Consider the following 141,780-nt stretch of genomic DNA (forward strand, 5'->3'; position numbering starts at 1 on the left):
TGACTCGAGCCAGGACAGTGTCAGCTGCCCCAGAGCACACAGCCCACGGCAGAAGAGACAGCATAGTCCCTTTGGAAGACACTGAACGGTGCTCCTGACAAGTGGCAAAATAACATCACACTCTGGTGATTGAGTCAACTCTGTTAGCAACCCTATACAGTCTGGGAAGAAAACAAAGGAAAACCAAAGAAGAAGAAAATGGGGAGCCTCACTGCACAGGGTGGAGGAGTAGAGACGGCACGGAGAGGAGGGCTGACGGCCTCATGTGTAGGGAGCCCCACAGGTAAATGGACAGACCCTAAATAAGAGACAGCCGCACGGCTCCATAAGCACGCAGCCTGAAGGATTAACAGAAGGGACAGGAATGGGTTCTACAACAGAACAACTTCTGGCTGTGGTCTCACACAACATGAAGAATTAGACATTATTTCAACAACAGGGAACAGGTTCAAAGTACACAATCAGGAAACAGAAGCACATTACTATCCTTCTGCAGAGGCTAAACACAGTTGACGCCTGCTTCCTGGGGCACAGTGCATGGCGGGAACAAATGTCTGGCTGATGTAGCTTAGTGAGATGACTTATGGCAGAGAGACACAGATGGTAGGTGTCCTATAGGGAATGGGACAGCCTTACAGAAAAGATGTGGCCCCAATCTTGTGTAACTTTCTAATGTCCTGGTCACAAATCTGCTTGTGATGATCTGAGCCTTGCCTGGGTGTCAGCCACAGGAAGATCACTTCTCACCAGCTCCATGAGGGCAGAGGTGCTGGCTTCTGCCAAGCTACGGGTGCAGCATCTGGTGCAGTGTTGGGTACACAACACAGTGATCGACAGGTAGCTGTTAAATGAAAGGTCTGGAGCAGCAGGAACTAAAAAAGGCAGGAAAAGGCCAGGAAGTAACCAGCCTTGTTAAGTCAAACCAAGGATGCTGAACTTATTCCCTGTACTAGCGTGGACCTGCTTGGGCAGCGAGGCACCGAGACTGATGGGTAATGCTAGCAAGACAAGCAGGGAACGATGAACAGACAGAGGTGGGGATATTATTTCTGTTCTGCGCCGCAGGACTCCAAGTGCCTTTTGCAGACCCCTTGTAGAGTAGTACAGCAAGAACCACACCCTGAGAGTCTTACAGGCAGGAAGATTTCGGAGGTCAGAGGGTTCAAGTTAAAACTCTAAATGACACAGAAGAGAGCAGAGAGAAGAATGGAATAAACACACAATGTTGGTGGCAGAGGCGGGAGCAGTAGTGGGTCTAGAAGAAGAAATGATGGGTGAGTTAAAGATAGAGTGGTGTGAACGCTAGAAACGGTTAAAGGTATGGTTTAGGGAGAGACGGTCATGCTGTAAGGGAAACAAGGAGTCTGGTGAAGCATGGAGTGGAAATACTAAGTTTGAAAATAGGCGAATGATCACTGATTTTGCTCACAACATGGGTAGTGGACACGGAGCGAGTTGACATTAGAGAAGCAAATGAAATAGCTTTACCATAGGATCTAAAATCAAACTGTGCCCTGTGATGCCTGTTTTAAAAGAGGAGCTGAGGGACTGGAGAGAGGGCTCAGTGGTAAGAGCACTGGCTGCTCTTCCAGAGGTCCTGAGTTCAATTCCCAGCAACCACATGGTGGCTCACAACCATGTCATGAGATCTGATGCCCTCTTCTGGTGTGTCTGAGGACAGCGATAGTGTACTCATATGAAATAAATAAATAAGTAAATCTTTAAAAAAAAAAAAAAAAGTAAAGCTGAATCACTCAGGAGGCAGAAGGAGAACTATCAGTGCCTGTCTCCACTTTACAGCAAAACACACACACACAAACACACACATACACGCATGCACGCACTCACTTTCCAAAAAAGGCACTACAGACACAAATAGCAACAGGGACCATTTGAGGCATGTGCAACCCATTTATTGCACGTTTTATCATTACCCGGTGGCAAATGATCTGAGGGCTGCCTACACCTCTGAGAATAGATTAGACATCTGTAACTACGGGGCCTTGCCAAGTTGTAAGTTGCGGGGGATCCACAGCAGCTGCTGGCAAAGGTGATTTTGCATCATCTGCTCATAGACTGTCTAAGAACACGTTTATAAATAAATGATGAAAAAACCATGGTAACATCCCACTTCCTACTACTCGGGTCTCTGTCGTACTGAAAATGCCTACAGGGATGCATACTTTCTGTTTATTTATTTATTCATTTGTTTACTTTTTCAAGACAGGGTTTCTCTGTGTAGCCCTGGCTGTCCTGGAACTCTCTATGCAGACCAGGCTGGCCCCCAACTCAGAAATCCACCTGCCTCTGCCTCCCAAGCACTGGGATTAAAGTCGTGCGCCACCACATCTGGCAATACTCTGTGTTTATTGAGGTTCACTTTGCTGGTATTGATCTGCTTCCCTTATTTTCCCTGACGCTGACTTTTTATATATTTCTGCTATTTCATCCGGATGTATACACTGCAAATCTATGAACACCCACTGCCAAAGGTGGGAAGCGAATCCCTCAGTGACTTACCTGGCTACCGTCCATTTTCGGGCGTTCTCAAGAAGGGGTTCAGGAACCTCGGGTGATCGAAGGGCTGGGTGAGGAATTACAGGGAATGTGCGGACTGGCTAGCAGCTCTGACAGTGACGCACAGACATGCCCTGGAAGGAAAGGACTCTTCGACCTGTGTCATACACAAAACAAGTAACTGCTGAGGGGAGGCCCATGGGCGGTTCTGAATGAACCAATCAGGGCTTTTCTTACTGTGTGAATGGAAACAAAGATGTGAACTCAATTCCCGGCTTACTTATGCCTCCTTAAAAAACAAACACTTCGGAGTTCGTATTAGATCATATCAATAGGCTTTGGTATATATAAAGCCTGAGCCAGCAGGCCAGCAAGATATTCTATCATCTATTTTTGTGTGTGTCAATTACCTATTTTCCTTCTAATGCATTCAGCAGATGAAATCAGAAAACCAGACAGAAGGAGTGAGGGTTTTAAGACGCTTATCACTCTGCTCCCCTCCCCCAACCTTAACTGCAGTTTCATGAGAGGGAGGCCTCTGCTTCAATGTAGCAGAGGACAAAGCCCCGGCCTTCGAATCAGCACACCGGAATTCAATTATTGGTTCTATCACTAGCAAACTACCTAAATGCTTAAATTATCTGCCTTCCTCACTTGAGAGGTTCAAATATCTCAAAAAACAAAAAAAACAAAAACAAAACCCTTCTCTGTAGGTAAGCTTGAGTCATTCTTCTATATAAAGGAAACCAGTAAACCCCAGGATGGTGATGGACGTGGTTTGAGCAACTCTTGCGAAATAGAATGGAGACTCTAAGGAACGACATGCATTTATTCGAAGTGATGCAGAGACCGTTTCCTCAGCCATAGCTGGCATCTCTTCCCTCTCAAACGAAAGACCCGCCAATGAAACGCCATCCTCCCCAGTCTGGACATGCTCATTCCCTCAACTGCAGCTCAACCCTTAAGCAGCCCTGAAGCTTTACCCGGCCAAGGGCATCCGCAGGACTGCTGGGATCCGAGTTTTGCACGCACACACCTCTCTCCTTCCCAGGCTGCCCGTCCGGAGGCCTGCAGCCCCGGGACGCCCGGTAGCCTCGCCCGGCCCCTGGACACGCGCGAGCCACCGCGGGGCCCCAGGAAGGCGCTGTTTCCTCTGATCCTGCCCCGGAGTCGCCACCCGGTATTCCTTGGGCTCGGGGGAAAAAAACCCGCTTCTTTTGTAGCTCGCAGAAGGCCCCAGGCAACCGTGGCGCACAGAGGCCCCTCGAACCTCGCCTGGAAGAGCGCGGCGAAACGGAAACCTATCCATAAGAGGCTAGGAGACGGCACATGCGCAGAACCTAGGAGCGGCCCATTCCCACGGTTCTCCAAAGGGTGCTGTAGTCTTTTCAGGACTACATTTCCCACAAGGAGTTGCTGCCCCAGCCCGGCCGTTATCCTCTGAGGTGCAAGGGCTTTTATCACAGTAACCATGAGTAAAAACCATGAGTACAAAAAGGAGTGTGAGAAATAAAAATATTAGAGCTCTGGAAAGAAATTCCAACAGTGTATTAAGAAAAAAAAATAACAACCAAGCAGTTCTCTCAGAATAAAAAAAGTAATAGTAAACTTCCTAAAATTACAGAAGAAACCTCTAACAAAGACAAATCAGACCATCTCTGAATATATTAAAAGAAAATAATCGCCATCCTGTTTATTCCCGGCTGTCTGAGTTTACCGACAGGTGCACATTCTGCTAATTTTACAAAAGGAGAAATCACAATAAGTAATGGCAAAAATATTTTAACAGTATATAATTTTCAATTTTTATTTTATTTTATATGTATTGATGTATTACCTGCCTGCATGTATGTCTGTTTACCACCGTGATTGGTGCCTAGTGCCTGAGAAGGCTAGAAGGTGGTATGTAGGTGCTGGGAATTGCCCTCTGCTTCTCTGTACGTGCAGCCAGTGCTCTAAATCACTGATTCACCTCTCCAGTCCCTTAACAATATTTTTAACATGACCAATTATGTATAATGCAAGTTATATAGAAACTGGCTCTTCATCCATGAGGACAAATTGTATACATGTATATATTTTAAAAGAGGAAAGCTATGTGATATTTCACTCACTGGAAAGTCAGGTTTCTGACACAGTTATCTGTTATCTTTAAACACCAAAAGAAACACTGAGATGCAAAGGCTGAGAGATGGCTCTCGGAGAGCCAGACGTCCAGGAATCCACTGCTTGTATTTTGTCTCCCATATCAAATGTGGCCAGTCGTGCTGTCATTTTAAATAAAGGGGGCATCAGAAGGGACACTGCAGGTTTCAGAAAACAAACCTGATATCTTGGCAGTCAGGTTTGTTGGTGGCGCTCCTAGAACTTGTGTATGACTTTAGTTAACTAGTTACCAGAGATCAAATGGAAATCAAAAGAAGCAGAGAGGCAATGTGAAGAAAAAGCCAAATCTTTCCCAGAAACCCAGCTATGCCTCACTTTCCAGGGATCCTTGTTAAGACTTCAGACTCAAGGAGTGAGTCATCTGAACATTGTGTGTAGTTAAGTTCTTGGGTGGCCTCCGTTGCTTACAGATTCACGTGAAGCAGGGCCAGAAAGTCAATACCAGTAAACACACAGCAGAGCCACAAAGTCCATACTGGAATAACTTTGGGGAAAGTTGGATTTTAAAAGCAAATGTAGGAAGGGAATACAGTTGCCTTCTGTATATAATAAGTGTAAGAGTGGGCTCAATTATTAATAGTGCTTTTAGAAATAATTTAAATGTAGTATGTTATTTGTTTTTTTAAAGTCAAGTAAGGAACAAAAAAATTAATATGAAGATGTGGAAATAATATATGGGATTGTTTGAGTAGGTATGACCCCCATAGACTCATGTGTTTCAATGCTTGGCCCATAGGGAAAGACACTATTGGGAGGTGTGGCCTTGCTGGAGTAGGTGTGGCCTTGTTGGAGGAAGAATGTCACTGTGGAGGCGGGTTTTGAGGTCTCCTATGCTCAAGCTACATTCAGTGTACTACAGTCTCCTTCTGCTGTCTTCAGATGAAGGTGTAGAACTCCCAGCTCCTTCTCCAGCACCATGTCTGCCTGGATGCTGCCATGCTTCCTGCCATGATGATAATGGACTAAACCCCCGAAACTGTAAGCCAGCTTCAATTAAATGTTTTTCTTTATAAGAGTTGCCTTAGTCATGGTGTCTCTTACCAGCAATGAAACCCTAACTAAGACACCATATATATATTATAAAAATGTCCAATCACACTAAAGATCAAAGAAAAGAAGTAAACAATACTTTAAAATCACATACACTCTTGGCAGACAAGCTTTGTCATAGAATTGGAAAAACATTCCTCATCTGGCTGAGTTGGCTGTCACTCATGCCAAGTTTCTAGAACACATTCTGTGTGTGAATTGGAGTTCATACAGATTTTATTCTAACAGTTCAGAAGACTCTTAAAGAAACAAATGAACTTGTATGTAAAGATAAGTATCAGCAACATTCTCAAATGTTTTGTTTGGGGGCTGGAGAGGCGGCTCAATGGTTAAGAGCACTGACTATTCTTCCAGAGGTCCTGAGTTCAAGTCCCAGCAACCACATGGTGGCTCACAACCATGTGCAATGGGATCTGATGCCCTCTTCTGGTGTGTCTCAAGGCAGCTATAGTGTACTCACATATATTAAATAAATAAATAAAATGTTTTGTTTTGATTTGGAGGCAGGGTTTCTCTATTTAGCCCAGGCCCACCTTGAACTTAGGATTGCCGGGTCTCTGCCTCCCAAGTGCTGGGAACTGATCTCAGTGATGGGCAGGTGCCACAGCTCCACCTCCAGGCCCCCAGGGAGTGATTCTGGGACACACCTCGCACTTCGAAGACTTCCTGGCAGACTCAAATCCCCCTTGTCCATGAGCGTTTTTCATAACACACTCATACCCCCCTTCTCTCCCTCTCTTTACTTCCCTATTTCTTTATCCTGGAATTATCTTTCCAGCTCCCTGTTCATTTTATTTCTGACATGACAGAGCATCAAGGACAGCATTCTGTCCTGCCAAGTCAGGATTGCTTAGAGGATCACAGGCTTCATGATTCCTACATTCCTTCTCTCTGAATGAAGACTGTAGAGTTGATATCAAGGTCCTGTCACTGCATGTGTATGACCACAACTCAACTCATTACCACAAAGGAGGCAGACAAGTCATGGATCCTGGTGAGTTTTTAATCTAGTGGAGGGGGGTGGTTCTCAAAAAAAAGCTTAGACTTGGGCCAGCAAGATGACTTGGAAAGCAAAAGTGTTTGCAGCTCAAGCCTGAGGACCTGGGTTCTATTCTCGGGACTCACAATGGAAGAACAGAATTGCTTCCGCAAAGGCATCCTCTGACCAACGTCGTCGGCGCACTTCACCTACACGTGTACATTGTATACACTCACAATGGGAAGAATAACAAAGTTAAATGTTTACACTGGTGAAATAAAAGAGGAAAGAGAAGAAGAGAAGAGAGGAAAAGGAGAGGAGTAGAATGTTGGGACAGGAAGAGGAGAAAAGTCAGAAAGCGGACAGATGCTGGGAGCTGCAGTTTCCATAGTGACCACTAGATGGCAGAAGACTCCCAGCCAACTTCCCTTGGAGGCTCCCCATCAACTTCATTAGCTAGGTTTCACAGTCAAGGCCTGAAGACAGAAAAGCGCCAAAGAAGGCTCCAGCTCTCTCTGATACTTCCGATAATGTATCCAGATGCCGTTAATGTGGGTCAAGTAATTTGAAGGGACTCTTGTTTTTTCGTAGCCTCATGAGACCGGCTCCTTTTTCTGCTAACACTTTTCCGCTGGGGGACGACCCGTACCCATATAATCTCTCACAAGCTGTGCACTGCACAGCACAAGAGGACCAGCCAATTTCCATAAGTCTGTCAAGGCCATCCGCAGGATGACGGCCCATCGTTATCACTCTAGACAAGGTTCAGGCCATGGCCCAAACCAAGCATGCCATGATCCTGAACTTGAACCCCAAGTAGAATGGCGTGGGTGCTGCAAAGTCTGCCGGTGATCCCAGCTACAGGGGGCTCCAGGGCTGTGCTGGCTCTAGGTCGTCCTGACTCCTACAGCTTTCCCTTCGAGTGACTCAGAGGTACTTTCTGATGCTGGCAGACAAAGAGCCCTGTGAGTCAGTGTAGGCTTCAGACTTGCTAAGACGGGAGCTAGCTGTCTGACAGAGGCTTTGCACTAGGATGAAGGCAAGTCTTCACTCATTGCACACTCACTTATTCATCTGACGAAAACTCGGGAGACCTGCTCTGTTCCATTTATTTACTTGTGTATTATAATATTTTGATTTATTCTTTGGGGATTTCATGGATATATACGAAGTATGTTGGCGCTGCCGGTTAAGTGCATGGTGTGGGGCAAGCTCTACTCGAGGATGGGCGACCCACCAGGAGTCTCTCCCCTGAAGAAAACTTACTGCCCCCACCCCAGTAGCCATTAACTGCCAATAGCGCCTCAGCTAGGAGTGAGGTCTCATGTGCCCCTCCCCAATCCATGCCAGCATGCTGATGGTTTCTTTTGTGTAGACAACCACAGCTGTTTGGATCTAGGAGTGCAATGCATTTATTCTCTCTCTCTCTCTCTCTCTCTCTCTCTCTCTCTCTCTCTCTCTCTCTCTGTGTGTGTGTGTGTGTGTGTGTGCATGTAAACATGTAGAGGTCAGAGGACAGCATCAGGGGAGTTGGTTCACTTTTTCCACTGTGTGGGAGTTGGGACTAGAGCTCAGGTTGCCCCTGTTTCCCACAGAGCTGCCTAGATTCCAAGGTCCCTGAGGTGCCTGGTCTGTTTGCCCTAATTCAGATGCTGACATCCTCACTCCTCACATAATGGTGTCATGAGGTGGGTCTTCGAGGGTTCTTGTGGTTAGGCCAACACGGATGGGTTAGTGGCCAGGTAACAGATAGCCTCTACTGCCCTCTTTCCCAGCCCAGTTGCCCTGTGGCACTCATAGACTGGCAACCATAGTCTGTTTGTCTAGTTTGAACTTATTCTCCTTTTTGTTTTCAATACTACTGGATATATTTAATTCTAAGAAATTACATCAAATATAATAATCTGATTCTATATCTGGAAGGAGGATATAGAAACCCTCCCCTCTTTTCTTCTTTTTCTCCCCCTGTGTGTGCACAGTTTGTGTATGCAGCCATATGATCCTGTGTGTGTCTCTAGAAATGTGTGGGGAATGGCATACACGTGGAGATCAGAAGACAGCCTCTGGTACTGGTCTTCCCCTTGATTGAGGCTGGCTCTCTCTTTTGTTGCTGTGCATCCAGAGCTAGCTGTATGTTTCTCTCCCTTTGCTGCTGTGCGTTTGGGATAGCCGTGTGGTTCTTCTGCTTTTCTGCTGGGCGTTCTGAGCTAGCTGTAATTCTAGCATTTGAGTGGTAGAGTCAGGAGAATCAAGAAGTTCAAGGTTATCCTTGCCTGCATGGTGAGTTTGAGGGTAGCCTGGGCTACATGAGACCCTGCTCCAAAGCAAATACTACAGGATAAAACAAGCAAAGAGAAAAGAAAGAAAAGATATTATCCTAGTTACTTTTTATTGCTGTGACAAAATGCCACGGCCAAGGCAATTTATAGAAGAAAGTCCATCTGGAACGTAAAGTCCCAAAGGGTTAGGGTCTGTGACCATCACGAGGAAGAGCATGGCAGCGGGCAGGCAAGGTGCTGGGATAGTAGCTGAGAGCTCATATCTGAAGACACAACCATAAGGCAGAAAGCTAACTGGAAATGCTGAGAGGCTTTGATACGCAAAGGCCACTCCCAGCAACACAGCTCCTCCGATAAGGCCACGCCCTCTAATCCTTCCCAAACAGTTCCACCAAGCGGGGACCAAGTATTCAAATATATGGGTGTAAGGGGGAGGGGGAGCATTCTTTACCACAGATGCCAAAGAATCCGTTGGAGCCACAGTCATAGTGACGTGGTTCATCACCTGTGTGTTTGCGGTACTGATGTTCTGAAAATAAGTGTGAGCCTTGTGTTTCACAAGAGTTATACAGGCTTTGGGGCTAATGCTTCTTACGCTTCCTGCTCTGCTTTCCTCAGCCCTTCCCCTCCACAAAGCCAACTCCTTCCTTCAGTCTTTAGAACACTTGAGTCTCTTTACCTAATGCGGTGTTGCCTGATGTACCGATCCCAAAGGTCAATCAAGAATTTGAAGTTTGTTATTTTTATCATCATCATTATTATTGTTTTTTTTTTTATGTTGCAGGATATTTGATCACACCGTGAACCTGGAGACTGTGAACTGTAAAAATGTTTCTAATAGTGGCTCAGTCTTTGGTCCTAGAGTTTTCTGTTTTCTGTAAACAAACAGTTGTGGTGTGGCTCAGCCTTGGCATACACCTTTTAATGCAAGAGCTACATAAAGTCAACTCTAGGTGAAGAGGGAGGGCAAGCAACCAGCTGACAGGATGGGAGCCCAAGTCTAAACTGAAGGGCATTTAGGACAGCATGGAGACAGAGAAAGAGCTCTTTCCTTCTGGGATCTCATGGAGTAGGAAGGTCAGCTGGGTGCTTTCTCTGTCTCTGAGCTAGCAGGCTTTCACCACACAACTGGGTCCTGAGTCTTCATTTGGTAAAACTGAACGGCTGGGATTTGTGTTTTTATTTTTTTTAAGTCATTAGTTTATTTACAATTTGTTTCTAGTATAAGAGTTCAAGGGTTTAATCCAAGTTTCAGATCACATTTCTTAAACTTCCTTCATTCTGTTAAAGGGATGAATTAAATGTCCCTTTTTTTTTTTTTTTTTTTTTTAAGTAGCTAGTGCCTTACTATGAAGAAAGGAGCGGCAAAGTACACAGTCATCATAACCAGTAACTGCCATTTGTTTTCCACCGAAACTGGCAAATTCTTCCCCAGCCCCTCCTTATAGCGGCTGTGAGGGACCACGGAGGTGGTGAACCTCTGGATTCTCTGGCCCAACATGCAGCTGTTGGAAGTTCTGCGAGGAATGCAGAAACGGAAGGTGGAAGAAATGGCCGTACCACCTCACTCTCCTTTCTTCACGACCTTGCTCGGGATTTGTGTTTTTAAACCAATGGTTTTACTATGGGGAACTCAAGGTCGCACATGGCTAACCAAGTGATAGCCAAGGATCACTAAGCAAATATGTCCCTTCTCCGAAACTCAAAATTGGGTAGGGCATCTTGTATTTTTATTTACTAAATGTGAGAAGTCTCGATGGAAAGGTCCCCAAAGGAGCAGGAAAGAGCAAACCCGTTTACTCTTCTATTTAATATGCTCATTTATAAGACCAAACTTTCAGATTAACGTAAATTCTCAAACGCTTGTAAGGCTAAGTTGGAGGAGTGCTGAGGTGAATCCACTTGCAGAATCCCCACGAAGATGTTACCAGGGCTATCTCCATCTAACGGGAAGGAACTGGGCTGTCTGGTCTTCCCAAACTTCCAGTCCTCTTTACTGCACGCGCGCCTTCCCGACTCTTCCCGGCCTTCCACTCGGCACGATTTCACGCACATCCCACGTGAAAAGCAGATCATTGTCGCCATGTACGATCATTATGTAGATACAGAAACTGAAGCTCCCAGACATTCAATGACCTACTCAAGGTCATACGGAGGACGAAAGGGAGTCATGTGACTGAGGTCCATGTGACTCCAGAGCCCTTGTCCCCTGTCCAGGCTTTCTGGGTCCCCGGGTGCCCATAATGCCCGCGTGTCTGTCCAGGTGGTCACTCCGGTCGAGTCTCCTCTGGAGCCGAGCCTGCAAGTGGCTAAGTCTCCTGGCCTCCTGGGCCGGGAAGAAGGAGGCTGCGATGGCGTGCCGCAGGCGCCAGGCGTAGGCCTGCAGCACCAAGGTGGCGCCCGCTAGCAGCTGCAGGGCGCCCGCAACTAGCGCAGCAGTGACACGCGGAGGTTGAGCCTGCGGCAGATGGCAGTCTTGGGACGTGAAGCGCAGCTCCCACTGGAAGGAGCGCTGCACCGAGGCAAACACGCTCTCCACCGGAGGCTGGTTGAGGACGAAGAGGATGAAGTCCAGGACCTTATATGAGGCCTTCAAAACAGAGAAAAGAATTAGGTCAGAGGAGCTCTCAGGCCATTCCTTATCCCTGTCACCTACAGAATGGGTCGAAGGAGGGGCAACTGAGACTCAGTAGCCATTAAAGCGGCACCACACAAACCTTAACTCCGTTACTCTTACTACCACTGAGCAAAGTATTTTTAGAGAAAACTAATTAAACTGGAGATGTATCAATGGCCCAGAGGGCGGAGTGACTGCCTAGCACCGGGAAAGCTCTGGCTTCTACCCAATAACGCGCACCAGGAGTGGTGCTCCACGCCTCTCATCTCAGCCTTCAGGAGGCAGAGGCAGAGGCAGATGGATCTCTGTGGATTTGGAGGGCAGCCTGTTGGGCATTATCAAATCCCAGGTTACTCAGAACTACATCGTGAAACCCTGTCCAAAAGAAGAAAAAAGCTCCACCTATCAGTGCTTATGGTATTGGTGGTCTTGTTAACGGGATTGAGAAATACCCAAGATATTAGCAATGTCCACCTCTGGGTGGGTCTCTGAGGGTGTTTTCAGGGAGAATTAGGGCATGGGGGCTCTGTACTAATCCGGGATCTATTGATGGGTCTACAACACAAAGGCCTTGTTGGAAGGAGGTACAAAGTTAGGAGATGAGGCCCAGCTGGAGGAAGCAATCACTGGGGGTGGTGGGCTGTACGTAGCCCTGGCCCCTTCCTGTAGTCCACTTCTCTGCTTTCTTGTACCTCATGTCTCCACATCTGTCTGCCAGACTCCTAGGCATACCCAGGGATGATGACTCTGAATCAAGCAAATATAGACAGAAATCCCAGGACCGACAGACCCCTCCCACCTGACTATTCCAAGAATATTCCCCCCTCCCCCGGTGCACTTACATCATATTTGACTGTGAGTGTGATTGGGACAGTGGGTAACTTCTGAGCCCAGGCTACAGCTGCTTGTGCCAAGAGGAAGGCCCCATAGTCTGAGGCCACTGTCACAGCTGTGGCTACTAGGAGCAGTGCCAGGAGCCCCAGCCTTAGGAGACAACTCAGCAGCTCTTCCTGTGACAGCTTAGGCTGGGCTGTTTGGAGCAGCCACGGAGGCGGAGAGGTCAGCAGACGTGTGGCACCAGCCTGGGCCAGCTGCCGAACCAGCTGCCGAGTCGCATAGATATTGTCGAAGCGCAGGTCAGTGAGGTAGCGGTGAAGGTACCAGGCCGATTCGCCCAGGAGGCCCAGCAGGAACAACCCGGCGACCACCCGCTGCGTGCCCAGTGCTGCCTGAGCCAGGAACTCCAGGCCAGAGAAGTCTTCCAGGATCTGCTGAGCGACCGTGCGCATGTGAAGGCGAAAGGCTGAGCCATTGCCCTCGGCCTCAAATGTCAGGCTCCGGCTGACTGCTTGGCCGGCTGGGCCCAGTTCCTTGGCTGCCTGGTGCAACTGGTAAGTGGTATTAAGCAGACTCTCCAAAGAGCCCTCAGTAACACAGCTCAGCACTCGCCCAGCTGCACGTACATTAGCTAAGACGTTTGGCACCACAGCGACAGCCAGGTTGGCTGCACTGTAGGACAGGAGCAAGCGGCGACCCTGCTCGGAGCCCAGGGTAGGCACACTGAGTGCAAACAGGCAGCGGATGGGGGGCACCAGGCCCAGGCTCAGGAAGACGAAGAGACCACAGAGAGCGGTCACCAAGGCAGGGGGTCCCAGAGGATAAAGCTGCAAAGAGACCAGCCAGTGATGAAGCAGGCCGGCGGTAAGACTGGCCAAGGAAACACATAGGAGAAGCTGGGTCAGTAGTTCCTTCCAGCTGGCTGGGACAGGCTGGGAGAAGGCGTTCCAGGCAGCCTGCAGTGGAACAGCTGCCTTGCAGATCCCCAAGCGCCAGAACTTCCACCTGTATACAACGAAATACGGGAGCCATCTGTCAAGAAGGTGTGTTCATCCTCTATCCCACCAACCAGGCTGCTACTAGACTCCTCGCATAGCCGCTGGAACCCGCACACTTTCCAGATGGACCAATCAGAGGTACTTCATCTATGGGGGGGAGGGGGGGAGGGGAGGATAACGCGAACCGAACCAATCACAGCCTTCCCCAGGAAGTCTTTACAGGGTTGTCAGTCAACAGCCCAAAGTCTGTGGAATACTTGAGCATGTGGGGCTAAGTATCTGGACGGATGCCATGATTGCAGGTTGGGGAGCAGCAGGTAAACTGTGGAGAGAGAGTGAACCTGGATGAAATAAAGAATGTAGCAAGAGCCAGGCGGTGGTGGCGCACGCCTTTACTCTCAGCACTTGGGAGGCAGAGGCAGATGGATTTCTGAGTTCGAGGCCAGCCTGGTCTACAGAGTGAGTTCCAGGACAGCCAGGGCTACACAGAGAAACCCTGTCAAGAAAGAAAGAAAGAAAGAAAAAAAGAAAGAAAGAAAGAAAGAAAGAAAGAAAGAAAGAAGAAAAGAAAGAGTGTAGCAAGAGAGTGAGGAGGCATAATTTCACACACACTCACACCCATACGCACAGTCTGTGTACCTCACTGTTAGGCCTGTTCACGTTCTTCCTTAGAGCCCAGTGTCCCCGCCCATCATTTACAGACAAGGAGACTGCCCAGTTGGCCTCTTGGGACCTTTGCTTGTCAACCGGCCTCAAATTAGTCATCAAACTAACGTTTGCTTGTTGATTGATTGATTGATTGATTGATGATTGATTGATTGATTGATTGTGTCTTACACATTTATGCCTACATGCTAACATCTTTCATTCTCCACCTCAATTTTTCTATTACATTTTCATTTTGTGGGTTCATGCTTGCATGCCCCTCTGTATATGTGTGTGTGTGTGTGTGTGTGTGTGTGTATGTATGTGTGTGTGTATTTGTCTGTGTGTGTGTGTGTGTGTGTGTGTGTGTGTGTGTAGAAGTCAGAGGACAACTCGCAAGAGTCACCGGATGAGCTACCTCTAGGATCTGCTTCTCTCCTTTCATCACGTGGGCCCTAAGGATTGAACTCGGGTTGCTGCCCTTGCTATCGGGTACTCTTATACTGACTGAGATGTCTCACGGGCCTTGTGTTCACCAATTTGACTAGACTGGCTGGCCAGGAAGCCCCAGGGGGCTGTCTCCACTTCTCCAACGCTGGAAGAGCCAGCACATTCTCTCACACCTTGCTTTCTTCACGTGAGTTCTGGGATCCAATCAGGTTCTTGTACAGAGTTCAGGGATCCAATCAGGTTCTTGTACAGTAGGCATTTTACCCTCTCTAGCCCTCAACCAAAATTCAGCAACTGCTGTGAGCTCAGCATTGGAGACACAGCAGAAGGGGATAGACTCTGGCTTCCTAGGTGCTCACACTAGTTACCCCACTTACAGCAGAGGGGAGACTACAAAGTGGCTGGCTTCAGAGGTCAGATATGAAACAAGGACGTTTTATCACTGCTGACGGCTGGATGGAGCCAGACATCCATTGCCTGCGGGTCAGCAGGACGAGTGCGCCCCCTACTGGTGCTTGTCACTACTGCACACTCACAAGTCTTCAGCACCTGTACCCCTTCCTGCCACCCCCTCCCGACTCCCAGAACATTTAGGGGTGGGACTACACACCGCTCTAACACACAGTATGATTAGTTTCAGGACATGGAACTGCTAAAGCAATAGCAAGTAGCATAAATGCTTTTAAGAACTGTAAGCCATGTCAGGTACTCAGTGAGCCGAGGCAGGGGGTGCTCCCACTCTGAACGGCACCCTCTGCACACGCCCTCTCATTCAGTTCCCACACAGCCTGCTAGCCATTGCTGTTATTTCTACCCTGCGAGGTCCCAGAAAGGTGAGGATTCACTGATCTCGCACCCCCTGTCAGTGGGCTGCTGACTTTTGCTGTGTAGCCTTTGTGTCCCAATCCCCAGACGTACCCCAAGCCGATGAGGTGTTCCGTGGCTCCCCTGCTGTTCCTCATGGTCTCTGAGGTGTTCAGGCAGCTGCTGCGGCAGCCACAGCAGGTGAAGAGGAAGTGTAGGGATAGGGAGAGTCCTGTCCCCTTCTCCTTTCTTCCGGTCAATCAGATCCTCCTGGCTGCCTCATCCTTCCCTGCCCGGGCCCCACCTCCTGGGGGCTGGAGTAGCCAGGGTGGGAGGAGAGAAACACACTTTCAAAGCAGTGCCTGTGACTCTGAGGACAGGAAAGTAAAACTAGCCCATTTCACAGAGGAAGAAATTGAGGCTCAGAGAAACCATATGGCTCACCAACAGTAACACTAGACTAAGAACTCCACTTTGCTTCCTCTGTCCCCCTTCCTAATCCCTGATTCTGGGGATGAGAACTCACAGGGGAATACAGGGACCCACATGGACTGACCCCTACTAAGGCCACACTGTGTTGTTCTTAGCCATGGTGCACAGCCATGGAAAGGGGATAATAAATGCAGCCTGCATGGAAAACAGTAGGTGCTCAATAACTGCACATGTCCCTGTAGTGATTGCCCTGAAGGTGTAATTCCAGGCCATTCTTGAAGCCCATTCCCACCTGGCATGTAGAGACTTCTCCCCAGCACCAGTCCCCATGACTGTCTACCCTAGGACTCTGTCTCCAAGAGGCCTCTTTCACTGTGGGTTGGGCTCCCTGCTAAGTAAGAAACACAGTTGACAAGATTCAAATTGCCAGCCATTCTTCCTTATAAGGATATCATGCTGGGCCATGGGGAAGTGGCCTCACATAGTACATAATTAAATGAGACACCTGCGACCAGACCCACAGAGGACTATGGGCCAGGAGCCTTCACAGGTGACAGCTTCCCACCCCCCACCCCAAGCAAAATCTTGGCGCACAGTAGAGCCCAGAAGCAGTCAGCTCTCACGCCTTACCGGGCACCCTTGTGAAACAGCTGCTCTCCTAGAGTTGGCAGCACACTGCCCGGGTAGCCCAATGGGACACTCACACTGTGGTGGGAAAATGAACAAAGTTTTAAAGACAGGAAAGAAGGAAACAAAACAGAGAAGGCAGAAAGGGAAAAGGGAGGGAGGGAGGGAGGACTCTCTCTCTCTCTCTCTCTCCCTCCATCTCACACACACACACATACACACACACACACACACACACTCTTACTCTCTCACACACACTCACACACACTCTCTCACACACACTCATACACACTCTCTGTCACACATACATTCTCTCTCTCTCTCTCTCTCTCTCTCTCTCTCTCTCTCTCTCTCTCACACACACACACACACACACACACACACACACACACACACACACACAGAGGCTTGGGTTCTCTGCTGTCTAGTGGGCTGCTAGGCTATTTAGCAGGCTTCTGTAGCAGCCCTGGCCTAGAGGTCACAGATCTAAATGCAAATGAGAGTTTTCAGTCTACTTCGCTGTATGACTTTGGCCAAGACACTGTCCCTCTCCATCTGTGTGCTCTGCTTCACAGGTGACAGCACCTTCTCCATGGGTATTCAGCAGGTGGTACATAAATGTTCATGTCATAAGCCCTCCCATCTGAGTTATAGCCTTGCCTATGTGGGCTCCAGGATGCTCAGACCTGACTGCTCAGACCAGATATCCTCCATACCATTCCCTGTCCCCCTTTTCCCCTCCCCATTCCCTCTCCAGCTTGAGACTGCAACCCATAAACCCTGGCCAGCCTTTGCCCAGCTCTGTAGCTGGTTGGTTAGGAAACAGAGGCCATTCGGGGAAGCCTCGGGTGGCTGACAGAGAGCTGGAACTCAGGGCCTGGCGAGGGAAAGGGCAGGAGATATTTTGGGGTTCTCTTAGCACATGTGGGAAGCCACCTCTACTCAGGCCAGGCTGATCTGACCTCAAGGCCCACAGCATTTGGAAGGATTTCTGAGTCACCAGAAGTCAACGGAGCTGGGCTGGGGGTGGGAATTTAATCTTGAGGGAATCAGAACCACGAGACAAAGAGGAAGTAGGGAGTCGTTAGCTGTTCCCAGGGCCACTTGGCTCACAGTCCCACAGTGTGCTAGTGTCTCTCCCTGTGCTCTTTAGCAAGGATGAGATGAGAAGGTGGCCGCAGTTCTCCTGGCTGACAATGCTGAGGTGGCTGAAACCTTACAGGCAGGCTGTGGAGATGCCTCATACTGTGAGGCATGAGCCCCTAAATCCACAGGGGAAAACTAACTGTGATGGCGGGCACTCACGGTCCCAGCCCTGGGGAGGTGGAAACAGGGCATGGGGGTGGAGTTTCCGGAGCTTGCTGGCAGGCTAGCCTGGCTGAAGGGCACCTCAGGGTTCAGTGAGCCTCTGAAGGCACTCAGATTAGTGCAACCATAAACAAACAAATGTGGACACACAAACACACATACACATCTTACCCGAGAACCTAACAGAAACAGAGTGGGAGCTGTCGGCAGGAGCCATAGAAGTTTCTAGCAATGACATTAAAACTGAAAAACATGTTGTTAATGTTTATTTGTGTGTGTGTGAGTGCATGTGTGTGTATGTATGCGTGTGTGTGTGCATGTGTGTGTATGTATGTGTATGTGTGTGTGTGCACATGTGTGTGTATGTGTGTGCATGTATGTGTATGTGTGTGTATGTGTGTGTATGTGTATGCATGTATGTGTATGTATGTGTGTGTGCATGTATGTGTATGTATGTGTGTGTATGTGTGTGTGTGTGTGTGTGTGTGTGTGTGTGTGTGTGTGTAAGCCAGAGGTCAATCTTAAGAGTTAGTTCTTTCTTTCCACAGGGGGTCCTAGAGATTGAACTCAGGGTCAGCAAGCTTGGCAGCAAGGACCTTTACCCACTTGCAGGGTAGGCCATCTTGCCTGCCCTGAAATCTATTTTTAATAAAATATTTGTCCCATTGAATATATCCCAGATATGATCTGTTTAATATGTAAGAAATACACAAAAGCATAATGGGATAATTTACATTGATTTTTATGTCATGGCAAGTGTCTGCGGGGAGTCGCTCATGCCATGCATGGCCCAAACGTTAGGTGGGAAAAATGGCGATCGCCTCTGCCACTTGAGGACGTGCTGTGGGCAGTGTTGCTCAGGGCAGCTAGAGCCCTGTGACCACTAGAGCGGAGACAGACCTTCCAGCTCAGGCTGTGTGGGGTGGGGGTGGAGCTCGAGGTCATATTCCTCCACAGGTCAGGAAGATGGCTCAGTGGAAAGCAGAGTCAGCATAGGACAGCCAGGACAGGTGGGGTGTGGGGTGAGAGTGTAGGACAGCCAGGACAGGTGGGGCCTGGGGTGACAGTGTAGGACAGCCAGGACAGATGGGGTCTGGAGTGAGAGTGTAGACAGCCAGGACAGGTGGGGCCTGGGGTGACAGTATAGGACAGCCAGGACAGGTGGGATCTGTGGTGACAGTGTAGGACAGCCAGGACAGGTGGGGTGTGGGGTGAGAGTGTAGGACAGCCAGGACAGGTGGGGCCTGGGGTGACAGTGTAGGACAGCCAGGACAGGTGGGGTGTGTGGTGACAGTGTAGGACAGCCAGGACAGATGAGGCCTGGGGTGACAGTGTAGGACAGCCAGGACAGGTGGGATCTGGGGTGACAGTGTAGGACAGCCAGGACAGGTGGGGTGTGGGGTGAGAGTGTAGGACAGCCAGGACAGGTGAGGCCTGGGGTGACAGTGTAGGACAGCCAGGACAGGTGGGGTCTGGGGTGACAGTGTAGGACAGCCAGGACAGATGAGGCCTGGGGTGACAGTTTAGGACAGCCAGGACAGGTGGGGCCTGGGGTAACAGTGTAGGACAGGCAGGACAGGTGGGTCTGTGGTGAGAGTGTAGACAGCCAGGACAGGTGGGGTCTGGGGTGAGAGTGTAGACAGTCAGGACAGGTGGGGCCTGTGGTGACAGTGTAGGACAGTCAGGACAGGTGGGGCCTGTGGTGACAGTGTAGACAGCCAGGACAGGTGGGGTCTGGGGTGACAGTTTAGGACAGCCAGGACAGGTGGGGTGTGGGGTGAGAGTGTAGGACAGCCAGGACAGGTGGGGTCTGGGGTGAGAGTGTAGGACAGTCAGAACAGGTGGGGCCTGTGGTGACAGTGTAGGACAGCCAGGACAGGTGGGGCCTGGGGTGACAGTGTAGGACAGCCAGGACAGGTGGGATCTGTGGTGACAGTGTAGGACAGCCAGGACAGGTGGGTCTGTGGGGTGAGAGTGTAGGACAGCCAGGACAGGTGGGGTCTGGGGTGACAGTGTAGGACAGCCAGGACAGGTGGGGCCTGTGGTGACAGTGTAGGACAGCCAGGACAGGTGGGGTCTGGGGTGACAGTGTAGGACAGCCAGGACAGGTGGGGCCTGTGGTGACAGTGTAGGACAGCCAGGACAGGTGGAGTCTGGAGTGAGAGTGCTGTTTACACTTTGACTCCTACATGAGCTACTCAGCTGCTAATTGTTGGTGCTATTTCATTTGCTTCTATCTGTAGCCCAGGCTACCCTGTCATGGGTAACTCCGATTGTCCTGCTTCAGTGTACTAAGCCATAAGACGACCAGTGTGCATCACCACACGCAGCTTGGTTTTTTGTGTCTCAAGAGATATAGAACCCCAGATTCTTAGATGGCACTCCTGATATTGCAGTTTAGTGACAATTGCCGGACTGGCAGCTAAGAGAAGGAAAAGGAAGCCTTGGCTGTGGGGCCGTGGGCCGCTCTGACAGGGAGAGCCATGCGCCATGACTACGAGGTCCCGTTCCTTCCAGATGCCCCACCCCTTCCCTCCCATCCCCGGGGCTGACCTGAAAAGACCGCATGGAAGGCTCTGTGTTTCTGTTGGTGGGACATGTGTGTGTGCCAACTTGGCCAAGCCATGGTGCCAGTGATGGGTCAACATTATGGATGTTTCTGTGAGGTAGTTTTTTATTAGATTAGCATTTAGGCCAATGGGTTTGAAGTAAAGGTGATGAGCCTCAGACTATGGGGTGGGCCTAGTCTAATCAGAGAAAAAGAGGCCTGGATAGAAGGGGTGGGCCTAGTCTAATCAGAGAAAAAGAGGCCTGGATAGAAGGGGTGGGCCTGATCTAATCAGAGAAAAAGAGGCCTGGATAGAAGGGGTGGGCCTGGTCTACAGCAGGTGGCATCTTCTGATCCCGTCTGCCCTAAGTACTGCACCCCAGCTTGCCAGTCCCCCACTCCCCATCCCATCAGGTGTGGGACTCACCAAGTCTCCACAGCTGTGAGCCCAGCCCAGAAACACCATCTTCCTTCCATTTTCCCATCAGTGAGATGCAGTAGCCACACCATCTGAGATTTTACCATCCACTGTTTCGCCACAGGCCAAAACCATTAACTAAACCAGAATGGACCATCTCACACAAGACCCCAATGGCTTACCAAGGTCCAGGCTGGGACCCGGGAAGCCACCTGAAGACAGACCCCAGAGAGTCAGTGAACACTGAGAACATTCCAGCCCCAGCCAAGTTCTACAACCCTGCTATCATGTTTAGCGAGCCCCAAGCAACACCAAGGGACCTTTGCTTGTGTTCTTGGAGGTATTGGGTTATTGGGACGCTGGGGCCTCCACAGAGCTCTGCCCAGACACAGTGATGTGAGCCAACAAATCTGTCCCAAGGCTGCAGTTTCAGTTGGTTATTGGGCATCTTCAGATTTGACAAATAAGACTGGGATTGGCTTGTTTGTCCTTTCTGACCTTTGGCACTCTTGGCAGGCTCCAGGGGAGCCTTAGTGTGTTCCCTGTGACTCAGTCTCTCCAGTTCCCACGCCATCATGGTGAGTGCCTCTTCTTGCCTCAGGTTTCTTTTGCTGAGGATAGACAGGCAGTTAGTAAAAGGACCAGTGATGGTCCTGAGAAAGGTGAAGATAGCTGCCACCAGCTAGACGGGACAGAAGCTGGCCATTCAAAAACCCCATTGACAGCCCAGAACCACTGTTCCACACTGTCACTCCTCCTCTGGACTCCGCACCACCCCCATTATTCTCATTTCCACAGAACCATGAGTGCCCAGCCATTGTGTTCAACGTCAACCCAATGCCACTTCCTCAGAGAAGCCCACCCAAAGCCCACAGTCTGAGTCACCGTGTCATGTGGCCATTTAAATGGTGACTGTCGTATATACGTCCCACCGCCTGTTCCCTCTGCTACATTTGAAACAGCGCATCACAGGCTAAGTGCCTGCTGAATAGACCAAGGGGAGGCATAAAGAAAGAACGGAGGTCACGTTCACACCGGCCATCAGTTCATGGGTCAAGTATTCGCTGAGCACTGGCAGTGTGCCGGAACCTGGTCCAGACTTCTGAGTTACGTCAGGGAGTCAGAGAATGGCTTTTGTTGTTTCTACTGTATAGGCTGAGGAGGGGAATAGACACCACAGCATCCCAGAGCTCAGGAAGTGTGCAGAGGGGAGACGGTGCAGGAAGGGAAGTTGGAGGTCAGATTTGCAGAAGTCGTGACCATGAATCTGGGGTTTCATTCTGAAAGGCCAAGAGTCATCATATCCAGTATTGACCAACATTCTTTATTTGAGTGCATTTTTGATCAGCAGTATCAGAAATCATGAATCCTGTGGTCCCAAGGCCGTGGTCTTCTCTGTACATGCCCTTCCTTGTTCCCTGAGGGCTACCACCATCCAGCCCCAGAGGATACTGAAGCTGATTCAGTTTTACTTTGTCACCTCCAGCTCAGGGCCCCCTCCACCACTGCTCTGGGAAAACACTGTAACTCACTTGTGCTGTATCATAAAGTGTCCATCCCTGGGATGTCCACCCTCTGGAGGAAGTGATGGCTCCACCCCCAGGTGTCAGCAGAGTCCCGAGCCACCCACTGTCCCCACATTGTGCTGTTCACAGAATGCTAGAGGCTTTTACTGGTAATAAGGACAGCAATTGTCTGCTTCCCAGCTTCAGCCTCTGGGGCAAGGCTTTCCTGGGAGGGGTGTGGGTGTGTGGGGGGGTGGTGTCTCCATCTGCACAATGTTACAGTGTCACACTGTTACAATGTTACAGCATAGTTCTGGCCTAAGACACTTTGTCCTGGTTTTCTCCGAGGACTCGAGTCCACTGACCTTCAGTTTTTTTCTCTCACCCCTGAAGACCGCGGCCTCTGCAAATAAGACTTACTGATCACGTTGGGTGGGAGTAGGGAGGACAGACCCAGTTGTCGGGATAAAAACAGCTCTGCAGCCACAGAGCCTCTCCCAAGGGCCCAGCAGAGCTGACCCAGAGCTAGGGCCTAAGAGAATCAAATGAAAGAAAAAGAACTGCAAGCATCTTGGGTGGATGTGTAAGCTGGGGTTTCTCAAACCCCCGTGGTGTGCCGCTTGGGAGGCTGGGGAGACAGCAGAGAGACTCCAGGAAGACCCGCGTCCTCCCTCCGCCTCAGGCAATGGGAGTCAACCTCTAGCTGCCTGGATCATCCACAAGGAAGGTGGTTAAACAGAGAGGGCAGAATCCAGCCTGCTGTGAACAGCTGTGACACCTGGCCTGGAGCTTTGCAGTCACAAAGCCACTCCAGTCTCTGGAGTGGTGATGTCGCCAGAGACCTAAAGCCAATGGTGGCCATGAGCATCAATACCCCCGACCCCAGGTGTGCAAAACAAATGCCATTTCAGCTTTGTTCCTGATGACTGAAGTGGACTTTCCTGCACCCTGGCCACAGACCAGCTCGGGGAGAAAAGCCTTTTCCGACAGACAGCGGGGCGCAGGAGATGGCTGGCTTTGAAACACATGAGAAAGGAAGAGAAGGTGCCGCAGACAGTGAGCCCGTGGCCCCCGTGAACCACTGGAGGTCACCCTTGCTTGCTGCCTCCTATCAGATCACAGGAAAGAATGGCTTGATCAGCTTGTAGGATCCTAGCAGCAAGTGACAGCAACAGTCCTCTGGGGGAGGCCCAGCTGGAAAAAGAAGTCCCTAGCAGGGCTCAGAGGGTTTGAACTGTGTTGTTGGTCAAGGCGGGTGGCAGTGCGGTGACATTGGCAGCGTGGGTGTTGGCCCAGTCTGGGAAGGTGCCCAGCTGGAAGATGGTCTGTGCCCAGGTGTTCATAGCCAGGCTGAGCAGCAGGACGCCCATCAGGTTCATCAGGAGGCCGGTCCGCACCTGCAGTGGAGACCGAGCGAGCTGAGCAGATGGAAGATGCTGGCCCAGCCAACAGCTGGCAGTGCATAGCTGGCCATACTAGAGCCAGCCACAAGTATAGGCCACAGATGCTTCCCAGGACCTGGGCTGGCCCCCAGGGCAGGTGACACTCCCTCCATTAAGGGTCACTAGGTGTCAGGCATCTGGCTACACGATGGCCATGGGTTATGCCAATTAACCACAAGGCCACTTCAACAAAGTTATCAATTTCCCCTCAAGACACAGAAAGGCAAGCCTTGTCCAATAGTCTTAGTTGATCACTAGACCCCTCCCAACACTCAGCACACACATGTAGACACAGGTACACATGCATGTTCACATGCGTACATAGGCACAAGTGTGTACAAGTACACACACACTGGAGGTACAGTTAAGGGAAGTGTTTTCTTTTTGAAACAGGGACTCGTAGCCTAGGCTGGCCTCAAGTTCACCATGTAGCTGAGGTTGGCCTCGAATTCCTGATCTTCTTGCCTCCAACTTCCAAGAGCTGGGATGACAGCTAACCTGCCTATCTGATGTCTCTACCAACATATTTTAAAAGTGCCTGGATTTATGACTTTCTCTCTTCTGTCACTATGAAACTGAGAAGTTGTTAGCACACTAAAACATGGTGGCATTTGTAGTCCCTGGAATCTGTGTTTCTGGGTCACGTTCACTTATATTTGACTCCAGAATAAACCATCTCTGCCTCATTGAGGTGACAGCTGTTTTTGCTTTTGAAAGCTTGCAAGTTCAAGGCCATCCAGGGTCACAAAAATGAAATATCTCGATTGCTTTGCACCTGCTTTCTGAAAGCCCAGACCCAGCCCTGCGTCTAATAACCCCATTCCTGTCTGAACCCACCCAGTCTCAGCAGCCCCTGATCCTGTGCATCTGGTGATATGGAGTGAAGCCATTTCCCTACTTCAGACATTTTCACGTGCTGTGCTGTCTGCCTGGAGAGCCTCACTCCACCCCCAACCCCACAGGGCCATGGCTCTTTGCAAGGCTGGTGAGTCATTTTCACGGAGCACGGTCCGGGCCACGTCATTGTTCTATTTAAATCTCTGGCATCTTGTATCATTTTTTTTTCACTTAGAAATTCTGAAATTCACACTATTTTTAATACTCTTCCAGTTTGACTCCAGCCACAGAAAGTACCTACCCTCCCAGGAAGGAGACGGCTGCGTCTCCTGCAGTGCTGCCCTCCAGTGGCCGGATCACATATTACACTAGGCAAACCCGACTAAGGAAAGAGGCCAGGAGGGAATGCTTTCCTCAGCTTCTCCCTGACTCTCTCCCTCTGTTTCCCTTTATGACTTTCTCTCTTCTGTTACTATGAAACTGAGAAGTTGTTAGCACACTAAAACATGGTGGCATTTGTAGTCCCAGGAATCTGTGTTTCTGGGTCACGTTGGGGGTCTTATGTCTGCTTTGGTAGACTTTCCTCAGCTGTGTGAGCCGAGGATGCATGGGGTAATGGTGGTTTTGGACAGAGGAAGAGGAGGAGGAGAAAAAGAAGGAGACAGAGAAGGAAGAGGCAGAGGAGGAGGAGGAAGAGGAGAAAGGAAAAGAAGGAAGAAATGACAGAAGAAAAAAAAAAAACCCTGGAGCATAAAGCAGTGATTCTCAACCTGTGGGTTGCGACCCCTTGGGGGGTTGAATGACCCTTTCACAGGAGTTGCCTAAGACCACCAGGAAATACAGATGTTTTACGTTATAATTCTTAACAGCTAACAAAACTACAGTTATGAAGTAGCAGTGAGAATAAGCTTATAAGAGCAGGGGGTCACCACAGTATGAGGAACTGTATTAAAAGGTTGAAACATTAGGGAGGCTGAGAACCACTGGTATAGAGGAAGAGAAAAATAGAGGAAGAGGGGGAGGGAGGAAGGGGGAGGAGGAGAGAAAGGAGAGGAGGATGAGGGGACGAGGAGGAGGACAGCTCTCAGTGGGGAGATTCATATGGGGCACGGAACAGACTGGCAATACTGGCTGTATCTGGCCGTCACCCACCCCTCCTCTTGCCTCCTCTTCCCACTGCTGGGAAGGCCCATACTTACCATGTCTTTGACCAGCAAGTGTCCAGTGGAGAAGGCAATGGAGTTGGGGGGTGTTGAGACCGGCAGCATGAAGGCATAGGAGCAGCCGACCGTGCCTGGGATCATCAGGTACAAGGGGTGCACATGCAGTCGGATGGCCTGGGCGGAAGGAGTCCCAGTGAGAAATCGAGACCATTGGAAAGAGAGTGTCATAGTGACAGAACTGTAGAGCCATGTGAGAAGAAGGACAGAGACAGAAATGTAGACGGATGCACAACACATGTGACATGCAGTTTTAGGGAAATGGAAGAATTTAAGGTCAATGATGATAGACCCACAATGCCTTTGACCAGGGAACAGGCAAAGGAACTTATTTAGAACCCTCCTTCCCATATGCCTGAGCCTGTGGTCCCAGCTCCTCCAGAGTAACAGATCCAGGGGTCTCAGTGGGACCCAAGACACTGTATCTCTCTTATGTTCCCAGGAGCCCAGGCTGGAGCTGGTCCAGGGCCATAAGCTGAGAACAATAGTTTCACATAACCAGGCTTGGCCCTTCTGTAATCTATGGCATCTTAGAAGCTGCCACGTGGCACCTTTGGTCAAGGCCTGGCTGGAGCTGAGGGAGCAAGCACTGTCCTAAGGTGGAGAGTTCAGTGAGACTTGGTCTCAGATGCTACCTACCCTCCAGGCTGACTGCGTCTCTGAACATCCCTTAGAGGGAATTTCTGCAAACCGGAAATGTGGACATTTTCTCGCTAGGCTCTGTCATCATCCTCAGTCTGTAGATATTTTGATTTTGATGAGAAGCCACATTGCAATGGCCTTTACTGGTATCTTTTCTAGGAACTGCCAGTTACAGACTCACAGGCTTTGAGCTCCTTCCCCTCCCTCACACCATCTCAGAGAATTCCCATCTCCAACTGTTACCAGGTGCCCTAGACTTCAGAACAGGGTCTGATTAATCCAATCGCACTCAGCAAGGGCTTGAGGACTCCAGGATGCCCATACTGAAGGCAATTTGCTTGCATCCAGCACAGTTTCCAGTGTTCATGTTCTTCCACCTAGGAACTCCAGGCTGAAGCTTGTCTTGATGTTAGCAGCATGTGCACACAAGGTGAGAATCAGCTGCTGGTGACAGCTTTATAGAAATGTCTGCCTGTCCATTAGGACAGACCTTACACACTCTAACCATGTAGGGCTTTCTGGAAATGTCTGCGGGACCATTAGGACAGTGCTTAAACACTATCCATTTACAGCGGAATCTGTTTCAGGGGTTGGAAAAAAAAAAAAAGAACACAGTCTGTGGCTGATACAGTGTCACCTCAATTAAAAATAGAAACATAACAAAGAGATAAGGAGGTAAAGCCAAGCCCCCTCCAAAGGTAGCAACACTGTTTCATTTTATCAGTTTTGGGTTCTGTGAGGTCCTATGGCTTGCTTTTCTCCAATCTGTTTAACTATAAAACAGAAATCCCTAGTTTCCTAATACCTACCCACCCTCCCTCCTTTTTCCCTCCTTTGAGGTAGCATTTCTCTATGTAGCCCTAGCTATCCTATCTACGCTTACTATATAGACCAGGCTGGCCTTGAACTCACAGAGATCTGCCTGCTTCTGCCACTCGAGTGCTGGGATCAAAGTTATGCACGGGGAGATCAAGTTGACTTTTTAGCCCCAGAATGAAATCTATCTGCTGGCAGTGTGCGCCCTTAGCTAGTGCCCTTAGCTCGTCCTGGCTGGATCTCTGCCAAGCGTTGGTCTCCTTGCATGCTGGCTCACTTCCTCTTGCTCTTTCTTCCTGCCTAGCTTCCTCGGGATTTTTTTTTTTTTTCCTTTCTGAGTCCATCATAGATTGCAGGGCTGTCCTGCATCTTTCTGTGCCCCAGGAATGGCTGGGGTGAGTAGGGACTTGCAGGTAGAAGATTTACTGGATCTTGCTTGCCTAGCAAAAGAGGGTTCTGCATAAATCACCCTGAACCACGCCCCCCCCAACCCCAGTCCATCTGAGACTAGCTAGCGCCTTTTATAGCAGAGGGTCTCAACAGGCTGAGACTTGTCCTCCCAGGAGACTCTTTGCAATGTCTGGTGACATCTTGGATTGCCACTGTTACAAGGTGCTGCTGGCTTTTAGTGGGTGGAAGGTGGAGAATGCTCTGACATCCCACAATTTGCAGGGGAACCCTTTCTTGCAGAAAAATTTTAGACTAAAACAGAAGGCAACAGGACTGTGGCTGGACCTTCTCCTGTGCTGGTCTGGTGACTCGAGGATTTCCATGGAACCCAAATCCTTTCTCTTCCTGAGAAACACAGGATGTCCTCTTGAGTTAACTCTCCTACAATGGAACTACCCCACTTCTTAGGTATTCCTTTAAGAAAGAAGCCCCTGTCCTTTGTGAACTGGCTCTGTGGTTCAAGCTCTCTTGTGCATTCTGGAAGCAAGCAGGACAGCTGGAGCCTCAGGGAACCTCGGTAGCAGGGGACTCGGAGTTGGGCCACAGGGATCCTCACCAGCTCTGCCAGGACCGGCAGGAAGATGATGATGGTGGCCGTGTTGCTGGCAAACTCCGTGAAGAAGGCGATGACCACGGTGATGAGCAGCACAGCCAGCAGGGGGGGGACATGCTCCAGGGGGTGCAGCTGCCCGCCGATCCATGCTGACAGCCCCGACTCCTGTGAGCAGACAGACATACCTTCGATCTCAGTCCACCCAGCACTGCCCTTCACAGGCAGCTTCTAGTGCATGCTCTGTCACCACATGTTCTACAGGCCATGGCCCAGGGGACTCCATGATCTATTTGGTTAGAAAGCAGAGTCTCTGTTTCCATTTGGGTCTAGCACCCAAAGTTCCAGCTTGAGTGAGAGAGGGAACCAGATGGGCCCTTATGGCTAAGTCACCACTCATATCTTCCATAAAAGAATGAAGTATTGTTACTACACGATGACACATTACTATGTATAGAATATATTATATCCCATATAAGATTTGTAATATAAGACATACATAATAGTTTAAATTATCAACTTGACACATTTTAGAACCACCTGGGAAGAGAGGGATGGTCTAGATCAGACTGGCCTGTGGGCAAGTGTGTCAGGTATTGATTTAATTGTGCCAACTGATGTGGGAAGGCACAGCCCATTATGGGCGGAGCCATTCCTTAGGCTTGGGTCCTGGACTATATAAGAGTAGAGAACCCATGCTGTGCACAAGTATGCACTCACTCATTGTTTCTTTCTGATTATGGGCAGAATGTGACCCACCCCCTTAGGCTCCTGGACTTTAACTTTTGTGAATAGAAGTAAATTCATTATCACTTAAGTTGCTTTTGGTTTTTTTTTTTTTTAAATCACATCAACAGAAAAGAAAACAGAGACAGCATATGTCTGATATAGCAAATGTGACACAATGTTATTTATGATAGAGTATGAGTAGCCCTAAAGACGTTTTTTTTTTTTTTTTTCACAATGATGATTAACCAACATTGTAGCCACAAGAAGCCAATCTGAACATGGTCTCATTAGTCACCATCCTAAGAATCACCATTATCAAGGCTGGACACCTGCTGGCATCTGCTGACTCCTCCCTGCCATTCTGTCCCTGTTTTACTGACGAGGAAAAATTCTTGTGACTTTCCCAAGGTCCCATAGCAGTGACTGAGATACCCACCTGAATCCATATGAACTTCTAGAAACTCCCCTATGATCTCCACCTTCCTCCAGAGAAGCTGGTCTGTCACATGACCCTTTAATGACCCTTTCATGAGTAATGCCCACCCATGGGAGGTGGAAGCTGGAGGATCCCATCCCACTTTAGGGCTCTTCCTGAGAAAGGTAGCAGATCTGTAGGTTTAGGGGCTCAACCAAGGCAGAGTTGGATGAGCCCAAACGCTGAGAATCAAATCATCATGTATGAGAGGTGCTTGAGGCCTGCTCATTCACGGTGTGTGCAACAGTCACTGCTCATTCTGAAGTTATAGTTCTTATTAATGTATTTATTTACCTTTGCAAGGCTGGATACTAAACCCAGAGCTTTATACATGTAAGGCAAGTACTCTACAACTGAGCTCTACCTGCAGGCCACACTTTCTTTGCTACTTTGGTTCTAAGTTGCCCAGGCTAGCCCTGAACTCACTCTGTAGCCCAGGCTAGCCTTCAACTTTTGACATTCCTATCTCACTCTCTTGAGTAGCTGGGATTGCATGCCTGAGTCACCATATCTGTCTTTAGAAGGTTCCTTGATAGATTTGGGGCACAGAAGTTATTGTCCAGACAGAACAACACATTTGCTTCTCTGATTTACCTTAGCGATTACTTCCAGGGCCAGAGAAATAATAGCGTAAGAAGCTGGATGTGTTGGCTCACACCTTTATTCTGGCATTTGGAAAGTAGAAAACAGAATGTTCAAGAGTTCAAAGTCAGCCTTGGCTACATAGCAAGTTCCAAGCCAGTCAGGGATATAAGAGTCTCTATCTTAACAAGCCAAAACCAAAGAACCAAAAACAAGTGACAGTTTAGACATATGTCACCCTAGGAGAGTCCTTGTAGTGTTAAGGCATTTTCTGCCACCTGTAGAGTTCTGTGAGAGGCTGGAGCAGCCTTCCTTGCTACAGGGAGCATAGGGTATCTGGTGCTCCCTCAAGCCATGGTCTGGCACATTGTGCACTGCTTAGAGAGCCTGTTAATGACCAGGCAAGTGTCCAGTCAAGAGCTTCCTGTGGCCTGGCCTCCGAGTGAGAGGACCCTTGCCAACCACTGCCTTGACTTGGGCTTCCAAATGGAAGGCATCTTCTTCTTCTCAGCTCCCTACGGTTCTGCTGGGGACACTAAAGAGATTTTTTTTCAGCCCTTTTCAATTCCCCCAGGAACCGTGGGCTTGGTTTCCTTAGAAACACAGCCCCCCAAATTCCTCGGGAGGCCAGAGACCAACAGCAGCCAGAACTAAGGGACTGTGCTTAGCTGGGTTAAGTGTGCTTCCCAGGTAACCCTTCACCATCCCTGTGACTCAGTTTCCTTAGCTTTAGACCAGAGTTTATAAGGGAGAAAAGCAGCTGATCTAAAAGACTTAGCACAGTGTCTGGGCATCATGAGTAATACATGGCCAGAGGTCACTCAAGGTCACCCGATGTCTGTGGGAAGAACTCAGAGCTGATTGACCCAGTGGCTGTCAGACTGTGTTCCCTAGAGACTCTAGAGGTGACCAGCAGACCCAATGGGGTCACTTTGCAGAAGGTGATGGAGGGACATTGAGATACCAGGGTGGTGTTTTTCTTCCCTCTCTTTTCTTCAGCCAGACCCTTATTATTATGCTCTCATCTCTGCATAGTGTGGTTCTCATAGTGAGCATAGTGTGGCCATATTTCTTAAGGATGGTTCAAATCCAGTGCTCAAAATCCCAAGTCTCTGAGGGATTAGGAGATGGGCAGGCAGACAGACAGGAAGAAGGGCTACAAGTGGATACCAAGGGTGACAAGCCTCCCATTTCTTCCTCACCCTCCTGACCTGAGACAAAAGCCCCACAGGTTAAAACAAAGCTCTGGTGGCTTTTCCTCTTGACAGTAGTCTCCCACCCCAACTCCCATGGCTGATGGACCAGGCCAACAAGTACCAGGCTAGACCAGGATGTACTTACCCCAAAGTGGTGCCAGTTAGCCTCTCTGTTTTTGTCCAAACTGACCAACCTTGAGTTGGGGGGAGGGGTGTGCCTTAAAGCCCCTTAAAACCCTAACCCTCATGGAGAGACTGCACTTTAGCTTCCCAAGTCCCTACTATGCTCTTGTTCTGTGAAGTCTCTCTCTCTCTCTCTCTCTCTCTCTCTCTCTCTCTCTCTCTCTCTCTCTCTCAGTCTCCCTCTGTCTTCGTCTCCTTCTCTGTCTCTGTTTCTCCTTCAGTCTCCTTCTGTCTCTCTCTCTGTCTCTCTCTCTTGGTGTTTGTGTGTGTGTATGTGTGTGTGTGTGTGTGTGTGTGTGTGTGTGTGTGTGTGTGTATACATGAGTGTTCCTCACCCCTAAAGAAAAAAAAAAAAACTTTTTTTCCCAGAAAACTCTGCTACCATCAGCTGTGTTTGAGATTTTCCCTGCTGCTACTTGTCCGGCTCAATTTCCCCCCTGCCTTTTAATTCTTTGAGTGGCAGAGAAAACGAACCTAATCAAGGCCACAAGAATGTAACACTGGGGGCCTGGGAAATCTCTCTAAAACACAGCAGACTCAGCTCAGCAAACTAATTCTTAGAAGAAACAAAGCAAGCTTGAGTAAAGAGAAGGCTGCTCTGTGTGTGTGTTGGGGGGGGGGGGGGAGGCGGAACATTTAACCATTGTAGCACATAAGAGCTCTGTGGCCTTAGATAAGTGACCTAACATCTCTGTTCCCCCACTTCTTTAAGGACTCTGAGCATTAATGGGTGTCTGTAAACATGGCTCAGGAAAGAATTTGTTTTTTTTTTAAGTAATCTGATAAGCAATAGAGTGTTTTCCTCCAAGCTGGGCGTTTCCCCAAGTACTTTGCTAATATTAATTTAATTTCTATGACCATACATGAAGTAGGTGGTGCGATCGTTCCCATAGTATGGTTGAAGAAACCGAGGCACAGGGAACTTGTGCTGGCTAGTTTTATGTCAACTTGACACAAGCTAGAATTATCTGAAAGGAGGGGACCTCAATTGAGAAAATGCTTCCAAGCTGTAAGGCTTTCTCTGTGTAGCCCTGGCTGTCCTGGAACTCACTCTGTAGACCAGGCTGGCCTCGAACTCAGAAATCCGCCTGCCTCTGCCTCCCAAGTGCTGGGATTAAAGGCATGCGCCACCACCGCCCGGCTGTAAGGCATTTGAGATGGCTGGGGGAGGACTTAGCCCATTGTGAGTGGGGCCACCCCTGGGCTGGTGATCCTGAATTCCTAAGAAAGCAGGCTGAGTAAGCCATGCGGAGCAAGCCAGTAAGCAGCATCCCTCCATGGCCTTTGGACCAGCTCCTGTCTCCCATCACCCTGTTTGAGTGATGAGCTATTTCCTGGAAGTATAAATTGAAATTGTCCCATTCCTCCCCACTTGCTTTGGTCATGGTATCTCATCATGGCAATAGTAACCCTGACTAGACTAGAGTCAACAGATACGCTCTGAGCTTGGGCTCTATCTTATCGTTCTGGGAGTCACACACCACCATTAACAGGTCACACAGAAAAGCCGATTGTGATTTCCAGCAGAAGTTAGAAAATACCTCTCTGTCTGCCTCCAGGACTCACTGCCTCTGACTTAACCTCCTGGAGCCTGGTGGATTTGTTCGTAAGATGTGATTTACACGCGTGAGGTACCAGTACAAGAGCAGACACTAGACAGTCACCTGCCAGCAGCTATGGCAGCTTCGAGGTTCTATGTGCTCATGGCAATAGCAGGGATCCACTCTCTTCCAGAAACTTCTCTGGGGGCATTAGCTTGTCACACTAGTCGCCCTGGCTCAACCCAGATCTTCTGAGCACTGGGGTGGCTAATCTTCATAGTCAACTCGATTGAACTTGAAATCGCCATGGAAACACACCTCCAGGTGTGTACATGAGGATGTTTCCAGAAAGATTTCACTGAGAAGACCTGCCCCATAGGCTGCGGTCCTGACTGCATAGGAGAGCAACCGAATACCTTCAGCCCTCTGCTTCCTGACTGTGGATACAATGTAACCAGCTGCCACATGCTCCTGCCCTCCTGCCTCCCTTGCTACCATGAACTGTGTCCTCAAACCACAAGGCAGAACAGAATAAATTCTTCCTTCCCTCCTTTCTTTCTTCCTTTCGGTTTCCTACATCAGGGAGTTTGTCCCAGTAAATATGACAATGGCTAAAGCAAGGGTCACTAAGTATCAGCTACTCCTGGGTGCCTGGAACAGTGGTGGAAAGGAGGGGTGGCTTCATACTTTCCTGATGGAGAGGGCCCCAAGCAGCAAGCAGAGTAATTTGGGAGTCACTGGGTACCAAGAGGGGGAGGGGCAGGGAGTTGGGCTTTAAGGGACATGGCTTCAATCTCTAAGGAATCAAGACCTGAAGATCAAGGACTCAGATCACAGTGAAAGGTCATTGAAGAAAGGTCATTTCTGGAGTGGAAATGAGGCTGCCTGGCTGATGAAGAGCAAGGGGCCATTGAGCTGCAGGGGGAAGGAAAGAGGAGCTGTGTACACTGGCAGGGAGGGAGGCAGGGGCCGGATGTGTCTGGCTCCCTGTAGAGGTTCAGGGAAACCTTCAGCCCAGCGCTGGAGTAGAGGGGTGTTTAGTGTGCTTTGCAGCAGGTGGCCTGAGGAAGCCACAGGTCCGGGCCCACCAGTCCTCCAGCTAGGAATCCACAAGCCTTGGGCAGCCTGATGCAGCCTGGTGAAGGCCCTGGACAGGGCCCAGAAGCCAGGAGGTGTCACAAGCTTCCTGGTGGCTCCTGGGCCAGATTATGCCGCCGAGGGAGGGATGGAGCTGGGGTGAGGGGCAGCTGGTGGACAAAGGTTTCTCTGAGTGCAAACCCTGGCTGGCTGCCCAGCACTGGCCTCCCAGCATGCACTATGGCCCTGCATCTCAGCCCCAGAGGCAGTGCCTCTCCACCAATCCCCCCGGAGGTACAGGGTCTCCAGCAGCTCCTGCTACAGGCCCAGGCTGTGCCAGTCACTAGCCACTGAATTGTGTAGGCCTGAGCTTCCCCACTCCCCTTCACTGGCCCTTTCTCTAATGTCTAATCCAAATAGCAAACCACATTAGGCTGTGTCCTAAGTACTCTCTCACTTTATAACATTATTGTGATGCATGCAGGAGGCTGCCTCATCATTCCCATTTTACGGATGGGGAAATTGAGACCCAGAAGATTTAATAACTTGACCAAGGTCACACATAAGAAAAATCTGTGATTCTAATGAAGACAGTCTGGTCCTACTGCATGGCCTGACCCTCCAAACCTGGACAACATACTACTTCCTCTAGTAAGCCTTCCCAGGTACACCATGTGAGAAGGTTCAGCCTTCCCTATTTCAGAGACCTCCTTAGCCGGAGGTGGAGCTGATTCTCAAGTGCTAGGCCTGGAGTCTCTTGGTGCTGCCCTTCCCTGGCTAAGCAAACAGTGTTAGCAATTGGTTCCTCTATCTTTAAAATAGGGATAGCCACTGAGGACATACCTCAGATGCATGATGTCCTGGGTTTGCTCCCTAGTACTGCATAAAACAGCCATGGTGACAGATGCCTGTAATCCCAGAATTCAGGAGGTGGGGGCTGGAGGATCAGGAGTTCAAGGTCATCCTTGGCTGTGTAGCAAGTTTGATGCCAGACTTGGCTACATGAGACTCTGTCTCAATGGACTGGAGTGGAATGGGATGGGAGGGCCTGGAGTAGACTGGGATAAAATGAGATGTGCTGGGCGGGGCTAGAACAGCAGCTGTGAGTCAGGGGTTTTCTGAAGACAATGAGTCACTGCTTGGAAAGCCCCTCAGCCTGGCATCTGAGCTCTGTAGAGCATGTGTGAGGCTTCTAGACCTCAGAACCAAGTCTAGCTTGGGTCACTGCTCCTATGCAGAGCTTCTGGAGACTTAATTTATCCACTGCCTCACTTTTCCTATCTGTAAAACGGGGATAGAAATATTCCTTCCATCCTAGGGCCAGGGGTCAGGATTAAATGAGATGGTCCCTCAGATGCATTGTTGGTATGGGGGGCTGACTGACCCTGACCTCACAGGTGAACAAGCTTGACATTGAAAGTAGGTAAGGCCGGGCAGTGGTGGCAGGCGCCTTTAATCCCAGCACTTGGAAGGCAGAGGCAGGCGGATTTCTGAGTTCGAGGCCAGCCTGGTCTACAGACTGAGTTCCAGGACAGCCAGGGCTACACAGAGAAACCCTGACTCAAAAAACCAAAAAAAGAAGAAGAAGAAGAAGAAGAAGAAGAAGAAGAAGAAGAAGAAGAAGAAGAAGAAGAAGAAGAAGAAGAAGAAGAAGAAGAAGAAGAAGAAAAGAAAGTAGGTAAGGTTGAAACTGCTCCTAGGAGCTTCACTGCCTGGGTGGTGCCTACCCTGGTCCCAGCCTGCCTCAGAGCTCAAGTCTCAGAAATTGCCAAACCAGAACCGAAGCCACATTGTTTTAAGGAGCCACGTTGTTATACATTGTTATACATTGTTATTAACTCTCCCTACCGTAGGAGAATGAGTTTCTATTTCCTAAACCTAATGTGTCCGGGAAAACATATTTTTAACCTGTTCTGATCCTGTGACCCCGTGATGTATGACCGCCCTTGGCCTTGCTGAAGTCATGAGCCCATGGTCATCCTTTGCCTTACAAAAGCCCCACATTTTCAAGGCATCTTGATCAATACCCACGACCACCTGCGTCACGATTTATGATCACCATTCCCCATAAAAGGGACCCCAAAAAAGCCAGTGAGGAGCTGCTCACTGAAATCTTGACCTGGGGTGAGACCACCAGCTGGCCAGGCCCAGGCTCAACTCTAAAAGAAAGCTAGATTCCATCAGACAGCTGTGGAATTGGTCTTTCTCCTCACAGATTTGGGTTCAGAAATCATTGAGAACCGCCCTCAATATCTAACCCTCGTGTCACTGGGGTCAAGGCCACAGACTTTGGGGTCAGCCTGCCTGGATTTGAATCCCACCTCCATAGCTGTGTGACCTTAGTCAACTCACTTTCCTTCTCTGTGTTCCAGCTTTCTTGCACTGAGTGGGGTAACAGCAGCATCTGCCTCAGAGGTTTGTGGGGAGGTCTCCCTAGGATCCTTCAGAAGTGGGGTGACTCATGTGCTCTGGATCACCCCAAGACTAGTGCTAGCCTTGATGGGTGTCTATAGTGTGACCCTAGGACCTCATCCCCCTTTCTACACCACCAGGCACTGAAGGTAGACCCACAGGCTAGAATTAAGGGTTGTCCTAACCTGGAGAGCAGGGCCTGGCTGTCTCCTAGCTTGCTCCCTGGAGCTGCAGTAGGAGGGTTGGCCATGACTTCCAGGCCCATAACTCCAGGCCTATTCAGCAGCAGGCCCCAAACACCACTTCTCCTGGGTCCACAATCTCCATAGATCCTGGGGCCTGCAACACTCAGGCCTCCTGGGCTGTAGGACTCCCCTACCTTTCCACAGCCCCAGTTCCTCCTAAGCCCACAGCCTCCATCCTTTCCATCCCTTGTCACAGGGGCCCCTCCTCCCTGGCAAAGCGATTCCTCCAGTGCCCACAGCACCTGCCCTTTCACCTTACCAGAGCCTCCACTCTCTCCATGCCCAGCAGCCCTCTCCTTCCTCCCTGCACATCCCCCTACTCCTCCCGTGCCATAGTCCTCCCTCCGCTGGCCCACTGCCCCCAAGTCACCCCAGTTCTCACCTCACAGCCTTTGGCCATGGCAAAGCCACCTCCCAGGAGGAGGATGATATTCCAGGGCACTGTCTCCTGGGCCTTTTTCCAGCTCAGCAGGGGCTCCGTCTCCGAGTTGGGAGCTAGGTAGAGGAAAGGACCCAGTTGGCTTCGACTTTGGAGCTGCTCGGCTGGGGGATGCCAGCCCCGGAACCTCATCTCTGTGGGGACTTTTGGGGACCCCAGGAAGCTATATCTACTTCTAACATCTGCTTTGGGGATTTAGGGAGAACCCCAGCCTCATTCTAATCAGAATGGAAATAATTTTCAAGGCTCCTGTAGTTAAGAATATTCTGGACCCCAGGCTCTCCATATGCCCTGTTTAAATGTCTCACCAGCCTTCCTGGCTAAGGGCTATTTCTTCTCATTTACAAGATAAAAGGCTTTTCTCTGTGTCTGAATGTGGGGACTGTGGACCCGGGACAAGTGGTTTTGAATACCCATTCTCCACGGAGAGAGTGGGTCTCTGTACAGCTTTCTGTGTCCCAGACTGCAGCCCAGGAAGCCCGGGTGCTGTAGGCCCAGGGCCTGTGGGGACCTCGGACCCAGGACAAGTGGTGGACTTGGCCTTTTGGGTTTGTATGCCCATACCCCAAAAACAAAGGGCAAAAAGAGGGAGGAAACAGAAAAATAGACACCGGGCTTCTTGAACCCAGTGCATTGTGGGGTGGCTGCTATTTCCTGGAAAGTAGCGCTGGACAGCAGTACAGCAGTGGGGTAGATGAGCAGCAAGCAGCTGGCCCTGGAGTTGGAGGGAGACTGGAGAGGCTCTGCAGGCCAGACCTGTGGTTGAGAGTAAACTGTAGTCTGTCAACAAAGGCAGGGGACAGCCAGACTTGAGGCACCAAGTTAGCACCCCCCATAGGTGGGTGCCTTGGTCTCTGTGAGAAGGACTCAGGAGCGTGAGGGGATCACACCAGGCCTGGGCTCTTTGTCTGACAATTACACCCCACATGTCCACCATGTGCTCAGCGCTCTTCTTGACGTCATGAACACAGACGTGTAGGGAGACCAACTCTCCCCGGAGAACAGACATTCCCCAGGCAAGACACGTAATAGATAAAGACATCTCAGTGTTGGGAAATATCATGTGCTGTAAGGAACAACCAAATAAGTAATAGAACAGGGAGAGACAGTGTATTCAGGGAGGGCTTCTCCAGGGAGGTGGCATTTGGAAAGAGCTCTGAATGATGCAGCTAGTAAGCCAGGCAGACATCTGGAGGAAGAGCTGGTTGGGCAGGGAAGAAATTAGAGTTATCTTTGCCATCATCCTCACCACCACCATCCTCACCACCACCACTACCACCATCATCACCCTCACCATCACCAGCAGCAGCATCACCATCATCTTAAGTATCATCATCATCATCATCATCCACTCAACCACAGCACAGTGCCCAGCCACTAAGGCCTTAGTCTAACACTGAAGATTAAAGAGAGATACATCAGTGTCACTCAGACCCATGAAGAGAAGGCAGCCCGTATGATCAGGATGCCCACGTGGCCTGGTTTCTATAGCTTACCTCTTTTTAACCAGGTCTTCGATCTTTATCAGGTGAACTCTTCCCATGGAAACCCAGTGGCCCTTTGCCAAGGCCCCATGCTTCCTACTTCATGGAAAAACACTACAAAATGTTGCCTCAGCCACTTCTGTGCAAGCCACCTGACAGTCCAAAGATGGCCAAGCATGGAGTCCCTGTCCCTGCCCACGCTCTCATGCCAGAGACTCCACCTGACCCTGCTCTGCAGAGGGGACATGGTGACTCCTTGGACCTGACTGGTCACACTAAATGATTCCATGCTACTGTTAGGGCCCCCTGTGTTGGCTTTGCAATTTGAATTATTGGGCGATATCTAAAAACTAGGGAAGATTTCATGTAGAAATTGAGATTCTTTGCTTCTCTTGAAAAAAATTTGAAAATTATAACAAAAACTAGTTCTGGTTTTCTGCAATGGAAAAGAATGACATCTTCGAAATTTCCAGGTGCAAGTGTGAACAGACTCAACATGCCCAGGGATGGAGGCCTTACCTCCATCCTTACCTTATGGTTATTCTGGGAGGATTAATCTTATTGCCAGCTTGACTGGTATCACCATGGCAACACACCTTTGGGCATGTCTATGAGGGTGTTTCCAGAGAAGTTTAACTGAAGAGGGAAGACCCACCTTGAATGTGGGCAGGGCAGCAGCAGCCCATGGGGCGGGGTTTGAGATTAAATATAAAAAAGAAGGGGCGTTGGGCTCTGTCTTCATCTCTCTCAGCTTCCTGACTGCTGATGGGATGTTGCCTCCAGATCCTGCTGCCATGCCTTCCCCACCATGATGGACTGTTTCCCCTCTAAGTGGGACAGAGCAATCTACTTCCGTTCATTCTGCAGCTGTGATAAAGCATCCTGACAGAAAGTGTCCGAGGGGGGTTTGCTCAGCTCATGATTCCAGGTCACAGTCTGCCGTTGTGGGGGGATGGCGACAGCAGGAACTCAAGTAGTCAGGCACCCAGAGACAAGAGCCAAGAGAGGATGGGCACACACATGCTCACTGCATAGCTCCATTTCTCTGTTCTTTAACACGCCACAACCAGAACCCAGCAACGGTTCTGTCCAAAACCGATGAACATGATTAAGTCAGTCCAATTCCCCACAGACAAGCCCACAACCACCCACATCCAGACAGTTCTTCGTGGGAACTATCTTGCCCCTTGATTGCACATGGTTAAAGCAGCAGATCTTTTCCAGTGTGTTTCTGGCCAGGTATTTAATCACAGTTCCGAGATACGTAACGAATGTATCCTCTGCCGCTGAGTTCTTATGGGATGGAAACTGTCCTTTGTTTCGAACATGTGACAGGGCAATGGACTAGGAAGCCATGTGTCCTGTGAGCTACACTTTCCTGCTACCACTCAGTTGAACCCAAATGCCCTCTCTAGAGGCAGTAGAATTTGCAAGCCTTATCTATCAAATTATGAGCTCCAGAGGCAGGGCATCCACAGGACCCCTGGCCGTGTAAGTGAGGAGCCAGGCCCAGGGAATCTGGGTGCCTTAGTGGAGGCCCAGAGGGAAGGGAGACCCCGAGGGGAGGGAGACACTAATGGAACACATCATGGCTTTTAGAAAACCCCATGGGATGTCTTTAGGTGGCTTGCCTCCCCTGTGTCTATTTAATTTAAGCTCAAGTTTGTCTATGTGGGTCTTCAGGCCTCTGAGGTATAACTCCTACCTTGAGCAGGAATTTTCTATAAAATATCCAAGAGTAAATAAATAATTTGGGTTTGTGGGCCAAGAGATCAAATTGAGGCAATTGTCTTTACACTCACATAACTAAAACCACACAGCTTTCAGTATCCACTGAGGAACGGCAAAGCTTTTTTTTTTTTTTTTTTTTTTTTTTGCTTTGTTTTGTTTTTGTTTTTAGACAGGGTTTCTCAGTGTAGCCCTGGCTTTCCTGGAACTCACTCTGTAGACCAGGCTGGCCTTGAACTCACAGAGATCTGCCTGCCTCTGCCCACCAAGTGCTGGGATTAAAGCATGTGCCTCTCCACTGAATGCTAAGCCTTTTTAAAGAATCTTGGAAACTGAAGTTCACACACCGGTCGTATATCAGGAAATGTTTTCCTTTTCGCATTTCCCCAATCATTTGAAAGCATCCTTAACTCATGAGTTTTGTGTTTGTGTGTGTGTGTGTGTGTGTGTGTGTTGGAGGTGGGGGCACACAGCTAAATGTTGCCCAGGGACTATAACTGTTAATACCTGTTCTAGCTGGTCACCTGGGGGAGTCCCCAGTCCTCAAACAGAGCAGCACACTGACCTTGTGGTTAGCAGCACTGAGACCTGGTTCCCAGGTCCCCTGTCCAGTCCTTATCAAGCCCCAGACTCCAGCTGTGAGCATCTTACCTTTGAAGTCAAACCACCACTTGAGTGAGGGCTTCCGGGAAGGGAAGAAGAACAGGATGGTGACAATGGCCACACCGGTGACAGCATCTGAAACAAACCTGCAGGGAGTGGGCCACAACATGTGACTCTGACTCTGGACAGGCCATGGATTGACAGACTCGTAAAAGCAGATCTGCAGACTGGGAGAAGTCTGCTGGAAGGGACATGGAGGGCTGTGGGACCACCATCCTGCTTTGTGTCCAAGTCAGATGTGGCTACCAAGGGAGGCCCAAGCCGTTACCCAGGATGCCCTAGGGAATTTTACTGCTGCCAAATAAAGGCTTATTCTCCTGATTCTGACCTAGAATGGGGACTCTCCAAAGAGGGGAAGTTGAAAGGCAAAGGGTATCAGGAACCACCTGTAAGAGCCCTGTATGTGAGTGGAGCCTCTGCTTGGGTTCTTCCTGGCACAGGTAGCTCACCACCAGAGAGGCAGCCACCCACACCTGCCAAGCCCAGGTCCGCCAGCCTCACAGCTCCTCCACACCCAGCTTCCACATTTTGAGAACTCACACCATGTCTCTGTGGGAACTTGGTAGACATGAGGCCTTCAGGGTAGGCTTTAGGGGCACTCAGAAAGCAGAAATGACTTGCTTAAGACCAGACCATGGTCTGTGGAGGGGGTGGGCTCGAACCCTGATTTTTCCAGCTCTGAGCTCAGGGAAGCCCAGAGACTATTGCCAACTCTTATAGCTCACACTGAACGAATGCTTGAAATTGCCAAGAAGATGGAGTGGGGCTGGGCCGATCCCACACTATACGTGGGGCCACTTTTCTGTCACTTTCACGGGGGACAAACCTGGTGAGGGCATTGGGAACATGTGACTACTGAGATAATCCAGGGTTAACCTCTTTGGAAGGTAGTTAGTGGTGTGTTTTACACCCTTACACGTGACCCCTCCCCTACCCACATTCCTGGCCTTGAGTTCTTTCCAGAACTATTCAGTCAGTGTCCCAGCCCATTGTTTTATAGTACAGTCCATTCACTTCTTCAATGCACCCAGTCCAAGCTGCAGTCACTTGATTGTCTAGTACCTGCTCTTGTCTGTGTCCATGGCAACTGTCTCACGTCTAGCACATGACACATTCTCCATCAGTGAGTGACTGAAGCAACATAGGTACACTGAGTCACATAGCTCATAAAGGCTGAACTAGGATTCTAACCCAGTTTCGTCTGAGTGCTTGCTACCTGAGAAATCAAAGGTTAGCATCCTCCTAAGCTCTTCTGGGACGGACTTCTGCCCATCCAGCTCCACACTGTCCACCCCAAGATCCTCCCACAGAGCCCTGCCCTGTGGGTCTGCAGAATCTCACCCAGGGGTGAAGAGGCTGGCCCAGCCAGGGATAAACTTCGGGTCCCGGGAGAAGAGGAGGATGGCAAACGTGCAGAACAAGGTGAAGACGGCCTGCTCAGCAAACCTGTGGTACAGAGGCACAGGCATCCTGGTGACTTTGGGCTCAGACAGGTGCCCACCTGAGGGGTAGCCCTGACCTGCTTCAGAGAAAGCTGAGGGGGCCCAATTACTCTCAGGGAAGCCTAGAGAGAGGGTGCCCCAGGGTGCAAGTGATTTACATCTGCCCAGAGTCCCCAGAGGGTTCTATCATTGTTAAGGGAATTGTTCAAGATCCAAAAAAAAAAAAAAAAACCCGGACAGACAGACAGACAGACAGATAAAGCAAAAGAAAGGCAGAAAAGTAAAGAGAAAGGGAAATAAAAATGGAGAGGGACAGGCCAGGTGTTGCTTGCACATCTTTAATTCCAGCATTCGGGAGCCAGAGGCAGGCAGATCTCTGTGAGTTCAAGTCCAGCCTGAATTACATGGTGAGTTGCAGGACAGACAGAGAGCTACATAATAGAAAGATCCTGTCAGAGAGAGAGAGAGAGAGAGAGAGAGAGAGAGAGAGAGAGAGAGAGAGAGAGAGAAACAATCATACAGACTGACAAACATACACAAAAAGTGACAGATACTCCAAGAGGGGCATACACAGGGAGAGACTTGGTCAGACACACAGAGGAGGCTACATAGAGATGGAAAGACAGACTCAAGTCTGGAGGAAGCAGCCGGCAGTGTATGGAGTCCACAGACTGGGGAATGGAGTCTTAAGGCACACAGGAAACAATGATCCAAACAATCCTTGAATTTGGGCTTGCTGGGGCCCGCCTTCTTCATCATGTAGGAAACGTGCATTAACCAGGCTCAGAGCTCTGGGAGGTCAGAGGAGAAGGTATCTGAGGTGGAACAGGAAGATGCCAACGCAGTCCACCCTGAGCCCAGCACCAGGACAAGGCAGGAGCCACCTTCTGCCTTCTGTCACTGCCACGCTCAGCCACTGGGCCTGAGGTGCCCTTGAGACTCAGCCATGCTCAAGGTCACTCCCCTGAAACCCAAGGGCCTGCTCACTCCCACCCAGCACCCCTCGTACTTGATGGGCCCCAGGTTCCGGAACTCCTCCTGGATTACAGCTTTAGCCTTGTCCTCTGCATCAGCTCGGATATTCCATTTCTTCTTCCTCCAGTCCCTGGGGTGGAAAGAGTGAGATTAGAAGTGGTAGCTGCGGGGGGAGGGGAGGAATTAAAATTCTTTTTTTTTTTTTTGGTTAATTTATTTATTTATATGCAGGAGCCTGAAAATGTCCTGGTATGTAGGTACGTGGAGGTCAGGGGACAAACGGTAGAAGGTAACTGTCTCTTTACCTGCTGAGCCATCCTGATGATCAAAGGTAATCAATCAGCTTCTTACCTATCTTCCCTGTCCCCTGCCCATCCCGGCCACAGCAGGCCCATCCTAAAGGTGCTGACTTCCTTAAACTTGGGTTCAGGGTGGCCTTTTCAAAGTGTGAAATGCCGTTGGCTATGTCCTCGGGCTTTAAATCCTTTCACAAGTCACACACACACACACACACACACACACACACACACACACACACACGGATAATCAAAAAGCCAGTGGAACAGAATAGAAACAGACTCCGTCACAAGTGAGAATTCAGTGTCTGGTGGGGGCAGCATCTCCGATCAACTAGCATAGACGAGAGGGCTGTTCAGTCACTGTGCTGGCTGTGTAGGTCAGTGGGGTCAGAGTGACAGCCCGGAGTTTGTTTTTAATTGTGGAATTAGGGGATACTTCATGCCGCAAAGCCTTTATTTGGCTTCTGTCTAAGTTCTTCCTACAGGATGGCTCCTGCTGTCAGCTTGAGAGGGTTTAGGATGGCCTCTGGCCATGCCTGTGAGAAACTGCCTTGACTGTGTTCACTGAGGTGGGGAGACCCATCTTAATGGTAGGCAGGACGGTTCCCTGGGGAGAGAATCCTGGACCATACTGACTGCATCAGATGTGACTTTAACTGTTCCCTGCCGTGACCTTCCTGCCGTGTGCCCTTGGATTGTGAGCTGAAATCAACTCTTTCTCCTGCTTGCACCAGGGCAGTCAGCTCTGAAAAGTGCGGCCTTAGCTGTGATAAACCCTACCACGTGGCACTTAGGCCTTTGGAATTGGCTTACGGGGAAAATGTGGAAGAGTTTTGGAGCTTCAGGCTAGAAAAGCCTTCAAATGCAAGAAGCCAAGTTTAACGGGCCCTTCAGGTGGGAGCCTGGAAGACAAGAATCCTAAGAGAAACATAGATGGGTTCAGGGGAAAAGGACTCACTCCCTCAGTGCCTGCTAGAAGGGCCGTTTGTAGGATAATTTAGCCAAGAATCTGGTTCCATCCTGCTCATATTCAGAGTGCCTAGGAGAAGCTGGACTGGGAGATGATGGGCTAATGTGTTCAGCAGAGGACATTTCGGGGCAGGAAAGTGTTCAGGTGAATTCTGAGAAAGCAACTCATGGAAGAGAAGTCTCCTGCCTACACTGGGCCACTGACAGAGGTGCCTGCCCACTGGAGGTTCCTGGATTCATTTAAAGCAAGAAAACTTAAGCTGGGGGTCTCCAATGGAGACAACTGTCTCCAAGGAATAAACACAGGAATTAGCACACTGTGGTCCAAGGGATCAGGCTACATCTCCAGCTGACAGCACAACTGGGCAGTAACGCCTGTCTGTATGGAGCTGAGGCCTAGTGACCTGTGGCAGGGTTGGAGTTCCTGCAAAGAGGCCATGAGAGGCCACAGCTTGAAGCTGTGGAGGTGTAGCCTAGGCTGTCTGGAGATTTAGGGATGCTGGAGATGATAAGAACACAGAACATCTGCCAGGGAGTGCGGCTGTCCTGAGAGAGGAACAGTGTGTGCTCCAGGGCTGAGGAGTCGGGCAGCCCAGCCACCTGGAGCCTAGATGACTGACTGCCACATGAGTCCCAGGTGGCAGGCACAGAGCTTCAGGGTTTGGTGTTTGGTTTGCCCTGCTGGATTTTAGTTTGGCTTTGGTTAGATTATTCTTTTCTTTGCCTCACTTCCACTTTCTTTGAATGAGGCAGTGTTCCATGTGGACACATATAAGCTCTCTCTTAGGACTGGTGACAATCTGGGGGACTTTAAAGTCGTCTGGATGCATTTGAAGCTATAATGTGGTCAGAAGCCCCTGGGAACAAACATAGAGAGTTATGGCTTAAAAGCGACATGTTTGGGTGTCAAGTTGACCAAAGGCAGAGCTGTGATTGTTGATGTTCATTGCTAATCTGTCAGAACCTAAAATCATCTGGGAACTGGACTGAAGAGATTCCACTGTACACAGCTTTGTGTTGTTTTGATTTTTGAGCCATGTGAATGTATTATCTTTTCAAATGGGGAAAAACATTAAAAAAAAAAAAAAAACCCAACCCATTCAGGGAGTGGTGATACATGGTTTTAGTTCTAGTACTCAGGAAGCTGAGGCGAGCAGATCTCTGAGTTCTGGGCTAGCCTGGTCCACATGCTGAGCTCCAGACTAGCTAGGGCTGAATAGCGAGTAACTGTCTCAAAAACAAAACAAGGGACCAAGAAATAAACAAACAAAAGCCACCCACACTGGCTACCTTGTGTGAGGACCAAATCCCCAGAAAGCCCTCAACAACCCAACTCAGGGCTCCTCAGCCTCAGGGCTCCTTAAAGTTGGATAGGGTTGGATAATTCTTTGTTCTGGTGATGTCTTGTACGCATCAGAATGTTAAGCAGTACCCCTGGGCTCCACCTAGGAGAGGCCAGTAGGGTTATACAACTGAGAACCAAAATGTTCCCCCAATGTCCTTTCTGTGGCCACCAGATCAAAATCATTCCTCGTTACAATTCCTCGTCTGTTTTTCTGGCATCGTCTCCCATACATCCCCCTCTCCTGTTTCCTGAGCCTGACTGCTTAGCCTTCTATCAGCCTGGGAATACCCCTTGCTACCCCTCCCCTGGGGCCTTTGCACTGCCTCTTCTGGCTCCCCGCAATGTCTTTCTTCATTCAATGTGCAGCTCCCTTTCTTCCTTCTCCGTTAACTCTGCTCATTATCCACACCCCAGTTCAACCATCACTTCCCTGGGATCGAGCTCCAGGCCCGAAGATTAGGCTGGAGGCTCTGGTGCTGACCCTCACTTCACCCTTGCTGGAAACTGCACTGTGCTCTGTTGCTGACTGAGTCCCCTTGACCCAGAGTGCAAACTCCCAACAGTCACAATCAGCTCTGCCTTGCCAAGGGTTCAGACCTTAGCAGCTATGGTTGTTGGGCACACAAGGCTCAGAGGCCATGTGCTAAGTAAATATGGAGTCAGAGGGATGAACAGAAATGTCCTCTTGCCCCTCAGAAATCTTTCTCCATGCTTCCCTCTACATGCGCTCCCCCCTTCCCCCCCCCCCCCCAGGACCTCAGGTTCCAGTCACACAACTGAGGAGGTGAAGGGATCCTGGCTCTGCCTCCTTCTCAGCATCTTTCCCATGTCTTTCACTGAGTGTCTCTCCCAGCTGCAGGTGATTTTATCTACAGGTCTACAATGGACGGAATTAAGAGCTGGAGGGACTGGGGAGGTGGCAGAGACCAGAATTGCAGAGAGAGACTGGGACCTAACCATGTGGCTAAGTCTGGCTGTGCTTTCCTGGCTGAGCTGGCTCTCAGCCTGGCTTCTGCCATCAGGATCTTGGAAGGTCCTTGAAGACCAGGAGCATCCTGTGGACACCTCTCTCTGTTCGATGTGTTCACACCCCAGCTCCAAAGTGGATCCCATTACGCTGAGGATCCAGTAAAGGCCCAGGGATGAGGGGAAGCCATTGGGTCAGACAATAACTGAGCCATGCCCACCACCCCCAGCTCAGCTCCTGCTTTAATTACCCCTTAACTCTATTTCTGCACAGTACCTGGTTCACAGTTCATAGTGTTTTCCTGTAAATAACTAACCACTTTCATGAAAGAAATAGATCTCCAGCCACTTGTGGCACCACACACCATAATCCACAAATGGGGAAAGAGGAAGGCTATCTAGTGAGACCATCTTAAAAAGACAGGGGAGGGGCTACAGCTCAAGGACAGAGTGCTTGCCTGGCTTGTACAAGGCCCTGGGCCTGATTTTAGGAACCATGAACAAAATAAACAGACAACAATGAATATAAACAGCAAACTTCTTCTCACACTTGTAAATGGAAGATAAGTCACTGTCATGAGGCTGGGAGATGGCTCAGTGGGAAAGTTCTTGCCTTGTCAGCACGAGGACCAGAGTTTGATCCCTAGGACCCATATATAACAAAGCTGGGCATAGTGCTGTGTGATTTTAATACCAATACTAAGGATGCAAAGACAAGCTAATCCCTGGGGTTCTCTGGCCAGTCAGTCTAGCCCATTTAATGAGTTCCGGGCCAGCAAGGGATCATTTATATATATAAACAAAAAATATTATATATAATATATTATATATAAACATATAATATTTATATGTTTATAATATTTGCATAAATATTATATATGTATATATATATATATATATATATATATATATATATATATATATATGAAAAAAAACAAAAAAGAAACCAGAAGGATCAACTGTGCCTGAAGAACGGCACCAGACGTCTTCCAATCTCAACATACATTTGTAAAAATGCATGTACCCCCAAACATAGGCAAGCATGCATGTGTGCACATGTGTGCTCATGCAAGTACATGTGAGCATGCACACACACACACACACACACACACACACACACACACACATCATTGTAAGCAGAAAGAAGCCATAAAAGTAAATAGGACATATGACTATGTCTTGGTTCAACACCATCAACTGGTCCAAGCTATCCTAAAAACCAGAGTCACTTTTTTTTTGTTCAAAGAGCAACAGGTGCGGCTTGGCACGGAAGCCTGGGCTTTCCCACCAGCCCTCTAGAAGGTTCTACATACCTCCAGCTCATTCCGCCATAGAGGAATGAGATCCAGAGCCAGCCCACCAGTAGGAACAGCAGCATGAGAGGGAAGGCGAAGATGAACCAGGAGCCAAAATTCACCACATCACACTGTGGAAAGAAACTGGGAACAAAGAAAAGGGAGGGCAGCCATCAGACAGGACCATCAGGGCCAAGGCAGGAGGCCTCCAGGGGGTCAGGGCAAAGAGAAACTCAAGGACCCTGGGAGCACAGGAAGGGAAGACTCCTCCTCCTTGAAGAAGGTACCTTTCCTTCTTGGGTGGAGGAGTAGATTCTGACTCAGTGGAACAGGTGCTCTGTACCCCCCCCCAGGGGCCAGACAGTGATGTGGGCAGGTTGACCTTGGCAAACTCAAGGTCCATTGGTCAGCATTCATAAGACAGTGTGCCCAGCCTAGCTATAAACTTCACTTGGAATTATGTGGGGTCACCACTCATGAGACCATGTCAGCCTAGCCCTGAGCCTCACTTGGAATTACACTGTGTTTAAGAGCTAGTAGCAGCATCTTCAAATGTTTCTTGTGAATCTTCCCACATCTTGGGTGGGGCCTGGAGGCAAACATTTTTAATCCTAACACGCAGGAGGCAGAGGCAGGTGAATATCTGTGAGTTCAAGGCCAAACTAGTCTATACAGTGAATTCCAGGCCAGCCAGAGCTATGTAGTGAGACACTGTCACAAACAGAAATGAAAAAGGAAGAAAGAAAGAAAGAAAGAAAGAAAGAAAGAAAGAAAGAAAGAAAGAAAGAAAGAAAGAAAGGACAACCACAACCAAAATAAAGCAAAACAAAAATACGCTATTAGATTGGAAAGAAAAAATGTTATAAAATGACACACATAAAAGAATATGGATACAGGACTACCAGTAGCCAGTTATAAATAAATAAACAAGGAAAAACAGGAATAGCCATTGTCTGGCAAACAAATAGAAATATCAATAGCCAGAGAGTGAGATCCTGAGAGGATTTCGTGTCTTTGGTATTCTTTATCTGATTTACTACAATAAAAAATGTATGTGTTGAATTCAGGCAAGAGAAGAAGCAAGATATAATTAATGAATTAACAATATATTAATGCATTAGCAGATATAAAGCAAGTTGCATAAACTCCTAATATCAAAATAATACTAAAAGGGAAGTAACCAAGATGCCACAATCAATTAAATATAATGCCCTAGTTAGGATCATTTTTAGCCATCAGAAATGTATGTTTTCTAAAAGCTATAAATGTGTGCAAACATTATTTTTATGATTCTATCTATAATGATAAAATCAGGCTATAAAAGTGTACAAACAGTATGGCAAAAATATTATTAAATAGAAACATATGTACACATACGTATACATAGAAAGGACTAGAAGGAAGCCTGCTGTCAGTGAGACTCAAAGTGTTTACATTTTTAATTTTTCTATATTTTCTAAGAGTTTGTAGTGTGCATGGTTCATTTTGTCACCAGCAATACCAGTAACAAGTGTTTATGAAAGAGCAGCTCACCGTAGCCATTCCAGTCTCCCAGGTCCCTGAACCCGAGAGACACTCCTGTCTCTGCCTCCCAGTGCTGGGATGACAGATGTACACCATCACATCTGGATTTTTACCTGGGAGCTGAGGATCTAACTCATGCTTGGGCAGACAGCGTTTTACTGTGCTGGTGACACCTAAGCACCCTTCAGTATCATGACTGCATGTGAGAGATGGCTGATGGCTCCCCAGCCACCACAGCCATCACCACCTCCCTCTCAGGTCTGGGCTGGTTGAGCACTGGGTGTAGCTGATGGGCAGCTTCAGCATCCATGCTGGGTTTCCAGATTCTTTTTAGTGCTGTTTGACAAATGTTTACATTTGCATTTGTGCAAATCATACAAATAGACAGTATGGGGCGGGGGCAACAGAGAAACTCGAGGGACCCAGCCTCTTGTGAAATCAGAGAATCCTTAAATAAGACTTACACACCAGAGCCTGGCCTATTGGAGGGAAGCAACTAATGTGTGGCCCTTCTCTCCTGTTCTCAGGCCAGCAGCCAGCAGTCAGTATCAGGGACCCTCCCTGCTGGCAGAAGAACTTCCTTGCAGGAGCCTGCTCAGAGCTGGAAGCCTCCTCTGGGCTCATTCTTGCCTTGGGCCAATTCCTGCAGCTAGGATCTGAGTTTTACATCCCGATGCCCTGGTCTCTCAGGGTCTCACTGTCATACTTGGGGTTCACATGCTCTGCTTGTAAACCACGTTTGCTTGTTTGTTTTTGAGATGATATCTTGCTAGTGTCTAACTTGTGAACTACCTGCCTCAGACTACAGGGGTATCCCCCACCTGCTCTCCCTGGTCTTGCTGTTCCCTGAGACATCCGAGGGCAATCAGACCTCAGGGCCTCTGCTCCTTCTGAAGTGCTCTGAGCTCACAGCCCCATTCTAGATCTCACACATCACCTCAGCAAACAGGCATCCCCGACTGACATATCCCCACAGGGCCCTGGTCTTGTCACCCCTGTACCCCGACCTGTTTTGTTTTCTTTCTGCCCCATTCATAGCATACAGCCATCTGCTTTTGTTTGTTTTGCATTTTGAGATAGGGCCTCAAGTAGCCCAGGCTGGCCTCAAACTCTCGGTGAGGATGACCTGGAACCTCCCATTGCCCCATCTCTAACTCCTGGTTAGGATGAAAAGCGCCATTCCACCCAGCCTTCATTTGCTCTTTGCTCATCGCCTGTCTTTTCCTCAGAACAGTGGTTCTTCAAAGATGGAGATTTGATGATTTGGTTTTGTGTCCTCAGAGCTAGGCCACGAGAGTTACTTTTTCACCATCCTTGGCTAGGAAATAAGTAAGGGGAGGAGGAGAAGGATGGACCTTTGGTCCACAGGGGACATTGTGTTTAACTTTGTGTCTGTGGGTATATGCATGCATGTATGAGTGTGTGTGTGTGTGTGTGTGTGTGTGTGTGTGTGTGTGTGTGCGTGTGCATGCACTGTGTGCTTCATGTGCAGGCCTGATGTCAATGCTGAGTGTCCTCCTCGGTCACTCTTCACCTTACTTTTGAGGCAGGATCTCTCCATGAACCTGGAGCTCACGGACTTAACTCTACTGGCCAGTGAGTCCCCAGGGTCCATCTGTCTCTGGATCCCCAGAGCTGAGGTCACAGACGGATGTCACCAGGCCTCACTTTTAGGTGGGTGTTGGGGATCCAAACTCAGGTCCTCATGTTTGCACAACAAGCCCGTTTTACCCACTGAGCCCTCTCCCCTGCCCCACACTTACCTCTTGAGCTGGCCGAGCAGGATGAGGTTTGGGGCTGTGCCCGTGAGTGTGGCAGTGCCCCCGATGCTGGCTGAGTAGGGAATGGAAATAAGGAAGCCCTTCCAGATGTTTCTGCGGTATTCCTCCTCCTTGGAGTCATCAGGCAGCTCCAGCTGGGCCTCTGCATCCTCAGGGTGGCCTCTGTGGGAAAGGACCCAGGGAGAGGCAATTCAGAGTGGTCAGAGCCTCTGGTCCCAGGAGGAGCCAGCCATCTGAAGCTCTGTGTGTGGCTTTGGGATTCTTTCTAGAGTCAAGCCTGGCATGGGCCCTGAAAACCTTCAGCTCAGATACTCTAAAAGAATTTACCTCAAGGAAACATTGAGATAAACAGCTCACTGGGTAGCAGGGTGAACCACAGCACTAAATATTAGTTCACTAAAAACCAACCCAATTGTCCATCCAAGGGAAATCCTAGTTCCTGTCTAGGGCTTCTATAAAGTGTTTATATGTGGCTGGAATTAGGAATTGCATGCCCAGGGTCTGAAGTGGGGGAGAGGGGTTTACGTTGGTGGCTGTGACTAAAGCAATCAGTTCACCACATACATATGTCTCAATTACATACACATGTCTCAACCACTTACAAGTATCTCAAAACACCTTGATGTTTGTCAATTATTTCTCAATAAGTCAGGAAAAGAAAAAAGAAATGAAGGTTAAAAATAATTGCACAGGGTGGTGGTGATGAGCACCTTTGATGTCAGCACTTGGGAGGCAGAGGTGGAAGGATCTCTTGAGTTTGAGGCCAGCCTGGTCTACAGAGTGAATTCCCGAAAAGTCAGGGCTACACAGAAAGATCTGTCTCAAACAAACAAACAAACAAACAAACGAAATTGCAAGCCGGGGGCACGTGATTCAGTGGGCTTGCCTAACACTCAGAAAGCCCTGGGTTGGTCTCTCACAAGAAAATGAAAGTGAAGTTACTGCCCCCGGGTAACCAGACACTTTCTAAAACATATGTGGAAACTCATTTTCAAAAAATAAAATTGGTTGATTGCTAGATGACCTGAGTTTGATCCATCTGACACACATGGTAGAAGAAGAGACCTCATTCCTGAAAGTTGTCCTCTGAGCTCCACACGTGTGCTGTGACTGTATACACACACACACACACACACACACAAATGAAATAGGGGGCAGCTATGGACTAGCAGGAGGCTAAGTGCCTGAGAGCCTTCCAAGGCTGAGGGTCTTGTTGCTTGCCTCTTGAAAGGAGGGACCCGGGAGAGCATCAATGTATATCCAGCTTGTATATCCATGGTTTTGCCCTGATACATGTTTGTCTGTATGTGCATGTGTGCCCGTGGGGACCAGAAGTCAACCTTGAGAAGCATCCTTAGGTGGTGTCCACAGTTTGTGAGTGGCAGCTCTCATTGGCCTGAACTCACCAAGAAGGTTAGTGGGCCAGTGAGTACCAGGGATCTCCCTGTGGCCATGCTGCTTGGCCTTCCTTCCTTCCTTCCTTCCTTCCTTCCTTCCTTCCTTCCTTCCTTCTTTCCTTCCTTCCTTCCTTCTTCCCTTCTTCCCTCCCTTCTTCCCTCTCTCCCTCCCCACCTCTGTATTCTGGGATCTCATCTTTGTGTTTATAAGCCAAGCACCTTTACTGACAGCTACCTCCCCAGCTCCATGGATGCCCTTTAGTTTTATAATAATTGAAAGTTTTGAGATAGCATCTTGTTATGTGTCCCAGGCTAACCCCCAACTCTTCATCCTTCCTTAGTCTCCAAATGCATGTGATCACAGGTATGTGTGTCTACACCTGGCTGCTGGCTGCTCTTTAAAAAGGCGGGGCCTCAGCTGAGCCACAGGGGTGAAGGGCAAACACCTGGACTCTGCATCATCTGGAGAGAACGTGGGGCTGGTGGGGCTGCTGCTGCACCCAGTCCTTGTCAGTCAGCCCCTTGAGTCAGGCTCGGGATTCCCCGGGAATGAGACCACTGCTTACCGTTGTTCTGAACCGGCGAGAAACTGCATCTCCGTGGGCACTGTTCGAAGTCCATTTTCCCGCACAGCAGCTGAGAGAAAAGAGCAGGCGCATTGGTGAATGCAGAGGGGACTAACGGGAAGTTTCCAATTCTTGTGCAGCCAGTCAGGACCAAGATTTCACTGCCAAGATGCTATTCACTGAAGAAAAAAAATGAGGCAGGTCAAGACACAGCAAAGGGACTGGGGAGGAAGGGAGGGGGGAAAAGAAGGAAAAAGTAATAGCAGGGCATGGGGGGGTAAAGGTCATAACTCTGAATTCCACACTTCACCCCCCCCTCGATGTTTGGGGATGGTGCCACTGCCAAGCTGACTAACAGAAACCAAGGCTGGCCTGAGGGACCATTGCTAAAGGCTACCTGGGAAACATGAGCCATGTGTGAGGGATGGTATTCATTCATTCATTCATTCATTCATTCATTCATTATCTGTTCAAACAAAACACAGTCATTGACCCTGTGCAGAACACAGAAGAAGACCCCTGCTCCAGTGGAGACTATTCTAGAATAGGAGACAGACAAGAATATAATAAGGACAATTCCAGGTGGGGATGAATGTTATAGAGGGAATACAACCAGGCAAGGAAAGAGAAAGTGACAGTCAAGTACAATTGATGTCATGCCACTAGAGATGATGACATTCCGTCAAGCCTGCAGCAGGGCAGTGGCCAGCCCTACAAAACTCTATAGGAAAAGGCCCCAGGAAATAGGGGCATCAAGTCAAAGACCCTATAGTAGGAGAAGCTGGCAGAGCGAGGAAGCCGGGCATGCTGGGACAGTGGTGAGTCAGGGAGGGTTAAAGGGTATGGAAAGCCGGAGCTGACAGAAATGCTCTGTGGAGTTACATTCTTCAGGTAAAGGCTTGGATGGGCTTCAGGGAGCTGACTGTCCATGTGAAATAAGGGGATGGTGGCTGGGCCACACGGGTGATCATAGAGACACTGAGGCTGGCCAAGCTGTGCTGAAATCAAGACCTCACTGCCACCGAGAACGGAAGACTGGAACTCAAGGACTCAAATTTTATGAAATGGGCCAAGCACAAAATCTCTTTGTGTCTCTTCTATACCCATCAGTCACTGAGGAGACAGGAGACCCATCTCAGGTCCTGCCATCCAGCACGACATAAACAAGCAAAGTATGTCACGTGGGTGGGCGTCACGAGGAGGAGACACCATCCTGAAGAGTCTGGCTGTCGGAGCCTGGATGGGAGGGAACATTGTCACGTCGGAGTGACAGTGTTGTGCTGGAAGCTGAGGACAGGGCAAGTGGTGACAACTGTAAGGAGGAGAGAGAGCGTGTCCCAGAGGCCCTGGGAAGTCAAGTCGATGCAGCAATGGAAGCCTGTGAGGCTGGAGGTGTTCTCCTCTCTCCCCTCCGCCTCCCCAGTTCCCCCTTCCCCAAGGATACAGACAAATCCTGAACACACACAACAGATCTCAATGGATTACAACGGATCACAACGGATCACCATTGGGTTTGTTTTTAAACATGGCTATCAGGTCACACAATCAGCCTGTGCACTGGGAAGAAGCGTCTGGACTCTTGTCTTGGCCTCTCTCAGTCTCTCCAACCCCCCAGCTTGGGGACACCCTTCCTTCCTCCAGGCTGCTGTTGTCTTGCTGGCATCAAGGGAGAACAAGACTCTATGGCGTCACTTCTGCTATGCCCTGGAGTGCCCCTTCCCTGTTGAGCACAGCAGGGGTCTCAGGTGAAAGGCCGGGTCCATTCCCCTCAGACTGCTGAACAGCTCGGACAATGGGACACATGTCCACAGGCAGTGCACGAGGCCAGGGCCCGGGGCACTGAGGCAGGAAGAAAAAGGCTGTTAATAACACACAGATGGGGGCGGGGTAAAGGGTGGAAGGAGTTACTCCCCAGAGGATGACCTCTGACCCAGTGACCCCTGGCCCTCACCATCTCAAGCTTGCTCTGTATCTTTCCCACTGGACCCCATGTATCTGGGGCAGCATCAGACACTGGCAAAGCTTGCCAGTACCTGGGGCAGAACTCCCCAGCCTCAGGGACTGACTGTCTTGGGTATTAGTCCTACCAGGATGATTTGTAGGGGCTCTGTAGTCGGCAGGGCCTCAAAAGTTTTGACAAGCCAGGCAGGAGATTCTTTTGTGTTGTCAGGGTTGAGAGCAACAGGTCTGAAGTCACAGAGGGGAAACTGAGGCTTGCAGTGTCTTTTCTGGCTCTGGTGGTGGGAATGTGTACCTCAGTGGGTCTCATGTGGAGCCAGGCTGCTCACTGCCTACACCAGAGTTGGGGAGCCCCATATGAGACTGTGTGTGGTTCTAGGAATAAGGGGCTCAGTGTGTGCACCTGTGGGTGAGGGTAGGGGTTCATATTGGTGTTAAAATGTTCTCTATTGGGCACTGGTGATGATGGTGATGATGATGATGATGATGGTGGTGGTGGTGATGAAGGTGAAGTTGGGAAACAGGAAAACCAAGGTGTTCCTTGCTCCCAATTAACTCATGGCTGTCCCACTGTGTCCCTGTGACCCAAGTGGCTTTAGAGGCAGAATGGAAACAGGTCTGTGGGGCAAAGTCTCTGGAGTGCCTTTGCTGGGCTCTGAAGCCACAGGTCAGCCCAGAGGGTGGTGCTTATGTAAGGGCAGCGCAGACAACAAGCCTTGGGTGTACACCGCATGGGAGGGGTTGGAATCTGCATGCAGGCCACCACACAGCCCCCAGAGGAGTCAGTCAGTCATCCTGTGCATTTGGAAAAATGAGGCCTGGACAGGCAGGTCAAGGCTGGAGACAAGGGGACCCAGTGGGTTAGTGGCTGAGCCAGGCCTATACGGTAACCAGGACTGACGATTTACACAGAACAGCCAACCCCCACCATAACTCTCACTATGTGTCCAGGGCATTCACCCAACACCTACTATGTCTGACGCAGAATTAATGAATATTTTAACTTCTCTGTCCAGCCTCTTGAATTTGCCTCAGGAGAGAGCTAGCCTGTTGAGTTGGGCAGAGAGCACCCCATGGAGGGCCAGACACCCCCACATTAGACAGTTTAGTGAACACACTTTATTCAACACATCCTGTAGCCTGGAAGTATTGCTCTCTCCATTGGGTGAAGAGGGAAACAGAGGGTCAACACCGATGCTAACTGGTCTGTTCATTTGCTTACTCAGTATCTATGTGCACTTATTGAGCACCTACTATGTACCAGTGCTATAAAACACAAGACTGCACCAGCAAATGTCATTGATGAATAAGAGTGACCCAGTCCTTCTTGAGCTTGGAGACACATGACAGTCAGCAGGCAGATGATCCCAGAACCCTCTCCCAGGATGGGAGGGGAACAGGAAGAAAGACAGAGAGGGCTTTGCTGTCTACCCTGCCAATGTATAGAATGTGCTTTAGTTGCTGATGTCTTTGAGTTCTCTGTGTGTGCATGTTCATATGTTCATATGTTCATATGTGTGCCCATGTTTAGAGTCTAGAAGTACCAACTTTGGGTGTCTATGTCAGGCTACACCTCAGGTTTTAGAGATAAAGTCTCTCCCTGAACTTGAAGCTTTAGCTGGCCTGTCCATGGAACTCAGGGGACCCTGCTGTCTCTACCTCCCCAGGAATGGAAGCATAGGTGTGTGCCACTCGCCTGACTTTTCACCAGGGCACTGTGGATCCAAACTGAACCATCTCCTCAGCCTGGTGGTGTTTTTGGTTTTGTTTTTGAGACAGGATCTGGCCATGTAACCCTGGCTGCCTTTGCACACGACATTTTCCTCTCTCGGCCTTTTAAACGTTGGGGTTACAGGCATGAGCCATCATAACTGCCGCATCAGACCCTCCCTCTGTCGCAGACTCCTGTTTCATGCATGCCACATCCTGATTTAGAGATTAGAGAATCTCAGGAGGCAACTGGCTAGCAAAGACTGAAGGAGAGAGCTGATTACCTCAACCTGAATGACCACTCTGACTACAACCATATGAGTGGCTTCTTCCCAGGCAGAGAAAAGACAGAAATGTTCAGGCTCAAAGCTAGGCAAACCCATTGCTGGTTAAGGGATTCTGGAAAGCATGACCTTGAGAGCATCTCCTTGGCTGAAGCCTGGGTTAGAACAGCGCTCCCTTGTTAGTAATGACAAAATGCCACAGAACCATCCAGCAGACAGTAACAAAATTGGAAGGAGAGGTGGCAGGGACTCCCTGCAAGGCGGAGGACCTCCTGGAGTCTTGTCCAGTGCTCCCATCTGTTCATGTGCTCAGAGCTCTGCCTCTTGCTTACCACACTCCTTTGGACAAAGCATTTTGCCTTTGTGAGTCTCCATCTTCCCATCTATGAAATGGGGACCATAGACATCAAACAGGCTAATGAGAAATTGGGCCAAGTTGACACTCAAGGTCTTTAGGAAAGGGAAGTTTTTGTTGGCCTGGCCATTGGTGGCCCTTCTGAACTTGGAGCCTGTGACAAACTCCTTGTTCTAATCGGAGGTCACCAGCACAACCCCACATGTCCTACCTCCTGTCTAATGCACAGTAACTGAGTGGAAAGGGCCCTCTCTTTGCCCTGAAGTTAACACTTTCTGAGCCTCTGAGGCTGATCATTAACCTTCTGGCTTCTGATCCTGCAGCCTGAAGGCAGATGTCTGGCCTGGGCTCCAGGGTCTCCACCTCCCCACAGCCTGCGGAATAGGAAGAATGGCTTTAGGTTTCCTTTCATAACCATCAGGCACGTGCCTTCTCCTTTAAAGGTCTTAGAGGCTTTGTTTTTGTTATCAGGGAGTGGACACTCCAACAGTCATGTGGCCACCTTGTGGGAGGCAGGAGAATGGGATGGAGGGAATACAGCCCCAGAGTCAGCCAGGCCAACTCAAACACTTAGTGACACAGGTCATGTTGCCATGGTAACCCCTGGGGACTTCTCCATCCTCTCCTTCTTTCTTCCTCAATTTCTATTTGTCCAAATGATGCCGAGGGGATCCCATCTCATTCAGACACAGACCCTCAGAAGGGTCCTTGGATACAGTAAGTACTCAGTGAGCTTGGTTCTTCTACAGACACATCAAGCAAAACAGAAGAGAACAGGTTCAGCTGAGGTTGAAAGGATGAAGGGGTAGTGTCAGCTGTCTGATGTCACCCCAGGGTGACCATGAGGCCATCCTCTCAGAACCCTACAACATGGGAGGGAACAGTTTGAAAGCCAGGAAGACAGAATGATAGGGTGAGTTCAGCAGCCCTTGTTTGTAACCTGAGTCTGGCCCACCTTGTCTGAGTTGACCTGCCAACTATAGAAGAGCTCTTACGATTTTTAAATAGTTCAAAACAGCCAGAGCTTGGGAGGCGGCTCGGTCAGCAAGACGCTTGTTGTACAAGCATGGGGAGTCTCAGTTTCATCCCAAGTACCCAATAAAAGCCAAGTGCAGGAGCTGGAGGGATGGCTCCGTGGTTAGAGCACTGGTTGCTCTCCTAGAGGACCTGGGTTCAGTTCTCAGAACCCACATGGCAGCTCACAACTGTCTGTAACTGCAGTTCCATGGGGTCTGACACACATGCAGCATGGCAAAACATCAAGGCACGTAAAATAAAAATAAATAAATCATTTTTAAAAAGCCAAGTGGAGTCTGTGTCTGTGATCCCAGAGCTGGGGAGGAGACAGCAGGATCCTGGCTGGGGCTGGCTGGCCGGCGGAGTCAGTGAGCTCCAGGTTCATTGAGAGACCCTGCTGCAAAAGATATGTTACATGTTCACCTTCCCAAACATATGCAAACACAGAAATGCACAGGATCCACAGAAGAACTTTTGGGGATGACACAGTTGTAGGAAACCTTACCTTTGGTTCCCATGCTCGATGTTTTCTTGGCATGTAGCCAGCCGTCGGCACCCTGCCGCCTTCTTCAAAGGCAGAGTTGGGAAGTTGCGACAGAGTGGCCCACAAAGTCTAAAATGTTTACTGTCTGGTTATTTACAGGGAACAACTGCCAACCCAATTACCTGGCACATGTCCTTGATTACCTGGAAGACTGTGTCCTGTGACAATACCTCTCTGCTGTTTCATCAATGGTAACACTTCTAGATGTTTCACTCCATCTTTCCAAACCCATCTGTGAAGTACTCCTGAACCACTTTGAATTTCAGTGACATGCATGATGAGTGTATACCCACACTTGCCAGACATGGACAGTCTGTAGATGGTATATGGATCAATGTGCAATTTGTGTATACATGTACATATGCAATGTACATGTGTGTGTGCAGTATACATGTGTGTGCATGTATGCTTGTATATACAGTGTATATGTGTGTGCATGTATGTGCATGTGTACATGTTTGTGCATGTCTGCACATATGTGATGTGTGCATGTGTATGCAGTATACATGCTGTGCATATGCACATGTATATGCAGGTGTGTAAGTATACATATATGCAAGTATATGCAGTGTACATGTGTATATGCAGGGATGTACATGTATACATGTGTGTGCATGCATATATGTGTGCAATCATGTCTGTGCACATGAAAGCCAGAAGTGAACCTCAGGTATTCTTCAGGAGTCATTCTTTTTTATTTTTTGGACGTACATAGTGACAACTGGCCTGGAATTCCTTATATACACTAGGTTGAATTTGAACTCACAGAGATGCACTTGCCTCTGCCATTTGAGTCTTGGGGTCAAAGGCATGCCTGGCATCATGGGTTGTTTTGGGGAGAGGACAAGAACACTGGCCTAGGACTCACCAATTTGGCTAGGTTGACTGGCCAGCAAGCTCCAAAGATCCACCTGTTCACATCCCCAGTGCTAGGATTATAAGCACCTGCCACTTCACCTAGCTTTTAAACATGGGCTCTGAGGATGAAACTCAGGTCTTTATACTTATAAGACAAGTCTGTTCTTGAATAATCGAGCTTATACACATTTTCAAAGAACACGGTTAGCATGGTTTCAAGGCTAATGCTGCATTTATTGGCCTGAATGACACCTCTGTGGGAGTGGTCAGCCATTTTTGTCAAAATGTGGCTTTTACCTCTCACCCCAGGTGGCGTCTCCCATTCTCACCACATGACTTGCCACGCCCACTCAACATGGGGTAGAGACAGGGAAGGTCGGAACCACAAGAGCCCCCATATTTTCACTAAATTCTCACGGACCAGACTTAGTCACCTGACCACTTAATATGCAAGGGACGGTGGGAAGCTCAGCGTCCTCAGCACAGGGTGTTGAGGCACACAGGCAGGGTCTGTGAGCAAGGCAGAAAGAATGCCAGAGGTCAGATGGCAATCCTGGCCCATGCGTGGATGGCGTTAGACCTCTTTTAAATGTATATGGATCTCAATAAAAAGTGGAACATTTTAAAGTAGAGGTGATGTCGCAGCCACTTTGTCACTATGGGGTGGGGGTGTGTGAATCACTGGGTTGCCAATGACAAGTCTCAAGATCCTTGTGCCTCCAAAGTGACCCCATGATGCCTTCCTCTGATTTCCTCATGTCTGAAGAAAATAACTTCCTACTTTTTAAGCCACTTGAAGGCAGACACACTCTCTATTGCTGCCGAGAGAATTCTCACTGATGTAGCCCATTTCTGGCCACACTGCCTGGCCAAAAAAATCAAAGTCAGGCCACCTTCTCTTGTGTGATCTAAGGCAGTGGCTTACATCTGAGCCCCACACAGTCATGTGAAAACATTTGCTAAGAGCCCAGTGTCAGAGGGTTGAGAGATCAGACCCCTCAGGTCAGCACAATCTGTGACAGAAGGTCTTCTTTCATTGATAGCACCCCTCATGCCAAGCCCTACTCAGAGACAGGATTTCTCTATGTAGCTCTGGATGACCTGGAACTCATTATGTAGACCAGGCTGGCCTGAAACTCACTGAGATCAGCCTGCCTCTGCTTCCTGAGTGCTGGGACCATAGACATGCACCACCCTACCTTCTGCATCCTTCCTCCCATCATGGAGAACACTGCAGTAACACCACAGACTCTCCTTACCAGTCTGCTGTGGAGTTCTTTGAGAATTTGCATCAGGGAAAGAAACTGCAAACACTCATGTAACTTGATTAAGTTCTTGCAAAATGCCCTTAAGAAGGACTAGCCTGGACTAAGATCTCTCCAGCAGTGCCTGAGAATTTGCCCAGCTCCTGGTTCTACCTGCACCGGGACTTGCCTGTCTGATGCTTGCAGACCTCACTGTTTTCTGGGGTGCTTCTCTGGAGCTCGGTTCAGATGCTTTCAAAGTTTTTAACCCATTGCTTAGCATACAATCAGTGTCAGGCTAAAATGTCCAGGGATCCATGGCTTGGTGTATCCAATTCTAATTAACTCTCATCATTAAAACATTCAGCCCACAGCTCGAGTCAAGCACACGTGTGTGCCCTTGGCCTCCCCCAGTGGCCTGTGGGCCTCTGATGCCCATCCCCCAGCAGCCGTGTGGGCCCTGGTGTCCATCAGACTCACCTGTGCTCTCATCGCCTTCCCGGGGAAGGTCCTTCTGAGCTTCACGCTGGCCAAAGAGGCTTTTGAGGATGGCACTGGCGATGGGCAGCATCATTGCGGTGGAGGCCGTGTTGCTCAGCCACATAGACAAGAATGATGTGGTCACCATCATCCCCAGGATGAGCCTGAGAGGCAGAAAGAGTTAGGGCTGGATCTAGAACTCAGGGTCCATGGCGGTCTATGGTCTAGTCCCTGGGGAGTCTAAGCGTTGGTTTTACAGGAGGGCAGTGGGGACCAGAGAAGAGCCCAGTGTCAGAGGGTAAAGAGATCAGACCCCTCGGGTAAGTGCAATCTGTGACAGGAATTCTTCTTACATTGATAGTGCCCCTCATACCAAGCCCTACTCTGAGACAGGATTTCTCTATGTGGCTCTGGATGACCTGGAACTCACTATGTAGCAAACATAGAAGCAACTGCCTAGACTTGTCTTGTTTGATTTGGTGTGTGTGTGCAACGGGGCTCCATAGGTTCTCTCCTTTCACCTCTGGGCGGAGTGCAGGGATCTAAGTCAGGTCACTGAGCTGGAGCAGCAAGTGCCTTTGCCCACTGAACCATCCTGGCTGCCCCCGGCTTGTTTTAGATCCAAGGACAACTTGGCATATGGTGCTTAAAGAACTCAACTGTTCAAGTCAGTCCAAGCCTAGCGCTTCCCTGCTTTGTCCCCAGATCCTCAATGGAATCCATTCCAGAATGAAGCGACCTGGCACTAGAATCTGCCACCTTGCCCCTCCGCCTTCTGCTCCCATGCCTGCCAGCTCCTACTGCTCACAAGCCTGGGCTTCTTGGCAGCACAAAGCCAACCTGGATGCTTCCATTCCAGTCTTTGTCCGGTCCACCCCCACCAGCACGGTCTACGTGTCATGGGGTTGCCATGTGGAGATCAGTTAACTGCACAGTGTTAGGTGGGAGGTAAATGGAGGTTTCACCATAGATTAAGCCAAGGACCCCAGCTCTTGCCAGGCTCCCTATGACTACAATGGCTTCTGGATTCCTCATCCATTTCTGTCTCCTCTGAAACCTGTCTCTTCCTCACTCCCTTGCTGCATCTTCCGGGGGCCTTTCTTGGCCTTTCTTTCCCTTCTGCTCAGCTAAGCCCAGAGGCTCCCTTCTCCAGGAAGTCCCCCTCCCTCTCCTCTGGGACTTTATACTCAGGGGTTCAAGTACACTTGGCATTAAACAAGCTTGTATCTGAGACTATCCTACAGGTCTTCTAATGGGGATGAATGGTTCAGTAGCATGAACAGTGTCACTGAAACACCTTGTCAGGAGCACTTTCCCATTATACTGTAAGACAGTGGTTCTCAACCCTCCTAAAGCTGTGACCCCTTAATACAGTTCCTCATGCTGTGGTGACCCCCAACCATAATAGTATTTCATGGCTACTCATAGCGGTAATTTTGCTGATGTTGGAAATCACAATGCAAACATCTGCATTTTCTGATGGTCTTGGGCGACCGTGAAAGGGTCATCCAACTCCCAAAGGGGTCAGGACCCACAGGTTGAGAACTACTACTGTAAAAGCTTTGGAACCTTGAGATGTCAGGGACAATTATACCTGACACTGAATGATAGTTGTTGTTAGGTCTGCCATGGTAGCACACCACGGTGATGTGTTTCCAGAAGTTAGTGTGCAATGCCCTGGCACACATGTGTGCTAAAGGGATTGTTTGGATAACTGCACTTTGCTGTTGCTGGTGTTATTTTTATTTCATCTATCTATCTATCTATCTCTCTATCTATCCATCTATCTATCTATATCTATCTAACTATCTATTCAGTGTGCAGTGTGTGCGTGTGTGTGTGTGTGTGTGTGTGTGTGTGTGTGTGTGTGTGTAAAATAACATGGCATATGTTGGTTGTCAGAGGAAGGACAACCTTTGGAGTTGGTTTTCTCCTACCACCATGTGTGTCTCAGAGATTAAGTTCCTGTCTCCCCCCCCCCCCAAGCCACTCCTGTTGAGGTTTGGTCTTTCACTATGTATTGCAATATTAATACTGACCCTAAGGTTGCCCCTAAGGAAGAAAGAATCTGCACATAGACCAAGTGATGCTATGTGACCTTGCCCCCCAAGCTATCCCGAATTGGTGAACAAAGTACCCCAGGCTTGGCATTGGAGGAGAACCATGAGGAGAGGGAGAAGGAAGACCCCATGGGTTAGGTGAGTCATGAAAATACGGCCATGAGGGCTGGCCAATTGGAGTTAGGAGTAGCTCAGATGGAATATGGCAAGTTATAATTCAGGGTTATTAATTGAGGAAATAGACTTTAATAGCTTAGAGGGTAGATATCTGGCCAGCTCTAGTGCCGATTAAGGCTTATTTTTAATAATAAAAGTTGTGTGTCTTTTATCCATGAACTGAATGATCAAAGGCTGGGTAGAAGTTCCTGGTTGAGATGAAATATTATGAGAACACACACTTATCCTTCACGCTGGCAGCTGTCAAGAATGGTAGCTAGCAGCCGGCTTTATCACTCGAGTCTGTGTGATCCTTTGAACTTGCCCAGTTAATCCACAAGGACTTCATGAGACCTGGCTACACGGCTGACAGAGGCAGGTGCTGCCATTTTCTGAAGCAGAGGATCTTGACCTCAGCCCAAGAAGCCTGGTGACACAAGGCTGAAGGGCCAGCCGCCCAACTCTGTCTCCAGTGACTCTTGCTTTATTGCTTTTTTTTGAGCCAGGGTCTCACTGTGTAGCTCTGGCTGTCCTGGAACTCACTATATAGACTAAGCTGGCCTCAAACTCATAGAGACCTGCCCTCTTCTACATCTTGAATTCTGGGATTGAAGGTGTGTACCCCCATGGCTGGCTTTGGAGGACTTTGAAGCATAGTGAAGACAACTGTCACCAAATCAGCTCTACACTGTATGTATGAGGAATGCATCAAGTTGTCAAGAAACTAGGAAGCCAAACATGTGGGAAATGACAGTTTCTTGGTTCAATGGCAGAAAAGGAAGAGCTTTGCCTTCCACCCACCCCAGGTTTCCCTGTGGCCTAGTCTTACCTTGCAGGCTGGACCCCAACCAGCATGAGGACCTTGAGGGCAATTCTCCGGTGCAAGTTCCATTCCTCTATGGCGCTGGCCATGATCAGGCCGCTGAGGAAGAGGAAGTTGGTGTCGAGGAAGTACTGGGGGCAGACCTTGCTGGAGGGCAGAATTCCCATGAAGGGGAAGAGGATGATGGGCAGTAGAGCCGTCACTGACAGGGGCAGGGCCTCCGTGCACCAGTACACCGCCATAAGCAGAATGACATATAGGCATCTGCCTTCCTGTGTGTGAAGCAGGGGATGAACACTCAGTCAGTGGCTTGTGCACCAGCAATGGGGGTGGGGTGGGGGGAACCAAGGCTCATGCTCAGGGAAGCAGTGAACAGCATCGTCTTGCTCAGCTATAAAATGAGGAAGCTCTCTGCGCTGCAGACACTGTTGGAGATATATCAAAACACTTCCCCCTCACACCGTCATCTCTGTGGGAAACCCTGGGGATGAGAATGTTAACAGTCGACTTCTAGAGAATTCTAAAAAGTTCTGGGAAGGCAGGGGGGAGTGAAACAAAAGAAAGCAATCAAGAGTACTTAGAAGGTTCCTCCATGGATATCCGAAGCATGATCCTGGTGGGAAACCTGGAGGTGGTGTTAAAGATGTGTCCAACCTTTTGACCTTAAGAAAGATGCCATCTACAGAGCTGGTCCTTGAAAGTTACATAGTCCAGTTACAAGAAAGAAAGAAAGAAAGAAAGAAAGAAAGAAAGAAAGAAAGAAAGAAAGAGGGAAGGAAGAAAGAGGAAAGGGAGGAAAGGAAGGAAGGAAGGAAGGAAGGAAGGAAGGAAGGAAGGAAGGAAGGAAGGAAAGCAGGCAGGCAGCCAGGCAAGCAAGCCAGCATCTTCTAATGGTTTTAGTAAGTTTAGAAAATCACATAGAGATGAGTTGATGGTGGTCTTCAACAGTTCTATGCTGAGGAACATGTCTTGAGGTGCTATCTGAAATGTAGGACATCCTGGATATTTCACATCTGACCCCTCATTATCCCTGGCTGAGGACTGTTCCTGAGAGCATCAGCTCCCAGCATTCCCAGGTTCCCCAGCGGCAGACTGAGCGTGCCCCTCCAGCCAGACAAGCTCACCATGGAGACAGGCAGATGTCATTGGTGTGAATGGAATTGGTCAGCACCGATGGCAACTGCCACTCCTACAGGACACTCTCGATAAGAAATGGAACAAGAGAGCCAACACTCACTGTTCCCTGCCGTTTGCCCCATTCTGTGCATCACCTGACAAGACTGTCGGTTTGGGAAAGGTGAGTCCAGAACTGTCTGAGTGTAACATCGGTGACTCTGGGATCCCCTTGGACCATCTTACATCTTTGCATTTGGAAAAAAAAAAAGCCATGTGTATAAAATCGTTCACTTTTATTTTGGGTCCAATGTAAGACATTCAGACTGCTAGACTGTACTGGTCCCTTCAACATGCTGTCTGTGTTGGTGCCTTGCTACCCCTGGATCCACAGCTTTCACTTCTCCAGGAGAGAACATCTAGCCTGGCTCATCCCCAGGGAAGTAAGGTTTAAAGCAGGATTGAATCTGATGAACTGTGGGGATGTGCGGGTGGGGACTGAGTGTGAAAAGGGCAGATGCTAGCATCTGTGTGTCACCCCCTGTCCCTTGTTGGTAAGCAGTCTCTATGGATGTGGTGGTAAGAGGTGGGCTCCTTAGAAATGGGACTCATACCCCTGTGAGAGGCCTCGGGGTCCTTCCGCTCTGTGGGGACTCTGAAGAGCATCTTTCTTAGGTTGAGTGCTGCCTTCACTGGGCTTCTAATGAGCCAACATCTCCATCTTAGACATTTGCTGGCCTCCTTACCAGAAGCATGGAGGTTCTCAGCCTTCAGGGCTGTGAGCACTAAACCTGTATTGTTTACAAACTACCCAGACTAAGGTATTTTGTTACAGATACTCCCCCTGTATCATCATCATTGGCATCATCGTTCTGGCTCAGACATGAACGCTCAGCTTCTGGCTCTAGATGTACAGTTGGCCAAGACTTCCAGGGAAACAGCATTCTGGAATCAGTTCCCACTAGGAAATTTGGTGGTCTTTCTAACAAGATGAAGGTGGCATGTTGAACGCCATCTCCCAAGCTTCCTAGTGAGATCCCATCATCCTTACCCTCACCTCTTCATCCTGGGTTACTGTCATGGCTTCATTTCAGATCCTGTCTCTGGGCCCTTTGAAGGATGACCTATTCAGAGGATGTCTCCTGCTTTCCAGGAGAGGGTGGCAGCTTTCTGAACTGAGGCTCAGAGGTCTATAGCAAAGGGAAGGAGAGTGGATACCTTCTGCCTGTGCTGGGAGCTTCTTTTGTGTGTGTGACTCAAAAAGAAGTTGTGCTCTCCAGCTGGACCCAGAGCCTGCCTAAGGCAGACCCAGCTAATGAGGGCTAGCATTGTCTACCCAGCATCCATCTGCTGCGTTCTGAGGCAGGCAGATGGGAACATGTGTTGTTCTGTTGTGGTCTGGTTTTTGGTTTTGTGAAGTACCAGGGATAGAACCTATAGCTTTGCACATGCTGGACCATCCTCGAACTCTGAGCTGTATCTCCAGCTATATTCTTGCTTCGTAGATTTTAAGCCAGAATTTCACTAGTTGCCTGTGTTGGCCTTGGACATATGTCATAGCCTAGACTGGCCTTGAACTTCTAATCCTTCTCTCTCAGCCTCCCAAGTATCTAGGGTTACAGGTATGAGTCACCATTTCTGGTAGGAAATATGTATTTCTTTTTAAAGTGTGTGTGTGTGTGTGTGTGTGTGTGTGTGTGTGTGTGTGTGTGTGTGTGTGTTGGTGTGTAGAGGCCAATGTCAAGAATTAGCCTTAGAAATGTGGTCTACCTCCTCTGAACCAGGGTTTCTCATGGGCTGGAGCTCATTGGTTAGGCTAAATTGGCTGGCTAGTGTACTCTGAGGCCTTCCTCTCTTTCCTCTTCAGTGCTTGGGTTATGAGCAGAAGCCTCCAGGCCAGCTTTTTGAGTGTATTCTGAAGATTGTACTCATGTATGCAGGGCAAGTAGTTCCCGAGCTGGGCTATCTGTATCCCCAGCCACAGTTCTTGAGTAGACATGTTAATGTGCTTCAGAATGAAAGGAGATGTCATACCACACTCAGAACATATGTGGTGTGTTCTGCATAGGCAGGACCACTGTGAAGGAAACTTGCCAGAGGCTGATCAGGTTTTTTGTAATCTCTCTCAGACGCCCAGGCACATCATCTAGGGTCATGTAAGATATTCCCAAGGAAGATCCCAAGGCCAGGGACATTTCAAACAACTGTTCTCTTTGGTATCCACTAAAGCTCCATGACAGATGCATTAGACAGGTTACAGAATCGTATCTGCATTTGATTAATGCAGGTTTTCAAGATGCAGTCATCCCCAGTACTCCCTAAATATGCTCAGCTGGTACTCCATGGAAATGACTAGAAAATCAGCCTGACTGCATGGAATCTGAGAAGATTCCAGCATTCAACGAGAGGGCCTTAAGCTGTCTCCCAAGGTAGGACCACAATTCCATGAGAAGAGGATCCCTGTCTGTTGTGTCTCATTCTCTTCTGTGTTCCAGAACTTAACATGGTCTTCAACATACTTAAGGCTTGTGTCTGCAGTGGAGAATGGGTAAATAAACACATGAAAGATAGGTTGACAGATGAATGGGTGGATAGATATATGCATATATGTATGTATGTATGTATGTATGTATGTGTGTATGTATGTGTGTATATGTATGTATGTATGTGTGTGTATGTATGTGTAGATGAATGGATGGATGGACAGATGGATGGTTGAGTGGGTGGATGAAAAGATAAATGGATGACTGGGTAAATGAATGGATGGATGAGTGGGTGGTGAATAGAATTGTTGATGGATGAGTAGACAGATGGAGGAATCAGTGGGTGAATAGGTGAGAGGATGGGTGTGTACGTAAGAGACAGATGGATGGTTGAATGGGGGTGGGTGGAAGATGAGTGTGGGTACCCTTGACTAGGCCCTAGGCTGGAGCTTCAGGATACAGAGGCAGGAAAGTAAATATTTTCCATAGCTGCAGTAGGGCAGGTGGCTGCAGTCATGGCTGTAGACTCCCAGCCACAGCACAAAACAGCGTACTCAGTGGTAGGTGTGGCCCTAGCTCCTGTTTCAGATTCCAGAGGAATAATTAGCTACAAGCCAAACAGGGAAAGCTGGACGACCTTTCAGGAGGAGCTCTCAGCTCCACTTCAGAAAACGCACACTTCCACGGAGTCCGAAGGTCAGGCCCTCTCCGCTGTCCTGCAGCCTTTGGGTATTTGTTTCTCATGGGACACTCAGATCCCAGAGGAGACTTGTGGGGCCATAGAGGAATCTTGCAAATCAGATCCTCTGACTAATCGGAAGTTAGTGTGTTTGGAGCGGTGCGTACATATCAAAACCCAGCCTAAAACTCAGGCAACAACGTGGTTTCCTGGCCAGTCTGAAACTCATCATACAAAAACCTAGAGGAGGCTTCACAGGGACTAGAGTGTCAAAGGGGTGACAAAGAAAAACTGAACCACTTTGTGCCAACAACTTAAGGGAAACAAATATCCTGAAAATGTAACTCACTCAGTCTAAGAATAGAGGTAGAAAAATGAAATATTCCAGTATCTCCTTAAGAAGTCGAGCCACTCATTAGGCCTCCTTCCCCTTTCCTCTTCCCCCTACCCTGCTGGTTTCAGCCTTTACTCTGCTGAACAGAAGTGGAGTTGGCAGGGTTTGTGCCTTGCACACCACTTTTTTGAGAATAGACAAGGAGAGCCACTTCCTGTTTCAGTCTATGGGATCAGTATAACCCAGGGCTGCCTTGACAAGGGCATTACAAGAAAAAAGTAGACTGGAATACTTGTGAGACAGGATGAGTGAAATTACCTGCAAACGTCCATCTGAGAGCCCCAGGTCCTGTCTCCTTCTGTATCTTGACTCATGTTCTGGGTAGATGTGTCATGGCAGTAACAATGACACCTAGAGACATTTCCAGAATATTCCCTAAGTCCCAGGCCTCTCACACACATGGCCTCAATTAATGTCCCCCAACAACTTCTATGGGGCCGCTATTCCCTCCCGACTCTCTTCAGAGGGGATTACAGAAAGCCATCAATTTCAGTCATGCCTAGCAAGCCAAGGCCTGCCACAGCTCCTGGGCTGCGGAGTCTGCTCAGGAGTCTTGATTTCTATATCCTCCCTACAGACTCCATCTGTACGGATCTCCTTCCTGGAGGCATTGACCCTGACAGGAAGCTGGGATGGCGGCAGGCCTTGGGTAGCACACAGGTCAGGAACATGTTTCATTATATTTCTGGTTAGCATCTGGAACGCTGCTGGTGACCCCAAATATCTTCCCTTCCCTAGATGAGTATCCTAGGTACCAACCGTGCCATATCTCCTCCCAAGCGAGCTGGGTCTCCGGGAGGGAAGTGATTCAGAGCCAAGCTCTTGAACACTTAATGACAGCAGGATTAGTCGGTAGGAGGCACATGGGTATGAGTTAACAAAATAAAGTCTTTTCTACTGTGGTCACCTCGCTGGAACAGTCAGAGATCAGCCACAGAAAGGGACGGAGTAGACAAGATGCCACCTTTGATGATGAAAGCCAAGAGCAAAGTTCACCCCCAGGTATGAAGACGAAGCCGCCACGGTGGGATTAGGACTTAGCACTGGGAGGACCCTTGTGTTGGTAGATGCATCCTCAGGGCAGCTCAGTACCTTGGTTTCTGGGAAGTGACACCATCTTTACTGTTCATGCAACCTAGGGGAGGGAGTGTCCTGAGCTACGTGACAGTACAGAGTCCAGGACCCTTGACAGGAAACAGGCTGTCTGTGGCAGGTGCAGGGCAATGATGTTCGTGATCAGCACTGAGACTGAAGGCTCAGTGTTCTGGTGGCCACTGACTTAAGCTGTTTTGAAGTTTGGGAATAAAATATAGGGTTTTAAATCACTATGTATCCTCTGACTCAGTATCTCAAGTCACCTCAGAATACTGGGATGACAGGACTATGCTACCACACCCAGACTGGAATGCACTCTGACTAAAAGAGACATAAAAGCACAAACCTAGCCCAAGCAGGTGACATTCTTCACACTGGAAGGGTACTGTCCCCACACTTTCCTCCAGGACTTGGTTCTAAAAGCATGGCCCGAAGGGTATGGTGAGCAGCCAGGCAGCACCTGCACAATGCTCCCAGGAGAAGTAAGAGAGAACGGAATGGACAAGAGAGTAATAAACCCAGGAAGAATCGTGCTACGGAGCAGGAGCCGTAGAGCAAATGCTTCTCTGTGAAAGGTTAGTGCAGAGGTGATGGCGTCTCTGAAATCATCTCCAAGTAAGAAACAGAAGCCCCAGACAAGGTGCCACATGCTCAGAATCCCAGTGCTGGGCAAGCTGAGGCAGGAGGCTTAGTATTAGGTCAGTCTGGACTATGCTGCAAGCTCCAGGCCAGCCTGGTGAGAACTCGTCTCAAAAATAAGTAAATAAAATGATAAAACATAAATGAACAAACGGGTCTAAAAGTTGACACGCAGTAGAGGGTGGTGGAATCTGGGGCTCAGGCAGCAGGTGGCCACATAAAGCCTTTTAGAGAGAGGGAGCGAGAGGAGTATTGAAAACAGACCAAAGGACTGTTCAACAAAAGGAGAATTGGACATGACGAATGGTACACACCTGTAATCCCAGCACCTGAGAGGCAGAGGCAGGAGGATCACTGTAAGTTCAAGTCCAGCCTGGACTACATAGATAAATTTGCATGTATACACCCCCCACTAGCAAGTACTTACGTCATGTATCTACATGTACACCCATATGTGGGCACACACACATGTACACATGTGCACATGGGCACACACACACGCCCATGCATGGGCACGAATGCTCATGTTAGCTGTGGAGATTTAGGGGAACAGGGAATGAATAAGGAAGGTTTTTCTGTGTGTTCATCCCTGCGATGGTTCTCCATGAATGACACATTTCCATGTGCATTCTCAGGCTTATATCCCCAAAGGCTCCTATGGAAGGCAGACTTCTAAGAATCATGATTCCCAGTTTTCAGAGAAACAAACTGAGGCTCAGGGTGTTCTGGGGAATTCCATCACACCCTGCCCCAGGCCTCCAGACCGTGGACAGCAATTCTACCCTCAGTAACTTTCCACAGCAATGGAATCCTTTAGTGCCTTCCTCTGGTGAGCAGCGAGCACTTGAAACGTGGCTAGAGCCACCGAGAAACTAGAATTCTAAATCTTCCTTCTTTAAGTAAGCTTGTGACATGAGGCTCTGGTATTTGGATGGCATGCAGTAGAGACTTCTTTTTTTCTTCCTATGCTAATGACCACTTCCCACCTCGACTACTTCCTGGGTCCCATCCGTATCAACTTCTTCCTGGCCCTGGTGGGGCACCTTTCTCACTGTGGCACCTGGCCTCTCAGACTGCCATCTTCTCCAGGCCTCGTTCTCAGGGTCCACCATCAGTGTTTTTTTTTTTTTTTTTCATTTTGTTTTGTTTTGTCTTGTCTTATCTTTTTTTCCTCCCCAAGTCATCTGGTCCTTCAGCAAACTCAGGAGGCAGAGCCTCTGGGCAGAACCAAAGCAGGAAGGCAAAGGAGTTACACAGAGTGACCCAGAAAGGAAGCTAGGGAGATCTGGTGCTTTCTCAAGGACCTCTGAGAAAATACAAAGGGACCATGAAGGAAGCCAGCACTTTCCAGATCTGGCTGACAGATGGTGGTGTGGCCATGTGGCTCACCTGAGCTCATGAATCAATGTGCCCAGGGGCAGAAGTGGAATAGATTTTCTGTGAGATTCAGTGGAGTTGTGGCCCTTGTGACTTCTGTTCCTTGGTCCCACTATTTCACGGGTGGACACAGGGACACAGAACCACAGAGCCCTTTGTGCTCTCCATGGTCCTGAAAGTTCCCCAGCCTCTCCAGGCCTCAGCTTTGACATCTGTAAGTTGGGGATTTTAGGACAACAGACCATTTTAGCACATGGTCCTGGAACCCTTTCAAACCCAACCATCTATTGACATTACCGTCAGAACTGGAAGTGTCAGCACTCTCTTAATGTGACTACTCATTACCAGAGGCATCTGTGACTTCACCATGCCTGTCACCCCAGTACTCAGGATGGCTGAAGCAAGAAGACAGAGGGCCAGCCTGAGCTAAAACAGTGAGACCTTGTCTCAAAAAGCAGACAAATTTTTAAAAAATCTCAGAGGCAGATTTTCTGGCCCACAATTTCCTTCTGATGAGCAAATCTTTTAATACTGTGAAATTCCACAGAAAAGCACTTTGAAGCGTCTCTTGGGAATTCAGGTGCACTTGGGCACAGAGGGGGGCTCACATCCTCACTGCACAGTAGAGTTGAGAGCAGTGCTTTCTGTTCCTAAGGGCCTGAGCCCCCTTTACTATCACCACCACCCCTTCCTGTGGCCCTTGAGACACTGGAGTCTTGGCTCTAAGCTACCCTCCAGTGGGGTATGCCCCTACAGAGAATGTTCTCTATTCTTCCACAACCACAATCAGAAAAGCAAGTCGGATCCTTGCAGGGACTGTGGCTCTTCCCACACTGACCCTGCCACTCACTGTGCTGTGCCATGCCTGTGAACCCGCAGGGCCTGGTTTAGAGCATCTCTTCATCCCTGTAGCTGGTATCTACTGACACCATACCTGATACCTGAGCACAGAGGCAGGCAAAGCTAGACCAAAGCCCTGCCTGCATGGACCCCGGGACTGGAGGGAGGACAGATTATGGACAGCAAACCACAATCAACTCCAGCTGGTGAGAAGATGCTTCGGCAGAAAGAACCCCAACAACAGCTTGCAATACATGTGTGAAGATAAACTCTCTAGAGAGGGGTCTTGATGTTGAGAGTGAGCAACAAGGAGCTGAGGTGAGACTCAGGCAGCAGGGAGCAGGCCTGTCAGAGCTGCCCTTCTCAGTCAGAGCCTCCACGTGAATCCTGCCCTAAACCAGAGAGAGACTTTGCTCTGGTTTTTACCTGGTAGATTGGTTGGCTTTTTGAGCCAAGAGTCTTGTGTAGCCCAGGATGGCCCCAAACTTACTATGTAGCCATTATTGGCCTTGGATTCCTAATCCCCCTGCCTCTGCTTCATCAGCTCTGGGGTTCCAGGCTGCACTACTGTGTGCTGGAGAACAGATTTTATACCTGCCCCTGCCTGGCAGCCCCTTCCTCAACCTGTCCTGCAGGGTATCCTGGGCTCACCCTTATCCTAGACTGATTAGGAACAAGGGCAGAACTGGCAATTGGTTAATTATCCTTGACTCAGCCAAAGTCATGCCAGGGCTAACCTGGCATACTTGATAGGACCCGGCCTTCTCACAGGAAGCATTGTAACCCCTTAACCAGAGAAAGCCTGGCTTCTGAGCTTAGGCCGAACCTCGCCACAGAGATTAAAGTCTTCAGACGAAGCATGCAGGGGGAGGGGGAGAAAATGCCGTGTCAGAGGGTTAATTTTTGAGCTGGGGAATGATTTCCAGGCAGCCCCAGGTGACTTTGCCACCTTGTTCCAGGCTGGCCCCTCTGCCCATGAAGGAAAGAGGAGGAAGTGGTCAAGGACAGGAGATCACAAGGACACTAAGCCTCACTAATTTCCCCACTCCCCTCACCAGCTTCCCCCAAGGCCAGAGCAGAGTTAGGGTGTGTGTGGGCAGTGACCAGGATGGTGGGCGAGAGCCAGGCAACCCTTGGGGACCAGCTGCCCACGGTGGTACCTGCCTCTGTGAGGCTCATGTAGGCTCTGGGAATGCAGAGCCACTGTGAGGCCCTGAACTTGGGGCTCCAGCAGGGAAGAAGCCAAGGTTTGAAGTGGCTTAGGTGCTCTGACTGTGCTGTGGAACCTTGACCAAAACACCTCCTTCTCTGAACCTGTCTGCAAATAGGTAGTGTAGGAGCAAGGGCACCCTACCACCACACAGAGAAGTCTGCCTGGAAGACAGGCAGCCCCCGCCCCCAAGCAAGTGTGGGGCCATGGAGACAGCAGTAGACCTAGAACTGAGACAGAGAGTCTCAGTTCTGAGACACAGGAACCTGTAGCATAAGCTATAAAGGGTGGTGTCCAATACCATGGGGCCTGGGTTCAAATCCCGCCTCTATTACTTAACTCTTCCCTAGAGAATTTCAACCTCCTAGCACCGCCGCTGTGGCTATACCTGGCAGCCGACATTTGCATGGCACAGAGTCAGCGACATTCGCACGTTATGGATGTGGCACCATTTCCTGTAGAATGGCCCTGGCACTTGGTTCACATTTCTTGCCTTTTACACTAGATTTTCCCCAACATGGTGGCCCACACCTACAGTTTTAAGACTCTGGGGTTGAAGCAGAGGATCCCAAGTTTGAGGCCAGCCTAGGCTACACGAGACTCCTGTCTGTAACAAAACCGAACAGAAGGCCTGGGGCTTTTCGTTTAGACATCTCCAAGGGATTTAAGGTCTTTTCTGAGGAGTGACATGATGGCTGTAGATGCCATTCAGACACAGGTACTGAAGGGAAGGGAGTTTGGAGCACAGATCACTGGGGGGGTAGGGGGGTCTGGGGGAGTCCTAGCCTAGGAACTCAAACAAAAATACAATAGAAACACAAAGCCAAGTCGGGCGGCGGTGGTGGTGGTGCGCGCCTTTAATCCCAGCACTTTGGAGGCAGAGTCAGGTGGATTTCTGAGTTCGAGGCCAGCCTGGTCTACAGAGTGAGTTCCAGGACAGCCAGGGCTACAGAGAAACCCTGTCTCAAAAAAACAAACAAACAAACAAACAAAAAACAAAAACAAAAAAAAAAGAAAGAAAGAAAGAAAGAAAGAAAGACAAAGCCAAGAGACATGTCAGACAGAGGCTTCCACTTGTAAATAAGACACTTGGGAAGGCCTCAGAAGCCCAGAGACAAGGCCTGCAGGCTTCACTCAGACCTAGGCACAGACTCCGTGGCCCCAGACTTCAAGAGCTTTGGGGCCTCCCGACATCTGTCTGTAAATGAGGGTCTGCAGGAGGAGGCTGCTGTCAGAGTACCAGCAATCTGTCAGTCTGACTCAGGTTCTCCCTCTCTGGCTTAGAGAACCCAAGAAAGCAGCTAGGCCTCGCTGGGATCTCAACAGGGGAGCTGGGGGGGGCGGGGTCTGCAGAGCTGGCTTAGGGAATGCTGCCCCTGCCCCCACCCAGCACAATGCTGACCCCTGGACTCATTAGCAGATGTCCTGACAAGTTCAAGCTCCTGGAGCCATTCATTAAAATGTACTCCCGGGATCCCTCACACTCTCTGGCTGCCTGGGCCTCACTAATCATTCACAAGTCGGCAGGCAGGCAGGCTCCACTCAGGAATGGCCCCAGATCAGGAGTCCCCAGCAGCCTGACCCAACCCTAGAGCAGACTGCTGTGTCCCTCTGGGAAAAGCAGCTGACTCACTATATGACCTTGGGCAGTTCCTCCACTCGTTGCACCTTTGTCTCCCCAACTGTCCCACAATTCCATCGACTAAACATGGTGGGACCAGGAGATGCACTCACATTTGACAGCCTGATCCCGTCAGGAGACCTTCGCTGGCCTGAGTGGAACCCTGCCTAAAGGTATTGGTCAGATGAGGTTCAAATCCCGTCTAGACTGGAATCCCAGGGTGTCGGAGGCAGAGAAGCTAAATGATCAAACTCATCCTCAGCTTCTTAGGGAGTTCGAGACTAGCCTCGGCTACATGGACCCTATCTCAAACAACCTCTATTATTTATAGCCTCTCCCCCTCTAGGGCTCTGGGCTTTGAGCCAAAGATAAGAAGGACGAGGGGGTAGCCACTGAGGTTTTCCTCGGCACAGGTACTTCTTTGACCTTCCAGACACCCCACTAGGGCGGATGAGCCTTACTCCAGCTTAGAGGAGAAGAAAGGGTGACTCCAAGAACCCCGGGCCTTAGTGAAAACGAAAGGCCAGAAGGGGCAGGGAGGATGAGTTCCAGGCTCCATTCAAACCCCTCCAGGCACAGGCTTAGTGGGACACAACTATCCAGACTAATCCTCAGTACTGCGGAGGCCCAAGCACCTCTAGTGGACCTGGCTCTCTCGCTTTCTTAGATACACAAACCAAGCTTCCCCTCATCCCTGCCAGCTCCTTCCCAGCAGTATTTTCATAGTCTGTAGACAGAAATGGCAGCATAGGGCAACTGAGGCACTTTCCCAAGTTCAAACAGCCAGGAAGTCAAAGAACAGGGCTGCCATGAACCACCCTGCCACCTGCTGCTGGAGTCCATATTGACTCCGGAAGTTATTCTACAGGACCGGAAGTGATTCTACAGGATGCACCAGCTCAGAGGAGGCAGGCCCCTGCTCAGTCCACAGCACAAAACCCGCAGCAAAAAAATGTTCTACCTGCCCTTCCACTTTCTCCCTGAGTGTCTCAGTTTGGAGGGTCAGCAGAGCTTCTCTACAGGTTTCCTCATGCTAATGGAGAGACTAAGGCAGGGAGGGCTAGACCAGAAGCACACTCAGGGTGATTGTCTCAGTCATGGCAGCTCAGTCATGGTAGCTGAGCTGGATTCAACCACAGCCAGGGTTCGAATCCTGGAAGGATGGGCACATCGTGTTGACCAACAGACTGAGACTCAGAGCAGTGTTGCTTCTCTATTACCTGGAGGTCCATTTTCAATCCAGCTCTAGATGGGTACTTCACTGCTTGACTGCACTGAGAGATGCCGTGAAAGGGGGAATTTGTGCTGGACAGGTCAGGGACATTGAAGAAGGCTGCCCAGAGGAATGACTAGCCAATTGCACTCCAAATTAGGACTCTGGAAGTCTCTGGGGTTCTCCAGAAGCAAGGTATTATGGAGACCAGAACTGACATAGGTAGTCAGCCAGAGGTGGGGAAGGAAGCTTAGGCTTGGGAGTTGGGCTTGAGTGCTGGGTTTTAAGCCAGCTGTATAATGAGGAATATATCTGTACCTCAGTTGATCATGTCATTTGACAAGTGCAGGGTGGCCCTAGTGCCTGCCCAGAGCCCTGAGGGAGCAGCCCTGCCTCACATGTTGGTTCTTTGGTCTCCCTAGAAGTCTGGCTTTGCCCTTAGCAAAGCTGAGCCGCAGTAGGAGCAGCAAGCCTTAGGTGCCACCTGGCCCCAGAGGGTCATGGGAAGGTAAGGGCTGGGAAGTGGGGCCATCTTGGCTCTCCTTGCCCTGGTCATCTCCAGGCTCAAGCCCTCTGCCTTCTGGGTTCCTGGGAGCTAGACGGTGCCTCCCTTAAAGTAGAGGAGACAACAAAGCAAAGACTGTTCCACCTTCTGCCTCCCAGCGGTGCCCTGCGTGTTCTCTCTCTCTCTCTCTCTCTCTCTCTCTCTCTCTCTCTCTCTCTCTCTCTCTCCTGAAAGCTGTTAGTTGTTGGTCCTGGGGATCTGGGGCTAGGGACCTAGGGACGGAAGCTTTCTCTGCCCCCTGCCCCCTTTGACTCCTTCTTCCCCTGTGCGGAACCAGAAGCAGCCAGGAAAACCTCTCATGCATTGAGCAGGGCACTCAAGAGAGACGATGTTGGTGACTTCTGGGCCTGAACCATGGAGGGGTAAGGTCTGGGGAGAATAGTAGAGACCCATCATGCGTTGTATAACAGGATGACCCAGGCATATTTCTCAACCGTGAACGTTGAGCGTACTTCTGACAGAGCCTTTCTTGCCTCAGTTTCTCCTTCCAGCAAGAGGGAACCTGCATTCGGCTCTGCTGACCCTCCAAGCTGAGCTGCCCAGGGAGGAAATGGAAGGATGGGTAAAACCCTTTCTGCTGAGGGCCATCATTTCCTCTACCAGAACCTCCCAGTGCGAGGAGTCAAAGACACCGACTGCAAAGGGATTTACCCAGCACTGCACATAGGGCACCCGGACCCACCTCAGAGGTCTGAAGCCCTTGGTTGCAGACCAAGGCTTTATCTTATGTTAACCATACTTGTGGACAGAGGAGGTGCAGGACTTGCCCCGTGCCTCAGTTCACCCATTTCTGAACAGAGTTGCTGTGATGAGTGAGGAAGCCAGTTCATGGCTAAACGATAGCTTGGGGATTGGTGTGTGATGTGTCCTCCAGTGATCTCACTCTCCCCACCCACATCTCTTCAGGGGGACAGTGACCCCAGCTCCTCATTCACACTGAGCCACTGTAAACCAAGGCTACGGTCGGGAGCTTTCATAGAGGACTCCATGGACTCATGGCTGCTACAGGTGTCCTTGGAGCAGTTGTGTGGCACTGAGGTGACAAGGGACAGCTGTTGGGTAAGCTGAGGAAGAAATGTTCCCTGTGTCATGTGTAGCCAAGGCAGGGCCACATTCCGGTGTCTCATTCTCTCCAGTACTCTACAGGGAAGAAACTAGAAAAGATATCCCATTCAAAGTAGAAAAATATCCTATTCAAAGTAGAAAAATATCCCATTCAAAATAGATCCCCCCATTTATGTTGGGGTTTGGTCTGTTGTTGTGGATTGTCAAGCTGAATTCTGTACCCAAAGGTCTAGGCCTATGAGTTAATTCTCATGTTTACCAGCCTTTGCTGTTCAAGCCTTGATCCTTAATTTAAAATATATTGTAATATTAAATACTGGCCCTGGTTGCCTTAGGGACAAGGAGAGCCTCAGGTACACCAGATGATGCCGTGTGTGTAACCTTGCTCTTCACGTTAGCCCTGATTGGTCAATAAAGATGCCTAAAGCCTGTATCTGGGCAGAATAGGGCTTCGAATCCAGAGCTTGGGGGCTGAGGCAGGAGAGCACAAGGGAGGAGAGAGAGAGTGGAGAGAGGCAAAGATGCCATGGGGGTAGATGAATCATGAAAACATGACCATGAGGGCTGGCTAATCAGAGCTACGAGAAGCCCAGATGGACCGGCAAGTCCTAACTTGGGGTTATGGATGGGGAAGGAGACCCTAATAGCTTAGAGGGCTGATAGCTGCCCAGCTCTGGTGCTTTTAAGGCTGACTAGAAATATAAAAGTTTTGTGTCTTTTATCTGGGAACTGAATGATTGAAGGTTGGGTAGAAACCCCCGACTGAGTTTAAATGTTTACTATAACATGGAGGAAAAACCTAGAAAAATATCCCATTCAAAATAGATCCCCCAAACTTAATCGCCCGTGAACACACTTAACCAAAGACAAGAAAGACCTCTACGATGAAAACGTCAAGTCACCAAGAAGGGAACCACAGAAGACGCTAGAGGATGGGAGAACCACCCAAGTGCCTGGACTGGCAGAATTTATATTGTAGACATGACTATATCACTAAAGCTTATCTGTAGATTGCTATACCTATCAAAATTCTGTCACCACACCTCGCCGATCTAGAAAAAAGCAACCCCCCAAAATTTCATATGGAACCACAAATAGCCAAAGCAGACCTAAGAAGCAGACACAGCCAGAAGGATCACCACACCTGGTCTCAGGCCGTACTACAGCGCTACGATGGTAAAGACAGCTTGGTGCTGCTCCAGAACAGGCAGGGAGACCCCAACAGAATTGGGAACCCGGAAATAAACCTACAGATACCTGGTTTTTGACAAAGGAGGCAAAACCATACATTGGAGAAAGGCTAGCCTGTTTAACCATGGGTGACAAAATTGGGTATGCACCTGAGGAAGACGGAAATTAGATTTATATCTTTCACCTTGCCGCAAAATCAATTTGAGATGGATTAAAGACCTTGATGTTAAGATCCGAATGCTGAAACTTCTAGACACTAGCCGAGGGACTACTCAAGGCAGCGGGGTCAGAAAGAACTTTATGACCAGAACACCTGCAGCCTGGGAGCCGGCCCCAAGTACCAACAGCTGGGACTCTGTGGAAATAAAAGTCAAGAGTTCAGAGAAGGAAACAACAGTCAGCACAGGGAGTTTCTCAGAATGGGCGGCAAGCTTTAATGGCTCTGCTTCAGACAGGCTAATATCAGAATTTACAAAGAATTGCAGAAATTAAATATTAAGGAAACAATTGCCAATCAGCAAATGGGCAAAGTAATTGAATAGACAGTTTTTTTTTTTTTTTTAAAGAAAGGGAAAGAAAAGAAGAAAGAAAGGAAAAGAAACAAAGAACCATGACTAGCCAATCCCTAATTTTAAAAGTGTTCCTTTTCTTTAGCTATCAGGCAGATGCAAATGGCAGGACCCAGGGTTTTCTGGGTGTATCCCAGGAGCAGAATAGCTGCCTCGTGTCAGTTCTATTTAAAATGGTTTTGACGAACCTCCAAACATGTTTCCATGATGGTCCTATGAGTTTGTACTCCCACCAACAGTAAATAAACATTCCTCTTTCTCCACATCCTCTCCAACACTTTTGTCAGGTTTCTTTAATATTTTTTATACTCATTTCTGCAATGGTAGTGATTGCTCTTAGTCACAGAGGCATCTCTCCAGCCCCCAGGTTGTCAGATCTCTTGATGATAGCCATTGTGAGTGGAGCGGGGGGGTGGGGGGGGTTGGGGGGGTTGGGGGGGGAACTACCTCAAAGCAGTTTTAATTTGCCACGAACCACCCAGGGAAGCTAAATGGAGTATCTGTTCCTTTCTATGCCTTGGTTGCTACACACACACACACACACACACACACACACACACACACACACGTACATGCACACAAGCACACACTGGAGCTGCCCTGAACATCCCTGAGCTGGCATGTGAATCTTGAACTGTGATTCTTTTTATTTGTTTTGGTTTGGTTTTGTTTTTCAAGACAGGGTTTCTGCCTTCCTGGAACTCACTCTGTAGACCAGGCTGGCTCCAAACTCACAGATCAGCTGCCCCTGCCTCTGCCTCAGCCCTGAGTGTTGGGATTAAAGGCATCTGCCAGCCCCCACCGCTCTGAGCTGTGGTTCCTAAAGGACTTCTGGGGAATGGGAAGAGGTTCGTCCCTGGAGCCTCCTGAGTGCTTGCATTTCCCTGCAGAGGAAGCCTGACACACTGAACACAGAGGCCCTTCTCAGCCCTGTGAGTTAAGGCCTCCTCAGTAAACTGTGGGTCTCCACCGGTCTGGGTGGCAAGGGCATGCTGGCCTGGAGGGTTCTTCTCCAGTGTCTTTATCTTTTGGGTTGCTGCCACACCTGATGTGGGTTTCCGAGACACAGACCACAGACAGACGCTGGACCCTCAGTGCAGGTGGCAGCAGCCAGCCTTCACCAGGTACCTGTGGAACACCAGGTCTTTTCATTTTCCTGGCAAGTGGGTTTAACTGAGCCACTCTGCTGGGGAGGAAGTTGAGGCAGGGGAGGAAGTTGAGGCTGGGGAGGAAAACAGCTTGCCAAGAGACTGAGTGGCCACATGTCTCCTCCCAAGACCCTGGTGCACCTGCGCAGGAGGCAGCAGCTTGGCACTGGTCTGCGGACTGTGTCTTCAGGGTCTGGGGGTATCAGAACCCTCAGCTCATCAGTGTAGAGGCCACCATCCTGTGGGGCTGGGTCAGGACACTCGATCTAGCTCCCTGCGGAGCTACCAGGAACTATGCAGTCCTGTTTACACACCTGGCAGAAGTGGAAAGCTGGCCAGGCCTCAGAGGACTACGGCTGAGGCCCAGAGCTAGGGGTGCCCATAAGGGATGGACAGCTGGCCACCTAGCCAGGAGGACTCTTAGGATGCTCTGGGGTTCCCTGTGGGGAGACCAGGATGGCTTCCCTCTGTCTTCGGGCCTCAGTCTCCCGGCTAAAGAAGCAGAAGCTGCTGTTCTCTGCTCGAATGTGCTACAGTCCAGATGTGGGCAGGGGTTTTAAGAGGCATACACACTCTGAAACCAGGACCTACGTTTACACCCAAGCCTGCCCACCAAGTGTTGCTGTTGCCAAGTGTCCTTCATGTGTCAGGCTAAGTTCTAGACCTTAGGGACACAGAGGGAACTGTAGCAAACGAAGCTTTGCCCTGACACTGCCCACAGCCCAGAGTGAGATGTGATTACAGAACAGGCCAACAGACTGTACCCGGTGCTGTGCAGACAGTGAAGCGGGGGCAGCTTTAGAGAAGTTCTATGGGGTGAGCTGGACAAGATTGTTTAAGTGCCTATCCAGGAGGGCTCCTCGGAGGCAGTGCCCTTGAGCCTAAGACTTCAACAACCAAAGCCCTCCAGCTGCAGCTGGTTAGGGTAAGAGAATTCCAGAGGCAGAGTGGGTGCCAAGGTCATGAGGCAGGCATGACAGAGTAGGAGGGAAGAAGTAGCAGGCTTACAAGTAGCAGGAGAGTAAGAAAAGAGGCGAGGGCAGGAGAGAGTTCTGATCACGATCACGTTTTTCTAGTCTCTGCCTCTGGAGGTCTGAGAGGGGCTGTACCACCCAAGGTGTGTCCGTCAGTTCCTAGAGATAAGAAGTCTGCATCTTTGCTCACCCAGAAACCACTGCAGAGCCCATTCCAGCCGTCTGCTCAGAGGGACTCAACTCCAGGCTGCTGCTCACCTCCCCAGATCACCCAGGGCCAGACACCATCTGGGGACAGCCCTGTGTCCCAGAGCTCACTGAGGTCCTGCCAGTGGTCAGCCTTGACCTGCAGCCCTGCCTCAGCTTCCATCCCTGTGAAGGGGCTCCAGCAGCCCTTCCTGCCTGCCTCTGCCTCCTGCAGGCCCCGGGCTGCCTGGGTACTCTAGGCGGCATGGTGGCCTGCTCCTGGTTCTAGGAACCTGTGAGTGTGAGGAGCTTATTCCTTCATGACAGTCACCCTGTGGCTAGGAGCTCATTGACTGATCCATGGCAGGTAGGTGACAGAACAAAGCAGAACCCGGAAGTGACTTGAGACATCTGCTAATGTCCAAGTTGCTCTACTGCCTTGGACCCTGGAGGCTGCCTTGCCTGATGTCATAGGACTTGTTCCATTGAATATAATGTGCCATACACATAGTAGGCTCTCAGCCAGACTCAGAATAGGTGTTCAACCAATGTGGCTTCTGCCTGTTCCTGACCTCTGGGGTCAGGGTTCCCTGAAGCTTGGTGTGAGGTAGAGGGAGGCACACTTTCCTGCCTCTCCCGGGACAGCCAGCAGTGTCCTGCCTTCCTCCCTGCCCTTACTCCATCCAGGCCAGGATCCACAGGGCAGATGCCTTCTGGCTTGCCAGCCTGACCCTAGGTAAAAGCTTGTCTGTCCCTGTCACCCAAACACCATGGTAAACAAGGCAAAAGGCCTGGGGACAAGCAAGACTTTGGCCTCTGTCCGGGAAGCATCCTCACGACACCCGTCAGCACTCATAGAGCCCCTCTAGTCTGAGCTGCTTGGGGGCGGGCAGAGAGGACCACGGGAGCTCCTCACCAGGGTCACGGGAGGATTTGTGAGAAGTGCATGGAGAGAGCTTGGCTGGTGACCAGCATTCCTTTGTTCTCTTATGCAACTTGGATTTGTTGAGTGTCTATTACACATCAGGCCCTATGCTGGCTGAAGACACCGAGGTAGGGACAGAGAACCCTGCCCTCCGGGAGCTAACCTCCCTCAGGGGAATGCAAATGACAGATACATCACTTAATATGTGACAGATTGCCGGCTGGTGATAAAGGTTGTCAGGGAAAGGGGCAGAGAAGACAGTAGGGTGTGGGGATCTTTCATTTCCCCTTTTAGGTAGGAACCTGAAGGTGGTGGCAGGGAAGGCCTTGAAGGAGGTGATGTCAACCACATAGGTAAACTGAGGGAGCCAGCCTTGCCGACTGCTCAGGGAACGGTGGTTCAGACAGAGGGAAACTCATGTACAAAGGCCCTGGGGTGAGTGCCAGTTCTGAGGCTCCAGCCTCCCCTTGGTCTATGCCAGCATGTGTGTGTGTGCTGCTCTCTGCCCATTCAGTCATTACAGTCCTGGATTTTCACACACGGACCCCACACAAAGGCTTCCCTATAAGACGGTGTATTTATGTTTTCTAGAAGGGAGTGGGGGGAGGGCAGGACAGGTCTGCGTTCTTTTACGAAGTAAACGAGAAGAAAGTGACCAAGTAGACAGCAGAACTGTGCAGATGACATTTACACCAGGAGATAGAGTCAGACCCTGTTCCTAACTTTCTAGGATTCAATGGGGTGTGTGTGTGTGTGTGTGTGTGTGTGTGTGTGTGTGTGTGTGTTCATGTATAATGTATCTGCTTACCTGGAGGCTAGAGAGCACACTCAGGAATGCCATTGGCTTCCTCGAGACAGAGTGTCTCAGTGGCCCGGAGCTCAGTAATTAGGCTGTCCTGGCTGTCCAATGAGTCCCAGGGATGCCCCTGGCTCTGCCTCTCACAGCGAGGGATCACAGGTGCACAAGACATTTTCTCATGTGCTCTGGGGATTGAACTCAGGTCTCTACACTTCCAAGGTGAGAGCTCTATGATCTGGGCTGTCGGCCTCTCCCACGTGCCCCCTTCCCCCTCCCCTCCCCATCCCCACCCCTCTCTGGGCTTCAGTGAGATGCTGTGAAGACCACTCTGCAAGGTCTGGAATCCAGGAATCTCCACCAGGGATTTGCACTACCGGGACACTTTGTCTTCCAATGTTCAGGGTCTAGAGAGCATGGACAGGTAACTGGGTTGGTGCTCAGGAACTGTGTGATATCAGGAACATGACTCAACCTCTCTGTCTCTATCTCCTCATCTGATGAGAGGATGACCACATACCTCCCTCTTAAGACCTCTGTGGGAGGGAAATGGGCTGAGGTGTGATAGCCAAGCTCTGGTGGGGAAGAGAAAGGCGCTGGCTGTTGTTATGGCAACAAATGCCCAGGCCTTGTATTGCCCTGAGCTTTGTCTGAATTCACAGCCCATTGAGATAGGGAGCCCTTGCCTACCAGGAAGGAAATCGAGGCTCAGAAACTCAGCCTTCAAGCCCAGAGCCATCCCCTCTAATCCTTCATCTTAGGACCCCCATTTATTCATCACTAATGCTCTCTGAGCCTCAGTTTCTCTTATCTGACAATGTGAGCGCTACCATTCTTGAAGACTGAGTTCAAAAGTCACAAAGCCCCGTGTGTCCATGATCATTGTGTCATGGGCCCCAAAGGATAACCAGGAAAGCAGACAGCATTTCGGCCATGTTGAAAGAGAGGCCAAGAGGAGCCAGTGACATGTCTGGATCACAGAGAAGGCCTGTGGGGTGAGAATCCAGTCCTGGTCTCAAATACCCACACACAGGGAAGGAAAAGCATTCTCTTAGCCACCCACTGGCATGAATCAACAAAAGAAAGGGAACCTCTGGACTTGCAGAGGAACCATCACCCCCTGAAAAGATCGCTGCCCCCCCAGGTCAAGCCTTTCCAGAGGACACCTAGGGGCAAATTCATAAGCAGGGGGCTGCCCTAGGGGCACCAGCTGTGCCCTATGACTCAATTTAGCCGCAATTGCAGCTTGCTCAGTGCACCACCTGTGCAACGAACGTTGTGTAGCTGTCCTGCCCGGAACTTCCCCAGCCGCCCTTCTTCAGAGCATCCCCAGAATCATCCAGTGGTGAAGAACTCACAGCGGCCAGGGGCCCAGAGCATCTATTTGTTCCTTGTGGAACCAGAGGGGCGGAAGCTACTCTGCCAGCAGACAGGCTGCTATTAACTCGAAAGCGTGTCACAGTGTCCCAGCCACACCCACTAGCTATCCAGGCCACTGATACACTTCCACCTCCAGAGATGGCCTTTGACATCTGTGCAGAGCCGCTGGCAACCCCTGGGGTCATGGAAAAAGTTCCCCGGGGGCTGGGAATTCTAGGCCTCCCCTTGGCTTGTACTTTTCCTCCCAGCTCATACCTTGAATCACAGCATATACTAGGAGTCTCTCTGTTCCCCGACCCCAGCTTTCTACAGTGGACCAGCTCCTTCTGGACCAGTGACTCCTGGACCACCAGAATGTGTGGCCCATCATAGAGATAAACAGCCGAGGCTGAGCTGGTACAGCCCCCATTACTCCATAACGTGCCAGGTGGCAGATGCCCTGGTCCTCTTCTCTTGTCTGGTACCTGTCACTCAAGGATTTCTAGGCCATGTGCCACCTGCTTGGTGGCCTCGGCATGCCTGGGGCTCAGAGACTTGAAGTCGGGCAGACACTACAGACACTCCAAGCTGCCATAAGCATTTTTAGTTTGGCCCTGCAGCCTTGGGGAGGCCATGTCTACACTGCATGGCAGCTATGAACCCAGAGTTGCCTTCCGTGGCATCACATTTCACAACAAAGAGGAGGACACACCAGCTCTTACCAGCCAGGAGCTTGAGGAAAACTATATAAACCACTCTGAATGCGGAGATGCCAAGCCTCCTCACCCCAGCTGATCCACCTGCCTCCCAAGGCCAGGCGCTGGCCCGTCAGTCACTTAGAGGCAGTGACATCTAGGGCCACATAAACAGTTCTCAACAGGGAGCCACAAACAGATGACTGGTCCTTTCCGGATAATGAGGGTGCCATCCCAATACACACAGCCCCATCCAACATGTGTGATCTTCTGACATTGCTGTTCCCTGTCATCTACACGTGACTGAGGACCTCACCACTGATTTACCCCCAAAATATAAAAATCTCACGACACCTTAAGTACATTTGAGATTTGTGTTGACCCACACGCACTGCTATCCCAAGTATGGCGACCCTGGGCTGCATTGGGCAGGTTACCCAGCCTCCTGAGCCTTCACTTCCTCACGTGTCAAGTAGGAAGGCAAACACAGGTACCTCCCTGGCTGAGTGGACAGCAGAAGATACTGCTGCAGAGCCTGGCTGGAGACCCTTCCTTATCAGGCTGGTCACAATCCCTGCCGTCCACTCAGCTAACACAAGTTAAGGTGGCCGTGGCTGCTCCATCCAGTTAGAGCCAAGGTGTCTCTTGATGGGACCTCATCTGAGACCCATGCTGGTGAATCAGCTCTTGCAGTTTTTGCCTCTGAGGCAGAGCACACAGCAGCCATGGTCCCTGCAGGCAGACGGTCCGTATGCATCCACTGTCTCTATCCAGACCTCTGCTGGCCACAAAACCAGTGCCTTGACTTGACCTTCCACCTTTTCCCGAGCCAATCACTCTAGCCTCGACCAACCTCAACACTGATTCCCCAAGGCAAGGAGACAGTCATCCCATGTTAAAGCCAAGGAAAGTGAGACCTGGAGAAGGAAGGGAGCTGGGGATCCCCCAGCCTAGTGATTCGCTCAGGGCCCCATCAGCTTTGGCAAGGGTGACCTATTCCTTCTGAGGTCATTTATTTGCTCTCTTCAATGTCAACAGAGTCTGATGAGCTAAGATAGCTGAGCACTAAAGGACTTGCTGTGCATGGCCAGCCTGGGGTCACCAGTCCTTGTCAGGCACACAGGAGGTCTTCTGCAGCAGACAGCTCCCTGGGGGCTCCGCTGCCTGCTCATGGGTGTCACATATTAAATGACACCATCACCTCTCCTTTATTTTGTGGACACCCGCTGGCTCCCTCAGTACTGTAGTGATGTGGCCAAGCACCTTCTGGAAGAAGCCACTTAGTGTGATGGGCCTCATGCCCTTCTGGGACTCCCTAGAAACTCACTCCAACCTTCTCTCTGAGGGTACTGGACTCTGGGAATAGCAAAGGGTCTCATTGGAAGTCACCCGTGAGAGTGTCCCCTGCTGTCTCCAAGCCTTGGTTGTCCCAGCTTGAGTGGGGAGGGGGGTGCTCTGAAGGGAATTTTTTTTTTCAGGGGTGACACAGGACAGGTGACACCTCCTCTAGGAAGCGCTCAGGAAAGTGTAGTTCTCCCATTATTGAGCAACTACTACAGAGTAAAAGCAGCTAGCACACATTAGGCGCTTACTACATACCAGGTTTAGTTCTAAGACTCGGACATAGAATAACTCCGTTATATTCGCAGTGAGCCTATGTTGCCTTATCGTCGTATTACCTCTTTCTAGGTAGGGGTATATAAACCAAAGTTCAGAGAGGTTAAGTGACTGGCGACAGGTTGTCCTTCGGAAAGACGGTGAAGGGCTATACCCCAATAGCACCAAGCAAGCAATCAGAGCTCAAACTTTAGAATTCCTTTAGAAGTGGGGAAGAGTCGGAGGACCGAGAGAGGAGGACCAGGGAGAGGCAAGGAAGGGAGAAGAGGAATTGGTGCTCCGAGGGGGAGGCAGGCTCAAGGCGGGAGGGTCACGACCCGGGGCCACCGTACCTTGGGCGGCAGGGCGAAGAGAATGGGCAGCAGAGCCAGCGGCGCCAGCAGCAGCACCAGCAGGCGCCGCGCGCTCCACACCTTCTTGGCCAGCGCCGCCAGCGCCGCCATCCCCGCGATCGCTGGAGACCGGGCGGCCCGACTGCCCCTCAGCGGCTGGCCGGCAGGGACCTAAAGCCCCGAGGGACGGGGAGGAGCCACGTGGAACCGCCCCGGCCGCGCCTCCTGGGCTGGGGAAAGTCGAGGACAAGGAGCAGGGAAGGGGCCCCCAGCATCCCCTCCCCCGCGCCCCACTCTGGACTCACGTGGGAAATGGGGCCAAGCCCAGGTGGGGCTAAAGGCCTCAGCACTGTCACACCAGTTCAGACCCTGTAGGGACAGACCACACTCCTGTGACCTCTAGTAACCATGGTTGCAGCCTCTTCCAGCCTTGCAGGTTGGTGGGGAGTTTAAGTGAGATGGTGCTTCGTGCAAAGGGCCCAGTCACCAGTGGGTAGGAGTTTTCCCTTCGCAGTGACAGATGCCACGACCTGTTTGATTGTGTGTGTGTTGGGACAGGCTCTCATTTAGCCCAGGCTGGCCTGAATCTCCCTATGCAGCTGAGGATGGCCTTTAACTCCCATCCTCCTGCCTCTACTTTCTGAGTGTTGGCATATGGAAGTGTGCCAAAGCCCCCGGTTTCATATGGGCAGCTGCTAAGTCAGCTTATGATCCAACCTCCACTATTTAAAGACAACAGGGACTCTTTGCTCTTACACTGCACTTTTTACATTCCCGACAGCAGCCCAGGGGGCCCAGCTTCTCCACACCCTCCGTGGACTGCTGAGCAGTGATGGATCAGCCGGACTCTTCTGTTTCCCAGAGACACTGGGAAGGACCCTAAGGCCTTGGCCATGCAAAGCAAGAGGCACGAGGCCTGACTCTGCATTCTGCCCTGAGTGGGTCCCCCACGCTCCTTGGGAGTGTGACATGTTTCTACAGTGGCCACTGTCAATGGAGACCTTGGCCTGGCTACTGGGTCCTGAGTGGTTTCTGTGGAGAAAGGGCCTTGTTGGGAAGTTTCTTGCTTTTTGTCATTTTTTTTTTTTTTTTTTTGTGGAAGATTTTGGTCCAGAACATTGCATATACACAGCTTGTAATCTATAGGCTCTGTTATCTTGCCAGTTCCTGTAAAATATGAAAACCTCATTGGTCCATGTGTCTCTTTTGCTTATCCATCCCTAACACTGCTGCTGTTCTGCAGACATTTGGAATCATGGCCATACTGTGGTCTTTGTCTCAACTTCAGACTTGGAAAACCCAAGCTCTTGTTAACATGGCTGACTTAGTACAGTCGCAGTGATTTAATACTCTCTCAAACAAGATGACATATGACGACCAGCATGGTCTTCCGACAACACGTGCCCACACTCTCACATGCCTATACACATACACACGTATGACATGCACATACACAGAGATCAAAAAGACATAAGAGGGGCCGGTGAAATGGCACCTCCAAGCCTGGCGATGTGAGTTTGGTCCCTGGGACCCACCGTAGAAGGACAAAGATTCTTACAAATTGTCCGCTGACCGTCACACACAAGTGTGTGTATGCTCTCGCTCTCTCATAACAAAATATAAAAAATACACAAGAAAGAGAGAGGAAAAGGGAGGGGGGAGCAGAGTGCAAGGGGGGAACCCATTGTGCTTACGTCTCCCACGGTCCCACTAACAAATTAGCCAGTTTTTAATCACAGTTCTTTGATGATGATGTCATCTTAACTCTGGCTGTTTGCGACGATCTCTCTGTGTCATGGCTTTGGTTTGGGTTTAGCTCAGGGTTTCTCTGCATCTGTGTCTTCTGCCAGCTGTGTCATGGAATCAACCACCCTCCCTTCACATGCTCCCGTCATCCCACACTTTCTCCTGTCGTTCCGACCACCAGCAACGCTTACGTTAGAGCACTCGGCATGAGCGTGCAAATCTCAGATTCTTCCACATTTTTCTGCCTTCTCCCTCTGTGTGTCCCAGTCTTATGCTCAGTTTCCTGCCTTCGGTTTTCCTAACTTGATCTTCACTAGATCTACTTGCTGCGGGGCTCGGTCCTTGTGTGAGAGGTCACACCTTTGACGCTAGCATCTTCTCCATTGGTTTGTCAGAGTTTCAAGTATCAGAGGAATGATTGCATTTATTTATGAATGCTGCTCTATTTTTTAAAAATTATTTTTGTTCATATTTTAAGTCCCAGATTTTAAGAACCTAAGCTACCCTATTGATTGATCTATTGATTTTGTTGATGGTCACATTTTTAAATAGCTATTTTTTATGATGTGTCTCTGTGAGTGTCTGCCACGAGAGTGTCCATAGAGCCCAGAAGAAGACATCAGATCCCCTGGGACTGGAGTCAGTTACAGGTGGTTTGGTCAAGAGTTGCCCAGCGTCGGCGCTGAGGACCGAACTCTGATCCTCTGCAGTATCGGTTACTAACAGAGCTAGCTCTCCAGCCCCACGGACAGTTTTGTTTGTTAATCTTTGAACATGGACATTCTGTGTGAAGGGTCAGCGGACAGTGGTGTTCATCCCATTTTCCCTCAAGAGGAGGCAGTCGGTCTTCCTGGGCCTCAGACTCTGTGTGGCCTCAGTTGCCTCTGGCTTCAAATGCTCTGAGGCAGGAACTAGATGCTTCCTGCAGCAGGATAGGACTGGAGCATGGGCAAGCTTTGGCTCCCGGTATCTGAATTGAAAGTGATGGCAGTCAGTGCCTCCCTTCTGTAAGGCTAAGTTGCCATACGCTTTATGGTTGTTTCTGGGGGGGCGGGGGGGGGGGTGTCTGTTCTCACCAAGGCCTTCCCATATCTTGGGGTTAGAAGAGTTTCCCAGATAGTACTGTAATCATTCCTGTGATGGTGGCAGGGCTGTGACCCTGCACATTTGTGAAGGCCTGAAACACCATGCATGGCTGACCCTTAGACACCCTACACCTCACTCAGCCTCTGGCAGCCGCAGTCTGGACTTCTTGGAAGCAAGGACGCCTCTTAGTTCCTTGGTCTCAGTCCTCGTGTGTTGTAGGTGTATCTGTGCCACCTCAGCCTCCCCCACAGGTCTCAGGTCTCACTGCTACCACTCTTGCAGTGCCTCGTCTTTGAGGGAGGTCCCTTCCTCCCCAGGGGTATACTTGTTCACTGCATCCCTTCCCTCTGGTGTCTGGTCATTGTGCATGGTGAACCCCCACAATCCCCGGCAGCGGGCAGATGCAGACCTCCTTTGAAAGTGGAGCACGTGGCTAGCTCCTCAGCTGCCCGAGGTGAGTTCCTGCTCTTGTGCAGTTGCTCTAGAACTGGAGCTGCAGAGACTTTCTGTTGCAACGACCTTGCCATTTTTGCTAAAGTGTGGTTCCTTAGGTAGCTGGCTTGTGGATAGGCAATTGTTATGCAGGCTTGAGGACCAGAGTTCAGGTCCCCAGAACCCACATCAATGCCAGATGGGTTCATTCCTGTAACTCCAGAGCTCAGAAGGTGGAGACAGGAGATACCCAGAGTAAGACTAGCCATATGGGTGAGCTCTGGGATCAAGTGAGAGACCCTGCCTCAATGAATAAGGTGCAGCATGATGGAGGAAGACTCTCATTGTCAACCTTAGGCCTCTACACACATGCACATGCACTCATACACACAGGCTCACTCACACATGCGAACACACATATACACTAGCACACAAAACACAGTAGATGGAGCTACCACAAGAGATGCTCTGGAGAGTTTATATTGTATGCAGCAATATTGAAAGTTATTTTTTGGCAGTCCTGCACTTCAGGTTGATAGCAGGAAGTTACAAGATATTACTCAGGGTCTGAAGAGATGGCTTAGCCCTTCAAAGCTCCACCCCACCAAGAGGCTTTCCAAGCTGCAAAATAACCAGCGAGAACCATCTCCAGAGTGCCGAGGGCATGTAGGAGCCTGAGGAAGATAGTGTTTTTCACTTGTGTATGTGTGTGTTTTGTGTGCTAGTGTAGACTGCATCAAGAAAGGAAGCCAAGCATGGAGGCATGTGCCTCCAACCTCAGAACTGGTGAGGCTGAGAGACAAGATGGAGAACTCAAGGCCAGCCAGGTCTACCCAGCAAGATCCTGTGTCAGGGTGAACAAGGAGGTACCCTATTGCTCAGTCTTGACCTATGCGGGAGTATGGGACTAGGCTCAACCTGGTGGTGAGGGGGTGGGTAGCGGTGTGTGTGTGTGGGGGGGTGTATGTGTGTTGTATGTACATGCATGTGCATGTGGGTAGTTCAGTGCAGATGCCTGTGCATGCATGCATATAGAGACCAGAGGTTGACACTGATGTCTCCTTCAATATGGTCTCTCAGGAAGGCTAGAGCTCATCAGGTGGCTAGCTGCCACTGAGTGATTCATTGGTCTCCGCCTCCCTAGAGCTGGCTGCAAACTCAGGGCCTCAGGCTTTCATGATAAGCATTTCACCAATGAAGCCATCTCCCCAACCCACCATGAGGGAATCTATTTTTTTTAAGGGCAGAGTCTGGGAAGGGGTAAAATTAGAATCTAGCAAGTTCTAACAGGAACTATATATAGTAAAGGCTGGCTACTGTGTGCACACATACTCATACTTGTACTCCCAGCACTTGGGAGGTAGAAGCAGGCGGATCAAGAGTTCCAAGGCCAGCCTCGGCTACAGGGTAAGGTTGAGGCTAGGTTGGGCTATATGACACCCTGTCCCCACCACTGTCTAACAATAAAAGAGAGAGAAGGAAGAAAGAAGATTATGAATTTGACTCTTGTTGCTGTTCAAGGTGTCAGGGTTTAGCCACAAGGGAAGTTTTGTATATTTAATGTTTGAAACATATAGCTTTATAGTAACATGTAACTACAGTTCAGGCTGCCGGAGGGAATTGTCATAGTCAGCTTTACCTGTCAACTTGACACAGCTTACAGTCACCTAAGAAGGGAATCTCAACTGTGAGATTTTACCAGACCAAACTGCCCTGTGGGTGTATCTGTGAGGGATTGTCTTGTTAACTGATGTAGGAGGGCCTGGGCCACTGTGGGCGGCACCATTCCCTAGGCAGGCGGTCCTGGGATGTATAAGAAAGCTAGGTGAGCATGAGCCAGAGAACAAACAGCGTTCTCCCGTGGTTTCTGCATCAAGTTGCTTTCATCAATGATAGAAATGGAAGATGAAAGAAACTCTTTTCTCCTCTAAGTTGCTTACGGTCAGAGTGTTTCATCAAGGGAACAGAAACTAGGAAAGGGATTAATGATGCTTCTGATTCCTGTGATGTGTTCCTGAGTGTCAAATTCAATCCTTCTTACTCATGAATACCAACATCTAGCACTCCCTGGTTATGTGGAGCCTGGTTCAGTCTCAATAGAATGCCATTGAGAGTTCAACCCTACAAACTTGTCCTGAGATGCATCATTTTTGCAGAAGGGAACCAGATACAAAGAGTCCAATGACCTTAGCCAAGGACACAAAATGGGGACTTGAACCACAGTAATGCAGCCAGAGTTCACATGCCAACCCTCTGTGGTCCACAGTGTGGCTGGTCCTCAAGGGTCCATGATTTCCCAGGTCTATCACCCATCCTGGAGCGAATATTCCAAATATAAACCTGTTCTGAACATACACAGTTTTTTCTTCTTGTTACTCTCTAGAAGATACAGTATAACAATTAACTGCATAGCTTATGCTACAATGGGACCAAAAGTAACAGGACTGACATAAACTATGTGGGAGGGGATGCAAACAGTATATGAAATAGCATGTTACATAATGCAGCTGAACTCCTGTGCTTAACGATATCCTTTGGGTGTTCCAGAACTACAGACACCAAGGGACAGCTATGTATGCCTCTCTTAGGTATGAGATCACTGATGTTAGTGATGACACAGGACAGAGCCATTGCAGCCAGTGTGCGTCTCTCAGCTCCCAGGTGCTTGCAGATACTGTAAACTTCAACATGTGTGTGCTCACTCTCTAGGATGATCCCCACCTTCAACACCTTTGAAATGTCCATCATGGTGGTTCTCAACCTTGGTTGCATGTGGGAACCCCTGGGAGATTTAGAGATGCTTGTGTCCCCCACCCCCACGAAGCTCCACACAGTGAACAGTCACCCCACAGGCCCTGGCAACTGAGAACCTATTTCCCATCTCCAGAGTTCCTCCTGTTCTGGATGGCTGCATTCATAGAATCAGATAGTGTGGGTCCTTTGCATTGTGTACATGTCCCCACTCGGTATGTTCTTTATATGTATCCCTGTCCCAGCGTGCATGGGAGCTTTGTTCCTTTTCATTGTTAAATGATATTTTATTGTGTGATGTGACACACTGTATTATTCATTCATCAGTCGACAGACATTGGGGCTATTTGCATTTTTGGCTAATAGGGACGGTACTGCTTTGAGCATTGCGTGCACAAATGAACGTGTGTGGGGGAGGTTTCAGGTGTGTGTGCACATCTGTATGCAGGTGTGTGTACACATGTGTGCCTGTGAAGGGGCAGAGGCTGACACTGGGTATCTTAAGTTCCTCTTTAATTTTTGTGATAGATGTTTCACTGGGGTCGGGACTCACCAATCAGGCCAGGCTGACTGGCACAAGATCCTCCTGTCCCTGCCTCCCCAGCACCAGGATTACAAGGGCCCGCAGTGTGCCTGATTTTTTTTTACGCCAGTGCTAGGAAGCAAATTCAGTTTTCACATTTACATTGGCAGAGACTTTACTGAGATTTGTAGATCAGGTTTGCCTTGACTTTATGGGTAATCCTCCTGCCTCAGGCTCTTAGGAAGTGGAATTACAGACTTGGGTTGGGGATGCAGACTTTGGTCTCTTGCCAGAGTCAAATGCTACTACGGTATGTTCATTTATTCTTTGACTTTAGGAAAGTGAAAGGTTTTTTTGTTGTTGTTGTCATTTTTTGTTTGTTTTTTTGTTTTTGTTTGTTTGTTTTGTTAAAGAGTTATTTGGGCTGCGCAGTGATGGCACACGCTTTTAATCCTAGCACTTGGGAGGCAGAGGCAGGCAGATTTCTGAGTTCAAGGCCAGCCTGGTCTATAGAGTGAGTTCCAGGACAGCCAGGGCTACACAGAGAAACCCTGTCTCGAAAAACAAACAAACAAAAAAAAAACCAGAAAAAAAAAAGTTATTTATTTTACAGTATATGAGTATACTGTAGCTGTCTTCAGACACACCAGAAGAGGGCATTGGATCCCATTTCAGATGGTTGTGAGCCACCATGTGGTTGCTCGGAATTGAACTCAGGACCTCTGGAAGAGCAGTCAGTGCTCCTAACCACTGAGCTGTCTCTCCAGCCCTGCAAGTGAAGTTTTAAAACTCTATTTCACCTGTGACTTTTAAAAGCCTCCTTTTAACTAAAAACTTCCTTATATCTATAGGGTGGGTAATATATAGGAAGAGGCCAAGGACTCAGTGTGCAGAGAGCGCAGTCCCAGTGAACGTGCAGGCCTGGGAAGTCTTGAGAGATCCCAGGCTCACCCCCCAAACCAGCACAGCACAGCATTCCTGTAAATCCCAAGGGCAAGTGACTTCCGGGTGGACCTGTCCCAGGCTGTGATGAAACCCTCCTCCCATGACCCTAAGCTGGCCCAGCTCGGCATCATCAAAGGCAGCAGACAACCTCGAGTGAGGAGGCCAGGCTTGCAAAGGGCACTTTGAATCTTCCAGGCTACGACGGGTGGGAGACACAAACTGGTCCACCCCCTAAGGCCCGAGTGCACGTAGCTGGGACCAGAGAGTATTGGAAGGAACCCTGGGTGGGCTCCCCTGCTCCAGAACAAGTTAAGAGTTTAGAATAGGATGTCTGGCCTTAGAACAGAGATTTCTGTCCTGTGGTTTCAAATGTAGCAACAGTAACCTTATAGTAGGCATCCCAGGGGCCTATTTCCAGTGCCAGCCTGCAGCTGAGGGGACACACAGAGCCAGCCTGTGGCTGAGGATACCCAGAGCTAGACTGCAGCTGTTGGATACCCAGAGGCAGCCTGCTGCTGGGGGAGACCTCTTGCCTCCCTGTCTTTCCTGTTAGGGTGGTCAAGAGGCAAGGCAAGCCCTCCCAGCTCTTGCACTGCCCAAGTGATATGCTCAGTGCTGCTGGACTCCTGTCCCTTTGTGCGTCCATGACCTCCCAAGTGTCTTCAATCGCCCTCCTCAGAAAGAAGAGACTGAAGCTCAGAGATGCTGGTTGTGGCTCAGGCCACACTGTTCACCCTCAGCCACATTGTCCCAAGAGGCCTCTTGAGCCAGGTTGGGCTGGCCCTAAGACACACAGGGCAAAGTCAATGTGACTCCGGGCATCTGTGCTACCACACTATTAAAGTCAGAGAGAGGCATGCCTGTGATTTCTGGTGGGACCCTGTCTGCCATTGATGGACTTGTGTTTCAAGAGTGCTGAAAGAACTTCATATAGGACCACTCTGGGCCGATGCCAGAGTTATATAGGACAGCACCTGGAGAACTAAGGCAGGAGAATCACAAGTTTGAGGTTAGCCTGGGCTACATAGAGAGACCTGCCTCAAAAAGAAAGAGGAATGGGGAAAAGAGAGAAGCCAAACCTGGGACTGTGCAGCAAGCCCCACAGTACTTAATGCGGCAAAGAAACTAAGCAGGAAGGGGGGGGGGGGGTGGGCACTGGCAGCCTCTTCAGCTTTCCTTCCCAGAACGAAGGCTCCTCTCCTGGGCCACTGTCAGCATCTCCCAGTGTGACATGGCTTGGAGGCTCACTCCAAAAGCAATATTGGCTTTGAGATAGGTCCGATGGCTCCTCTCCTGGGCCACAGTCAGCATCTCCCAGTGTGACACTGCTTGGAGGCTCACTCCAAGAGCAATATTGGCTTTGAGACAGGTCCCAGCAGAGCTCTCAGGTGGGGGCTGGGATTAGTAGCCCCCCTAGTGGTTTAGGGGCCCAGCGGCTCATCCTTAGGGCTTTCCTTCCTATGGGGAGGGCTGTACTTTGGCTTCTGGCAAAGGGGGAGGCTACACATAGTGGCCTTTGATCCAATCAGACCCCCAACATTCTCTTGTTTTTTGTTCCAAATCCCAGGCCAGGATTACTTTCTGCTTTGCCTCCAGCAGGGAAGTTGGTGGGTAGGCAGGGCCTGTGTTTGTGTGTGGCTCTCTGTGTATGTGTATATATGTTTGAGGGTGTGTGGTGTGTATGCATTTATATGTGTCTGTATGTGATGTATTTGTATATTTGTGTGTATGTGTATATATATGCATGTGTGTTTGTGTGTATATGTGTATGTATGTGAATGTGCTTTTATATGCATGCATGTGTGGCTATGTGCATACGTAACTATATATGTGATAATGTGTATATATGCATGCATATGTGTATATGTATTAAGTAGATGTGTGTATTTGCATGTGTGTGTGTGTGTCTTTGTGTTCTGCACAGTGGGAGGAAGGCTCATATCAATTCTTTTATTTTAAAGATTTATTTAGTTTTTTATGTGAGTACACTGTAGCTGTCTTCAGACACACCAGAAGACGGCATCAGATCCCATTACAGATGGTTGTGAGCCACCATGTGGATGCTGGGAATTGAACTCAGGACCTCTGGAAGAGCAGTCAGTGCTCTTAACCCCTAAGCCATCTCCCCAGGCCCCTCATATCAATTCTTGATATTCTCCAATGAGCAACAGTAGGTCCTGTTCAACTCACACACGTTTTGGCAGCAGAGTAACAGAGAGAGAAAGAGCATGCTCTATGGCCAATCATCACCAAGTGCAGAAAACAGAACCTGCCCATCCTTCCAGGAGCAGCCAAGTCACCGTCCTTCCTAAGCTGCCAGGACTTGCTGCTGGTCTTTGCGCTGGGCTGAAGACAGAGTCACTGGAACACTGTCCTGTTTCACTTCTCTTGTTGGCAAAACACCCTGACAAACAGCAGCTTCGAGGAGAGAGAGAGCTCACTTTAGCTACAATTCCAGGTTATAGTCTATTGTTTTAGGGAATTCATGGTGGCAGGAGCTCAGGCAGCTGGCTGCATCACACTTAGAGTCAAGAGCAAACAGAAAGGAATGCATGTGTGTTTGCTTGCTGTGTGCGCCCAACTAGATTTCTCCATTCTTATTTATTTCTTTATACATATGGCCCCTGCCAAGGGAATGGTGCTGCCCACAGTGGGCTGGGTCTTCCCACACCAACTATGATAAATCCCCGAGGCTGACCCAATGTGGGCAACCTATCACCGAGACTTTCTTCCCAACTGATACTAGGTTGACAATTCTTTCCCTCACAAGGGCCCAGGGTGTGGACTGCCATGCTGAGTGTATGTGGAGACAAAGAAAAAGTATGAAACTATGGGGTAGTGTGAGACATGATAAGTTAGAGGTATCTAGGAGACACCAGGAAGGCTTGTCTTCTCTGGGATTCTCAAAGGCTCTTGATGAAGAGGCCCGAGATGGGGGAGGTTTCTCTCCCGTCTTACATTCTATGAGGTCTGTATGGCAGGAATGTTGGGCCTAGAAGCAGCCTGAGTGAAGGACAGTGAGGAGGGGTGGAGCTGGGTGAGGGGAGCACACAGTTCCCTCTAAAAGGGGAGAGGACAGGCCCATGAGGTTCTCTTCAGACGCTGTTTCCACAAGAGTCGGCTCCCTGGATTTCTGTAACCACCCAACTGTTCAACATTGGCAGCTGAAGCCAGTGGAGGTCCAGCCAGAAGGCTTGTAGGTGCAGCAATGTCTGACCCACACCAAATGCTTCACCTTACAGGTGGGGAAACTGAGGCCCAAGAAAACCTGGACTCTCCAAGTTCACAGAGACAGCTGGAGATTGGCCAGGCTTTGAGTGGGGTTGATCTGAATCCAGGACAGGTCTAGGATGGTCTTCCACGGCCCCCCGCCTTGAGCTAAGTGGATAAGACTGTATTTCCTAAAGTCCCAACATGACCAAGCAAGGCAGCAGGTGCTGGAGACAAGTGTGGCCCCTCAGGCCTGCAAGTTCTCTGCTTGGGTTCATATCCTTTGGACTTTAGGTAACCTAAGTGGCCTTTAGGCAAGTAATAAGCAGATGCCTACTTCCACGTACCGTGCGACAGGGAATGGGGCTAGGCTGAAGCCAAATGGCAGAGGACAAGTTCCCTCTCCGCCTGCCTCTGCGTGACGTCATTTTCCTCTTCTTGACTCCTGACCTTTGCTGCGGCCTCATGATCTCGAGAAGGCTGCTGAATCACCAGTCGTCACCACGTTTAAAAAGCAGGAATTGTTGCCAGGCTTGGCGGCACATACTTTTGATCCCCGCATTGAGGAGGCAGATGCAGGCAAATCTCTAGGGGTTCAAGGCCAGTGTGGGCTAACATAGCGAGTTCCAAGACAGCCAGTGCTACATAGTAAGACCGTCTCAAACCCTGACTCGCCAAAATAAATGATAGAAGCAGAAATGGCTGGGGGGTGTGCAGGGCGTTTGGACAGGGAGAAAGGTGTCACTCCACTCTGTCAGAACCAAATCTTCCATAGAAGGCACCTTTGCCCTGGTGGCTCATGTGACACCGTCTATCAAAAACTAGCCTGACCCTCCCCTAATGGATTCCTAGACACATGGTGCGCGGTGCAGAAGCAATGGGGTTGGCTCTGTAGGTTGCTAAGAGGAAAGCAGACTCAACTCCATCATCTGGAAGATGATATCAAAAGCTGTCTCCTGCCCTCCCAGCATGCACTTCTAGCTCTCCTCTTGGCATCCCTTGCTTCTCCTCAGAACTTGTTAGAAATGCAGATTCTCTGGCAGGCAGCGAGGGAAGCAGGAACCGGCCTGGCTATTCAGTCTACAGTGGACTGCCACAGTCTGTCTTCGGGCTCCACAAACAATCCCACTTGAGTGGCTTTATGACAGTGCTTGCTCACTGTGGTGTGTTGTGGCCATGTCCCACATGAATGATGACATCTGTCTGTAGCGCATACTGATGTGTGACTCAGCTTCCCTTCAAGGAAGGACTGAGGTTTCAGGGACAGACAGCAGTCAGCTTCCAGCTGTCAAGCCTAGGGGTGCTGGTCTCCCACCTGTGGGCAGATAGTAGCTCTGCCCATACTCCTGCTCCACCTCAGGGAGGGACTCTGTGATATAGGATACCAAAGGCCTGGCCACCCTGTCCCATCTTGGGACATTTCTGACAGCCATCTGGCTGGATTGGTTTGGGGCTGGCTGATGGTTGCTGGTCCACCTCCTGGCTCACCTCCTGCCTCTGCAAACCTCTCCTGTTACCTCCTGTACAGCTTGACTCAGGGTCTGCCTCCTGGGGACCTGAGCCAAGATTGCTTACAGCAGCACCACACGGGGGACCCCAGTCTGGCCTCTCCAGATGAGGACAGAGGTGCAGGAGGGGCTCCGGGCCTGCAGCTACAAGCAAGGAGACATGGATGAAAAGCCAGCAAACTTCCAAACATTGGAGTAGCACAGCTGGGTTGAAAAGGGTCCATCAAGATGGTTCGACAGGTTAACCTGCCTGCTGCCTATGTTCAATAGCAAGGACTCATATGGAAGGAGTGTCAACTCCCACAGGCCTCTACATGCAGTGGTACCCCAATCCACATGTAAATTTTTTTTAAAAATTTTTTTTTCCAAAAAGTGTCCATCTGCCTGCTGAGTGTGGAGGAATGCAAGGCCAGGCAGCAGGAAGCCACGGGAGGAAGTCCTAGTGTTCAGCAGTGGCCATGGGCCCCAAGACATTCAGTGGGATTTCCCCCATCACTGGGGATGTCCCATGGTCCAGCCAAAGTGCTAACCCAACGCCTACAGAAGGCCAAGTGAAGAAGATGGGTGAGAGGTTAGAGCAGGAAGAGCGTTCTGCCTTGCATGTAGCACTGAGTGACCACTCAAGCGCTGTCTGCCAGGGTGGATGTCTGCTCCGCTGTGAGCTGATGAGCAAGCTCAAGGAGGAGAGAATGGCAAGCAGGAGAGAGAAATGAGGGAAGGAGGGAGGAAGGGAGAGAGGGACAGGAAAGCTTTTCTTCACCTCTGTCCCAGGGAAACGGTAAGCGACCTCTGGTGGCACAAGACAGACATTGCCTTGGAGTCAGAAGCCTCAAATCAGACTTTAGCTAGCCAAATTGTTGGTGCGGGGATGGAGGTTCATCAGGGCTGGGGGGACAGCGACACTGTGACTGGGAAGGCAGTGAGGTGCTTGCCTGGGTGCAGGGTTAATCAAACGCTGAAACCCTCAGTAGCTAAGACAGATAATTTAAGCTTTAAAAACCAAATGGGAGGGGCTGGAGAGATGGCTCAGTGGCTAAGAGCACTGACTGCTCTTCCAAAGGTCCTGAGTTCAATTCCCAGCAACCACATGGTGGCTTACAACCATCTATAATGGGATCTGATGCCCACTTCTGGTGTGTCTGAAGACAGCTACAGTGTACTCACCTACATAAAATAAATAAAATCTTAAAAAAAAAAAAACCAAATGGGAGCCAGACATGGTGGCCCATGCCTTTAATCCAGGCCAGCATGTGGGAGACAGAGGCAGGTTAATCTGTGTTTGAGGCCAACCTGATCTATTTGATAACAAGTTTCAAGTCAGCTAAAGATACATAAAGATACACACACACACACACAAACGTATGTATATATGTGATGATTTGTATGTGCTTGGCCCGGGGAGTGGTACTTTTAGGTGTGGCCCTGTTACAGTGGGTGTGTCACTGTGGGTGTGGGCTTTAAGATCCTCATCCTAGCTGCCTGGAAGCCAGTATTCTGCTAGCAGCCTTCAGATGAAGACGTAGAACTCTCAGCCCTGTCTGCACCATGCCTGCCTGGATGCTGCCATATTCTTTCCTTGTAATGGACTGAACCTCTGAACCTGTAAGCCAGCCCTGATTAGATGCTGTTCTTATGAGAGTTGCCTTGGTCATGGTGTCTCTTGAAAATCAAATGGGCAAAGTTTGGCTCACACCAGCTCCCAGCCTTCCAGAGCAGTAGAATCGGCTCTTGCTTTTGACGTCACAGCTCACATCCCACCCCCACCCTCTCAAGGGGAGCCTCCCTGTCCTGCACAGTAGCGCTCTGGGGACATGCCTGCTCATCTCATTTAGCAGCAAACCTTTGAGGCACACACTATTCCAGGGTCTGAAGGAGCAGTCACTACTCACGGCCCCACGGACTGCTTGAAAGTGCAGTTACAGTAGAGGAGACAGGGGCCGGGGTCTTCTCAAGGCTGGGCATGTACAGTGCTGTGATGTACTTTCCTGGCCCTGCCCAGACTCAGGGACTTTAAGCCCTCCTTCATTTCTCTGCACCTGCTGCCTCTTGTAAGATGCTTTCATATGTGCAAAGATCTTAGAGATTCTTGACTGGGCCGGTACTGTCAAACCTGGGGTTTGAGTCCCAGCCACCATTTCCAGTGGCCCTGGGACAGATTTCACAAATGGATTAGGCTCTGCACCAAGTTGCCAGAGCTACTGACTCAAGCTAGCGAAACACTTCTTGCTCCCACGTAGACTGAGGACCTGCAGATGCAAAGGTCCCCTGGGTCCTTTGTGAGACTCCACCCCTGGGCTAGCTCACTCTCCATCACAGGCAAGGACTAGGTACAGATGGGCAACACTCCTGCTGGAGGCATTTCTAGGCACATTACCTCTCTCGGACCTGCAAAGATGTGCCCTCAGTGCTGCTACCAATAGGCCACACTTCACCAAGAGTCCCCGGACCAGGAGTTCACCACATGCATGCTCCGTTTCCTCCCCAGCCACTGTCACTGTCACGGATGGGCAGGTGCAGTAGCAGCCTCTGGATGTTCAGTGTCTCACTTCCCCTTTTCCCCACGGCTCTCCATATGCCAGCAACCAACGCACCCACAAAAGGATGAAACTCTCACTGCTCAAAACCCTAGGAGGCTTACAAAGGAAACCATCCTTATAGGGTACCTTGCATGAACTGGCCTTGCCCAGCCTCCTCACCCATTTTCTGCATGGACGACACTGGCCTCATTCCACAGGGCTTCTCACTAACCTTGCATAACCATGCTTCCCTAGAACCCCTCCCTAGGCTCCAGAATCTCAGGTTTCCTTTACACAGTCCCTCAGCAAAGACTGTCGTGCATTCTGTCCTACAGGAAAAGCACAGTGCTCTGTTCCTCTTGCATGTCAGGGCCAGCATAGTGAGTGCATGTGTGCATCAGACAGCCATTTCCTTGTGGTGAGGAAACTGAGGACAGGCCTTCTCCATCATGCTGACGGTCACACCAGCTCCTCTGGCCCTTAGAAGTCATTGAAAATGTTACACAAATCAGTGTCTTATAAAGTGAGTCACATCCAATGCCTCAGGTCTTGTCAGGTCAGTAGGAAGGCAGGTATGGTAGCTCACACGTGCGAATGAAGCACTGGGCGGCTGAGGCTAGCTTCAGTGTTTTAAACTTTACTTCACAAAACCAAAACTCACTGAAAGAACGCTGGCTCTGGAGTCCAGTGAGGGTGCCTCTTGTTCCCCGGGGGACCTAGGCCAGCTCCCCGTACAGCCCACCACCCACAGTGAAGACATCCCAGGAACTGCTTACTGCTGGCTAGGAAAACTCGTGACACAGAACCTGGAATGCAGTGAGCAAAGCAGGCAATATTCATCAGTGCTAGTGACATCCACCCAGGAGGGGACACCTTCATCCTACCCTAGCCATCTGCCTTGTGCAGGGCCCTCACGCGCAGCAGCTGTGCTGAAGGGAACAGTCCTGTTCTGTTAGAACTCAGTTTTCAGACTCTGTACACCCAATGTATCAACTTCATCACAAGCTCCCTCACCACCTCTGCTTGGCCTCCCACTGCCTGAGGTATAAACCAACTCCCTTCTCCACCCACATGACCTTCACGATCTCTGGATACAGAGCAGCAAACAGTGTTCCAGGTGTCTGAAACTGTTCTTTCATTTTTTTTTGAAGACTTATTATGTACCCCTGTGTGCCAGAAGAAGGCATCAGATCCCATTACAGATGGCTGTGAGCCACTGTGTGGGTATTGGGAATTGAACTCAAGACCTCTGGAGGAGCAATCAGTGCTCTTAACCTCCCCAGCCCCCTTGTTTTTGTTGTCAGAAAGCTGTAAGCCTGCTTTCCTATAAAAGAAAAGACAGAAGTGATATATTTCTTCATCTTTGTACAATTCTCAAGAATATTTTAAGAATTTCTTCTGTATGTGTTTCCAGGAGGGGCACGTGCACATAAGCACAGGTTCCTGAGGTGGAGGCACTGGATCTCTTAGAGCTGGGCTGGAAACCATACTGGAGCCCTTTGAAAGAGCAAGCACTCCTAGCCATAAGGCCATCTCCCCAGCCCCTCAAAAATGTCTTTTATATCAAACTGCAAACACACCCATGCAGAAATCCACGCTCACAACAAGGTCCATGGAGCAGTCCACTGCATTCCAGTCGGAGTCTGTTTTGCTTTCTCAGTGGTACTTACATCCCACTGAAATGGCTTCACGCAGTCTTCCCACATATAACAAATATCCCACCAGATTAAAGAGCAAACCAAGAAGTGTCATCCCAAACTGAGTCCCTGCCTTTGTCCTTCCAGGACTAGAACATTGTTCTCAGCTCAATACTGCCTGCTATGCATGAGGCCCACAGCCACTGTTTGGGGGAAAGCTTGTTCGATCTGAAACACCCAGTTCTAGGGCTGGGATTCAGCTCAGTTGGTGGACTGCTTGCCTAGCATGCCTAAGGCACCACAGAAACCAGATGTGACAGCACACACCTGTGGGGAGCGGGTGTGGCGGCCAGCTAAAATGGCGCCTAAGCTTATGAATGGCACCTGCCTTATTTTATGAATGGCGCCTGACTTCCTCACACACCCTGGTCAGAGCCACATCCGCAGAACTACTGCGCAGACTCGCTGCCACGCAGAATCAGGCCATTTGATATGTGCCAATGGTGTGTGCCCACGTGGCAGGCTCTGAGTGACCAGGCATGGGGATAAAAGGGAAAGTGGAACTGGGATCTGGGGCTTCCAGAGAGATATTATAAAAAGGTTCCTGAGTAAACTGCATTGGGAAGAATCCTGTGTTGTGTCGCTCCTTTCTGCAGGTCGGAACGGGTAGCGACACACACCTATACTCCAACGGATACAGGAGTATCAGAAGTTCAAGGTTATCCTCAATTACATAGTTTGAAACCAGCCCAGGCTACCCACCCAGTTCTGCCTAGAATAAGCCTCAAGTACATGAAGTCCCTGAGAACAGTGAGCCATGAATGGCGGTGGCCCAGCATAATCACAGATCACTTAACAACCCCATGCTCTGCTGAGGTCCAGCCTGGTCTCCATCATCCTTCACTGTGAGCCAGTCACCACAACTCCGCTACCCGACCATGGACCGCTTTCGCCCTCTCAGGCGCACCTCATCTAACTTCTTCAGCACTGGGCTGGACTTCTTGGATGAGGCACCGTAACTCTTCAGAAAGGCTTCAAACACAGTCTCGGTGTGGGGGTGCGTGCTGAGGAAGGCCTTCTCCAGGACATACAGGTCGACACCTTTATCTTCTGGCAGTCCCGAAACAAAACTCAGCCCGAAGTCGATGAGCACGAGGTGCAGCTGCTCCAGGGGCCGTTTCAGGAGCATGTTGGAGGTGGTGAGGTCCCCGTGAATGAGGTCCTCGTCGTGCATTCTGGCCAGAACCTGCCCGATCCTCTTGGCCAAGTCCATGAGGCACTCGGGTTCTTTTTCAGTCTCCATAGTGGATTGAATATAATCTCGAACAGTCACCGAGTCTTCGATTTCTTCCATATATAAGCAGTTAGAAGCATAATCCACAAAGAAGACGACAGGGGCAGCTATCCCTGTAATGGACACACGTGGTTAGCGAGTGTGTTCTTCACAAAGGCGGGCTTCACCTGCACAGGTGGACAGTTTCTCAGTCTACATCTACTTTGGAACAGAGTTAAGGAATATTGTGGAAAATGATACAATTTATCCAGAGGCTTGCCCTGTTAAAGCCCTACAGGACTACTTCGGCCTGAGACCAGCCCAGGGTAAGTCTGGAAGTACCAACACCTGCTCCTCCTTTCGCACACCTTAGGAATTCATTGCTACTCCCTAAGAACAAACAAAACAAGAAGCCAGAAGGAAAGCATCCTGCAGTCTGAGCAGTTTCTACCAGACAAGGACACAAGCAGGAGGCTAAGCAGGGTGTCATCTTACAGGTTGATCTTTGTTCCGGAACAAACAGGTTCAAATCCCAGCTCCTCCTTATTAGTTCTGAAACCTCAAGGTTCCCTTAGCTACTCTCTGCCTCAGTCTCCACAACTGTAAAGTGCTGGCAATACCTCCAATTAACTCCAGGAGTCTCTCCTGAATGTCAACCAGGCTCAGGACACTTTCCTAGAAAGTGGAGATCTGTTCATGGGCATCAAGGTAGTCCCCATCCCTGTCTGATAAAACTTACAAAGGTAAAGAAGAATATATGAACACTACTTTGTAACTCCATTGCCTCTCTAAGGCAGAAAAGTACAGGCTTGTTCACTGCTGAGTTTTCCCAGTCTCCTGGCACCTATCAATGTCCTGATAGTAGGCACCTAAAAACCACTAAAGAGAAAAAAAGCAAAGGCTGGGTGCTTCTGGGCCACAGACAGGCTGCCGTACCTGTGGAACCTCGGGCACTTCCCCTCTGTCTCATTTTCTCTCGAGTAATGTTGTGTTGTTTTGTGGGGGTGTGGATGCTTTTTAAAGAAAAAATAAACAATGTAATGAAATCAGACTTTTATTGAACTATGTCAGCATAAGAGCATGCAATGCACATGCTTTCTTTAATGATCACAACATCCCTGAGATTCCCATTACATACAAGGTAACTGGGGCTAAAAGACTCGCTGAATAACGCGGGAAACAGTGCAGGGAGAAGCTGAATCCAGAGAGCCTGGCTTCAGAGTCAGGATACCTGCTGCTTTAAACTACCAAATGGAGAGAGGAGGACTGTAAGCGGAAACGGCAGAAATGAGAAACTGAGGGGTCCGGGCGCTAAACAAGTTGAGAGACAGCTGCGGAGCCCCGCGAACCAAGCAGAACGGTGTCCTGAGTGTCACCGTTGAGTCCTTAAACATTGCCATCTGGTCCCGTCCCCTGGAACTCGGAGCCCCGTCTGTTCTGTCCCGTCCGATCCGTCTCCCGGAGCCCCGTCTGTCCCGTCCGATCCGTCTCCCCGAGCCCTGTCTGTCCCGTCCGATCCGTCTCCCGAACCCCCGTCCGGTCCTCCTCACCCGCACGGCGGCAGCGGAGCAGCGCGCGCGCCTCCTGCACCGTCCGCCGCCGGCCGAGCCGCGCCTCCAGCTCCGGGTGGCGGTAGCTCTTAGGGAAGCGGTGCTTCACCACGGCCGCCCGGCCCTGGAAGCGGCCACGGAAGACGCGAGCCTCGGCGCCCTGCTGCACCAGCTCCAGGCCGTTCAGGAAAAGGCGGCTCCGCTCGCGCGCCGCGGCCAGCGCCTCAGCCTCGGTCTCTGAAGACGCGCCGGCCATGCCTTCGGCTCCTTCGGACCCGACCGCGCCGCTTCCGCTCGCTTCGGAAATCATCCGGCCTCTTCCGCTATGAACACCGCCCCCCACAACACACTTCACCCAGCTAGAGTGGTTCCGCCTCGCGACCTTTCCGAGTTCAACTGAGATCCGGCTACTTGGCCCTTCTTCGTCTATCTCCGAGAGCGCTCGGCAACTTTCGGCCAACAGCTTCTCACTCTTTGGCTTCTTACGGAAGCCCATTAGTGATGCTCTGGCTTTGGGAGGAACTTGCGATTTGGAGGTTCTTTTGGGAAAGCTCTTTTCTGGATGCTTTGCTCCTTTCTACTAGGGTTCTTTCCTTTCTATTCCTCTCTTTTTCTTTCTTTCTTTCTTTCTTTCTTTCTTTCTTTCTTTCTTTCTTTCTTTCTTTCTTTCTTTCTTTCCTTTTGAGACAAGGTCTCAGATTAGCTTCGAACTCGTGGCCCACTTCAGTCTATGGAAACCTGCTCTAAGCAGGGAGGGAGCAAGGGAGTTAGGCAAAGCTTTCTATCTGGAGATGCCACCTGATGCCTGACACCAATCTGTCGGCAGCCAGCATCATTCCTCTGAGCTCTGGTTTCTTCATCTACAGAATGAGGCTGCCTGGTTCTGCTGGGGTGAGGGCTTATCAGAATTGGATAAGAGGCTGGTTACGCGGTGCCAGTGGACAGAGGTCCTCTTCACATGGCCCCTGACCTCCTTGTCCCAGCCCCACGCTCCTTGGGGCTCTGTTGAAAATACAGAAGAGAAGCCTTTTGGTCTTGGGTTGCTATGGCACCAGCAACTTGGCTCTGTGGTCCCTGGGTTTCGTTCTTTCACCACAGGTCCCTCTTCATACATCAGACCCTTTGTGTGAACAGAATGTGTTTTCCAGCAAAGCGCACCCAGAACCGGTTCCGTTTATATCTCCCAGTACTCAAGTTTGTAGCTTCATTATCATAATTGTTTGTGTCCACACAGCCGTCTCTATGGTGACCAAACCCACCTGAACCTTAGACATCTACTGTACAAAGGCGCTGACCAGAGCTAGGCTTGCTAAGTCCAGGCTGTGTTTAGCTCTTTAAACCTGGTTCAATCCTTTCAGTGACTCCCTACTGTGCTAAGGATAAAGACCTAAACCTTAACAGAGCCCATGGACACCTGCATCCCTAATAAACCCTTCCCTCTCCAGAGTCCCCACCCATCCTCCATGATGCTCTTGGCACAGAGCCTTTGCACCTGCTATTTCCTCTACAGGGAAATGTTCATCCAGCTCCATGTCACCTAGAGCTGCATAGGCATCCTTTAGTTTCCATTGGAGGGTCACTTCCCCGGACAAGCCCTTCCGGCCTCTATAAGGAGAGGGAGTTAACTGTTATCAGCCCTAGTTTTCTAGTTTCCAGGCCTGTTTTGAATCCCCTTTGGTTTTGGCCATTCGACTGCTTGATTGCTGCCTACTCCCTCCCATCCCACCCCACCCTCATGTAGCTAGTCACAAGGCAGGATTGTGTTGTTTCCATCCTTCCCCCTGCACCAGAGAGGTGGGTACTGGCCTAGAGCGTCTTAGGGACGGTGCATTCATGTGTTCCCAGCACTCAGAGGCTGTGCAATACTCAGAGGCTGAGACAGGAGACTGCAAGCCTGATACTTAGTGAGACTTGGGGGTTGAAGGTGGGGGGCATTTAAATTCAAAATATTGTGTGCGTTTGTGTGACTTTTTTTTTTAACACCCAAATGGGGAAGTGGATTTAAGCTTCTTGTCTACCGGTGTGCTGAACAGTTTGTTAGAGATGTGGTGGAGACCTTAAAGTGCTGAATGAGAAAAGAGTTGACTGGGGAGAGGAGAGACAGGCTGGTCCACAACTGGCCCCTATAACTTGGCAGGAGAGCAGGAAGCTGATGATTAAAGGTGGGTGGCAAGGATGCTCTTCATTTGACTATTTCCAGGGACAGGGAGTATGAAGTGCAAGCTCGACTGTAAAGTCATAGATTCAAGGCTCCAACCCAAGAAACGTCAGAAGGGGGTGTGGTAGGGATGGAAGGACGGCTCTGGTGAGAAGTGGGTTGGCCAGCTACATTTCTTGAGAAGCAGCAAATGCTCTGTTGAGAACAAGAGGCAATGCAGAGGGCTAGTGTTTTCTATAACGGGGAGGGGTCCTAAGAGTATGGAAATTTAATCCAGGAAGAGGGATGGGAATGGCTGAAAGCCTTAGCAGAGTGACTACCGCTAGGAGTTGTGATAGCTCGCCTCACAGCTAGCTCTGTGCATGTGGAGCTCCTAGCTGTGTTTTTGGTCTCTCCAGAATTCTAACAGTGCTGTGGAGGTTTGAATGAAATGACCTCCACAGGCTCACAGGGAGTGGCACTATTAGGAGGTGTGGCCTTGTAGGAGGTAATGTGTCACTGGGGGGCAGGCTTTGAGGTTTCAGATGCTCAAGCCAGGCCCCATGTCACTCTCTCTTCCTGCTGCCTGCGAATCCAGATGTGGAACTCTCAGCTACCTCTCCATTTCCATGTCAGCCTGTATGCCACCAAGCTTCCCGCCAGGACAATGATTGACGGGATCTTTGAACTGTAAGCCAGCCCCAATTAAATGTTTTCCTTTATAACAGTTGTCATGGTCATGATGTCTCTTCATAGCCATAAAACCCTAATCAAGACAACTGCCAATAGCAAGACAGAGAGAAGCAGAGGACTTATCTCTCTAGTTCCTGCCCAAACTGTAATCAAACCCCTCTCCATTCACCAAGTCTTGCCTTCTATGTTTTTGTCAAAGCCTGGGACAAAGACCCTGAGACTCCTGGGTCACAGAGGTACTGCTTCCAAACCACTATGGGGAGGGTCACTCACTTTGAGGTGACTGATGAGGTACCTCTGCCCTGCCCCAGAAGAAGAGCATGGACAGAGAATGTTTCCATATGGCACTGTGCTCTGACCAGGGTGCACTTGGGTGGAGGGCAGGGGCCTCCCCTTGGGCATACTATAATCCAGGGTGGGGACATTTTGTATTACTCTTGACTAGGGTAGCATCAAGCTTAAAGAAAGGGGAAATATATTAGACACCAAATAATCTTATATCCATCTCCCTTCTTCTCTCCTTCTCTGTCAGATCTCTCCTCCACTGGGGTCACTTTCTGAGGAACTGGCACCTGCTATCTGCATCCCCAGCAGAGAGCAAAACCCCCTGCATCAGTTTTCTATGGTAGAAACAGCAGGTGCAAAGGCTCTGTGCAGAGGGAGCACTATGGGGCAAGAGGGGGGATCTTGGAGAAGGCAGGAGTGCAGCACTGTAGGGAGTTGTTGATGGGTTCGGAGCAGGGGTTGTTTGAAGTGTTTAAAGAACTCTCTCAGTGTCACAAGTGACTGTTACACATTTCGGAGCCCATGATGACACCCTGGCTCTTCTCAGATCTCACTTTCTCCCCTACCCTAAATGGCTTATGTGATTGATGGACACAAAGCCCTGAGTTTTATCCTAGCACTGTATAGACTGGGCAAGGTGGTGCACAGCTGTGAGAGGCTAAGGCAGGACAGTCTAAGGTCTTCCTTGCTTATATAGTGAGTTTGAGGCCATCCTGAGCTACATGAGACCCTGTCAAATGGGGGAGAGGGGAAAGAAAAGCAGAGGAAAAAGGAAAGACAAGACAGCAGAAGGCTTCCATGGTGAAAGACTGAACACACTGGGTACAGGTCCCTGATCATGACAAGCTAAGCACAGGTTCCCCTGGCCATGACAGGCTGAATTTCAGCCCTGCTGCTCAGCTGCCCAGAGAGTTCAGACTATGGTTGTCAAATGTCTTCTGTGATGCTCTCAGTAAGACTCTGGCCAGTGACAAACCAGCCTGCCTCCATCTTAGGCTCAAAAGCCACTTTACAAAGACAAAGTGGGCTCATATTCTGTTTATGATTAAACCTCTGTTCCTTGAGGCTGTGGCTGTGCCCAGCTGTAACGTTAACTACACATGGTTCTGCGTGTTCCAGGAATGGCCACCATGTCTTTGTCTCAGGAGGTCTTTCTGAATAACTGTTATGCTTACGCTCTGCTCCTGTAACTCACCTATTTTACCCATCAAATCCCTCATTTGGAAACCCTCTATCCCTGAAGTATAGAAACCTTGTCTTTCTCACATCCGGGGCTCTCTCTAAAATCCCAACTTAGGGTGAGACAGCTGGCTGGCCAGTCCCAAGTACACCTCTAAAATAAAGCTTGCTTTAACCAGACAATTGTGGATTTGCTTTCTCCCCAAAAATTTCTGGTTTAAGAGACAGCTTTACAGATAAGACCATGCAGACTATTGCCTCAGCACATCTGTGCAGGGGAGTTCACAGGGCACTATGTAAGCGAGTGGGCATGGTTGTGTGCTTCGTGAACAGCACAGACAGCTGGCTATGGTTTGCTGCCTCCTGTTTGGACTCATGGCCTTTGGTTTGCCACAGCCCTTAACACTCCACCTTGCCCAGATTGCTCTCTCATTTGTGACACTGTGTGGACCTGCATGCATACGGTCGTTATTTGAATTTGTAGTTCCTGTATCCCCTATCAGCTGGCTGGGTTCCTTTGCCTCTATCAGAACTCACAGGTAAATAGGAGTGGCTCTGCTGGTGTTGGCAGACAGGGACCCTTGTGCGCCAAAGGCTTATGGGTGGGGCTGACTGAACCTTAAGTCCAAGTCCTGACAACTTAAGGCTTGTGGTTCCAGGCTCTAGCGCCAAGATGCTTGTCTCCGGGTGCCCACATTAGAGGCTTATTTACGCTCTGACGTTGGATTGCCAGCGGCCCAGCACTCCTCAGGCAGTGTAATTCTTGGCTCCTTATAGCAACAGTTAGCAGTAGTCAGGGTCAAGTAGCATCACAGTTCTGTGGCCTCAGTGACACAGGAGGACCTGGAGTAAAATCGATGCTATAAAGGACCTACAAATAGTTTTGATTAGGAAATACTGTCTTAGTTAGTGTTCGCATCGCTGTGATGAAAGACTGTGACCAAAAGCAACTCAAGAGGAAAGTGTTAGCTTGGCTCACACAAGTCCACTTCATAGTCCGTCATGGAAGGAAGCCAGGGCAGGAACCTGGAGGCAGGAACTGATGCAGAGGCCATGGAGGGGTGCTGCTTACTGACCTGCTTCCCGTGCCTTGCTCAGCCTGCTTTCTGATAGCACCCAGGATCACCAGCCTAGGGATGGCACCACCCACAATGGGCTGGGCCCTTCCACATCAATCACTAATTGGGAAAATGCCCTACAGGCTTGTCTACAGCAAAATCTTATGGAGGCATTTCTCAATTGAGGCTCCCCCTCCCTCTGACGACTCTAGCCTGTGTACATAAAATTAGCACAATTAAGTTACATGAGGTAGAACTTAGCCCTGCCTTCAGTATGACCGGAAGAGAAGTAGTCATCTAACCAGGCTTGTTAGAAACAGTCTTGTGCCATAACTGCAGTTTCTGATTACTGTTCAACAAGCCCGACTTACAACTGGCCATTAGGTCCATTCTCATAACAAAGAACGTTCCACCAACCGGCAGCTCAGGGGGACCTCACACCTCACACCAGGGACAGCCTTCAGTCTGCCATCAAGTCCAAGTTCCCTTACAGGGAAAATATTTAAATGAACAACATGGATGGACCTAAGAAATAATTCTGGCATCCTGTTTAAGTTGTTAGAGGTTGGCTTGAGGCCAGGACTTGGAAGAGATTCGTGGATGAGAGTGGGATGTATAAGCCTAAGGCCTATATAAACTGGCAGGTTTCCTGTTCGGGGCTGGTTTCCTTTGTATGTTAGCCAGAACCAGTCAACTGCTATTACTAAAGGGTTTTTTCTTTATTAATCTCTAAGTGCTTGGAGTGGTTTCTCACTGAGAAGGCATATTTATTCTATACTATCAAGTGTCAGGACTCTCAGTTTCCATAGTGCCTGTGGCTACTGGAGCCTCGGTGTCAGCCCTCAGCAGTTACTGCAAGTAGTGTTACCTTAGGGCTTTGGATGCTGGGGCCCTTTGTCCTTAGGACTTGACAGCTCCAAGGAAGTCTTCCAGAGACAGGACAATAGTCCCTGATCTTAGCTCTTTGAGGCCTTCCTGTATTTCTGATGCCTTTGTTATCTCCTGTGTCTCTTCTCCACTATCTCTGGAATTCCAAATTACTGAGGAAGAACTTCCCATCCCATTCTGAGTGAGGATAAGGATACCTAGAGCCTGCCTATGGCAGCCATTGCAGGATGTCTGGAGCAGTCCTAACTGGAACAAAGCCTGCTGGGGCAGGAGTCTTGGCTTCAGCTGCAGTGTCCTCAGAGTGACCGTAAGGTGTCCAAAAAGGCCATCCTGCCATCAAGGCAATCCAGTCACTCGACAGAGAAGTGACTCCTCAGTTAATGGCTCCCCTGCCAGGCTTTAAGGTATGAAGGAAGGGCCTATCTGCTGCCACTCACAGGCCTGAATGGCCCTGCTCTGAAGGGTTTTACTCATTAGAAAAAAATCATTAGAAAGTGCTTACAATAAAACTTAAATCTATATCCAAATTAACAGTCTCTGTAGCATTGACCAATGATACTTAAGCCAGTGTCTCAGTGCCCTGAGAGGGTTGGGTCCCTTTGCCTGTCTCAGTTCATCTACCCTCATGGGTCAACACCAGGACATTGTCTAAGCTGGTACTCATGACTAGAAGGATGGCAAACACTCCTCCACCTCAATGGTTGTCACCGAGCATTGGCCCTGTGCAGGGCAGAGTTCTGGCAATTTATTCTGAACCGAATGTTGGAGCAAGGAAGAAAATACAAGAGACTTTTAAAACGTTTCCATTCACATGGTTCCATTTTTGTGGAGAGATACAATAAATACACCAGGTCTATGGTGTGTCCTAGGTCATGTAGGTTTGCTGCAGCCGAGAATTAGGAAGGCAAATAAGTCCCCCACCCCCATCCCCCAGTTGTGTGTGTACATACAATCTGGTCCACACTTTTTCCTTTCAGGTGGTTTTCTCCTGTTCTCAGTCAAGATGATTAATAGTGATGAAATAATTGCTAGCTATTTATCATTCCATAACAAATTCCTAGTAACCTAATGATTTAAAGCAAAATTAATTCCCTTACGATGTATATGCATGGTAATGGTTGAGATCAAAGCACAAGCCAGGAAGACATGTCAGTCAGGCAGAGTTGGGGAGGAGGCCCGAGTACACTGCGGTCTTGGCTGAGGATCAGTCCTTCACAGGCAGCTGATCTAAGGCCCTCAGTTCCCCCCAGGTTAGTGCCTGAGGGCATTGGCACTATGATTCAGTATGGTATTGCTTGGGGTGGGGGTGGGGGCTTCTGTAGGGCACCTCACATTGTGGCAAGTGGCTTGGTTAGAGCGAATGATTAAGGGACCAGGTATCAAGAATAAGGCTGACACTGGCATCGTGCATAACCAGATTGTAAACCTGGTTGTCTGCCTTCCATTTGCTGGAAGCCTATCACTAGGTCTCCACTAGTAGCAGCGAAGCCAGGGAAGTGAATGGCCCCAGAACACAAATGCCAGGGGGCAGGGACCATTGGGAAGCAATTGAAAGGTGCTTCTTCCTTGAGAGGGTCAAATGAAGAGAGACACCTCAGTTTTCTGGAAGAGACAGACACGGTGGCAGTCGGGCACACATCCCTACTGCACAGTGTGAGCCATGAAAACCAATAACATCTAGGCCATCCCAGGCACACAGCTTCTATGGCTACTCTCACAGAAGCGGAACCCCTGGCTGAACTGCATGATGCCAGTTCCACTGAAGAGGAAGAGCAACCACATGGGACTGTTTGAGACGTAGTCCATGCAGAACGGGTGGGGCAGCTGAAAGTGCCACACGGGGAAGGAACCACATTTCCCAGTATCTCCTTGTTACAGTTTGAATTCCAAGTGCCTTCTTCCCCACAGGCTCATCTGAGTCTGAATATCCAACTTACAGGTTGGTTTAAACGTTGTGGAGACTAGAGGTGAGAACAGACTGGTAGGAATGGTCTGCTTTTTAGGGTTGTTCCCACCACTCATTTTGGCCCAGAACTCTCTGCTTCCTGTCTGTCGTGATATGAGGTGTCTGTGACAGATTTTTGCCAATATTGAACTGCGCCACACCTCTCCTGCTGTGATGAACTGAAGTCCCCCTGAAACCACGAGCCAACCTAACCCTTCACTCCCATAAGTCAATTATCTTGGTTATTTCTGCCAGAGCAGTGCAAAAGTATCTCAAGGAAGTGCGCCATTTCCCTTGACCTCAATTTTCTTGTCCTGCAAAACAGGGATAGATTTTAGTGATTCCTACCTCCTTAGGCTGTGGTGGGGTTAAACACTAAGGACGTTAGATAATTATCAAAAGTAGTTTTACTCGATGGTTTCAGCACTCAGTCCAGTTATTACTGCTGTACAAATTGATGGAATTCCATGCAGCTCAAATCAGCATTTAGTATACTTGTGCACTAGGATTTGGGGGCCTTAAATTCCATCTGTCCCTGCGACATAATCTCTAACACCTAGGCTGGACAGGACTCCTGGGGGCTGGGATCAGTCACAGAGCCTGGCTTTGAGATGATCTAGATGCTAGGACTATATATTGAGGCTAATATATAGTGAAATATGTGTGTATACATATATGTATATATGTATATACACATGTATATGTGTATATATGTGTGTGTATAAATATATATGTGTGTGTATACATGTATATGTGTATATGTGTGTTTACATATATATATGTGTGTGTGTATATACATGTATGTGTGTGTGTGCGTGCGTGAGTGTGGTGTTACATATATTGTTAGTGTGGGCTTCCTCACAGCATGGCTGGCAGCTGGACTTTGTCATCGTTGTCAGTTGTAGGAGATAGGGTCTCCTTAAGTATCCTAATGACCAAGCCAGCTCAGTCAGTCAACAGGTTCTCCAGCGCAGGAGTGAGGATTAAAAGAAAAAAGATGATTAGACAATATTGCAGCACGACCCCAGCCAGTTCTGAGGCTGAAGGCTGAGGCGGGTTTATTTTTTTTTCTCAATTTTCTTTTAAACCATTTTTAATTACATGCAAGTATTTAGGTAAGTTCTAGGTTGAGGAACCAGCAATACAATAGCTGCAAATAGTCAAGGAACAAGCAAGGCAATAAACAAAGTCACTTCCGTGATCACTCTCATGATCATTGTTCCTGAGGGCTCATCGGGATGACGAAAATACCTGAGCCTACTTCCCTGTCCTAGCCCACAGTCAAATTCATGCCTGAGGCCTACTTCTTTGTTCTAGCCTAAGACTTAGATTGTAACTTAGATTGTAAGACTTAGTAACTGAAATTACTTCTTTGTTTTAGCCTAAAATTAGATTCCTGCCTGAACTTACTTCCTTGTCCTTGGCCAATGTCAGAGTCTTGTCAAGCAGCCCCAAAAGCTCTCCACCGCCTCAGCTGCCCTCAGTCTTCCTACTTCAGCTTCTCAGTTGCCAACTTTATGGGTGTGTGCCACCAATCCCAGTTAGGTCAGACTCACCTTGAGGGTCAGGGTCCCAGCGTCCTGGTATCTCAGCCCAGCAATCACATGGCTTGCTACTCCCTGCAATCTCTTGGTGTACACACACTAGGGAGAGAGAGTGAAGAACTCCAGGCCATGTTTTCAAACTTTGTAGTTTTCCAGACTCCAAAGGGCCCTGTCTCAGAAGGTCTGGTCTACAACATCTCTTTGTCAATGTCTTAGTTAGTGTTTTACTGCTGTGAGCAGACACCATGACCAAGGCAAGTCTTATAAAGGGCAACATTTAATTGGGGCTGGCTTACAGGTTCAGAGGTTCAGTCCATTATCATCGATGTGGGAGCATGGTAGCATCCAGGCAGGCATGGTGCAGGCAGAGCTGAGAGTTCTATATCTTCATCTGAAAGCCTCTAGGAGAAGACTGACTTCCAGGCAGCTAGGATGAGGGTCATAAAGACCAAACCCACAAGTGACACACCTACTCCAACAAGGCCACACCTATTCCAACAGGGCCACACCTTCTAATAGTGCCCCTCCTTGGGCCAAGGACATATAAACCATCACAGTCAAGGTACCTGAGTGTGCCTATGGCCCTTGGCCCTCTTGGAGAAAGTACTGGTGAGGCTGGGTTCCTGTGAACACATTGTTGGACCTGGAAGTCTCAACTCTGGGACATGAAGTGCACAGAGACACAGAGACCAAGATTGATGCAATCAGCAAGAGGAATCTTTATTCCAATGGGTCGGGATCACTTCACTCTCACAGGAGGAAGGACCCCGAATTTCTGAAGCACACACCTTTTATACTTGAGCATAGGCAGACTTTAGTGAAAACAAAACTTGTTTAAACCTAAGAGGACACTTTGCTTAGCCTTTAAACTTACTGGCCACACTCACTCAGGCAATTATTTCTGGTGGGCTGTTTATCCAGGGCTGTGAAGGACACAGCTGGTTACTAATCAGTACATTCTGCGGTTTTTCTCTGAATTTTTTTTTTTTTTAACTCTCTCCCTGCTATCGGGATGGCTTGACCAGCAGAGTGGTTTTGTCTCTAATCTGCCCTTTTTGCTCTGTTTTCTTGGTTGTTATGTCGAGAGTTTGTCAGGGTGGTCTCACAACATTCATGAGAAAGACTATGTGTGTGCGCACACAAGAGGCTGGGGAAGGCTGCACTCACTTAAGAGCCTAGCCTGTCTGTGGTACTGGAGTGAGAATTACTGACATTGTCCCTAGTCTAGGGGCAGAGTCAACCTTCACCCGATTCCACAGGGATGCCCAAAGCCATGCGGCAGTAAGCACAGAACAGTAGGTCTCCCTGCCCAGCCCCCTGGCAGTCTCATCTGGTCTTTACCAAGCCTCCCTCTGACTTGTCTTCATCCCAACCAGTGTCGGAGCCAAAACCATTTCCTCTCTCCTGTCCCACATGCCCAGCTCCCAGCCTTGCCCCAATACCCATCAGAATTTGTCTCCTTCAACTGGAATAAAACTCCTCATTCCTGGACTGGGGATAGACTCAGTGGCAGAGTACCTGCCTGGCATACAGGAGGCCTTAAATTCAACTCCCAGAACTACAGTGAAACAAACACCCTCGCTCACATTCTTGACAGTGCCCTGAGATCTCAGGTGATGGTTCCCTGGCCCACCCCTCCTCTCCACTTGACCTCTCTGAACCCTGAGGTTCCAGACCGGCAGCCTTCACTTAGGATGTGCCTTTGTTCCCCACTGTCTCCTTTGCTGTCTCCTTTGCTGTCCCCAGGGCTCGTTCCATCAGGGCCCAGCTGAAGTTTCCCCTCCTCAGACAAACCAACTCAGCCATCCCCAGCTGCCTGGCTCGGCGCCCAGGCTAATGCTCTGCTCTGTCCTCCCTTATGCTCTGGGCTCTGACTTTTTCGATCAGTCTCTTCTGCCTTTAGAAGTAAACTCCGTGGGAACAAGAAACTTGTCTGCCTTGTTCCCTGGGCCACCCTAAGTCCAAGCAAGTGTTCCTGTGCTTGTCAGGATGGAAAGGAAATGGTGCTGAATGCCTGGGATGTCAGAGGTGCTGTGTGGAGTGGGGGGTGGGAGGGACACATGGGAGAGGCCCATCACTGGATGTGTGTGTATGGGTGAGGTCTGGCACAGGGTGTGTGTATGTACACTGGGAAGGCCAGTGAAGGGTGGGCCACAGTGACTATGGAAACTATTTGAAGAGTGACAGTTTCTCCGGGGAAACTTGCAGTAAGTTCCTTTGTGGGGCAGCAGGGCCGCCACAGCATTGGCTGTCGGGCGGTACCGGGCTCCCCTCAGTCCCGCCCCCCCAGGCTCAGGCCGGGCTGGGCAACGTGGCGGAGGGAGAGCGCAGGCCCCAGCTCTGGGGAAAGTTTGTCCGTCACTGCTACTGTGGGGATTTGACCAGGACGTGCAGTCCCCAGAGCCCAGCCCGCCCGCTTAGCGCCACTCTATCGCTATGGGTAAGTCGCAGCCATGGATCTCAAGCCATCCCCACCCCCTCCCGACCCTGCGACGGGCAGGCGGTGCCCCGCTGTCTATCCCCTTCCCGGGGAGTGGCCTGGCCTCAGGGAGCCCCCAGGAGTTCCAGCCTTGGGATAGTTCGGCAGACAGGGTCCCTTTGGGGTACTCAGTCTGCTGGGGCTCTGCAGACAGCTCTGAGGGGACTCCAGTTCTGCAGACTGGGCCAGACACCCCGGAGCCAAGTCAGCCAGCAGGTCGCTAAGCACCTCAGTGCTGCGTATTGCCCTAGGGGCAGGGCATGACCGGGACAGAATAGACAGAACTCCTGGGCTGGATTTGATTCCCGGTGAGAGGAGACAAGTCCACTAAGGTGGAGTTCCAGCCAGGAGGACAGGTCTTTGCCATTGCAGGCGATCAAGATTTCTGATATTCAGAAACTTAAAGGGATAGTCAGTTTCTCATTCTTCAGTGGACATGAAGTTCAGATCACACCCAGGGGCTGGGACAAGCAGTGAACAGGGAGACTGTGCCCTCAGTTTCGGAGGTGAGGAGCTGAGGACAGAGTAGTGAACAAAAGCTGTGGGACACACGGGTATGAAGGCCTGGAGGTGTGTTCCTTGGGTAGCACAGAAGGCCAAAGCAGACCTGAAACCTTGTCCATAAGTGGGTTTTGCTGAGACGGGGCCGGGGGTTGGAGGGGGCGGCTCCCAGATGGCAGAAATGCACACTGGGGTACAAGCCAGGGGCTCAGCAGCTCAGTGGATAAGAGGAGGGGGCTGGGAGTCCAGTAGGGGGCAGATCATGGCGGGCTCTGAAGAGAAGTTTGGATGTTATTCCAGATGACAAGGGAAGCTGTAGGTTTTAAGCTGCAATGGTGGATGGGGTAACTTGTCTGTTAAAACCTTACCCTAGGCTGTTCAGGGGAGAGTCATTGTAGCTAACACTGGTTGTGAGATAGCTACTATCCCATTTGTTCAGAAAGGCTCACTCTCCGGGAATAAACCTGTTCCTCTAACAGGTTGGAACAGGAGAATAGCAGGGAAAAATTGGGCGAAAGCAAGAACCAATCCCAGAAAGGCAGTTAGGAATCCCTGGAGATCCGTGCCGGGTATCTGGGACCCATGATGTCGTGATAAGAGCTTCCATGGGCTTAAACTGCCTTGTCTCAGTCAGCTTATAAAGACCACATGCTTCTGGCTGGGCTGGGCTGGCTCCTTTGTGGCTCTCCTTGGTGGATGGTCTTGTTCCTCTGATTTTCTGGGATCTCTATGACAAAGTTCTGCCATCAGCTCCAAGGGCGGCAGGGTCCTCTGGGATCCACAGCTGCAGTGGCTTCTGAGTCCCTGGCCAGCTGATCATGGTGATGTAAACCTTGAGGAAACCACTTTCTAGGTGGCTCTGGGCCAGCACAGTATCCCCAAGGGCTCTTTGCTCTCCCAGGAAAGTCTTTTAATTAAGTTTATGGCTTTGTAGCTGCAGTGGATGGGACTTGGTGGACTTCTCAGATGCCCACAAAGCATCCCACCTATTATCCCAATAAAACGTGCTTGACTTATTTCTAAGGGTGTGAATCTCTGCAGAGACCTTGCCTTCCTCAGGCCCAACTTTACACAGGGTTCTCAGACTAGACTGTCCTGCTCTGGCTCCCAACCCTCACTGTAAACCTGGCATAAAGCAGCTACCAATGCCTATGTCATAGCCTGCATGCGACTACCTTGAAATTCCCTTTCAGCTTTGTTTAAAAATCACTTCTAAAAAAAAATTGTGTGTGTGCATGCACATGTGTGTGTATGAAAGAAAGGTGGTGATGATGGTGTGTGTGTGTGTGTGTGTGTGTGTGTGTGTGTGTGTGAAGAGGAGTACAGGAGGAGTACATGTACCATACTGTGCATATGGAGATGAGGGAACAGCCTTAGGTAATTGGTTTTCTCCTCCACCTTGTTGAGACAGGGCCTCTCTGGTTATTTTGTTGTTCTGTGAGCTCCAGGGTAGCTGCCCTCATGCTTCTGGGTGACTCTATTGTTTCTGCTTCCCACCTTGCCAGAGGAATGTTGAGATTACAGATGTGACAACCACATCTGGCTTTCTGTGTGTTCTAGGACTCAAACTCCAGGTGTCAGGCTTGTTCAGCAAGCGCTTTTCCCCGCTTTTCCACGGTCTCATTGGGCCTCAAGTATTACTTTCAGATTTAGATTTTCAAATTGTCTCTCAGGGTGTGGACAAATTGTACATGAATTCTTTGTTAGAAGGTAACAAATGACCTCTAGTCCAATTCTGAATAGAACCTTCATTCCTGTCTGAAGCCTCCTGGGCTTCAGTGCCTGCATTCCTGTTGGTGTTCTGGTCTTCTGAGCTTCTATAGGACACACTCACTAAGCCCTGATAATAGCATTCTTGGGCTTCTCTAGTCCACATCTCTAAACTCTTGCAAACCCCTCCCACAAACCATAGGTTCCACAGGTTTAAGAACCACATGGCTGCCAGGCAGGGGTGGCGCCTTTAATCCCAGCACTTGGGAGGCAGAGGCAGGTGGATTTCTGAGTTCAAGGCCAGCCTGGTCTACAGAGTGAGTTTCAGGACAGCCAGAGAAACAAAAACAAAGAAACCCTGTCTCAAAACAAAACAAAACAAACAAACAAACAAAAAAACAAACAAACAAAAAAGAACCACATGGCCAGGTATGGCCACAGCAACAACCCCACTTCTGGCACCAATTTCATTGTTAGTTACTCCCCATAGCTGCGGCCCAAATACCAGAGAGAATAACTTGAAAGTAGCCAAGGCTTATTTTTATTTCCCAGTTTCAGAGTGTTTGGTCCACTGCACAAATGCAGCGTGGCATGGTAGAGGAAGTGTGGAGCGAGGGATCCTTTTACCTCATGGTGGAAAGGACGCAAAGGGCAGAGAAGGACAGAGAAAGTAGTCAGTGACTTACTTCCTCCAGATGGGTTCCACTTCCTAACGTTTCCAGAACCTTTCCAATCAACACCACCAGCAGGGGATCAAGCCCCCCAACAACACGAGCTTTTTGTGGGTTCAATTCATACATAAGCCATAGCAATCACCTCATGACCCCTCTGAGAGTGAACTCCAGGGACCAAAGGAGATGAGACCGTGAGCCAGGCATTAACTTTTGGGTGCTTCCTTCGTGAGGAAAGAAGGTGGAAATCACGATTTTTCACCATGAGTATTTTGCCTCTTCATAAAAATTGTCTGACACCTGGGAAGAGGCAGAAGAATAAAATCCTATCACACAAACCTTTGTTATCCAGGGCTGCTGATGGCCTGGCTTAGGCTCTGGTGAAGGCTCCTCCTTTTTCTGGTCATGAGTTTATTCCCTCATGGGTAATACTAAGACACATCTCATAAAGCTGTGGTATGACACAAATGAGCTATTAAGCTTGGTAATCAAAGCAGCACCTGGACCAGAGACTGCTTTCAGCAAATCTGCCTATCATGTTACCAAAGTTCTCCTTGTGGGCAGTGGGGGTGGGGTGGTAGATGCTGCTGGCTGCTTCTAGATGCTTCCAGAAATATCTGCGCTTAAATGTTGAATTAAAATGTAAGGATGACCTTTACAACTCTAGTGCCAATGTGGCCAACACCAAACACAGGAGTTATTAATCTTAATAATAATAATAATAATAATAATAATAATAATAATAATAATAATTTTATTCTGACTTCATGGGCACTAAGAGACTTTCTAAGTAAATTTATGGAAATGAAACCTGACACCCTCCATCACATTAGCTGCCATTCAAGTGCCCAACTGTCCACATGCAGCTAGTTACTACTGTATGCAATAGTGCAGGTGCAGAAGTATCAATGTTCTAGAACATTCAGTGAAAAGCAGGCTTGGCAATGAGTGAGTCCTGAGTAAGTGAGAACAGAGCGGGCCATGCAGGAAGCTTGGCGGATGCATTTAAATTGATCTTTGCAAAGCAGGGACTCTGAACTGGAAAGCAACCAGTTCTAAGTGCTTGGGGTTAAGTGGTCTGGAAATGTGGGGATCGGAAGGCTGAGTGTCCCTCCGTGATTAAAGGTAAGAACCTGCCAGTCTTGAGGATGCTGGAGCTGAGGGTGGGGGAGATCCTGGTTGACAAGCATGGCGTCACTGGTCTGTGTTTGTCTCCAGTGTCCCTGCTCACAGTCCCTTTATAATCCCTGCCGTTTGTATTTCTTTCTCTCCTTCCTCACTATGCAAACCCTCAAGGCTTCGTGACCAGCAGCCCCAGATTCTCCCGCCACCCACTCACCATCTCATTAACATCTGCTTTTAAATTCATGAATTTCACTTGTTCCTTAGGGCTTTCTTGCAACTTTTCTCCTTCCTTTACTTGAAGATATAATTTGTCAGGGTTTTTTGGGGTTTCTGATGAAAATCACCGCGATGTCTCTTTGACTAAATCCCACAGTCATGGGCATGTGGCCTTTCTGTTCCTGTAGATGGCTATTTTTATCTTATTCCTCCTTCTCTGCTCATCTGTTGTGTTTTGAGACAGAGCCTTGCTGTGTAGACCATGCTGGCCCCAAACACGCACTCCTCCTGCCTGCTGTTCTCATGGCCTGCTTATGTCTCACAAGAACACAGAGAGTTTCATGATTCTTAAGTAGGGAGGTAACTGGTCAGATGTGCACCCTGATTTCCACAAACTGATTTTCCTTTCCTTTCGTTTCGCAGTCTAACGATAACACCCAGGGCTTCATTTTCCTTAGGCAAGCTCTCCAACCCCAGGTTCACACATCTCCAACCCCAGGCTCACAGCTCCACCCCCAGGCTTCACACATCTCCACCCCCAGGTTTACAGAGCTCCATCCCCAGGGTTCACACAGCTCCACCTCCAGGCTCACACAGCTCCACCCCCAGGCTCACATAGCTCCACCCCCAGGGTTCACACAGCTCCACCCCCAGGTTCACACAGCTCCACCCCCAGGGTTCACACAGCTCCACCCCCAGGGTTCACACAGCTCCACCCCCAGGGTTCACACAGCTCCACCCCCAGGGTTCACACAGCTCCACCCCCAGGCTCACAGCTCCACTCCCAGGTTCACACAGCTCCATCCCCAGGGTTCACACAGCTCCACCCCCAAGGTTCACACAGCTCCACCCCCAGGTTTACAGAGCTCCATCCCCAGGGTTCACACAGCTCCACCCCCAGGCTCACACAGCTCCACCCCCAGACTCACACAGCTCCACCTCCAGGGTTCACACAGCTCCACCCCCAGGCTCACAGCTCCACCCCCAGGTTCACACAGCTCCATCCCCAGGATTCACACAGCTCCACCCCCAGGGTTCACACAGCTCCACCCCCAGGTTTACAGAGCTCCATCCCCAGGGTTCACACAGCTCCACCCCCAGGCTCACACAGCTCCACCCCCAGACTCACACAGCTCCACCCCCAGGGTTCACACAGCTCCACCCCCAGGTTTACAGAGCTCCATCCCCAGGGTTCACACAGCTCCACCCCCAGGGTTCACACAGCTCCACCCCCAGGGTTCACACAGCTCCACCCCCAGGTTTACAGAGCTCCATCCCCAGGGTTCACACAGCTCTACCTCCAGGCTCACACAGCTCCACCCCCAGGTTCACACAGCTCCACCCCCAGGTTCACACAGCTCCACCCCCAGGTTCACACAGCTGCTTTCTATAGTCCCTTGTCATTCACTCATTCTCTGGTTTGAAGCTGGGGCAAGAGGCATGCACCTGTAGTCTCAACCACTCAGAAGGCTGAGGGGTGGGGCAGGAAAGATCTCTTAAGCCCACAAGTTCGAGGCTAGCCAGGCAGTGGTGGTGCACACCTTGAATCCCAGCACTTGAGAGGCAGAGACAGTAGGATCTCTGAATTCAAGGCCAGTCTGGTCTACAGAGTAACTTCCAGGGCAGCCAGGGCTACACAGAGAAATCTTGTCTCATAAACAAAACAAAACAACAGAAAAAAAAAAAAAACCAAAAAGTTAAAATTAAACCACCAATTACCTTACTTTTTGTGTAGGCTATTAGAGGCTTGTGTCCCCTAAAAATGAGATTCCTCATTGTCCTGAAGAACTCCTCACAATCTGGCCCTTGTCAGCCTCTTCACATCAAGTTCCCCGTCACTCACCTTTGCCAGACTCCAGTGTCTCCATCCTTGTAGATCAGCTCAGAGCTCAAAAGCTCTCCACAGCCTTAGCTCCGCCCCTTGCTGTGTGACCTAGAGAACATTTTGTAACCTCTCTGTTCTCTGTGGATGTTGCTGATGATGGCAGAGGGCAGCTGCGAGACTCACTGAAGAAAGGTGAGCACAGCTTTCACTACAGTCTGGCCCTCTGTGAACGTCACACACTACATAGTCCCACATGCTCCTACACTGGTGGCTTCCTGGCTCGGGGCCTCTGTACTCGCTCTCCTCTCTGTATTGTGTGTTCTGCTACATTCGTCCAGTTTCTCCCTCACTGTGTTCAGGTTCCTTCCCAAATGTCCCCTTCCCCTGTAAAGCAGGGCTGTAGCTGACTCCCCCCTGTAAAGCAGGGCTGTAGCTGACTCCCCCGTGTGAAGCAGGGCTGTAGCTGACTCCCCCGTGTGAAGCAGGGCTGTAGCTGACTCCCCCCTGTGAAGCAGGGCTGTAGCTGACTCCCCCGTGTGAAGCAGGGCTGTAGCTGACTCCCCCGTGTGAAGCAGAGCTCCGCAGGCCTCCTTCATTGCATTGTGCTGATGTCGTGAAGACCTCACCTGAAATCATGTGAACTTTATCAGTTGTCTGGCCAAGTGCCAGGTCCTGGACGGCACCACAGCAGTGCCAGGCTTGGGAGCACAGGCAGCGTGTGGCAGATGCTGGATGGGTGGCTGTCCATGACAGTGAACAAGTGACAATGAACGTGACTATGAAGATGGTGGGAAATGGATGGGTCTGTGGACAGATGGGTCAACGATTCAATGGGCAGTTGGGCAAATTAAAGGGAAAATGGAGAGATAAATGGATGGGTGGATGGATGGGTGGATGGATGGGTGGATGGATGGGTGGATGGGTGGATGGATACAGGATAGATGGGTAGGTGGATAGGTAAATGCATGACTCCATGGGTTGGTAAACATAAGGAAGGAAGGAGGGAAGGAGGGAAAAGAGAGATGGATGAGTATGTATGTTGGCAGAAAGGAGGGAGGGAGGGAAGAGCAGAAAGTTGGCTGCAAGGATGGATGCATTCATGGATGAATGGACAGACAGTATATGTGGGCAGATGGATGGAGGAAGAAGAGAAGGAAGAAGAGTAGGCAGATGGCTGTCTGGATGACTAGATGGATGGATAGGTGGATGAGTGGATGGATGGATGTGGGTTGGTGGGAGAAAGAAAGGAGAGGAAGTGAAGGAAGGATAAGTAGTTGACTGATTGGATGCGTATATTTATAGGTAAATGGGTGGAAAGAGGAGGGGTGTGTGGAGACACGCTGAGCGAACAGAAGGCTGCCTGGATGGTTAGATTGCGGGGCGGAAAGATGGATGGGTGTGTCAATGGATAGAAGGAAGGGAGGAAGGAAGGAAGGAAAGAAGGGCGGTGGCTGAACAGTAGACAGCTGGATAGATGGATGGTTGACAGACAGAAGGGAACGTGTGACACACAGACCCTCTATGACAGTCAATATGAGCCCTGCCCGGTCACTTTTGTTTTCCCAGGCCTTCGCCCGGCTGTCCTCCCACTCTGTGCCTCTGTGTCTCTGCTGGGTGGCCTGACCTTTGGCTATGAGCTGGCCGTCATATCCGGTGCCCTCCTACCACTACAGCTGGACTTCGGGCTGAGTTGCCTGGAACAGGAGCTCCTGGTGGGCAGCCTGCTCTTGGGTGCTCTCCTCGCCTCCCTAGTCGGGGGCTTCCTCATTGACTGCTATGGCAGGAGACGAGCCATCCTGGGAAGCAATGTGGTGCTGCTGACTGGCAGCCTGATTCTGGGTCTGGCCGGCTCCCTGCCCTGGCTGCTCCTGGGCCGTTCATCTGTTGGCTTCGCCATCTCTCTGTCTTCCATGGCTTGCTGCATCTACGTGTCAGAGTTGGTGGGGCCGAGGCAGCGGGGTGTGCTGGTGTCCCTCTACGAGGTGGGTATCACTGTGGGTATCCTGTTCTCTTATGGCCTCAACTATGTCCTGGCTGGCAGCCCCTGGGGCTGGAGGCACATGTTTGGCTGGGCAGCTGCACCTGCCCTCCTACAGTCACTCAGCCTCTTCCTTCTCCCTACTGGAGCAGAGGGCACTGCAGCCCCCCAAGACTTCATCCCACTCCAGGGACAGGAGACCAGCAAACTGGGCCCGGAGAAGCCACGGTACACCTTTCTGGACCTCTTCGGGGTCCAGGGTGGCATGTGGAGACGGACTGTAGTGGGGCTGGGGCTGGTGCTGTTCCAGCAGCTAACGGGACAGCCCAACGTGCTATATTATGCCTCCACCATCTTTCGCTCCGTTGGCTTCCATGGGGGCTCCTCAGCTGTGCTGGCTTCTGTGGGGCTTGGTACTGTGAAGGTGGCTGCCACCCTGATCGCCACGGGGCTGGTGGACCGAGTAGGCCGTAGAGCCCTTCTGCTCTCTGGGTGTGCCCTCATGGCCTTGTCAGTCAGTGGCATAGGCCTAGTCAGCTTTGCTGTGTCCCTGGACTCTGGCCCCAGCTGCCTGGCCACATCCAACGCCAGCCAGCAGGTGGACCTGCCTGGAAGCTCGGGTCTGCTTGTGCGTTCATCTCTACCACCAGTGCTGCACCCCAGTGGGGACCAAGGACAACCAATCCTGTCAGTCATCAAGAGACCCATCTATCCAGTCATCACAGCGTCCCTGGGACCAGCTGTGAATACCGCCTCCTCAGTTCCCACCAGTCCCATCCTGGAGCATACCCTGCTGTGCTGGTCTGCGCTGGTTTGCATGATGGTCTATGTGAGCGCCTTCTCCTTTGGGTTTGGACCAGGTAGGGGGGCTTATTGGGCAGGGAGATCCAGCACCTTGGGTCCTTTTGAGTGGTCTTTATTAGTCTAGGGACACTGGAGCTTTAACAGTGGGCAGCTGAGGCTTCAGGATTCCCCCATAAGCTGAAACCCAATCTCACTGGAAAGTTTTTAAGCCCACCCACCCCCTGCCCTGTTCCCAGCACAAAAATTTAAACTTCAGGTCTCTTCAAACCTAAGATCTATCCTCAAGTGATTCCATCAGAAGGGTTGGCTTAAAGAGAGTGAAAAGAATCAGATAGAAACCAGACACACCAGTTTGCTTAGGACCCTTCTGCTCTTGGTATTGAATGGCTTGTGTCCTAGGAACCCAAGACTTCGACTATTCACAGGATTCCTGCAGGGGCATAGAGGGTGGGCAGTTGAGAGACTCTGGGGCCAGGTGTTTAACACAGGCCTCAGCTAACAAGGGAAGGAGGTGGCCTGTTTAGTTCATGGGTGCCCGGAATCTCTCTTACTCCTACCTCCAGTAACCTGGCTGGTCCTCAGTGAGATCTACCCAGTGGAGATCCGAGGGAGAGCCTTCGCCTTCTGCAGCAGCTTCAACTGGGCAGCCAACCTCTTCATCAGCCTCTCCTTCCTCGACCTCATCGGTGAGCACTCTGGCCTCATCTCAGGCCGTGTCCAGCCGGACCGGGCATAGTTCTCTTCCGAGCTAAAGCTCTCAAATTCGCTGGGTCACAGTGGCAGTGAAACCTGATGCAGCCCGCTTGTGAATCGAAAAGGACTATTTTATCTTAGGTCACCTAAATGAGCGGGGTTGGTGGCTTCAAGCAAAGCCAGTCCTGAGTTTTCCCACTACAGGGTCTGTCCTTCATTCTCTCTCATCCCTGCTATGCCTCGGTAGCCAGCTCACCTCTTGAGGCGCCTTTCTCATTAGCTGCAGCCCACATCCGGGGCCCTGCTCCCATTGGCTCAACAAGATCACCTGCCCCTCCCAGAGCCAATGGCCTGCTCTTCTGATACCCAGGGCTCCTTCACCCTGCCAGTTCTTAGGGCGGGGTTACTTGTCTACTTCCGGTGGTCAAGTGTTTGCATGTCTAGCTCATGAGACTGTGGGGACGTTTTGGAGCCACCCACGTGATGGTGTCCCAGCCTTCCTTCTCCCCGCTGCCTCTGTCTCCAGGCGTTGCTATGTGGGATGGATGAAGAAGACAAGAAGGGGAGGGAGGGGAGAGAGGAGGGACCCATCGAGAGCCTGCCCCTATCCTCAGCTCCCGGGGGGGCCCCCCAATGGGGAAATGTAATTCCTAAGTCCAGCCAGGTGTCAGAGGACTGGATCCTGGCCCTACAGACCCAGCCTAGGGCCGATTCCACAGAACTTGGTTTCCCCTCTACAGAGAGTCCCTTTTTAAATGTCCCCTCTCTTTGTCACGAGCCCCCTGACTTTAGAGGCCGCCCGTGGGCATCGTCTCTGATATGGTCCTTAGCTCTGGGCAGAGTTCTAGGTTGGAGCGGCGTCTTCCAGTTCTGGCTCAGGTCTAGTCTAGGCCAGCTGTAGCTCAATTTTCAAAGTGACCCTTTGTGGCTTTCTAGAGCAGAAGCTCGGGAGCTGCCTCTCATGGTCCCTGCAGCTAGCCACACCTCCACTTAGGTGCTCTGACTCTGAGGGACCTTTTCCTCTATACAAGTTGTCCTCACTGTTGTTGGTGGCCCGGGTTCAAGGACAGCCAGCCATGTTCTGGCTTTCAGGTCCTTACCTGAGGGCTTGTGTTAGCCCTCTGCAAACTGGTCATCACCGGCCCTTGAATGGGTGAACTACTAGCCCTACACCTAGGACCTGCTGGGGTGGCCTGGGACTCAAGAACAGGGTGCTCAACTCCTGACCCCCAACTCCCAACATTGCATCCCAAGGTGCCATCGGCCTGGCCTGGACCTTCCTGCTCTATGGGCTGACTGCTGTCCTCGGCCTGGCTTTCATCTACTTACTAGTTCCTGAAACGAAAGGACAGTCGTTAGCTGAGATAGAGCAGCAGTTTCAGATGAGCAGGTATGTGGTGGATGAGGGGTGGGGGCTGGGACGGTGCCTCAAAAGTGGACCCTTTAAGACCTCGGACTCCTCTTTCTTTTGCTACGTGCTCACATCTCCTGCATTACTGCCATTTTTCCTGGGCCACTTTCCTTCAGCTGTCCTGTGTCATTAGACGGTGGCTTTGCACTGACGTTAAGGCTGAGCTCCTGGGTTTGTATGTGTGCTGAAGAGAGCATACCCGGGTCTCTGCACGTGTAAACACGTGTAAGCATTCTACCACTGAGCTCCGTCCCAGCCCTGGTTTTCGTTTTTGAGACAGAACTCCACCATATAGGGTGGGGCAGTGATGTCCACTGCCTCCTGCCCAGGGCTGCTGTTCCCTGATTGCATGGTTTCCTTGGCAGGTTCCCTCTGAACTTTGGCCACAGGCAGCGCAGCCGTGTTCAGTACCACCGCCTGGACGTCTCCTCCTGACCCCTCCTGGACATCCCAAGGGGTCTGTCTGCTTGGAAGGTGCTGGGACACTGGTTTCTGCAGGCCATCTCCAGCTCCCTGCCTGTTGGGGCCTGGGACTCATGACCTAGATTTCTTTCTGTAGTGAGCCCTGCTCCAGAGGCTGCCTCTTGCCGGGGCGAGAGTTCACAGCCAAACCCTTCGTTTTGAGTGTGAGACACCAAAGGCTCCAGAAGACCTAGCTCCATGTCTCAGTTTCCCCATGGAGCTGGCTTGTCTGCCATGTTTATAACGACGTCCTCTGTGTTGTGTTCACCATGTGCTTCTCAGATGACCTGGGAAGGAAGTGTCTCCTACTACTGCCCTGGACCAGCAGAGTCTGTGAGCCTCTGCCTTCCTCGTGCCCTTGCCCGGGGTCCTAGTGCTGTATTCATCACCCACTACTCCCAGCACTCGGGAGACTAAAGGACTGAGTGCTTTAGGCCAGGCTGGCTTCAAACTGAAACCTTGTCCAACCAAATCAGTAGGTGAATACAAAAACCAAACCCGTGTCGCCACCTCCTAATGTCTCTGTTGCGCTTCTCCCTCCTCCTCTCCCTCCTCCCTGCCGCTGTGATGTCCTCATGCGTGTCTGATGGAGGTGGAGGCAGGTGCCGTGGATTTTACTGCTCCTGTTCTCAGTGTCTTCACAATGAGCCAGCCCTGTGCATGTCTTTATATTCCAGAGATTAGGGAATACTGCAGACCAGGGCTTGGTTTATGGTTTGATTGATTTTTTTCTTCTGGAGTTGTGAACTGCTGGGTCAAGTGTTAATTATATAAATGAAACTCAAAGGTTCCTCCCGTGTGGAGCTGATATGTTGAAAACATCGCAGAAAATGGGGCGTGTGTGAAAAAAATCCCCCGCCGACCAGTTTAGCAGATGCTTGCTCTTGGCCTCGGTGGAGGGAGCCCCAACTGCACACTGACTCCTTACAGAACGCCCTTCAGATGAAGTGTTTCCTCACACAAAGACGTGTAATTTACAAGTGTATTTTAAAATAAATTATTTTGAATGCAAATGTATATGGTGATTTATATTTCCGCACAATTACATATGTGTTGTCTACTAAGTATCAAGTGTCATTCTAGACCCCAGAGCAGAGTGTGGCCTAGACAAGGTCCTGTACTTATTCTGACATTCTGGCTGGGTGACTGATTCATGAGAAAAGGAATGAGATGAGGGAGAGAGGAAAAGAAGGAGAGAAAACAGAACACAGGGCGGAAACACCATCGCCTGACAGATACTGAATAGTAGGTACGAGATGACAGACAACACAGAAACAGCCAGAGCCTCTCCAGTCCCTAAATCTTTTTTTACACTTTCAGAAAAACTGAAAACTCTAAAATTAAAAGGTTAAGAACTGCCCTTGTCTTACACGTTACAGAGAATGTTTGGTGTCTGCTCACGTTTTCCTGTCTGGGATGATAAATCAAGCCAGTTACAAATGAAGGCAGGAGAGTTGGCATGGTTGTGCACATATTTAATCTCAACACTTGGGAGGCTGGGGAAGATGGATCTCAGTGATTCTAGGGCAGCCTGGTCTACACAGTGAGTTCTAGGACAGTCAAAGAGACGTAGTGAGACAAAAAAAAAAAAAAAAAACCTCACAAGGATAAACAGAAATGTCACCATAGCCCTGGCAGTCCTAGAACTGATTGTATAGACCAATTTGGCTTCAAACTCACAGAGATCCATCTGCCTCTGTCTCCTGAGTGCTGGTATTAAAAGCGCTTTTCCACCATGCCCAGTGTCCCAAGAGGCTGAGTTCACAAACACCGTCCTGGCCAAGGTCAAGAGCAGAGTCCATGATCTCTCACCATTTGGCTATTTGTTTCTGCGTGTGTAGAAACTTGAGTTGCACGTGCACCAAGTCAACATTCCAGGTTTCCTGGCAAAGACTGAGTGAGTTTGCCAATGGAAACAAAAACATTTTCACTTTCTTTCTCCCCCACCTCTATGCTTCTCAGCTTCCTCTGTGTGTACATCTCCTTTGCATTCAGCCTTGTGAAGTTGCTAAGTTCTTCCAGACTTATGGGCCAGATGCCACCCTAAATCCCTGAGTTTGACTGTCTGGGCTGGTGGTTACTGAGGTATGATCTCCAAAACTTTCTCTGGCTCCATCTGTCAATCAGATGTCAACTTCTGGGGAAGGGAAGAACTTGGCAACAGTGCTGAACCTTGGGTACCACGTTCATTGCCATCTGTTGAGATCGATTGGTTGTTGAGGTTTGGACTTTGGCTATGTATTGTAATGCCGAATACTGGCCCCCAAGGCCTGGTTGCCCCCAGGGATGAGAAAGTCTGCACATAGACATAAGTGATGCTATGTGACCTTGCCCCCCCCCCTCCCAGTCATCCTTGATTGGTGAATAAAGATGCCTACAGTCAATAGCAGGCAGAAGAGAGACAGGCAGAGTTTGGGTTCTAGGGCTTGGGGTCTGAGGAGACCATGAAGAGGAGGAAAGAGACTGTGTGAAGAGAAGACCCCATGGGGTAAGTGAGTCAGGAAAACATGGCCATGAGGGCTGGCCAATTGGAGTTCAGAGCATCCCAGATGGAACATGGCAAATTATAAACCAGGTTTATTGATGGGGAAGTAGATTCTAATAGCTTAGAGGGTAGATATCTGCCCAGATCTACTGATGATTATGGCTTATTATTATTAATTAATTAATTATTATTATGGCTTATTATTATTAATATGAAGGTCGAGAGTCTTTTATCTGGGAACTGAAGAGGCTGGGTAAAACCCCCGACTTGAGAGTAAATAAATACGATAACACTTGATGGCTAAACCCAGTCACTAGCATCTATGGCTCTAGGCAGTACTTCAAGCTCTCCCACACTGGGCACCGAGCTTCCACAGGAGTGACCAGTCCTGACCATTGTGCTGCTCCTTGGTTATGAGGTTGTTCACAGGGCTACGAGTTGTACATGTTGAAAGAACAGAATCAGAAAGATGCAAATATACTTCCTAAGATTTAGGGGTTGCTTCTTATCTGGCTATCCACTCTCAAACTTGCCTGTAGGTCCCAGGCCGTCCATGGTCTGAACTTGCTTGGGTTTGTCACACTTTGGGGTCGTATTTTCCTAGGGCCATTGGCTGACCCAGAACCAATTGCTTCTAGAAGTTCTGAACCAGTCTATGGAAGAAAGACACATCTTTGGCCCAGGCATATCAGTAAACCATTGTGCAGCAGAGGCTAGCAGCTGCTGTCTCTAACATAGAATTTTCTGAGTACAGGTTGGTTTTACATGACCAGATTCTTTTCTCCTATCTTGATAGAAACTGTGAATAGGCTAAATCTCCCTCCCTCCCTCTCCACCCCTCTCCCTCTCTGCCAGACAAGACCTTACTCTCTGTAGCCCAGACTGGTCTGGAACTACTTGGCAATTCTCCTGCATCAGCCTTCTAAGAACTAAGATTCTGCATGTGACCCACCACGCCTGCAGCTCTCTTAGCATTAACAGCCCTGACCCTGTTTTGGAAGATGGACTTCCAAAACAGAAGTTTGTCCTTAAGAGCCAGAGTCTCGGTAGCTCTAAGCTTTCAAATCCAGACGTTTGCTGCTCTGGGCCTGGAGCAAAACCAGCCACTAAAGCGACAGCCCTGAGCCTTGGCTCCTTCACTACTGGTACCCTCGATTTCTGCAGGAATGGCCTTTGTGGTCCTGTGGCTTTGGCTCCTACACTCAGATCTCCACAGCTGCTCGCCTCCAAAGTCTCTGCTTGGCCACAGATTCTAACCTTCTGGATACTTCCACCATGGTTTGTCCTTGGTCCTTGTAGTTTCTCCCTCACTCTTTGGAACTCTTAGCAGTTTCCTTATAGAACCAGCAGCCTTGAGTTTCGATTCATTCTCCAGCACCTAGCTCAGCCCGCTCTGCCAGTAGTAAATACCAAAAATAGATAAAAGTCCTCTTGGGAGAAGCCTCGATTGGGCCCGATGTGGCAACACTAGGCAGATAGGGCATGGACAAGAAGCCTCCTGGTCCAAGGAGACGGAGAAACAGGCTGCTTACAGAGCCAGAAAGGGGGATATGGCAGGATTTGAATCCCACCAATCACAGCCTTGCTTGTGCATGGCTTCCCTTCCACCTTATGAGTAGATGCGCCACCACTGCTGTCCTGCTTGGGTTTCTCTTGGTTTGTCACCTTGATACAAACCTAGACACATCTGGGAAGAGAAAATTCTTTCATTAAGATTGACCTGTAGGCAAGTCTGTGGGGGTGTGGTCTTGGTCGATGATTGATGTGAGGAGGGCCAGCCCACATAGGCAGTGCCTTTACTGGGCAGGTGATCTTGGGTTGTTTAAGAGAGAAGACTGAGCAAGCCATGAGGAGGAAGGCAGGAAGCAGTCTTCTCCATGGCACCTCCTTCAGTTCCTGCCTCCGGGTTCCTGTCCTGAGCTCCTGTCATGACTTCCTTGGGTGATGGACTGTGATTTGGAAGTGTAAGCCAAATAAACCCTTTCTTCCACAAGTAGCTTTAGTCATGGTGGTTCATTGCAGCAAGAGAATCCCTGACTAAGGCAACATCTCCACACTGAACCAATCACAGACTTTTTGTTGAGTCTCTAGAAAGATGCAACATGTCTGTCCTGAGTGTGGCCAGCTATGGGGTGAGCAGGCTCCTCTGGAATCCACTGAGACTGTTCTACAGTGAGTGGAGTTATTCAAAGCCAGCACAATTTGTCTGGAGCAGTCAGGACTGGAGGGAGGTCTCCAGGCACAGGACTTGTGGCTTCAGCAGGAACTATGGTAACAGTGGCCTTTGCAGCTCAAGTGGAGTTGACCCAGAGTGATCAGGGAGCATTTAAAATCATTACAAGATACTCAAGACACTGCTTGGCCAATAGTTCCTCAGTCGTGGCAAGCAGGCACACAGGAAAGGTCTGCCAACCATCCTTCAAGGTGCCTGCCTTAGGGTTTTACTGCTGTGAACAGACACCATGACCAAAGCAACTCTTATAAGGACAACATTTAACTGGGGTTGGCTTACAGGTTCAGAGGTTCTGTCCATTATCATCAAGGTGGGAACATGGCAGTGCCCAGACAGGCATGGTGCAGGGGCTGAGAGTTCTACATCTTGTTCTGAAGGCAAACAGAAGACTGGCTTCCAGGCAGCTAGAATGAGGGTCTTAAAGCCCACTTGCACAGTGAAACACCTACTCCAACAAGGCCACACCTACCCCAAGAAAGCTATACCACCAAATACCAAGTGCTACTCCCTTGGCTAAACATATTCAAACCACCACACTGTCAAATAACTCATCCATAAGAAAAACAAATGTGTGGAAGAGGTTGCTGGCAATACCGACCTGTGAGTAAGCACTTGACAGTTTCAATGTGGGATCCCCATATCCAACCTCCTCAAGGAATGTCCCCCATACTTATCTCACAGATGCTGATCTGTGAAGGGGCACAGTCCCTTATCCTTGGCTTTAATAATGAGTAGGGATGTCTTTGCACCTTTGAGCTGGAGGTGTGGGTGGCAGGAAACATGTAGCACCCTGAGTGCTTTGGCTATAGCAGACCCGAAGTTTCCAGCCTCTGCAGGGTGGCACCGAGCTAAGGCTCTCAAAGTCATCCATCCATTTGTCCATCTGTCTATCCATCCCTCCATCCACCCTCCATCTATCCCTTTTTCTCTTTCTCCTTCCATCCATCCTTTCATTCATCCATCTATCCATCTATGCAACCATCCATCCATCCATCCATCCTCCCTCACTCCCTCCATCTATCCATCTTACCATTGTCTCTGTGGTTCCAACATGGATGCAGGGAAAAATCCTGGCCATCCAGTGAGCTTTCCTAGGCCTTTGGGTTTCAGCCAAATGGAAAGCAGGGAGATGCCCCATTCATACATCTTGGTGCCTCCACTTCCCTGTCCACATGTGCCTGGACACGAGTTCTTTGCAGTCTCTGTCTAGCTGGTGCTGTGGGAGGCTGTCCTCTCCTGCCTGCGCCAACCCAGCACAGGAAACACCCGCACTTCCTCTTCATTCCCGATATCAAACACTGCAGCAATCCCGAAAGCCTTTGTGAACTATGCAGTAAGAGGACCAGCCATGCAGCTTAGACACCACCCTCCCCTGGTTTTCTCCTCTGGGGACAACCTCCTGAGATCCCAGTTGGCCAACGAGCCTTCCACATGCCAGCTAATGAGACAAACTTAGGAGGGACAAGGTCAAGGCCAGTGACAATGGATCCAGGGATAGTTTTTTTTTCTAACTGTAAGCAGCTTTATTAAACATACTTTTTATAAACAATCATGGTATTGCCGGCAGGACATGGGCAGACAATCAACAATACATAACTTCCAAATTCCCTTCTTGTATAGACTACCAAAATCAGAAAGCCACCATAAAACCCAATGAAATCTTCATCCAGTGCTTTGAAAAGGGGGAGTGGCTTAGAGTGATGGTTGACATTTCACATTAAGGATGATGTTTAACAACTTTTCACAAGCCGACCCTGACTTTCAGGAAATGAACACGGCAGAATTATCAATCCGAAGATCCACAGTCTTTTGTAAAAGGAACCAGTGCTCTTCTGAGAACACTCGATAGACTGGAGCCAGGTTCCAACAGGTCTCTGGTCTTAAGGGACTTAAGTCTATGTTGGTGGTACAGGGGGAAGAGCATATGATAATGAGTTTAGAGTTTCCCCAGACCACAAGGCATCTTGTGCCTTGGTGACCACCTATGTCACGACCAGGATGTCTCTCCTGGAAGCCAACAGGAGCCTTTCAAAATTATCAAGAAAAGAGGTTTTCTGTTATCAAGCTTGGGAGATATTTTGTTAGTGACACACGATCCTTCCCCCCCAACAATGAAGTATTCTGTGTGCTAACAATATAGCTTAAAAAGAAAAAGTAAAACAAAATTCTGCATTTTTATAAAACTTGATAAAAAATAGTATTTCAAACTGTACAGTCACCAGAAGTACAGTTATCGAAACTGTGCACATGTCATTTGGTGTCTCCAGCACCTTCTGCTTCCTGTGCCTGGTCTGTCTGGCATCTCCATTTTCTGCAGGATTATTTGCATCCTTACCACCACTGGCTTTCCCCTTCTTCTCCTTGAGCAGCTTCTCTCTTCTTTTTGCAGGGCCTTTTTAGGCTTGGGCTCTGGCTCTGGAGGAGCAGGTTTAGCAGACGACCTTGCAGATCTTCTCTCTGGCTCGGCCTTCACCTTGGCTTTGTCACCTAGCATCCCCTTCAGCCTTTCTTTGGGGCATGGCAGTGACAGGGCACGTCGGCGCTGAACACTGGTATACAGCAGCATGCGGGTTTGGTCCATCCGGGGATCATCCTCACTGCTTCTTCACACTGCTCGGGATAGTTCTTAAAATCCTCTAAAAACCCATTTTGAGGGTGAAGCCAAATATTCTCTATCCAGTGGACTGAAGTCTTTATTGCATGCAGGGAACAACAAACCTTCATTGGTAGGATGATTCTATCACCCCTTAGGTGCATTCAGAAGACACACACACACAGACAGACACAGACATAACACAGACACACAGACACACACAGGCAGACACTCATCATCATCATCATCATCATCTAGACATTTATTCAAGGGGCTATAATGCAAGGTTGGGCAGGTTGTGGACTGTCTAACATGAGGGTACACTATTCATATCTTAGAGGGAAAGAAGAGGGAGATGACTTTCTGATGTGTATCTCTGCATGCTGAGTGGGTTTTTATTCACATTAGTTATATATATATATAACCAATTTGATATATATATACATATATAACCAATTGGATATATATATATATCATATATATATATACATATATAACCAATGTGAATACATATATATAAAGAAATATACACATATAAAATACATATATATAAAGAAAAGCATGATATCAAAACTGAGGTGCAGTGTTTAGATGTTTAGATTTTTGTGGACATTGCTTGGCAGTATATGCTTCATGGTCCTTGCAAGAGGGACTTTAGTTCTGGGCTGAAACACCCAAGATGTTATTACACAACATGGACACAAGAGGGAGCACCAGGTACCCGTGAACGGGCTTTCTAAGCAGCAGCCATTGATGGAGTCCTCTTAGCACTTAGGTCCTGTCTGCCAGCCTTGCTGGTGATGTCAAATCTCGGCTTCTGAATGCTCCCCAGGTCTGGCGACAGCTGAACACCAAACCTGTATCCTCAGTCACACAAGGGACCCAGGACAGGGATCCACGGGACTGAGCTAATGAGACTCATACAGGTCTCTCAGAGGGCACTGGAAGCTGGAGTCTGTTTTTCTATAGAAAGAGCCAAAAGGTGGAAAAGAGAGAGAGAGAAGGAGAAAGACCCAAATGTCACCGAGATTAAAACACAAGAAGGGGCCTTCCCGAGGTGAGCTGCCAAGCTCCATGCTGTGCCCGTAAGCATACATTGATGTACAAGCATTTGGAAACAGTGGGCCAGCAGGATGGCTCAGTAAAGGCGTTTGCTGCCAAGCTCTGATCTAAGTTCAATCCTCTGACTTCCATGTGTGCACTGTGGAGCTTGTGGGAGTGCACACACACACACACGTACACACACACACACATACACCATGTAGTTATGAATAGAAATAGCATCTCTTAGCAGAGATTTTTCTAGAAGGTTGTAGGAATGGACCACACAGTTCGTGGACTTTTGACACTGCCTTCCTTCACCTAACAGAGCCCTGGAGAGCTGCAGCCCTGCCCAGTGGTCTGTCTGCCCCATGTTCCCCTTTATTGATGAGTCACAGACCCCTCCCAGGATGTTCTATTGCACATTTCCCTTTCCCCACTGCAGGACACTGTGGTGACAGTGGGGACAGTTTTAGATCAAGGTAACAATAAATCAGCTGTGATCACTCTTTGAGTAGACCTGGGGTGGGGGTTATTTCTGGGTTGCACACCCAGAGATGGGATTACGGAGTCACCCAGTTAAGTGTGCACTTAACCTGCTAAGAAAGTGTTTGCTGTTTCTCAGAGGAGCCAGAGGAGTGGCTCTGGGTTACAGTCCTACCAGCAAGGGATGAGACGTCATTGCTCTGCACCCCCGCAGCTGCTGTGTCCTCAGCACTGATTTTTCTACCACCAAGAGGAGAACCTGGCACATAGTAGGTAGTCATCAAATAGGCACACAGTGGGTACTCAAAATCACCCTCCAGATGAACAAATGGGCATCTAGAGGCTGCTGTGGTACAGCATTATCAAGAAGTGTGTTAACGCACCCACATTTTAGTGTGTGTGTGTGCATGCATTACATGTACATGTGTGTAGAGACCAGAGGAAAACCTGGCTACCACACTTAGAATGCTCTCTGCTACCTTTGAGACAGGGTCTCTCATTGGCCTGAAGCTCATTAGTTAAACCAGACTGGTTGGCATCCTCCTTTCTCTACCTCCCCAGACTGGGATTTTAAGCATGCAATTCATTTTTTACAAAGGCTCTGGGACTGAACTTGGGTCCTCAAACTTATGAAGCAAACATTTTATCAACTAAGCCATCTTTCAGCCCTTATTCTTTTATTTTACTGTATTTTGATTGATTGATTGAACCCAGGACCTTGCTCATTCAAGGCAACGATTCACCACTGAGACACACTCCCAGCCGGGAGATGAGGGTTTTATCACCATGCCTGGCCTCAGTAGAGGTGATCTTAGTGCCTGAAGGTCACCCTCGCCACCTTAGACATCAGGAGACATACCCTCTACCCTAACCTCCGGTCCTCAAGCTCTAGGCTTTGGGGATAGAAATTTCTTTCTCAGGCTGGAGAGATGGCTCAGCACTTAAGGCTGCTCTTCCAGAGGTCCTGAGTCCGATTCCCAGCAACCACATGGTGGCTCACAACTATCTATGAGGGGATCTGATGCCCTCTTCTGGTGTGTCTGAAGACAGTGATAGTGTACTCATATGTATCAAATAAATAAATCTTAAAACAAAACAAACAAAAACAAGAAACTCTTTCTCTCCAAGAAGCAAG

The 141,780-nt window shown here is 49.7% G+C and overlaps 5 protein-coding genes and 2 pseudogenes across 8 annotated transcripts in view; 1 reads left to right on the plus strand and 6 right to left on the minus strand.

Moving 5' to 3' along the window:
• Positions 1-3,846, minus strand: part of Znf334 (zinc finger protein 334) — an 11,322-nt gene extending 7,476 nt beyond the window's left edge. Inside the window, exons 1-2 of one of the 4 annotated variants that reach the window (XM_076930236.1) lie at positions 3,554-3,846; positions 2,521-2,651 (exon numbers count right to left, since the gene is read on the minus strand). In XM_076930236.1, coding sequence (XP_076786351.1) covers positions 2,521-2,535 — 15 coding nt within the window. In that variant the 5' untranslated portion in view covers positions 2,536-2,651; positions 3,554-3,846. Of the gene's footprint in view, positions 1-2,520; positions 2,675-3,500 lie in introns of all 4 variants that reach the window. The other 3 variants (XM_076930235.1, XM_034493684.2, XM_034493682.2) reach the window with 3 other exon arrangements.
• A 6,425-nt stretch (positions 3,847-10,271) lies between these two features.
• On the minus strand, positions 10,272-10,623 carry LOC117704506 (cytochrome c oxidase subunit 7C, mitochondrial pseudogene; annotated as a pseudogene).
• A 304-nt stretch (positions 10,624-10,927) lies between these two features.
• On the minus strand, positions 10,928-15,644 carry Ocstamp (osteoclast stimulatory transmembrane protein). The gene is given in 5 exon segments (XM_034495936.2): positions 10,928-11,142; positions 11,144-11,257; positions 11,259-11,581; positions 12,451-13,450; positions 15,457-15,644. Coding segments are annotated over 5 exon segments (1,560 nt in total). The 5' UTR covers positions 15,501-15,644; the 3' UTR covers positions 10,928-11,063.
• Positions 15,645-21,978: 6,334 nt separating this feature from the next.
• On the minus strand, positions 21,979-89,194 carry Slc13a3 (solute carrier family 13 member 3). Its single transcript, XM_034496813.2, has 13 exons — positions 89,027-89,194; positions 64,947-65,212; positions 61,902-62,065; positions 53,451-53,520; positions 51,470-51,649; positions 48,201-48,326; positions 43,343-43,438; positions 42,233-42,337; positions 40,880-40,977; positions 36,960-37,072; positions 28,144-28,305; positions 25,659-25,796; positions 21,979-23,577 (listed from the first exon to the last, which is right to left on the minus strand). Exons 1-13 carry the CDS (start codon positions 89,135-89,137, stop codon positions 23,401-23,403), a joined length of 1,806 nt encoding a protein of 601 aa, XP_034352704.1. The 5' UTR covers positions 89,138-89,194; the 3' UTR covers positions 21,979-23,400.
• Positions 89,195-105,088: 15,894 nt separating this feature from the next.
• On the minus strand, positions 105,089-108,506 carry Tp53rk (TP53 regulating kinase). Its single transcript, XM_034495303.2, has 2 exons — positions 108,204-108,506; positions 105,089-106,787 (listed from the first exon to the last, which is right to left on the minus strand). The coding sequence occupies exons 1-2, from the start codon at positions 108,457-108,459 to the stop codon at positions 106,309-106,311; spliced, it is 735 nt and encodes a 244-aa protein (XP_034351194.1). The 5' UTR covers positions 108,460-108,506; the 3' UTR covers positions 105,089-106,308.
• Positions 108,507-120,183: 11,677 nt separating this feature from the next.
• Slc2a10 (solute carrier family 2 member 10) lies at positions 120,184-132,814 on the plus strand. The gene is made up of 5 exons (XM_034496688.2): positions 120,184-120,372; positions 128,026-129,297; positions 129,805-129,927; positions 131,189-131,324; positions 131,711-132,814. Exons 1-5 carry the CDS (start codon positions 120,369-120,371, stop codon positions 131,778-131,780), a joined length of 1,605 nt encoding a protein of 534 aa, XP_034352579.1. The 5' UTR covers positions 120,184-120,368; the 3' UTR covers positions 131,781-132,814.
• A 5,961-nt stretch (positions 132,815-138,775) lies between these two features.
• On the minus strand, positions 138,776-139,044 carry LOC117704378 (non-histone chromosomal protein HMG-17 pseudogene; annotated as a pseudogene).
• Positions 139,045-141,780: the final 2,736 nt, after the last annotated feature.

This window comes from Arvicanthis niloticus, chromosome 2 (assembly GCF_011762505.2).
Source record: "Arvicanthis niloticus isolate mArvNil1 chromosome 2, mArvNil1.pat.X, whole genome shotgun sequence".
NCBI classification, from domain to species: Eukaryota; Metazoa; Chordata; class Mammalia; order Rodentia; family Muridae; genus Arvicanthis; species Arvicanthis niloticus.

Excerpts from the sequence above, each read along its gene's own strand:
- Slc13a3 (XM_034496813.2), bottom strand. The coding sequence starts at position 89,137 with ATGGCGGCGCTGGCGGCGCTGGCCAAGAAGGTGTGGAGCGCGCGGCGC. Across the intron at positions 53,521-61,901 it reads GGAAGGCGATGAGAGCACAG|CTGCTGTGCGGGAAAATGGA; the intron begins GTGAGTCTGATG and ends CTTTTCTCTCAG. Across the intron at positions 37,073-40,879 it reads GTGGTGGTTTGACTTCAAAG|CTCCCAACTCGGAGACGGAG; the intron begins GTAAGATGCTCA and ends TCCTCTACCTAG.
- Tp53rk (XM_034495303.2), bottom strand. The coding sequence starts at position 108,459 with ATGGCCGGCGCGTCTTCAGAGACCGAGGCTGAGGCGCTGGCCGCGGCG. Across the intron at positions 106,788-108,203 it reads GCTCCGCTGCCGCCGTGCGG|GGATAGCTGCCCCTGTCGTC; the intron begins GTGAGGAGGACC and ends TGTCCATTACAG.
- Slc2a10 (XM_034496688.2), top strand. Across the intron at positions 129,298-129,804 it reads CTCCTTTGGGTTTGGACCAG|TAACCTGGCTGGTCCTCAGT; the intron begins GTAGGGGGGCTT and ends TCCTACCTCCAG. Across the intron at positions 131,325-131,710 it reads CAGCAGTTTCAGATGAGCAG|GTTCCCTCTGAACTTTGGCC; the intron begins GTATGTGGTGGA and ends TTTCCTTGGCAG.